General features: G+C 60.8%; 3 protein-coding genes across 3 annotated transcripts; 1 reads left to right on the top strand and 2 right to left on the bottom strand.

Moving 5' to 3' along the window:
- Positions 1-23,200: 23,200 nt before the first annotated feature.
- On the bottom strand, positions 23,201-28,887 carry PPIL1 (peptidylprolyl isomerase like 1). Its single transcript, XM_073320471.1, has 4 exons — positions 28,805-28,887; positions 28,296-28,450; positions 25,468-25,536; positions 23,201-24,525 (listed from the first exon to the last, which is right to left on the bottom strand). Exons 1-4 carry the CDS (start codon positions 28,858-28,860, stop codon positions 24,305-24,307), a joined length of 501 nt encoding a protein of 166 aa, XP_073176572.1. The 5' UTR covers positions 28,861-28,887; the 3' UTR covers positions 23,201-24,304.
- A 229-nt stretch (positions 28,888-29,116) lies between these two features.
- Positions 29,117-50,417, top strand: PSRC1 (proline and serine rich coiled-coil 1). The gene is made up of 7 exons (XM_073320472.1): positions 29,117-29,171; positions 39,795-39,851; positions 41,861-41,918; positions 42,633-43,173; positions 44,561-44,714; positions 46,119-46,388; positions 47,097-50,417. Exons 2-7 carry the CDS (start codon positions 39,830-39,832, stop codon positions 47,177-47,179), a joined length of 1,128 nt encoding a protein of 375 aa, XP_073176573.1. The 5' UTR covers positions 29,117-29,171; positions 39,795-39,829; the 3' UTR covers positions 47,180-50,417.
- CELSR2 (cadherin EGF LAG seven-pass G-type receptor 2) lies at positions 48,845-129,042 on the bottom strand. The gene is made up of 35 exons (XM_073320470.1): positions 125,521-129,042; positions 106,405-107,049; positions 99,051-99,273; positions 90,843-90,958; positions 90,343-90,431; positions 88,588-88,745; positions 87,711-87,874; positions 86,848-86,973; positions 86,369-86,535; positions 84,833-85,018; positions 83,026-83,139; positions 82,182-82,356; positions 81,692-81,833; positions 70,859-70,979; positions 70,010-70,193; positions 69,183-69,284; positions 68,895-68,989; positions 66,977-67,186; positions 66,089-66,272; positions 64,794-64,937; positions 63,807-63,993; positions 63,210-63,377; positions 62,956-63,082; positions 62,399-62,599; positions 61,926-62,100; positions 60,370-60,482; positions 59,239-59,318; positions 58,471-58,597; positions 57,923-58,045; positions 57,335-57,465; positions 56,933-57,021; positions 56,486-56,659; positions 55,762-55,983; positions 54,920-55,166; positions 48,845-54,287 (listed from the first exon to the last, which is right to left on the bottom strand). Exons 1-35 carry the CDS (start codon positions 128,969-128,971, stop codon positions 54,260-54,262), a joined length of 8,988 nt encoding a protein of 2,995 aa, XP_073176571.1. The 5' UTR covers positions 128,972-129,042; the 3' UTR covers positions 48,845-54,259.
- Positions 129,043-139,751: the final 10,709 nt, after the last annotated feature.

Here is a 139,751-nt window from a genome sequence, read left to right as displayed (position 1 = left end):
CAATGGGAGCGCGTTCTCTGGGGCAGTTTGTCTAGCGGTCGGAGCAGGGAATAGGGGAGCCAGGACTCCTGGGTTCTGTTCCTGACATAGGAAAGAGCGTGGCCTGGTGTTCTGAGCAGGGGACTGGCGGCCTGGCATCCTCACCCGAGCTCTGCCTCTGACCTGGGAGAACATCCCAGTTATGGAAGCCCCAGTGACCCACATCTAGGGCAACCCCGTGAGGAGGTGACCTGCCTGTTTGAGGCCTCCCAGCCTCTGAGCCTGCGTCCCTGCTGACGGCACTCAGCCAGGCTCCCAGGGAGTTGCAGGCCCCAACTGCTTCTGTAGTCCTAGGTCCAAAACGGACGCGCCAGTGACCCAGCTTGGCTGCCCCCAAAGCCCCCAGGGGCCGAGCCCCCACCAGGCAGCGCTCACAGAGCTGACCCAATGCTAACACTGCCCCCAGCGAAGGAGCTGCTCCGAGCCCTCGCTCAAGCTGGCCCCCCAGGGGGATGCTCAGGCTAGGTGGGGGGATGTGCAGCTCACCTATGGGGCGCAGTCCTGCTTAGTGCCCACCTACACCTTTCAGCCTCACAGCAGACAGACTGGAGGCAGGCCACTGAAGGGAGTGGGGGGCACACAGCCCCTCACCCCCCGAATATAGCCGGGGCCACGCAGGCTGGGAAGCTGGGCAGGGGGAGCTCACTCACCTGGATCTAGGAGACCTGGTTCGACTCCCCGGGGCTTTTGGACCTAGGACTACCTGTGCCAGAGCAGCAGCCTGGCCCCTGGTGGTCTGGGGGCTCTCGCCAGTGCTTGTCGCGAGAAGGGCTGCCGGTCGGCTTGAGGAGAGGGGTCAGGGCAGAGACTCCCAGTGCCAGAGAGGCAGCTGGCTCTGGTCAATCAGACACCTGAGGCCCAGATCAATGGGAGTTCAGTGCCCACATATCTGTGAGGATCCGGCCCAAGCCCCACATCTCTCTGCGGCATCTCCTAGTAGCTGGTGTAGGCAGCTCGCTGCCCGCTCAGCCACTGGTGTCTGAGATTCCCTGGGGTGGTGCCCGGGGCTGAGACGTGCCCTGCGTGCCAGAGGGTGGGCATTGCAATTGGCCTTGTGAAGCTGGACCGGTCCCCAGCAGGAAGCAGTCAGCACAGTGCAGCACCAGCCTTCAGGGAGCAGAGTCCGTCCAGATAAGAGGATTAACCCAGAGCCTGCTTCCCTCCTGCCCAGCAATTGCAGGCTGCATTCTCCTCCGCACAGAGCCCTTTGCACCCCCAGCTTCCAGGGCAGATCCTCAGCTGGCGCACACTGGGGTTGATTTGCACCCGCGTTGATTTGCACCCGCGGTGGGGCCGGCGCCCATCAACCACTGACCCTGTGAGGAAGAAGCTCCCCGGCTCCCAGGCGGAGGAAGCAGAGCTGCAATGGTGGGCATTATTCTTTACCCTGCCATCGTCCTGTGCTACTTCTACCAGGTGTCCCGGGGGACCCAGCATGACCGGCTGGTCTTGGACTCCAGGGCTTCCTTCAATGTCTTCTGCCTCTTTGCCATTGTCCAGCCCGTCTGCCTGGCCGTGGGCGGCTACACCAGCATGCTGGCGTATTGCATCGCTGCGCTGCTCTCCTACGCCCTTCTGCCCCAGCCAGAGCACGGCAGAGACGCGGGACGGGCAAGGCGCCAGGATGGGAAGGCAAAGAGAGCCTGAAGGAGACCTGCAAGCCACGCCATGGCCAGGACACTCGGGGTGGCACCATCTCTTCCCCCCGCTGCTGCTTGTGTGCAGCTGCTCTGCACAAGTGGGTCCTTCCCTCCCCTGCTAGGCCCAGGGCACCGGCCCGTGCCCAGGAAGAGGAGCAGGAGATGCCCTTGCCCGGGGATCGTGTGCCCAGCCAGGTGTGTTACGGGAGAGGGTAGGGGCTCGCTAGCTATGCCATCCTCTGATGCATTTGACATTGGCCGTCATTGGACACAGGCCACTGGACTCTGGACTCTGCCCACGGCCTCCTGAGGTGCCTACGTCCAACCTGTGGCACCGTGGACACCCTCACACCCCCGCCAGCTGCTGCCTGACCCATGGGTGCCCAGTGTCCACCGGCAGCCAGGCAGAGCTGCCTAAGTCCTGACACTGCCCCCCAGCAGTGAGCTCCTTGGCAGCCTGGCTCGTGCCTAGGCCCAGCCTGCAGGATTCTCATGCCGGGCATCGCCCGTCTGTCTCGCCGGGGGGATGGGGTCCAGCTAGGAGCAGGCCCAGGCCCTGCGGCCGGTTTGAAGCCAGACAGCCCCGATTTCCTATGGTTTGTCCTTGTCCGGTACTGATCTAAAACTCAACATGGCTTTGACCAGTACCATAGGGGACACACTGAGGGCCCCATTGTGCAGTGTCCATGTCTCTGTGTGTCCCTGCTCCCCGTATGTGTGAGACCAGTCTGCCGGGGGTGGGGTCATGCTGCTGGGGGCGGAGTCATACTGCCAGGGGCGGGGTCACGCTGCTCCAGAAGTCCTGTATTGTAGGGATCCATCAGTGGCCCCCTATCCAGCAGGTGCGCTCAGAGCTTGGCCAAGTGTAACCCACACACCTCCTGGGGGTGGGATTCTGTCCCATCTAGTGGCACCAAGACCACTTAGAGAGAGAAAGAGATTAATGAGTCTACTGGACAGCCTCAGCTTACAGAACAGCCAGGTGGCTTTTAGCTCATGCGGTAGAGGCTTATGTGTTGGATCATATTAAAGAAGTTCTGTATTAAAATCACAATTGAATTTGATTCCCCATAGTTTAAATTCCAGGGTATTACTAATTAAGAGGTCTCTTGGTTTTTGGTACTCTTTCTCTCCCTCTATGTGTGAAACTTGCAAGCTGCTAATTGCGTTACTACATTCTAAGACAGAGTCTGTTCTCAAAGCAATTTGCACAGAGAGAGACTCAAAGCAATACTCTGTAACAACAGAAACAGCACCCAGAGACTCCCCGCCCTTTTGTTGTATTAACAATTGTGATTAAAATAGAGATAGAGGATGTATGCGGATGGATGCTTGGTGTGGATAATAACTGAATGATCAGGGAGGTGCCAGCCTAAGAATCCAGTGTCCATCCGCTGAAGAAGGCGTCAAGTGGAAATAACCAGAGGACCCCCAGAGGGCAGACTGGAATCCACCCAACAGCCTCAAGGATGGGAGAACCAAAGAACAAGATAACATCTGGCAGCAGGGAGCCGTCAGGAATGTGCCATCTGCTGATTGATTCAGCAACAGCATGATGAAGCAATTCCCATAGACTGGCCTAGGAAGAAATTCCTATAAAAATGGACTCTAGAAAGCGAGAACTTTGGGCTCAGATTCTGCAAACCAACTTCCAGGAGCATCAGATGAGCATCTGACAAGGCCCTGCTCCCTCCTCATGTCCAGACCACCTGACCAGTGGCTTGGCGTGAGCAACTCTACGGCTGGTAACTATGATAACAACCTTGCAGAACCTGTGTGTGTGTGAACGAATGTGTGAATAAATATGACATTGAATGGAATGTTATAGCTATAACTAACTGCTTACTACGATTCGTTCTGTATTCACAATAAATGTGGTATTTTGCCTTTTCCCCTTTAATAAGATCCTGCTGGTTTTTATTTTATTGGTATAACACATGCGCTAAGCTCCAGAGATCCCAGGTTTGATCCCACCGACGACCAGGGTCTGTCGGTGTTACACAAGGACAGATCAGGGGTGCAGCGTTGGGGCACTCCCCCACATTATGTGGGAGACCCAGGCTTAGATCTCTGCTCTGCCTGCCTTGGCCAGGGGCACCCTACCTTCAGGAACTTGAACCTGACTCGCCCCCGATGCCCGGGGGTGCCTGCGTCACCCAGCTGCAGAGCCGCTGGCCCAATGAGCGTGTCATTCGTTATACAAACAGATCAGCTTCAGCAGGAGCGCTGGAGAGATGCCCCCCGCCCAGCAGGCAGGGCCCTCTCCTGGGAGGTGGGAGACTGAAGTCCCTGCTCCGGATCAGGCAGAGCAGGGCTTTGATCCCAGCTGGACGCCTGCTGGCTGGGCACTGGGCCCTGGCTGCTCACAGAAAGGGCTGGCCTGGGGGAGGTAGCTGACTCCAGGACGGTTCGCAGCTGAGAAGGCCGAGCAGAGACTGGCGCCTCCTTCCTGCCTGTCTGCGTCTCTGTAGATTTGGGCCCTGAGCCCCATCCCCTCCCTCTGCCTGTCACCCCTGGCCGGCTCCCTGCCCAGCACCCTGGCATTATGGAACCTGTTCTGGTGCCTGGCTGGCTCTCCCCATGCATTGCACACGGCGCCTCCGTGCCTGACGGGGGCTGTGAATCCGACGGGGCAGCCGAGCCCCTAGGAGTTGGGCAAAGCCAAGGCCCCTTGGTGACTCTAGCACTCAGGAGCATGCGTTCGGTCCTGGAGATCCCGGTTCCAGTCTCACTCTGGGCCCAAACAGGGGGGTTGTGCCAGGACTGGCAGTAGGGGCAGCCTGGGGGCTGGGCTGGGTGAGGCCCCTTCTCTAACCCAGCTATGTGCAGGGCAAGGCAAACCTGGCCATGGCTGCTCTCGAGGGCTGCTGCACCCCTCAAAGTGGGTTCGTGCTCTGGCTGTTCCCACCCTCTCCAGGGGCCCCACTCCTGGTCTCTAGAGCTGAGGATAACAGAAGTGCCACAAAGCACTAAGAAGTGTGAGAGGGCCAGAAAGACCCCCCAGTTCCCCAGTGGGGCGGGAAGGGGAAGGTTTCTCCTCTGAGTATAACAGATCTTTCTCACTAATGTGCCGCCCTGCGGCTCGGCGTAGCCCTGGCTTTGTGGTCACTCTATAGGTCCTGGCCAGGTGTGGGCAGCGGCAAATGACTGTTGTGTCACTGGATTCACTGGGCTGGGACAATCTGGGCCCTTCCTCGGAGCAGTCCAGTGGGGCCGGCAAGCAGAACCGGGCCCTTCTCCTGCCCTGTCTGTGACCAACCTTATTTCTACCGAGCCTGTGAGCTCTCCAGGACAGGCAGCCTCTGCCCAGTACATCTGTGTACACAGCCAGGGCTGGCTCCCTGGGGCCCGATCCTTGAGTTGGACCCCTGGCCGTGGCTGTAATACGAATAATAAATACTAGCCCCTAATTCTGTGGGCATTGTGGCCTTCCACTATGAAATATAGAATGTGGGTTTGTGGCCATGCATGGATCCCTCCCCTGTGAAATGCAGTCTCTGGTTTTGGGGCCATGTGCTTATCCGTCTGATGTGGGTATGTGTGTATCCTTCCTCTATGAAAAATGGTCCCTAGGTATGAATTATTTTTGATCTGCAATTACACGAGCCCTCCCTAGTCAGAAGCCAGCTGGCGGGGATTGAAGGTCGGCTGGATGCGCCAGTAGGGTGAATGCCAGCTCCAGGGATGCCCAGGGACAGTCTCATACATGTTGCAGCTACCATTATTGTGATGTTCTGCATATGCAGATCGGACGGTGGAGCTGGCTCTGCTGTGTAAGGAGAAGCAATGTGGTGTCGGCCGTCCCATGCATTATTCATTGGATAAAATGAAAACACTCAGTCTCTGGGACTGGCTGGTCTCCAGGCTCCAAGAGGCTCTGGCATGCATATATGTGGATTACAAACTAGAGCCCTCCAGACCTTACCGTTGTGGGAAGAAGGGCCAGCTCCTCAGCGGGTGTAAATCTGCTGAGCTCTGGGGAAGCCAGAGGGGTCGACCTGTGCGGGTTTGTATCCGCTGAGGAGCTGGTCCGTAACTTGAGGTAAAATGTCTGCGGAGAGCAGTACTTCCATCCACAGCACGGCTGTGCATCAGCACTCAGAGAAACCAGCTCGACTGCAATGAGTTGGATGGAGGAATCGATGTGCTGGAGCGACCCCAACCCTCAGAGCTCCAGGGAAGACAATGGAGCTGCACCTATTTACACCTGCTGAGGATCTGGCCCAGTGAACCTTGCCCTGACCTACTGCTGAGGGGGGATGACAACGATTAGTGGCAGAATGGAGTTTGCATTGTAATAATGGTGAAAGAGACTTGCATCCACTGACTGCCAGCATCTGCTCTCCTCGGCTTGGGCAGCAGCTCCCCACCGGGCAGGAAACAGGCCAGCGTTCAGGGCAGGAGCCTGGGGAGAGAGGGAAACCCGCCCAGTTGGCTCTGCGCTGGGGAGAGGCTGACACGGGCAGGATTCACAGCAGGCCCTCGGAACTGCCCACAGACGGTCCAACCCTGGGACACAGGGTGGACTGTGGGGGGGCCCTTGGCCAGCAGCTGAGTGCGGCCAGGTCAGGTAGGCTGGGGTCGGGGTGGGTTTTGCCGTCAGTGAGTCCTCCCCAAACGCACCCTGATCTTTCTGCTGGACACCCTGTGGAAGAGCCCAGGCCTCCTGACAACTAGCCTGAAGTGTGCCCTGGTGACCTGCCCCATGGTGCCCCACTTTGGACATGCCCCACCCATCCCTGCCACATCACCAGGTGATCCCGACACACCCGGCCTGTGTTCCTGTCAACTCAGCTTTACAGCAATGTAACTCCACTGACTTTAGGGGAATCACTCCTGATTTACACCAGGGTCAGTGAGAGGGGAATCGGGCCCAGTGGTGTTACTCCAAATTTACACCAGGGTCAGGGAGATGGGCATCGGGCCCAGAGCCCTTTTCCAGACCATACCTTGAATTAGCACTAAGTCACCCGTAACTGTGACCCAGCTTGGCAGCAGCAGAGTGAACAAGCAGGCTGGCGACCTTGCTGTGACCAACTGGCGGCCTGGTGCCCTGGCTGAGCAGCTCCCCTGGCACTTTGCAGCACTCCGCCAGGCACGGCTGTCATGCACACAGGGGTAAGCCTGGCCCATCACCACCTCCCAATCCTTCCAAATCCCCCAAGTGAGGAATCAGTTACATTCAGACTCCAGTGCCCAGCCATATGTGGCATTTGAAGTCCTTTGCTTGTGTTTTCCCTATTATTTAATTGAACCAATGCCTAAAATAACTCCAACAATTACTCCAGCTAATGGCTGTTCTGTTTACCAAAAGCCTTTATTCTCCCCAGGCTTTGTCTCTAGGATGATTAACTTGCTGCAGGTCTCTGCTGGAGAGGGGAGGGGAACTGTTTAGGGTGGCACAAGGGGCTGGAACTAACTGGGAGCAGTGGGGTGAATAGAGAACAAGAACATTTGGACTGAATATCACATCCAATAGCAAGAGCTGACATTCAGCTTAAGAGAAGGGGGAAATCGGCCACCCTCTCGAAGGTGGAATGGAGAATACACTATCAGGAATGATCCTGTGCCGATCGCTCAACAGATGACATGACATCCAGGTATGGGATGGGACATGGCCCTACCTACTTCAGCTCTCCAGTGTAGAAGCGAGACTGTCAACCTTTTATACTCATAAATTGGAGCTCATGAGAGCCATCTGATCTGGTTGCCAGGGTGAGTCAGCAGAGCAGCTCTGCACCTCTACACAGGGGGTTGGTCACTTACAAGTATGAAAGTGGAGCCAACAGTAAGATTTTGAACCTAAGCTACTTTTGAATCTCGTGAGGCTGGGGAGGTTTGGGTCACATTCTGCTCCCCCTGGGATTAGATTCAACACCAGAAGAAACCAGTTTTCAAGCTCTGTTTTGGCTATTGCCAAAATGCCATGAGACCAGCCATCCTCCGCCCAAGATGGTGGCAATCTGGCTGGGACAGCCTGGGAGATATCAGTGCTTGACCCTTCCAGACACAAACCCTCAGCCTCAAGCCTTGGCCTCACCCAAATTTGGATTGGATCCCCACTCCCATGGCCCAGCTGGTGTTTACCTGGGCAAATCCCCTGTAAAGATGCATGTTAAAACGGCAGTTCAACCTGCCAACCCATGAGAGTGCTGAGATCAGGCTGAAATCTGTGGTGATGCTTTGCTCCGAATTCACATTGTGCATCTGGGTTTACACTGTGGCCTGGGTCTAAAGCAGGGAGTTTGGATCTGACTCTTAAATTCCCCCTGCCAGCCTCCGCCAGCCTTGCATCACTGTGCAGAGTGTCTGTGTGCCATCAAAACAACTGCTGTGTTCCCCCAGAGGAAGCTGCATTTCAGTGATGGGTGAAGTGATTTCTATATTTAGTCTATAAAGTAGGAGAGCGTTTTCAGAGCCTTCTGGATGAATATAAAAGTACGTCATTGTCACGATCCTTATTATCCCCAGCTCAGAGTTTCCTCCCTTTGGGAGAGGAGAACAGAGCCAGGTGCTTCATTTTTCTTCTGCACTGTTGAATCTGGCACCTTTTTTTTTATTTTAAGCTGGTATTTAAAGATGCCCTGTCATGAGGCGAAGGTCTCCAGGCAGGGATGTAATAAATGATATTTCTATTGAACCTCTCAAGGAATCTCAAAGCCCTTTGTAAGTGAATTCAGGTTCACTAATACCCAAGGAGAGAGCTTGGTCTTATTAACCCCATATTACAGATGGGGAAACTGAGGCACAGAGCAGGGCGGTGACTTGAGCAAAGTTCCCTACTGAGTCAGTGATAGAGCAGGGAAGAAAACGCTGGTTCCCACCACTAAGTGCTCCATCCCACTCCCCTCTCCGGCCTGGATACAGAACCCCAAAGGAGAGCTCGATGGAAAAGTTCAACCAAAACATTTTTTTATTGGAATGTGCTGATTTGTTGAACTTGTAGAAACAGTTTGGGATCGATGAAGGTCTAAGGCTGGGCTCAGAGCCTCTCGTCAACTGACGCAAGATGGAAAAATGTCCAAAAACTCCAAAGTGTTTGTGGAACTGAAATTCAGCTTCCCAGCCAGATCTCCCCACCCTAAACACTACCTCTGTCTTCCAAATACTAGACAGCACTCCCCTGCCAGAAACAGGAAGAGAATCCAGGAACCCTGCGTCCCGATGCCCTGGCTTGGTGCTAGGGGGCGCTGTGCTGCTGCTTTATGGAGCTATAGAACAGATCCTGACCTGTAGCAGCGCTGGACTCGACCTGCAAAGGGGGAAAAGAGTTTCCTCTTTGACCTCTCTAAGGGTGGCCTGGAAGGTTTTACTGTTTACATAGAATGGGTGCCAGGCAAGGGGAATTCTGCTTCCATTCACATTAGAAATCAGGTGTGTTAACCCTGTTTTTCTATGGGTGCCTGGAGACCTAATAGGATTGTATCACTGGAACTGGGATTATCTGTCTGTTGTGCAGCGCCCAGCAAAGCGGGGCCCCAATGCAGACTGAGAGCTCCAGGTGCTAGCACAATAATTATTGATAATAATCAGTCAAAGTTCATAGGGACCAAGAGACACTTCCCTAAATCAAGAGAGTCAGTTTATGCCCGATCCTCAGCTGCGTAAATCACCATTGCTCGGTTGAACTCAAGACCATTTACACAAGCAGAGGAGCCATCACTTTAACTCAAAGGCCTGGGAACCAATTGGGAGGAATGAACTCTTTGTTAAAGTGTGATGAAGCTGCCGCTTCACCTCTCTGTGTTCTTCCCTCCAGCAAAAGGGAGAAGAGAGCCCTGATAGCTCCCTGATGGCAAATGAACCATTTATAAAAATGCAAAGACCTTTCAGCTCTGCTTTGTAAATTATAAAGAGAAACGGCAGGGACCAAATGCGAATTACCAGTTACACAGCCCCTTAGCCCGAGCCTCATGAGCCTGAGTCAGCTGCCACAGACCAGCTGTGGGTGTTTAATTACAGGGTAGACACACCCAGAGTGACAGAAAGGAGGCGCTATTATCCCCAGGTGGGGAACTGAGTCACAGGGAGCCTGAAGGTCAGAACTTTCAAAAGAGCACAGATCCCCTGGAATCACTAACGTAAACAGCTAGGTTTTCAAAGGAACCCAGCACGGGGGGAGGAGAAACAAAGTCACAGAATCACCCAAGGTCATTAGCTGTGCTGGGAGTAGAACCCCCAAGTCTCCTAGTCTAGTCCCTGACCCACTAGACCACGCAGGCGCCCCTCAAGCAGCAAGGGGTAGAACCCAGGAGCCCTGACTCCCAGGCCTCTGCTCTAACTGCTACGCCCTACTTCTGGAGCATCCGCTTAGCCCTCGCGCACAGCTCTGCCCGCAGCAGCCCTGCGCTTCTCGGTGCGGTTCCTTTTCTGGGCAGAACCCTTCACCAACTGACTCATTCAGGGGCTTGGGGGGAGGGCAGGTTTATGAAAGGAAATGCCACCCTGTGGCACAAATCGGACCTGCCCCACACCGACCGGCACGAGCCACGTGACCCAAACACCTGGGAAGGGGAAACTGTAGCGTAAGAGCAGTGGAAATGTTGCTGTTGTTACCGTTAGTGACAGGAACGCAGAAGAGAGAAAAAACAAAACGTGTGAAAACAGCCGGTTCCCGCCGTTGTGCCTGGCGTGCAGCTCGCGAGAGAGACCCCCCTGGAGAGGCGGGAGCCGTGGCACAGCTAGGAGTGGACATGTCACGGAGCCCTGACTCCCGGTGGATGGGCAATGGCCAGTGGAGAGGGGCGACTCCCACAGCCATATGGACAGGGCTGAGCTTGGGCAGGGCCCGGGCAGTACCTGGCTGGGGGTGAAGCTGTCAGGGCTGGGAGAAGTTTGTGACACTGGGCATTCACACAAGCTCAGCGCTGGGCAGGCCTGGGGGTGCCCCTGGATGGGAGACCCCTGTTTGAACCCCTCCTCATCAGGCAGCAAGGGCAGTTGGACTGGGGTCTCCCATCCCTTGGGGAGTTCCCTCAGCTCTGATATGGGAGTCACCACCCCCCTGGTGCGGCTTTGGGTGTGCGCTGTGAATCCAACCCAGTGGCGCCCAGCGGCAAGCAAGGCAGGAGAGCATCTGGCCTCGCCTGGGGTGAGGCTTGAGCTAGGGCGTAGGTGTAAATAGGTGTTTGGGCACCTGCCGGAGGCAGAAATGCAGCTACCTAGGGGACTTTTATAGCTAACATGGAGGCAGCTGCAGAGCCAGGCAGCAGCTGAGCGGGGGGGTTGAGAATCTCGGCACCTGAAGTGGGAGTTGGTGCCCAAAGTCCTTTTGTGGTTCTGGGCCTTGGGCTTTTTCTAGGGCCTTCAGGGGCCAGATTTTCCGAAAGTGAGGAGCCCCACCCTCTGAAAAACCAGGCCCCTTCCAGGCAGGGTGTCCTAATGGATAGAGCACTGGACTGGGACTCAGAACATATGGACTCTGTTACTGACTCTGCTGCTGGGTAAGTCCTGTTACTGTTCCATGCCTCAGTTTCCCCATCTGTAAAACAATACTGACCTCCTTTGTAAAGCACCATGAGGTGACAGATGACAAGCACTAGCTACCAGCAGGGGATTAGTACTGTCTGCAGCTGAACACCCACAGCCACTAGCCACTGCTGAAAGCATAGGCCCCGCTGTGTGAACGGGAAGGGGGCAGGCGTTTGATTTGTCATTCCCTCTCCTCCCTCGGGCCATGACACAGATGCTTAGGTGATGTCACTGGGTTTCACCACTTCACATCTTAGACCCGAGAGGAACACGTGGCTTCCCATGAAAGGGTTAATCTGTAAACACCAGCTCTCAGCTACTGCTAGTCTAGCACCCGGCTCTCTGGATCAGCCTCAGCCAGGGACAGCACATGCTGCTGAGCTAGTGAGTTCCCACCCACTACCCCTGCGGTGGGAGGAGATTTACTGAGAACTGGTCCCTCCTACTTATGGACCCTTGCAGCCCGGACACATCCCAGCTGCTGGAGACGCGCTCGGGTCCCACCTTTGCCAAACCGGCCCTGTGATCAGCCAGCTGGTGTCACGTTGCCTCGTGCAATGGGCGTTTGCACAGCCCAGGGCTGGGGAGCTGTAAGGCAACAAGTAGCAGCGTCCTCTGCTGTCTGGGCCGATGGTCTCCTGGGTGCCAGGCTCCGTGTTGGATTGGGTTCTTTGAAGGTCCCAGAAGAAGGGACGCAGGAGAATAGTGTCATGAGCTGGCTGGTGTCTTTGTCAACACTGTCCTCTGGTGGTCACAGTCTGAATGGCCCAACTGTGTGTCATAGGCACGCTGGACTAGATCCACAAAGGGGACTTGGGCTCCAAGGTGCAATGCCTGGGCTGTCCGGCCGCCCAGGGGAATCACAGCCCCAAGCTCGGCATCTAGTCACAGGGAGAGTCGGGCACCCAAGAACGGGAGCCACAGACACCAGCCCACTGAGCTGCATGAGCAAGGCAATCGGAGACACCAAGGTGAAGGGTGCGGCCTAAGCCCGACCCTCAGGATCCTCAGCCCATAACCCTCCCCTGAGCCAGGTCAACCCCTTCCAGGTCAGCTGGGCTGGGAGAGACCTAGCTTCACACCCTGCTCCAAATCCAGCTGAGAGGGCTTGGACCAGGATCACCCCGTTCCAGGCGAAGGCTCCCACCAGTAGGCTGTGGGGCAGAGGGGCGGGGGCTCCTGCCGGCTGTGTTTTGGGTGGGGCCTGATCCAGTAGGCAAGCCCCTGCTCGCTCCTTCACCCAGCTGTAGCACTCAGCACTGTACGTATATGCGCACACAGGTAATCCAGTGCAGGGACAGTGACCTGAAGTTGCTCCACGGGATTCTCCAGTGCAGCCAGGCAGAGGGGGCTGTCCCAGACTTTCCAGGTCCCAGAAAGAACTACTCCATCTGGACAGAGGGGAAGCATTGCGTGCTGGGCCCCAGAGACTTATGCAGCTCCGTCTGCATGTGAAAGATGAAGATAGGCTGCAGCCTGCCCTGTGTGATGTGCTCAGGCCACAAGGAGGTTTGGGCCATCAGCTCTCCAAGTCGTGGTGACATTTGGCTCTCTGCTGTGCGGGTCACAGCTGAATGTGCACCATAGGAACACCTGTCCAAGAAGGCTGGGAGTTAGCCTCGCTGGTGTCAGCCAGGGGCTTGGATTGCAGGTTTAGCTGGTCGAAGCCCGATGATCAGAGGTGCTGAGCGCCTGTGACTCGCCCTGATTTCTGCAAGGGGAGCTCTAGTGCATCTGGAAACCACACTGCAAATAGCCTGGGCTGAGCCAGCCCCAGCCCCTGTGTCACTGCTTGGAGACTGACAGGTGCTTCCCTGCTGAGAGAAGCATCTCCACAAAGCATGGCAGGCGCCCATGGGACCTGGAGCATGAGAGCTCGGTGTGAGACAGCCGTGTACTGTGTGTTTCTCCTGGTCCTATGCTACAGCACAGTGACTGAGCTCTGCTCGGCATGCCGCAAATTCACAAACAGGAGATTTATTGCCTCTGTCCCCACCTAGAGCTACAAATTACATCTATTCCTCGCTTGGTGTCCCTGATTTCCTCTGTGCGTCAGCTACGGAAAGCAATGGGAGGTGGAGAACTGTTCACAGGACTTCCTTCCCGAGCTGTAGCTCACGAAAGCTTATGCTCAAATAAATTTGTTAGTCTCTAAGGTGCCACAAGTCCTCCTGTTCTTTCTGTGGATACAGACTAACACAGCTGCTACTCTGAAACCTGTCATTCCTGTGGGGAGCATCCAAACTTTGCTCAACCAAGGGCCATGATGGCCATTTGCTGGGAGTTGCACTGAATAGAGATGCAAATTGGAGCCAGCCTTGTGTATTAATAGGGGCAGATGGCTCGCGGAGACTGGAGCGCCCCCATGCAGTGCTGGATCCGGATCCAAATGGAGCAGTCGATGCTGCATCGCCCCCCGGCTGGATGGGCAGCCCACACAGTCCCACCTTGCAGTGACTGTGCACAGCCTCTGCAGGGTGTCACAGCATATGGGAGGAGCACCACTGCGGGTTGTTACTGGGCAGCTGAACGTGGGACCCCAGCACTCAGAACATGAGCCGCTGCCGTTTGTGCTGCAGGAGCAGAGTGGCATCGGATTCACGTCCTCTGTAGACCAGCCACGAGGGGCAGCATCGCTGCTGTGGTGTATTGAGGACTGTGCTGGAGTTGCAAGCGAATCACTTTCAGAGCGGGGGAGGGTTCCTGGTCCTGTTTGCAGGCTTGCGGGCTCTGTAGGGCAGTGTGCAATCCAGGCCTAGCAGCTAGCGGTCAGTCTGCAGCCAGCCAGCCTAGAAGAAGGTGGGCTGAGTAGGGCCTTGTGCCTTAGGGAGCAGCCTGCTTTGTCTCTCTCTGTGTTTGGGTTCTGTGAGCTATCGTTTGCAATTCCAGGGCACCAGCTCTTGTTACGTTGTAACCTTCCAGTCACAGCATTTATGTTTTTACCTAACTTCTGCATGTGTGAATGTAACACTCCTCTCCTTGCAAAGCTCCAGCCCTGGGGGAAAACTCCTTCTGATTGGCTGCAACCCCCAATGTCCCGTCTCCATGGAAAGAGCAGCCAATCAGGGCGGCTGCAGGAAGCAGGCAGCGCTCTAACCCCATCCCAGGAGCTGACATCATTTTCATGGGAGGTGAAAGAGCGAGCTCAGCCACTCAGCGCAGCCCTGCTCCCCCTCCCCTCCTCTGAGCAATGGGTCAGTCTGCTCCCTGCTCCCCTTCCACAAGCAATGGGACAGTCTGTGCCCCCTCCCTGCAACACTTGGCAGGGGAAGAAGCGGGGAGGGGAGCCTGCTGCAGGAGGAGCGGGTGGGGGAGGGGGACACAGAATGAATGAGTTGGGGGCAGGGAGGAGCTGGCGGCTCTGCCCCATCAGGCAGCAGTGAGAGCTGGGGTGGGGGACACATCCCCTTACGCTGTGCAAGAGGGAGCTGGTGACGCTTGTTGCCCCAACACCCAGCGGGCAGGGGGCAGTTCATTAATCCAAACACAGTGTTGTCTTTTTTAAAAAAATGCAAGATTCTGGGGCCAAGCTCATGATCGTTGGGGGGGGTCACATGGGGGCTGCCTGATCCTGTGTGCAGTGCCCCAGCGAGGCCCCTATGGCGTCTACATGCCCCAGCGAGGCCTGCTCCAGCGAGGCCCCTATGGCGTCTACATGCCCCTATGGCGTCTACATGCCCCAGCGAGGCCTGCTCCAGCGAGGCCCCTATGGCGTCTACACGCCCCAGCACGGCCTGCTCCAGCGAGGTCCCTATGGCGTCTACACGCCCCAGCACGGCATGCTCCAGCGAGGTCCCTATGGCGTCTACACGCCCCAGCACGGCATGCTCCAGCGAGGTCCCTATGGCGTCTACACGCCCCAGCACGGCCTGCTCCAGCACGGCCTGCTCCAGCACGGTCCCTATGGCGTCTACACGCCCCAGCACGGCCTGCTCCAGCACAGTCCCTATGGCGTCTACACGTCCCAGCATGGCCTGCTCCAGCGAGGTCCCTATGGAGGCTACATGTCCCAGCACACTCTGCTCCATCTTCCTTAAGTAGCCTGGCCGCAGTTCAAGCTTGCTCCTCCTCACAGCCAGGCCGGGGCTTGTCCCCATGGCAGAGAAAGCACTGCTGCCCTGTTAGCCCCTGGGCCGTGCTTGGGCTGGTCCAGCTAGGAGGGCTCAGGAATTAGTCCCTGGGCAAGTTTGCCAGACACCCAGCCTGGGCCCTTTGCCCCACTCTCCTCTCTGCAGCGCTGTCCCCTGGGCCCCTGCAGTCCTCATCCCCAGCACAGCGGCTGTGGAGTGACACTGGCCCCTCGAGGGCACATTTGAGACTGACTGTATGCCCAGGTGTTTCAGCTATTTGTGAGCCATGCCGCGGCTCTGCCTGTGCCGGGCTCCATAGACAAAGCTGCTCCGATCTCGAGCTGTGGGCTCCTTCCCCTGCTCCTCCCTACCGTCTGCTACATTTTAGTGAATGGGGTGCCCGGAAAGGAGCCAGCTCAACAGCCCTGGAGACCAAAGGCCTCTGACTACTCACCCCTAGGGCAGCCTTCGCAGCCCTGCCCAGCAGGGACCCCCTTGCCACAGCCCCCGGGGCCACTTGGCTGAGACTGCCAAGAGAAGGGCTGCTTGGTGTCGCTGCCGCTGGCTCTGTGATGTGTCCGGGGAAGAAAAGCAGGGATTCACATGCTGGGTCATTAGAGGAAGCGGTCTGGGAAGCCTGTACCTGTACCTCTGGGGCCAGAAGAAACCTGTGCAACATGGACACAGGGCAACAAAGAGATGCAGAATAAAACCACCAGCTGAGAAATGCTGTGCAGCAGGCAGTGACTCTGGAGCTGATGATGTAGATGCCCAAACCATCTGGATCGGGGTTGGCAAACTGACTTTGCACCATTCTGATGGGAAGCCTGGCACGTCTCCCTAGGCCAGTGACTTGGATTATGGCTGTGCAGGGGTGGCTGAAGTGGATGTCTTCAAAATATGATGGGGTGTTAGTTTGCTGTGGGACTGTTTATCAATGACACTTTTACTGTTACTGCTAGACTTCTGAAATGATTTTTTATTCTACAATATAATCAGCCTAGGTGAAGGTTTCCTATTGAACGTTTTATTAGGCATTTATGAATTTTATCATTTAAATTTCCCTTTCAAGCTGTTTGGGATGTTGCTAGCTAGAGATAAGAGTTTAAATAGATTTAGATAATCCTCATTAATTATTTTCTCTCTAAAACTGGGGTTAGAATAAATTAAACCATTTAAGCAGTGGTACAAACAGCTGCAGGAGGAGGAATCTTTCGTTTACAATGTCATGTTTTTCAAGCAATGCACTGAGTACTACTCACTGAGCGTGACTTGCATTACTCTTTTGTTTCAGGGTCCAGGTTAGACAGAAAGGGGTTATGCAATGTCTACAACTTCAGATTTCAGAGTAACAGCCGTGTTAGTCTGTATTCGCAAAAAGAAAAGGAGGACTTGTGGCACCTTAGAGACTAACCAATTTATTAGAGCATGAGCTTTCGTGAGCTCATCATCCATCATCCGTAGTTTTACGGGATGAGTTCATAATCAGGACCAGCAAATTCCAATAAGATTCCAGCTGAAAGATTGCTTGGTTCATTTATAAACAAATTCTCCCTTTCAATTTGTTCAGAACAAACTTTTCCATGACATAGTTCAATCATTAGAACCAGGCTGTGCTCCACCTGGCAGAACAGACACTGCTGGAGAGGTGCAGGATACAGCGCATGAGAAGGAAATTGCATCAGTGCAAAAACCTTTTACAGGAAACTGGTTACGCTGAGTGTTGATGGGTGGCACCACCTCACAGTGATCCAGTAATATCTGCTTGTGCGACAACAGAAGGTGCGGCTGTCTGTATTACAGAAAAAATGGATGCATCATGAACTGCCCATACAGCAGAATACTGAGACCAGTGGTTCTCAACCCATTTACCATTGTGTGCAGCCTATGCCGCTCTCTAAGCATTACATGGGCCACATCAGCACAATATATACACTACCTTTATGACCCGGAAGATGTCACATGGGCTGCAGCTGTGTGCTGATTGGGCCACAAGTGGCCCACGGGCTGAGAACCACAGACTTAGAAGAAGTAGCAGTAAAAGCTATAACAAACTATGAACACTCAAGTGTCAAGTGCCTAGCTTTGTCAAAGACAATGTTGCAAACGTAGCAAAGATAAGAAACGTAGAAGATAAATGGAACTTGCAGTGCTCATTAGATGCCTCTTTTAGCCAAAGACTAAATACAAGTCCAGGAACAAAGGAAAATGTTGAAATTGCCAAATACTTCCATAACAAGCGCCTTGCTTTTGCGTCACTGAAAGGAGCAGGCAAATCCAAACTCATTCTCCTGAGAGCTGGACAACGGAATTCAGGGGGTGACTGTTTTGAGTTAGTTTGTAAGAACTGGCCTATTTTGATGATAATTTGTGAAGAAAATTATGACCAAATGAATGAAACTATCACAGACAAAGTAGCCACCATCAGACTAAAGAGAAATGTAGGTGTTGGGCCCAATATAATGAAACCTATTTCCACAGCCTTAGACAAACTGCCGAAAGATTGCTGCTATAGGGTGGATGCTGCCGAAATTTGGAAAAAACTTCAAGGGACATTGAAGAAATACCCACCAACACAGGTAAATTGCAGGCAGATGGATCACGCACTTACTCCACCTCATTTCCTTGCCAATATTCTCAACCCAAAGCACCAGAGTAGATGCTGCTGCTATGACATGGGCATATAATCAGCCATCAATCGTAGCAACCACAATAAATCTCAGGCTGGAGGTGAACCGTTCAAGCAGTATATGTTTGCTCATGTTTTAAAGAAAATCACACCACTGAACAGGTGGAAGTCACTAGCTCAGCACCTGAAACTGGAGTTTGTTGATGTGCTAAACCAGCTTTTCACAACAGTAGCTCTTGTGCAGGCACAGAAAGAATATTTTCTTCATTTGGACTAATTGACTCCAAGTTGAGAAATCAATTGAGACTTGAAAAGGCAGGAAAACTTGTCCCTCTTCCAGTCTATGAATAAAAATTAGGAGGGACAGCATGAGATCTACTTGATTTAAAAGTTTGAAGGCCAGCCTAAGTTACTTAGGAGACTTGTCTCATTTTCGGGAAATGAAGGTGAGTAGGAATGTAAGCTCCAGTCACTTTCATTTGGGCATATTTAAAAATTTTCCCAGGTTGACCTGAAATAATCAGTTTAATTCACTGATTACAGTTAATCCCTCTGTTCCTTTAATAAATCATTTAGTTGGAAATGTGAAACATGTTTGGATAAGAGAAATGTATGTAGGTTGATTTGTTTAATAAAAATAAATATCATTCTCTTTTGAGTGTTTAAATCCTAATTACCATCCTAATGCAGCTTGACAAATTGTAAGCAAAAGGTTAATTAGTAAATAAGCAATACCTCATTCACCACTTTCTAACATACTAAAAATGTACAATTAATAAGAATCTGAAAATATTAAGTTATGTAATTGCTTAACTAAATGTATATCGTTATAGTATACCCTCCTAGTTAGCAAAAAGATGTGCTAAGTCTAGTGTCAAGGCTCTATGTAGTTGTAAATCAACATGGTTTAATGGTTACATCAACCAATGAGAATACCCCTTTCTTCAGAAAATAACTGAAGGACAAATGCAAAAGACGATTAAAATCAATTATTTAAATTGAGACTTTCCACTTGGTGATTTAAATCAAGCCAGCCTTCTGCATAGCGATGGCTAGAACAACCCCTGAAATTCTGCAGTGGCTCGGAGGCTGCGTTACAGACAGAGGAATCATAGAATATCAGGGTTGGAAGAGACCTCAGGAGGTCATCTAGTCCAACCCCCTGCTCAAAGCAGGACCAATCCCCAACTAAATCATCCCAGCCAGGGCTTTCTCAAGCCTGACCTTAAAAAACCTCTAAGGAAGGAGATTCCACCACCTCCCTAGGTAACGCATTCCAGTGTTTCACCACCCTCCTAGTGAAAAAGTTTTTCCTAATATCCAACCTAAATCTCCCCTACTGCAACTTGAGACCATTACTCCTTGTTCTGTCATCTGCTACCACTGAGAACAGTCTAGAGCCATCCTCTTCGGAACCCCCTTTCAGGTAGTTGAAAGCAGCTATCAAATCCCCCCTCATTCTTCTCTTCCATAGACTAAACATCCCCAGTTCCTTCAGCCTCTCCTCATAACTCATGTGTTCCAGTCCCCTAATCATTTTTGTTGCCCTCCGCTGGATTCTCTCCAATTTTTCCACATCCTTCTTGTAGTGTGGGGCCCAAAACTGGACACAGTACTCCAGATGAGGCCTCACCAGTGTCGAATAAAGGGGAATGATTACGTCCCTCGATCTGCTGGCAATGCCCCTACTTATACATCCCAAAATGCCATTGGCCTTCTTGGCAACAAGGGCACACTGTTGACTCATATCCAGCTTCTCGTCCACTGTCACCCCAGGTCCTTTTCCGCAGAACTGCTGCCGAGCCATTTGGTCCCTAGACTGTAGCGGTGCATGGGATTCTTCTGTCCCAAGTGCAGGACTCTGCACTTGTCCTTGTTGAACCTCATCAGATTTCTTTTGGCCCAAACCTCCAATTTGTCTAGGGCCCTCTGTATCTGATCCCTACCCTACAGCGTATCTACCTCTCCTCCCAGTTTAGTGTCATCTGCAAACTTGCTGAGGGTGCAATCCACACCATCCTCCAGATCATTTATGAAGACATTGAACAAAACCGGCCCCAGGATCGACCCTTGGGGCACTTCACTTGATACCGGCTGCCAACTAGACATGGAGCCATTGATCACTACCCGTTGAGCCCCACAATCTAGCCAACTTTCTATCCACCTTATACTCCATTCATCCAGCCCATACTTCTTTAACTTGCTGGCAAGAATACTCTGGGAGACGGTGTCAAAAGCTTTGCTAAAGTCAAGGAACAATACGTCCACTGCTTTCCCTTCATCCACAGAACCAGTTACCTCGTCATAGAAGGCAATTAGATTAGTCAGGCATGACTTGCCCTTGGTGAATCCATGCTGACTGTTCCTGATCACTTTCCTCTTCTCTAAGTGCTTCAGAATTGATTCCTTGACGACCTGCTCCATGATTTTTCCAGGGACTGAGGTGAGGCTGACTGGCCTGTAGTTCCCAGGATCCTCCTCCTTCCCTTTTTTAAAGATGGGCACTACATTAGCCTTTTTCCAGTTGTCCGGGACTTCCCCAGATCGCCATGAGTTTTCAAAGATAATGGCCAATGGCTCTGCAATCACATCCGCCAACTCCTTTAGCACTCTTGGATGCAATGCATCCGGCCCCATAGACTTGTGCTCGTCCAGCTTTTCTAAATAGTCCCGAACCACTTTTCCTCACAGAGGGCTGGGCACCTCCTCCCCATGCTGTGCTGCCCAGTGCAGTAGTCTGGGAGCTGACTGGGAACTTGAGACCATTGCTCCTTGTTCTGTCATCTGCCACCACTGAGAACAGCCGAGCTCCTTCCTCTTTGGAACCCCCCTTCAGGTAGTTGAAGGCTGCTATCAAATCCCCCCTCACTCTTCTCTTCTGCAGACTAAATAAGCCAAGTTTCCTCAGACTCTCCTCATAAGTCATGTGCCCCAGCCCCCTGATCATTTTCGTTGCCCTCCGCTGGACTCTCTCCAATTTGTCCACACCCTTTCTATAGTAGGGGGCCCGAAACTGGAAGCAATAGAATCATAGAACTGGAAGAGGCCTCGAGATGTCATCTAGTCCAGTCCCCTGCACTCAAGGCAGGACTAAGTATTATCTAGACCATCCTGCTCTTAAAAATCCCCGATGTCTAACCTGCTCTTAAAAATCGCCAATGATGGAGATTCCACAACCTCCCTGGGCAATTTATTCCAGTACTTAACCACCCTGACAGTTAGGAAGTTTTTCCTGATGTCCAACCTAAACCGCCCTTGCTGCAATTTAAGCCCATTGCTTCTTGTCCTATCCTTAGAGGTTAAGAAGAACAATTTGTCTCCCTCCTCCTTGTAACAACCTTTTATGTACTTGAAAACTGTTATGTCCCCCCTCAGTCTTCTCTTCTCCAGACTAAACAAACCCAATGTTTTCAATCTTCCCTTATAGGTCATGTTTTCTAGACCTTTAATCTTTTTTGTTGCTCTTCTCTGGACTTTCTCCAAACCTTTCCTGAAATGTGGTGCCGAGAACTGGATACTCCAGTTGAGGCCTTATCAGCACGGAGTAGAGTAGAATAATTACTTCTCGTGTCTTGCTTACAATACTCCTGCTAATACCTCCCAGAATGAGATTTGCTTTTTTTGCAACAGTGTTACACTGTTGACTCATATTTAGCTTGTGGTCCACTATGATCCCCAGATCCCTTTCTGCAGTACTCCTTCCTAGGCAGTCATTTCTCATTTTGTATGTGTGTTACTGATTGTTCCTTCCTAAGTGGAGTACTTTGCATTTGTCCTTATTGAATTTCATCCTATTTACTTCAGTTCGTCCAGATCATTTTGAATTTTAATCCTATCCTCCAAAGCACTTGCAACCTCCCAGCTTGGAATCATCGACATCCAAGTGTACTCTCTATGCCATTATCTAAATCACTGATGAAGATATTAAACAGAACCACACCCAGAACCGATCCCTGAGGGACCCCACTCATTAGGCCCTTCCAGCATGACTGCAAACCACTGATAACTACTCTCTGGGAATGATTTTCCAACCAGTTATGCAAGCACCGCATAGTAGCTCCATTTAGGTTGTATTTCCCTAGTTTGTTTATGAGAAGGTCATGTGAGATAGTATCAAAAGCCTTACTAAAGTCAAGGTATACCACATCTACCGCTCCCGCCATCGACAAGGCTTGTTACCCTGTCAAAGAAAGCTATCACATTGGTTTGACATGATTTGTTCTTGACAAATCCATGCTGACTGTTACTTATCACCTCATTCTCCTCAAAGTGTTTGCAAATTGATTTCTTAATTATTTGCTCCATTATCTTTCCGGATACAGAAGTTAAACTGACTGGTCTGTAATTCCCAGGGTTGTCCTTATTTCCCTTTTTATAGCTGGGCACTGTATTCCCCCTTTTCTAGTCTTCTGGAATGTCTCCAGATGTCTCCAATACTCCAGATGTGGCCTCACCAGTGCTGAATAGCTTCCTGGCAACAAGGGCACACTGTTGACTCATATCCAGCTTCTTGTCCACTGTAATCCTCAGGTCCTTTTCTACAGAACTGCTGCTTAGCGGTCCCTGATCTGTAGCAGTGCATGGGATTCTTCCTTCCCAAGTGCAGGACTCTGCACTTGTCTTTGTTGAACCTCATTAGATTTCTTTTGTCCCAATCCTCCAATTTGTCTAAGTCACTCTGGACCCTATCCCTACCCTCCAACATATCTACCTCTCCCCCAGTTTAGTGTCATCTGTGACCTTGCTGAAGGTGCAATCCATCCCATCACCCAGATCATTAATGAAGATGTTGAACAAAAACCGATCCCAGAACCAACCCTTGAGGCACTCCGCTTGATACCAGCTGCCAACGAGACATCGGGTCGTTCAAGGAGTCACATACATTTGCAGGGTACCACAGGTGAGTGGAGAAATTTCTTCTGAGCAACCAGTTCCCTACAGGAGTCACCTTTGCACACCCAGTGAAACCAGACACCCCTCTACCTAGTTAGCATTTCCAGGGCCAGAGATCATAGCAGCAGTGAACTTGCCTCAGCCTACTCCAGCTAGTGTAAGAGCAGTCCCCTTGAAACAAACCAGTCATTGTTTGCTTACCTGCCTCTCTTCAGGAGACTGCTGTCCCCCCAGCAGAGAAGCTCTTCAATCAGAGGCCCTGGAAGCTATTAAGTTTTGCCAGCAGATAAGCACACAGCAGGAGATGCTTTCAGTGACATTTGAGGCAGATCCTGAAAGCCTTATTTCAGCGGGAATGTTCTTCCACTTTAAAAGAAGTTGTATTAAAGCAATGGAGTTGCAGGTCCATTGACGCTGTTGACTCCTGCTTCACATCAGCAACCATGTTCTCTACAGAATGCATTTCAGACCTTTATTTTAAGAAAATCCATGTATTACAAAGAGTATACAAGAGCACACTGGTCTCACAAGCATGCACACACCTGTCTTCCTGCAACAAGGAGCTGTAAGGGGGGACTGAATTAGATTTCACAGAAACTCAATTCTCTGAGAGAGGGGGATTCAGTATCCCCATCCTAGAGGCCATGGAAGAGTCTGCACTTCTCCAGGAACCTGTAGATTCTCCTTACAAGTTAATTCTAAAAGTGAATGACATTTAAGGTAGCCCCACCTGCTGTAGTAGACTCTTGGGAGCTGGGGAAAAAGTTCCCACTGCCTGTTCTCCTAGTCCAGTTTGGCACATTAATCATGTTCCACTGTACTCTTGATTCAAATGATCCTATAGATTAACATGGCCTTTTGGTTGCCTTGTGGAAAAATAAGAAAGTCACTGATTGCCCAGCTCACAGAGCACGTTAAAGGGGATGCCATCAAGCTGGCTAGGCCCAACGTTTACCAATAAATGTCAGACTCTCCTGATTAGAATCTTCCTTAACTCGACATGCCAACTTCCTCACCCTCAAAGGAGAGGGTGCTGCAACCCTGTTATTGCTCCTTTGCAAGAGCCATCCTGCACACTGGATTGCCGTGCAGTTGTGAGCATGCATGGCGTGCCAGCCATGTGCTCTGTGGGGCCTTTGCATGAGACAGTTCCCAGAACAGACAGCAGAGGGGTGGCATGGTGGTTACTTGCACCCTGGGCATACCAACCGAAACAGGGCTCAGCAGGGGTGATTTCAGGCCACGAGGTTTTGACAAGAGACCCTTTCCCCAGCATGGCAGGAGGCAGCTAAGGGAAACAGCACTGCTAGCACTCTCGAAAAGAATCCGGTTCACTTTAGTTCCTGGGCAAACTAATTGTAGATATTTTTAAATCCACTTTACTTAAAAAAAAAAAAAAAAAAAAAAAGAACAAAAGCTCTGCCTCAAATAGATTGTAAAGTAGGTAAACGTTGGGCCTAAGCCACTGGCTTGCATTCCCTGGAATGACAGGACAATCCCATGGGGGATAAAGGATTTAACACATGGGAGTGGCCAACACATTAACTGCAGAGAACTCTGGTCTAACCCGATGGGTAAGCCTTCAGAATCTTCACATCATCGACTGGGCGATCTTGGGCATTTGTCTCCACCATGCCCACTCTGTTCACCATCCCGATCCCCTGGCAAACACGGCCAAAGATAGTGTGCTTCCCATCGAGCCACTGGGTTGGTGCCAAGGTTATAAAGAACTGACTGCCATTTGTGTCTGGGCCGGCGTTAGCCATGGCAAGGATTCCTGCACCTTTGAAAGAAAGGGTACGAGTTAGTAACCTGCCCTTAGACTGATGATCTGAAGCCAGTTTCAGTTAAAAACCAAACCAAACCCAAAAAACAGATCAGTCTCTTCCTAAGCCAATTACTTCTGGTAGCAACTAAGGATCCAGTCATATGGCTTAATTACCAGAATCAAACATGAATTTAAATACAGCAAAAAGCTTCTTACAGTTACTCTCTACTCCTGTTAAACATCCTTTGTGTGCTCAGCTAGGGTAATTTTGATTAAGTGAGACTCCCATACTGTGATTTGTTTCCATACGGACTCCAGTGCATTGTAACTCCTGTATAAACAACAGAAGGGGGCCCAAGAGCCCTCGCATTTGAGGTCTTTAAGAGCTGAATTATAATATAAGAACAGTTTAGCTGTGCTACACAGGAAGCCTATCGCCACACTGCACTCCCAGCCGAATTCGGAACATTGTGTTTGTAACAACCCAGCCAACCTTTACCTTAATTCACAGAAATAATTTTAAGGAGGCAAACATATCATTCAGCCCTCGGGATCTGTGATTTAGCACAAGGAGCTCTGCTGATGTTAGACCACTGATTAACTATTCTTGGGAAGAGACTACTTAGCTGAAAACAGGACAGCTGCAGCATTAACTCTGCAGGCTTAGGGGTCATAGCTCCTTGATTCCATTCGTTTAAAGAGGAGAGGCTACCATGTTACTGTTTATTTGTCCACATGGCGACCCTAGTTAGTTGTTACTTTTTCATTTCCTGCCAACAGTCTCTTTAATGCTTCATTTGTCATTAAGAGCTACCAACCCTGCAGCCCTCACTCTACCCAGACTCCCAATGACTTCTGCATAAGGACAGTGGGACTGAGCCCTAAATTGGTGCTATGCCCAACCTGCAAGGTTAACAAAACAAAAACACCCACACAAGTCCATCAAATGGCACTTACCTGTAAATTTTAGTTCTGGATGAAGTTCATCTTCAAACTGCTTCCCATAGATGGATGCACCCCCTCTGCCTGCCCAGCAGAGAAAAGCAGATATGTCAGTTCGGAAAGCCATGGTACCCATTCAGGACTACTCTCACCGTCATACAAGTGCCAGCCAACAGTCTAAGAAATGGGCTTTGATCAATTCTATTGCCGACGTGTGATGCTCAGCAATAAAGACTAGGGAGACAGACATGCATAAATTATCAGCCAGCACAGGAACAGTGGGGTGGCCAATGACTAAGAACATACGAACAGCCAGACTGGATGAGACCAATGGGCCATCTAGCCCAGTATCCTGTCTTCCAACAGTGGCTGGTGCCAGATGCTTCAGAGGGAATGAACAGAACAGGGCAATTATCAAGTGATCCATCCCATCATCCAGTCCCCGTGTCTCGCAGTCAGAGGTTTAGAGATAACAAGAGCCCATCTTGGCTAATAGCCATTGAAGAACCTGTTCTCCATGAACTGATCTAATTCTTTTTTGAATCCTGTTATACTTTTGGCCTTCACAACATCCCCTGGCAACAAGTTCCACAGGCTGACTGTGCGTTGTGTGAAGGACTACTTCCTTTTGTTTGTGTTGAAATTAACAGGCAGCAGGTTTATCAGGTGACCCCTGGTTCTTATGTCATGTGAAGGGGTAAACAACACGCCCCGGTCACTCTCTCCACCCCCGTCGTGATGGTGCAGACCTTGATCACAGGCCCCGCGTCATCTCTTCTCCACGCTGAACAGTCCCAGTCTTTTTAATCTCTCCTCACACAGAAGCTGTTCCGTGCCCCTCATCGTTTCTGTTGCCTTTCTAATGTATCTTTTTTAAGATGGGGCGACCAGAGCTGCATTGCACTGTTCAAGGACTGGGTGTACCATGGATTTATATTGTGGCATTCTGATATTTACTGTCTCAATAAGAACAGAGTAGTACTCATGTTGTAGGAACCTGCAAGTCTAGAAACTGGGACCACTGTGGTTAGGGGCCGCTGCCGCTTTCACATTGCCACTGGGCACTTACGCTGCTTCCAGGTAACGTATCGAATAAGGCTCCGATGGCCATAGAATCGAAGCATCTCACAATCTGTAATATATTTAACCTCACACCCTCCGGGAGGTAGGGCTGTACTATTAGTTAAATTTTACAGATGGGGAACTGAGACCCAGAACAACTAAGGCTATATCTACGCTGATGGTAGCATGTGGAGCAGGGGTAGGCAACCTATGGCACACGTGCCAAAGAGAGCACGCAAGCTGATTTTCAGTGGCACTCACACTCCCTGGGTCCTGACCACCAGTCCCAGGGGCTCCACTGTTGGCCTGAGGTACCAGCTGCCGGCCCTCTGCCAGCCAGAGTTCCGTCCACCAGCCCCGCTCAGCCTGCTGCCAGCCGGGGTTGGGTCTGCCGGCCCCCTCAGCCCACAGCTGGGCCCAGGTCCAGGGGCTCTGCTGCTGGCCTGGAGTACCGGCCGCCAGCCCCCTGCCAGCTGGGGTTCCGGCCACCGGCCCCACTCAGCCCACCGCCAGCCCCGGGTCCCGGCCACCGGCCCCACTCAGCCCACCGCCAGCCCCGGGTCCCGGCCACCGGCCCCACTCAGCCCACCGCCAGCCCCGGGTCCCGGCCACCGGCCCCACTCAGCCCACCGCCAGCCCCGGGTCCCGGCCACCGGCCCCACTCAGCCCACCGCCAGCCCCGGGTCCCGGCCACCGGCCCCACTCAGCCCACCGCCAGCCCCGGGTCCCGGCCACCGGTCTGGGGGGCTCTGCTGCTGGCCTGGGGTCCCAGCCACCGGCCCTGCTCAGCCTGTTGACGACGCCGGGTCCCGGCCGCCAGCCCAGGGCTCTGCTTCCGGCCCCCGGTGTGGCCCTCTGGCCCCAGCCTGGGGCAGTGAAGGGTGCAGACAGGGCCAAGAGTGGGAGCAGCTCAGCATGGATTGCATGGATTCTTATTACTGGCACGCAAAACCTTAAATTAGAGTGAATAAATGAAGACTTGGCACACCACTTCTGAAAGGTTGCAGACCCCTGGTGTAGAGTATAGGCATGACACATCGAGTTGCACACTACACTGAAAGGCTCTGGCAGCAGGGAAAGGCTCCAGCAGCTCCCCCCTGCCAGAGCCTTTTCCCCACTGCCTCCCCCCAACAAACCCTTTTCTCCGCTGCTGGAATCTTTCACTGCAATGGGGAAAGACTCTGGCAGTGGGAGGCAGCAGCAGGACACGACAGGGCTGAAAATACCAGTGTCGAGGTGGGAGGCCCTGCTTGGGGGTTTAGACAGCATGTAGGGTTTATGCCCTGGGGCTTCAGGCACGTCAGACACTCTACTCTACTTGCCTAAGCTGTGCCTCACCATCTACGCTACTGTTTATACCCAGGCTAGCTGGACGTACTGTATCTGTACTCTACATGTAGCCTTAAGTGTAGGCTGACAACCTAAGTGACTTGGTTGGGGTCATACAAGAAATCTTTCTGGGCGCAGGGAATTGAACCTGGGTTTCCCCAAGTCTCATATTAGTGTCCTGAACACTGGGCCATCCTTCCTCTTTGCTTTCCACCTCGTTCAGCCCTCTGGCCTCCCCGGGATGGACAGCCCTGGGGGCCACAGGCGAGGGCACAGGCGGGAGCGGGAAGTGTCACCACCCGCGAGGATTACACCCAGGCTTCCTTGAGGTCTGCTCGCGCCCCCTCACAAGGAGGTTTCGCTCCCCCAGACACGCGCGCGCCCTGCGCCCGTGAAGCGCCGACGGGGCTCCCAGTGGGTACCCAGCCCAGCCGTTTCCCTGGGGGCCTTACCTGTCCCGGTGGGATCGCCCCCTTGGATCATGAAGTCTTTAATGATCCTGTGGAACTTTGTGCCGTTGTAATAACCGCGCCTGGCTAATTCCGCGAAGTTCTTACAGGTCCTGGGCGCGTGTTTCCAGTAGAGCTCCAGCGCCAGGGTGCCCATGCTGCGGGAGGGAGGGAGGGAGGGAGACCGACAGGGCTCAGGGGCTGCCCAGCGCCGGGAGCTGCGGAGCGGCGACCCGACCCACCGGCCGCCCTCAGAGCCCGGGGACTCGCCCCGGCCCCGGCCCCGCCGCCGGGCTCCGGGGGGGCTCCCCACGCGGGACACCCCGCAGCTGCCCCCGCCAGAGGCCGGCGGGGACGGGCACGGGCCCTGCTCTGACCCCGGACGCGGCCCCCTCCGGCGGCCAGCCTGCGAGGCGCCGCGCGGGGCCCGGGACCCGCCCGCTGGGCCGAGCGGAGAGACCCGGGCGCCCCGCGCCGCGCCGGGAGAACGGGGGCTCCCATCGGCCTCTTACGTGGTCTCCATGGAGACGGCGGGCGGCTGCCAGGAGTCGGGGGGCACCGCGGCCATGCTGCTCCCACGCCGGAAACACTCCGCCTGGGGGAACAGCAGCGTGTTACGCACTTCCTGTGTCACAGCCAAACCGCTCCCTCCTCTCTTAGGGCGGGGGCGCCGGGTTCCTGACCCGCTTGGGGCCGAGGGGCCAATGAACGCTCGGGTCTGAAACAGGCTGGGGCGGGGCCACCAATCAGCGGGCTGGGCGGTAACGTTGTTATTGTGACGTCCAGGAGGGAGAATTCGAATTTAGCCACGCCCCTTCCATGCCGCGACTCGGCTCGGCTGCGGACGGTGCGAAGGGGGGAAGCGGCGCCGGGGAGCGGGTGAGCCGCGGGCGGGGGCAGCGCCGCCTCCTGCGGAGCCGTAGGGATGCAGGGTGGGGCGCTGGGCTGGGGGGGCTCGGGGGTAGGGGACTGGGCTGGGGGGGCGGGGCTTGGAGGGCTGGGGCGGTGCTGGGCTGGGGGGGCTCGGGGGTAGGGGACTGGGCTGGGGGGGCGGGGCTTGGAGGGCTGGGGCGGTGCTGGGCTGGGGGGGCTCGGGGGTAGGGGACTGGGCTGGGGGGGCGGGGCTTGGAGGGCTGGGGCGGTGCTGGGCTGGGGGGGCTCGGGGGTAGGGGCCTGGGGCTGGGGGGCTGAGCTGGTGGGGCTCTGGTAGGGGACTGGGCTTGGGGGGCTGGGCGGTGCGGGGGGGCGGGGCTTGGAGGGCTGGGGGGGCGGGGCTGGTCTGGGGGGGCTGGGTGGTGCGGGGGGTGGGGCTTGGAGGGCTGGGGGGGCGGGGCTGGTCTGGGGGGGCTGGGTGGTGCGGCTCGGGGGTAGGGCACTGGGCTTGGGGGGCTGGGCGGTGTGGGGGGGGCGCGGGTTGGGGGGTTGGGGGGCTGGGCTGGGTGGTGCTGGGGGGCTGGGATTGAGGGTGGGGATTGGGGCAGGGACTAGAGTCACTCTCATCATCCACCAGTGGTGGGCGAGACCCCCCAGGAGGGTTGCGATGACCCACCAGGGGTCCTGGTTAAAACCCAGCCAAGGGACTTGGCCTCCCTGTCGGCCCTTTAGCTTTGCAGGGCGTTGCCCGCAGAGGAGCGGAGCCGGCCCTGGCGAGAGGGGCTGTTGTTACTCAGTTAATTTGTGTTTCGGTTATTCTGTTACGGGGGGGCCATGTTGTATCAGTAGGAGGTCAGGCCCTTAGGCTCAGCAGTAGCTCGCTCCTAGCTTTGGATGCTGGAACTTGTTGGAGATGGGCAGAGTTGGCCTCTGTTCTTCCAAATGTGCGGGGAGATGTTTGACTTGCCCCTGGGTTTCAATGTCCGTGTACCCAAGCCTGGCACCTCTTGGGCATTTGATGCATACCAGGCCCATGCTGTCCAATGTCTTCTATTTCTGGCTCTGTTTGGGTGGAGAGATCACAGTCTTGGTCATGGCTGAGCTTATACAGCTCTGGGCGGGGCGTTGGGATCCCCAGGGTGCAACCTGGAACTGGGGTCGTGCTGTGCCCCCTTAACTCTCCAGCCACAACTGTCTTTCACATTGCTTTGCTAGTGGCAAGCAGCAAACCCCTCCAGGCGCTGTGATCACTCAGCACAGCCGCATGTTGAGCCCCCACCCAGCTAGATTGCATGAATGCTCCCAGAGCGACTCGCAAATCACACAAAGAAAGGCACCAGCCAGTTCCCCTCAGCTCCTGAGCCTTACACCCCAGAGCTGTACCCTCTTGCCCTGGTCATAAGCCTGGCCAGTGTAAGTTTGTTACCCAGTCTGCCCCTCCCTCAATGTGGAGAGGTCTTGCACTAGTCTTTGTAACCTGAGCTGAGATTTCCCAAGCACTTCAACCAAAACACCCTGTTTTTGGTAAAATATAAAACAGATTTATTAACTACAGAAAGATGGATTGTAAGTGATTATAAGTGGGAGGCATAAAAGGTCAGAGATAGTTACCTTAAGAAAATAAAAGATAAGTGCACAATCTAAATCTTAAACCTTATTACACTAGGCAGCATTTAGATCAAGCAGTTTTCTTACCCACTGGATGTTACAGTTCTTAATACATGGGCCTCTCCCTTAAGCCTGGAGCAGTCTCGTCAGATGAAGTGTTTGTCTTCTCAGTGTTCTTGTTGCTTCCAGCGTAGGTGGGGGAGGAGAAAGGCCAAGGCACGATGTCTCTGTCCCTTATTTTATACCCTCAGTCCATGTGCCTGGAAAATACTAGCCCAGACATGTCCTGGTGGGCTTTGTTGAGTCACAGGGTTGAGCAGTCCACTTGCTGTGGTCTTGTGCAACTGTTGTTGAATTATAAATCCCTTATTTACAATTCCCCTGCTGATTAATGGTTGTTGAACACCCTCCTCTGGGCGGGGATCACCTCCTTCGTATACCTCTAGCAAACTTGCAGCATATTTCAGTATCAACCGTACAGCAAAATCTCAGAACTTGATGCACCCAACGATATATGAACTTGATACATACTAACAATATATGTATTTTGACAGAACAATGGGTTTTAGCAGATCATGACCTTTCATACGATATCCTGCTTGATGTGCTTTGTATGAAATATATTAAAGTTATATGATAGGGGAATATGGGGGTTCCAGGGTGCTGCTTTGAGGTACAGAGTGCCATAGTTGGACCCTACTCCTTCTTTTCAGTCATCCTGTTACCAGTTGCCCTCTGTGCAGATGCTTTGGAAGTAGTGGGGCATGACTGAGAGTATTAGCAGACAATGGGGCTGCACAGTTGCTCCTGTGAGCGCACGTCATCCCTTTGCAGACAGCAGCAGCCCCTAGGCCCAGCGTAGCTGTGTCCTAGACCTGGCTTATGGTAAACACTTAGGTTGACGTAGCTACAGTGCTCAAGGGTGTGGAAAATCCATCCCCCTGAGCATTGTAGTTACAGTGACCTAACCCCCTGGTGTAGATACAGCTAGGTCGATGGAGGAATGCTTGTCAGAGGCAAGAAGTTTTGTGAGATCCTTTTGTTTCCTACTCTTTGTTTCCTATCTTTTAACCAGTTACTGATCCATGGGAGAACCTTCCCTCTTATCCCATGACTGTTCACTTTGCTTAAGAGCCTGTGGTGAGGGACCGTGTCAAAGGCTTTCTGAAAGTCCAAGTATACTATAGTCTCTGGATGTCCATGTGCTTGTTGACACCCCAAAAGTATCGTAATAGATTGGTGAGGCAGGATTTTCTTTTACAAAAGCCATGTTTATTCTTCCCCAACAAATGGTGTTCATCTATGTGTCTGTCAGTTCTGGTCTTTACTATGGTTTCAACCAATTTTCCTGGTACTGAAGTTAGGCTTATTGGCCTGTAATTGCCAGGATCACCTTAGCTGTCTTCCAGTCATCTGATACAGAGGCAAATGTAAGCGATCAGTAGTGTACTACGGTTAATAGTTCTGTAGCTGTAATAATCAAGAAGCCCTATTTTTTTCCCTTATTTGAAGAATTGTGTTTGCAGATGCTAAATGGGGTGACTTCCCAACTATCCACTCCAGCCATAAATCCAGGCTTTTTATTCTGACTCTCACAAATCAGGTGCATCTTATGCTGCCTGTCCAGAGGGCATCTGCTCCTCCTGCCCATTAGCAGCCAGCCAGGAGCTGCTTGGGAGGCTGTTGGAAATGGGCTAACCCAGAGGAGCACTGGAAATCCAATGTAGTAAGATGCAGCAAATGATGGAGAAAAAATTCTTGTGTGAGTGAAGCTGGCGTGTCTTGCCCGAGGGAGGAATAAATGTTTTATCCCTTTTTAGGAAGGGAATCTCTCACTTGTCAAAGACTTAAGCTGACTTGTAAAGAGAGAGATTTGTATCAAGAAGGAGAAGGGGCATGAAAGAACAGAAAGCCAGCTAAGGGAGTAACTGCTTTTCATGGTTCCTTAAGTGGAAATATTGAGCTTTGAAATGATGGGGGATACCTGAGCTCAAACGCACGGACCGGAATGATTGTGTGGAGAGAGGCTGTTCCCACAGCACACGAGCTTTTGAGAGGTAGATACACTAGTGCTGGCAGCCGGAAGGGCAATAAGTGTCCGTAAATTATAATTGCCTCAGATTTGTGTCCAAAAGCGTATTGTGCAAACGCTGCACCACGTCAGGGTAGGCTAAGCCATGATTTACCCCACCTCCTTCAAACTGCAGCTCTAACACAGTTCTGCTTTGAGATCAGAGCTTGCTAGTGGTTAGAAATCAATGGGAGATAGGTGCCTAAATACCTTGATACATTTGTGGAGCTGGGCCTAAGCCCACAAGGCAGGATCTTTATTGATTGTGGTGAATGAGACCAAGCGGATAGACTGATTGTCAGAGCCGCGGTGACAGTTGCACCGCTGGTCATTATCTGAGGCCATCAACACCATGTGACGTCAGTGGTGGGAGATTTTCAAGGCCTGATCCTAGGCAGTGCTCAGCACCATCCCTCAGCTCCCTTGGACGCTGATGGGAGTCGCTGGTGCTCTGAAGCTCTCGGCATCATGCTCTACCCGCAAAAGCCATTCAATTAACAGAGCTGGTATTCAAGAGTGTGACTGCACTTCAGACCGCTGTGCCTGGTCTAGAGGAGTGAGCTCAGGTAGGGCTTGCAAAATCCACTGTGTGGTGGTGACTAGACATCTGGCCTTGGTAAGCTGAGGGTAGAGGGGTCATTGATTTGTATGGGATTTAATTTTTTTTTTTTTTTTTTTTAAAGAAACCCCTAAGCTTCTATCCCCTCTGCTGGCAGAGAACCTTGTGACCAGGCCCCAGGGCAGCGCTGTCTGCCTGAGGCCTGATCTGCCCTGCTACATTAGGTTGATGCAAGGCGATGTACATCTGTGCACGTGTCTCCTCTCAAATTTGTCTCCGGCCAACATAAGCAACGCAGTAACACCACCTCCTGGAATGGCTTTGAGCCAGGGTCGCCCTTCTGAGCCGTAGGGCAAGTGTAGATGCTGTGCGACCTGTCGGCCTGAACAGTCCTCCAGCAGCTGTCCCACAATGCCCCATTCCCTGATCACAATTATGAGCTGCACCTCGCTGAGACCAGAAGGCCCCCGCCCCTCTTAGAACAACCTGCCTATTTTTGAAAGGCCTTTTCCTGGTTGCCTGGCTTGGTGAGTAACCCAGCAGCTTCTCCTGGCCCTGTGCGGTGCTCAGGCTCTGCAGTGACAGCTGTGGACCAGCCGGAGACGCAGCCGGAGACCTCTCTGAGCAGATTGCACGGGTACAACTGGAACCCACAGCAGTGCTGTGTGAAAGTCAAGGAACCACCCAGCTGTACTACAAGGCCAGGCAGCACGTGCTCATTCTGGTGCTGAGCCACACACCTGCTGCTTTTACAACCAGCCACCTGCTTGGCAGAGACCCCACCAGCATCCTGCTCACCAGTATGGATACCTCAGAGGAGCCGGAGACACAGATCCCTGCCATGAACAGCGTGGTGGAGGAGGAGAGGGCAGATGTGGCCAGGGGCTCCAGCCATGCTGCGAGTCAGGATCTGTTTGAGGTTCCTCCACAGTCTAGCCAGTCTCGCAGGCTGAGCGCGGATGAGCCTCATGAAGGGGAAGGGACTTTGCATGTCTGTGTGCATGGATTTTCCCTAACAATCTTTAAATGTAAAGAGGGGGCCTAGCCCATCCCCGAATGAACAAGACAAAGCTATCTACTTTCGTTGGTTTGCTCGTAGGAGAAATACAGAAGTAGAGGTAGCACTCCCCTGTTGTTTGGGGGGAGGGGGCGGGGGGGTAGGCAGAGCACTTGATGCGCATAGGGGTGTCCCTATATCCTCCAGAGAGACCTTAATGAAACTTGCATGGAGAGACTTTGTAATCCTCTCCCAAAGATTTCTAGGGCTGGCGGCCTCCCCTCTGCATTAGGACACTTTCCCATGCCAATCTGGGATGAGATCAGCTGGCACCGTGCAGTAAACAGGCTAGTGGCATGCAGGCCTGGGCAGCTTTGGGACTCCAGGAGCAGCTGTGTCACCCTTTTAGGCCTTGCTGGAGCCCTAAGCATAATTAACAGCGTGAACCAGAATAGGCCTGGCATTGTCAGAATAGTAACCCACTGGATGTCAGCTCACCACGTAAGCACCTTCCTGTCTGGAGAGTAGCTATGTAAACACATCCCCCCCCCCCCCCCCAGGAGAATGGATAAGGATGTTTTGTTCAAACTAGCAGGTACGAGGGTTAGGGGGGTCGCTAACTACATCTTGAGTGTAATAGGTAACTTGTTTGGATCAGTGGCTAAAAGAAGCAGTCACAGGAGGGGTATCTTTGTGCTGGTCTAGGGGACAGAATCCTGGGGTGCTGTTTGAACCACTACCATTGCCGTGGGCCGACATGCGTTGGTGTACCCGGAGCACCTGTGGCGAACTAGAACTGTGCTTCGTTGGCTGTAAACCTGCCCTAGCGTTTTTGCTGCTGACCCGAGTCTGGGCCTTTCTTTATGAGTGACTTGGAGGTCTGCCGAGTCAGTGAGCTGCGTCCTCTGTGTGTGCAGCTCACACCGGAGCGCCAAGGGCCGCAGCCTCAACCCTCAGCAGTGAGTTATCAGGCAAAATCCACCCGCACTTGTGGAAACCAGCACCAGCATGCAACGCCATTGCCTGAAACTCACGCCCGTGGAATCAGAGCTACAATTCCTTCCCCTCACCCTGCTGGGCAACACTCACCATGACTGGGGCTGGAGAGCAGGGCTGTGCCGAGGCTCTCCAAGTGTTTATAAGAATAAGAGATGAGAGTTACAAAACTTGTTTTTCCCTTTCCGGTGTCACTGTAAATCCAGTGTCATCCCCCGTCCCCCCTATCAGCACCTGCTGCTATTGCAGCCTTGAAGGGTGCCCCATCCACTCCCACAGATCCCCTGACCCTGTCGAGCAGAAAGAGGACTGGGGGGGGGGACACGTTGTGCAAATCCTGCATGCCGGTGCTGCATTGTCCTGTGACTAAAGGGCCTGGAGAAGGAAAGAGGAGACAGGAGAGAGGCTCAGGACAAGGAGAGGGAGGTGCACTGGGACGTAATGGGTCTTCACAGGCAGCAAACCCAAATGTAGCTGACCCGTGTTGACCTTCAGGTCCAAAAATCCGCCTCACCACCCTTTGCAGTCCTTGGAGCGCTCCACAGTAGCAGTTCCCTACATCCCCTAACGCACCCCATGGCATCCCAGGCTGCAGTCCTGCCTCTGTCATTCCATGCCATGGGACAGCAAGGAAAACCACAGCTCCACGTGCACTGACCTGTGAGAACCACCGCTGGTGTACACGTAGCCACAACAGACTACGCCTGAGCACTGAAGCGGACAGAAATGTTTGCCGTCTTTCCAGTTGCAGAGTCCCCTCTTGTTACTTTGTTTAAAGTTTGTCTTGCTTTCCTGCTGGTTTTTGATGCACACTGTTTGTTGCCACTCAAATTGCTATTTTTAGAGAATAAAATTCTTTTCGTTCACAGCGGACTGCCTGGTGGTACTCCAAGCGCGCGGTACTTGTAAATGTACTTCAAGCACTACACTCTTCCGACAGCACCCCAACCTCCAGGCCCTGAGAACGATCGAGCACAGAACACTTCTGTGACTGGCCCTCCTTCAACGGTACAGCTCCACACTGAGCGCTTGCAATGGTCCTTATGTCTGACTGTTCAGAGTCAGCAGACAGACTCCCAGATCGCATGCAGCCCCAGCAGGCCTGTCACTGAGATCTCCTGCAGTGAGTCAACAGCACCAGCAGCCCTTCTGCTGACCCAAAGCCCTGTCGACAGTCCTCCTGCACCAGCTGAGCTGGTAGCTGAATCTTTCCCTGGTGCTGCTGAGGTGGCTAGTGTGCAGCTTCCTCTAAGCAGGGGGGTAGGCTGGGTTCCCCAGAGTTGCTATTGGCATTTCAATACCACCACTGGTAATCTGTTGGTCCGGAAAGGAAGTCCATACATTCAGCTTTCTGAACAGTCCTGTGTTCTTAAAGATGCAAGCGTCATGCATGGTCCCTGACCAGCCCACAGAGCTGTCAGAAGTGTCCATGGTGATCCACCCCAGCTCGCGTGACCATAGAAAAGTAGCCCTTTCTGTTGACATACTGTTGGCCACCTATTGCCCCATCCCCTATGTCCTGAACATTGCCAAAAGTTCCTGTCCTGCATAGCAGGAGACCATTAATGGCCCTGCACAGTTGCAGGACAACAGCCCTTACTGTGTATTTTCCACATCCCAAATGATTTCTCAGTGACTCGTAGCAGTCTGGCATTGCCTGCTTCCAGATCGCCACTCGCTTTGCAGCTGTCAGTGCAGCCTTCGTTCTGGTGCCCTTGCGCTGGAGGGCTGGGCAGAGTGCCCCACAGATCCAGGAGTGCGGGGGCCCGGGGCCTCTGAAAGTCCTGCAGCCACTGCTCATTGTCCCAAGCGTGCATTACGATGAATGCCGTCCGTTAGTGCCTGCTTCTCGGGCCCAGAAGCAGTACTCCCCTGTCTGCAGCTGCTCCGTGAATGTCCCCAACAGCCTTGATCTGATTTGCATTATAGCCCTTAGCAAAGTGCCCTCAGAGAAGCCCTTGTGTTGCCTGTTAATCGCAGGAATGTCGTGCGCCCTGTGTGTGCAGCGTCCGTGAGAACGGGGCAGAGCTGGGTGGGCTCCGTGCTTCTGGCAGAGGCTGCAGGCGCCAACAAGTGCTGCGTGGGGTTTTTACAAAGTGCCAACCTGTGCGGGGCTACGGATGGCGTATGGGGCTAGAGAATGTTGCCTGCTGGGAACCTGACCCTGGGCTCCCGCTGATCCCGGGGCTAGTCATCTCTGTCCCGCAGCGCCTGGTGCATGGTGTCGCGACGCGAGCGCTCCTGGCGAGTATACAGCACCAACGCAAGCGGCCAAGTGTGTGCACAGGCTTCGGCAGCTGTATGCTGAGACGTGCTTCACTCAGTTTGTAGCGCGGCCGTGTGGGCACCGGGAACCGTGACAAGGATCAAGTCACTTTCACTTCTTCCACCCGTCAGCCGCAGGGCGCCAGGGAGGCTGAGATGTACCAGAGTCCTACTCAGAGGCTGGTAGAGGAGATGCAGTGTTCAGCACCCTGGAGGGAACTGGGGTGAGCTGTACCCACCCCTCGTTAGGGGACCTCCCACCATGTTTCTTAATGCCTCTGGTTTTCAGGGTTACTCCTGTGACGATAGGTGTCTGAGCTCAGGGTCGGGGGTTCTGGAGTCGGTGCCCTGCTCTGCCACTGACTCACTGTTTAGCCTTGGGAAAATTGCTCCCCCCAAGCCGACCTGATAGGCTGAAAGGGTTAGTCAGTTTTTGTCCAGGGCTGTGAATCTGTGCAGTGAGAGGCAGGATTGCCCAGTGGTTAGGACGCTCCCCTGGGACTTGGGGCATCTGCATCCAATTCCCTGCCCTGCAACAGACTGCCTATGGGACCTGGGGCAAGTCCTTTAGCCTCCGTGGGCCTCTGTGCAATGGTGCTACCAGCCCTGCCCTGCCTCCTGGGAGCGTTGGAAGGGGCAATATGCTGTGACTGTGAACTACTCAGCGGCTGGGGGCTGGTGGATATCGGCGAGGTAAAAGGAAGGGTTGTGGAGGCGCTAAGTGTCAGCAGAGAGAAAACATCCCAGTTTGCTCAGCTTGTGTCTGTTTGCCAAGGCCAGGAGCATTGTGGATATTTCAAATCAATGCTGCGATGCTCTGCCCGATTTACTTACGGGAAATCGGTGCTGCCAGCCTGACCTGAGTGAGCAGGAACAACGAGCAGCATGGGGGTGGCCTGCGGATGAACGAGCACCTAAAGAGCTCCGCTTCCAGTTTCGGGAGGCTTGTCGGCAGACGTGGGACTCAAACGCTTCTGGGAGGGGGAGTTGCCCCTGCTTATTTTTGTGCTTTTTCAAGTGATTTTCTCTCCTCTGTTGCTGTTTGAGGGCTCCCACAACTGCAGGGGAAACTGATTTACGCAGGGTAGCAACTCCATGCCCGTGAGAACTGTCCGATTGTTCGTGTCTGTAAACGTCTGCAGGGCCTGCCCAGAGGAACGATGATGCACGCGCAGGGCTGGCAAATGCCCAAGCTGGAAAAAACAGAGACAAATGGTTATGTTTAAGCTCCCTAGTAAGGGGTCCTCTTGCCACAGTGGCAGGTGAGGAATGTTCCTGATTGAAGTGATGGCTCATTTGAGAGTGTTCTTTTGACCACAGCATCTCCCAGGATCTTGCTGTATCTCTGTCCACTGGCTGTGAGTTTTCAGGTGGATATGTGTAACGGCTTGGAAGCTGTTACTGCTGATCCAAAATGACCAGCCTGTGGTTGCAATACAGATGCCCCTGTGGCCAGTTAAACCCCCCTTATGGGATGTCTTCTGATATACTGGGATTTCACTGAGCCCACCTGCTCCACTAGCCTGGGCTCTATCTCCCTGTTTTGCTGAATCAGGCTCTCTGGCCGCACACACACACAGGTAGGGAGCACTAGCTGTAGAATCACACAGAAGCTGCAAACAGCTCTCTGTGAGATAAGTGCTGGGCAATTTCCCAGCTGAACCAAGTGCAGCTTCCCTCTGGAAAGTACACCCAAGATGATAATGTCTTGCGCTGTATAGAAAGATCTGCACAGCGCAAGCTCATAAAAATTCACCGTTTCCCTCAATGTGAAGAGAGATACGCACAGCTTCTTGCCCCCCCAGTTATAAATTGCACAAACTTTTGTCTTTTGGGGGGGGAGGATTTAGCATCTCTGAATGACAAAAGTTTTGTCACTCAATTGCCAGTGTACACACCCATTGTAATTGTTACATAGTCAATATTCCTAACTTCAGATACAGAAATGATCCGGGCACACAAATTGGATAATTGCATTCAGGAAATCATAACCTTTCCAATGAGACTTTACAAGACCCATCTTGCATATTCACATCATAACCATATTTCTATGAAGAATATGGGGTGTAAGACCTTGCTGTTTGCATAGGGTGGGGTAGATCTAATGCACCCTTTCGCGTGTTTCTCTTTCAGATAGTCCCTGGTCCAGCTCAGTGCTCCCTAGAAAGATGGAGATGGCAGAAGAAGAAGGTAGGGGCTGGAACGTGACTGACAGAGTGGGTTTGGCCTGGTTTTAGGTTCGTTGCTGTGCAGAGAAACTCCGGTAACTTATTCCTGCTGCGGTTCGCCAGGCGACTGCTCCATTGGAGGGAGCTTTTAGCATGTTGGTAAATCTGGAGGTGACTCGTTTGCTTCATTTGGTTTTGATCCCCCCGCTAGCCCCCTAACACGACTCTCTCCAGCTGCAAGCGTGTCTGCAATCTCATCATGGCTGTCCTTGTACCCAGAAAGGGGCAGGCCCGGCCCGGTAACCTGACTGAGGGGCAGTTTGGGGCTGCCTGAGAGACTCAGGACAAACATGAGTGGCACCAAACTGAGAGAACAGGCTACTGGGAAATCAGATTGATGGGCAGCTTTGATTTAAAACCTCAAGGTATGTGAGGGTCCCCTGACAGCGACCAACTCTGGGATCACTGTGCAGCACTACTGCACACTACCAGCCAAGGTGTCATGATTCTGGGCTTGATCCTGGTCTCTCCTCAGTGGAATGCTATTGCCTTTGATACCATCGCTCCTGGTTTACACTGGTGCAAGTGGGAGCAGAATCAGGGTCCTGCGGAAAGCGGGGTTCAGTTCCCAGCTCTGCACAGACAAGTCACCGAGGGCTGGTGGTGTAATTGTAGGGGGTCCTGACCCAAAAAGGAGTTGTGTGGGGGAGAGGGCGGGGGAGTCACAAGGTTATTGTAGGGTGGGTTGCAGTTCTGCTACCCTCGCTTCTGCAGCGTCTTCAGAGCTGGACAGCCAGAGGGCGGCAGCTGCCCCCTCCCTGTCCTCTACCTTGACTCCAAGATCTTTCTTGAGCGCTGACATCATTTTGAACGTAGACCTGGGATTCTGGTTTCCGATCTGCATTGCTCTGTATTTAACAACACTGGATTTCATTGGCCATTTTGTTTTCCAGCCATCCAGTTTAGTGAGAGCCTAAGTTCCCCCTAAGCCGTGCGGCCATGCAGCAGCCTATGAAGCGTTGCTCAGGCTGCGGCAGGGAGAGGTGCCCCTCCCCTGACGCCAACCCAGCTCTGGGCCTGCTGCAGCTGGGGCAGAGGCACCCAAACCCAGCCAGGTGTCCCAACCCCGGCCTGGATCTGTGCGGCTGGGTGAGAGGCGCCTATCCCGCGGCCCCAGCCCAGGTGCAGCTGCTGGGAGAGAGAGCGGGGAGGGCCTCTCTTCCTGCCGTAGCCCCGGGTCAGCCTGCACCCCAAACCCCTCATCCCCAGCCCCACCCTGGAGCCCACACCCCCGCCGCAGCCCTCACCCCCCTGCATCCCAACCCTCTGCCTGAGCCCCTCATCCCCAGCCCTGAGCCCCCTCCCACACTTCGAACCCCTTGGCCCCACCCCCGCCACATGGATTTGGTTATGCGCACCAATATGGAGGTGATGTGTCCCATGTCACCGCCATAGTGGTGCACATAACAAAATTCATTCCACACACGGACATAAATTAGAGGGAACACTGGTGAGAGCCCTTTGTAACTCTTCGCTGTCAGCTTTAAACTAGCAATTTTGTATCATCTGCAAATTTTGCCACCTCATTGTTTATGCCTTTTTCCAGATCATTTATGAATATGTTGAATAGGACTGGTCCCAGAGCAGACCCCTGGGGGACACCACTATTCACCTCTCTCCATTCTGAAAACTGACCATGTATTCCTACCCTTTGTTTCCTATCTTTTAACCAGTTACCCATCCATGAGAGGACCTTCCCTCTTATCCCATGACAGCTGACTTTGCTTAAGAGCCTTTGGTGAGGGACCTTGTCAAAGGCTTTCTGAAAATACAAGTACCCCGGAACCCCTTGTCCATGTTTGTTGACCTCCTCAAAGAATTCTAGTAGATTGGTGAGACATGATTTCCCTTTACTGAAACCACGTTGACTCTTCCCCCAACATATTGTGTTCATCTTGTGTCTGATAATTCAGCTCTTTACTATAGTTTCAACCAATTACCAATGAATAATGGATCAATATTTCTTTCCAGATATAAAATTTATCACCGATGAGAAGTTTGACTTTGGTCTGTCTTCTCCTTCAGACAGGTAAGATTGAAGGGCCAGAACCTCAGCTGGTGTCGGGCAACCTGGCAGTGAAGCCAACAGCTGAATTACACCAGCTGAGGGTCTGGCCCAATATCCATTTCCCTTAAAGGTTTCTGTCGTTGTGTGCACTGAAGGGCCCTCCCAGGTTTCTGATCACGCCGATGGTGTGGCGTGAAAGCCTTCTGGGAGGGCAGAGCTCTGTGACGCATTAGTCCATGTCCCTCCCGCCTCACTCCGCGCTGGCAGGTGTTGGGCCTTGTGGCTCTGGGAACCTGCGACGGGAGGAGCGAGAAAACCAGGCTTGTGGTGCTTCAGCCTTAACTTGCCAAAAAAGCTAGGTCCAGCCCCGCGGATCATTCAGCCACAAGCATCCCTCTGGGCCGGCTGCTCCCGGGCGCGGAGCCTGTTAACGCAGAAGCAGGCCTCCTGTCTTCGGGGGGCCAGTCGTGGCCAACAGTTGCTGGATGAGGCCCTTGAGTGGTAGATCTGGTTGGCCTCTGCAGAGCCATAAACGTGCCAGGTCAGATACATACGAAGGGCAGGGCAAATCCCTCCCCAAGGCGGGTCAGCCAGGTTCTGACTGACTCAGTTAGTAACCAAGGTGCAGCTGGAAAGACAAAATACTTCCCTGCCTCTGGCTGTAGCATGAGCCATGTGGAGCTGGGCACTCTCTGCTCCATCCAGGCTCTGGTAACCGTGGCTTTGCCCCCACAGCCGGGAGGAGGAGGTCCAGCATGTCGAGAGGGGCGTGGCACAGGGGCTCGACCTGAACATGCAGGAGAGGGAGGACACGGGCCGGAGCAGAGAGTGCCTGGCCCGCTGGAGCCCACTGAGTGCTGAGAAGCTGGAGGAGATCGTGAAGGAGGCCAACTGGCTGGCCGTGCAGCTGGAGAGGTGCAGCCTGCGGGAGAAGGAGAATGCCAGGGCCGGGCTGCTGGGAGACACAGCGCTGGGCCCAGCGGGGGAGCCCCTTGTGTCCATGCGGCTCCCGCACAAGGAGCGGGCGAGCCCCCGGAGCCCCCGGCGCGAGACCTTTGTGGTGAAGAACAGCCCCGTCAGGGCGCTGCTGCCCACCGTGGAGCCAGGGACGCTCCTCCCCCCGGGGAAAAGCCCCTCGCCATGTGCCAGAGCAGCACCGACTCCCCCCCGCCTCCGACACAAGCTGGGCAGCTGCTCCGCTGGCAGCGAACGGCTCCGTAAGAAATCCACCCCCAGCAAGGGCCCCGCTCTGTCTCCCACAAAGAGAACTGAGAAGGTAGATGGGCCCCTGAGAGGGGGAGGTGCTGGGGGGCCTGCGCGGGGCTCTATCTTCCATGGCCAGCTCTGGCGGGGGTTAGTCTGGAATCCAGCCTCCTGCCCACCCTCCCTCTTTCCTGCCAGAAGGGGGAAGGAGCATTCTCCCCTATCCACCACGAACCACCTGATCTGCTGCTCCGTGTCTGGGTCTGGTGCTGCCCAGCGCTCCTGCCAGGACCCAATGCTTGTAAATTTCTCTGCTGCCCAGGTTCCCAGTAGCAGCCATGAAACTGACCAGAGGGGTCTACTTTCAGAGGGCAGGTGCCTGCAAAGAGCTTTGAGCAGCAGCGCCGGCCCGTCTGTCTGCAGACTCAGGCAGGCAGCGCTGCACCCAGGTCATGTGAGGGAGGTTTGGCCTTCCAAGCATAAGATCAAGAAACTCTGGTTCAACAAACGAAAATTTGAATTCTGCCTAAACAATTGGCTTTGGCCCAGCCCTTCCCGGAGGGAGAGCTCCCGTTTGCCCGTGGCAAGTCACAACTTTCCCGCTGTGCAAACTGCTGTCAGCTTTCCCTCCTGTAAAGTGGAACCAGCCCCCCAGCATGAAACGTTCACTTCTCGGTGTCCTCAGGTTGGGGTGCCCCCTGCTGGCCCTGGGGCTGAACTGGGGCATCCCATGCAGGAGCTGGGCTCGTGGCAGAGCCTCTGGGGGACCTGTTTGAATGGTGCAGGCAGCAGGTGCTAACGCGCAGGGACCCGTGTGGGGCATCAGGTGTGGGCTCTCCTGAGGCCCTGGGCTCACATCGCTGCTGGGCTGTCGGGATTCCCAAGCTGAGTGGGGCTGGGCCAGGTCAGCACAGGGGTGCGGGACCTCTCAGGAGCACCGAGGGGCTGCAGGAAGGTGGATTCTGGCGTCTGAGTCAGTGTGAGGCTAGAGGGCGCTGTGCTGCGGGGGGGGCTCAGTAGGGGGCGCTCTCTCCTATGCCCCTAAGGGACGCAGCTCAGTGGGAGGCTATCTCCCCTTGCAGTCAGCGCTGACCCAATGCCCCAGCCTGGTGCCAGGGGCCCTGTGCTGCTACACGGGGCTGTCGTTCAGATGGGATCTAACCTGCAGCCTGGCGCCAGGAGCGGGACCTCCAGCACCCCGCACAGATGGCAGCAGGGGACGCTTGTCGTTGTGTGCTGCCTCCTGACCTCCCACAGAGCTACAGCTGGAGACCGTACTCTCCCTCCCCCGTCTGCTGCGGAGCCTTGTCCTGCACCCCCCCCGGGGGCCGCCCGACCCCCAGGTTATTGCTCTGTCAGTGTGAAGACTCAGGCTCCGGTCAGGGAGAGGCAGGTGTGCTGATCTCCGCTGTACAGTGCGGCCCAGGCTTCACCTCCCTTTATCCCTCTTGCCGCACTAGCTGAGCCTCCAGGACCGGCCGCCCAGCTGTGCATCACCTGCCCGGGGAAGGAGAGAACCAATGGGCCCCAGGCCATCTCCCTCCCAGCCCCGCCCTGCCCAAGAGCCCTCGACACCCCGCAGGAGAGCGGAGCCCCTCCAGGAAGCAAGTGCAGGTAACCGGGCTTGCGAGCAGACTGCTGAGCATGGGGGTCGGGGGCTGATCCTGCTCGCTTCACCTCATCTGTGGGGGGGATCCAGGGGTCTGCATCCCCTGTGTGCCACCAAGCCCTGCACCGTACAGCCCGTAGTGGGCACTGGGGGCAGCGTGGCCCCACGCAGAGGAGCAGGGGCTGCTCCTCCCAGGTTCAGCTGTAGCCCATCGGCTGTGCTGCCCGTCTCCTTGTGGGGGAGGATTCGGGATCCCAGTGTGTAGACGTCCCAGGCAGCATGTGTCCCCGAATGGCCCCCATGCTGGATCTGTGCCGTGTGTTTGCAGGTCCCTGTTGCTGCCCCTGCCAGAGCCGGCCTTAGGGTGTCTCGGCCCTTCCTGCACGCAGGGTCCCCGGGAATCCACTCCCACCCTTGGGCGGCCCTTCTCCTCCAGCAGGGAGGCAGCGCCCCCTAGTGCCCTGCTCTGGGAGGGGCCTCCCTCCAGTGCGGAGAAGAAAACGAAATGGGTTTTTATGCCTGGAAAATAATTGTCATGCCAAGCGGGGTGGGCTGGCTGGCACCGGGCTGCCCTCCACCATGGGCCAGCTCCAGAGGAGCGCTGCTGAGCCATCAGAGCCAGGAACAAGCCTGCACTTCCCAGGAACCAGCCATCAAATCAAGTCCCTCCAGCAGCCCAAAGAGTCAGCCCCAGATGTCGCCCCGGTCTCGAGTCAGCCACAGCACTTTGTGCTGGCAGTTGTTGGCAACCACATTTCGTGGCTCGGAGACAGCCAGGGCCAGATGTGAGGATCCGTCGGGTGCTGGGCCTTGAAGTGCTGTGGCTCGTGGCTGCAGAGGTGGGAAGGGGGTGCAGAATCGGACCCCAATCACTGTCACCTGCAGCCGCTGGCGAGATTGGCTGCTGTCTGGAGTGGGAGCTGAGGGAGGGCAAGGGAAGATGGGGATTGCAGCAGTGGAATCAGTACAAACATGTTCAGACCCGTAAAGTCCCCCTGGCTCCTCCGGCAGCGATCTGCACGCAGCGATGTCTGGCCCAGGAGCGGGATCGGAGGGTGTGGGGGGAGTCCAGGGCCAGGCTCGGGCTTTAAAAGCCAGTCAGCATCCACGACTGCAAGCAGGGGCAGTAACAGTGGGGCCCCAGGTGATGGGGGCTATTGACAGAGCCCTGAGGGACGGCGAGCAGGGTGGGGAGGGGTAATCTCCCTGAGCGAGATTGAGCAGGGGGGAGGGGTAGCAGCAGGGCCCTCCAGTGACTGGGGGTTGAGGGGGTGGCAGAGCCCCTGAGGGACTGCGAGTGGAGGTGGGAGTAAGAGCCCCCCCACCCAAGGAAAGGGGAGCGGGGGGCTCTCTTGGGACCTGCCTGAATACAGCCCCATCAGCTCCTGCTTTCCTTTCTGACCCGTCAGGTCAGGCTAAGGCCTTCAGGGGCGATGCTCCCCAGCTCCCAGCCAGCGCCAGGCCTGCCCCCGGTGCACCTGCCCACCAGACCCAGGCCAGGAGTATGGCTGCCCCTGTGCCCACGAGTCGCCGCCTGGTGCCCAGCAGCATCCCCAAGCTGGCCAGCCGCGTCATCGTCCTGAGCAGGGCTGCCGTGCCCGGGAGGCCCAGCCAGCCGCAGCCCGCAGGCCGTGGCTCAGCTGGCAGGAGAGTGCTGCCGAGCGCAGCCGGACGGAGAGGTGAGAGCTCCGGCGGGTGCAAGAATAGCACGTTGCTCGCCCCGGGGTGGGGGCTGGGACAGACCCACGGGGAGCTCCCATGTCCTGCTTGCACTGGGCCTGAGCGGGGCAAGACTCTGCATTAGCAGGGGGCAAGGCAGCCCTTCCCTGGGCAATTAGTACCTCCCCCATAGACACCACCGAGCAGTGCCTGCCGCCGAGCCAGCCCGGCTATGCCCGGCCTAGCCCAACGCCGCGCCCCCCCGCTCGAGCAGGGCCGTATCCCCTAGTCCTGCTTTGACTGTTGGGAGCTGGAGCCGCTTGCAGAGTATGAACGGGGGGGGGGGGGGTGGCCTGCCCTGACCCCTGGGGTCCTGCCCCAGGCTGGAGCTTTCTGGGTGCACACAGCTCTAGCTGGGCTGCCCCTCCCCCCAGGACAATGGAAGCGTCTGTGTCTCTGCATTGTTACAATGGTCTAAGCGGGCGGCTCGTGCCCTGATGCCCATAGGATGCTGTTCGGTGGCACCTGGAGCTGGATCTCCATCTCCAAGCAGTGACGCTGCCTGCCTGTTACTGCCAGGTTTGCCAGAACCTATTCTCTCACCTAGCCCAGGCCATCTGGTGCTGGATGAGAGATCTCGGCAGCCTCCTGTATCCTTGTGCCCTTGAGGCTCAGATGCTCCAGCTGGGCTGGGCTGCGCTTCCTGCTGACTTTCCCTTTGCCCGCAGGCCCCGGCCCTCAGCGGACGGCCCCTCCAGGAAGCAGGCTGCAGCCACCCCGGGAGGTGACCTTGCCCAGGTCTCCGAGGTAAAGCTCTCCCACTGTGTGGTGTGTGAGCCGTATGGGAGCAGAGCTGCAGATCAGAGCAACCCCTGCAAGCTGTTTGCCCCAGGGCTGGCGCCGTCTGCAGGTTTCCTACGTAACTGCACGGACGCTTCAGGAGCAAGGCTGCCCCTGTCGGTGAGAGCAGCATCCTTGGTTACCAGCCACCTCCTGTGGCAGGAGCTGTCCGTCTTGCCCTGTGTGCTCTGCAGCCCATCAGTGGCCGTCTTGTACATTAACCCCACAGCCACTTGTCCTCCCCGCAGGCCTGGGGCTGTTCCCTGCACTAAGGGCCCAGCACCCCAGTTGGGCCAGGTTTGCAGCAGGGCTCCGCATGGTGGGTGCTGAGCTCTCTAGAAAACCTGGATCCATATCGTTCCAGCACATGGGCTTTGGTCTTTAATCCTTCTCCACCCGGCCATCTGCACCCATTGATGGATGTCTGACACCCGCAAGCCCACGCGGCCTGCCTCACGCGGCTTCCTGCCGTGACGCTGGGCTGTGATAAAACGGTTTGAGACCAGACTCAGCCAAGACCCCGATCCTCCTCATGCTGGCAGAACTGGACTGACCCTTCACCTGCCCGCAGGGCATCTGTTAGCAGCACATGTCAGCTTGGAGGACACGGGAAAACTCATGGCCGCCACCTGCTAGGCGGGCAGCCTGAACTCCCCGGTTTTGAGCCTCTGCTCGGGGCGGGGGGTGGTCATGGTTAGTTTTACTTTGTTTTTTAGTTCGAGGAGGGGGAAATGCTGAGCTTGCGTGGTGCATGTGGACTGAGCAGGTTGCTGGACCGTACCGGCTGCGCCTGATCTCACGTGGCAGCTGCATCCCTACGTATTCAGGGGTTGTAGACAGTGGGCCAGGAAACGGGGCTTCCCTGGAAAATCAAACTCCAAAATAGTTTGATTCTGAAATGCTGCCACGGTGCCTTGTGGGAGTTTTAGTTTGGGTGCCTTGTGTCCCCATTGTCCTCTAAAGGTTGGGCTCTCTGGTCAGACTACATTTCCCATGGTGCACCATGGAAAGGGGAGGCAGTGCCTTATGGGAATTGTAGTTTGGGTGCCTCACACTCCTAATCTCTGTGTGCCAGGCTCCCTGATTGGATTCTGTCCAGGGGCAGCGAGTTGTATGGGCCTGTGGTGCCCAGGCTCGAGCAATATTCAGGGCCTGGGGGCCAGGTTCCACCAACGTTTGGGGCCGGGTCTCACCCCTCCCATCTCCAAACTCCCTCCCAGAGGCTGCACCCCTCACCCCCTCCTACACCCCCAGCCCAGAGCCTGCACCCAGCACCCAAACTCCCTCCCAGAGCCTTAGGCAGGTGGGGGGTGGAGTTGGGGGGGGTTCTGGGTACCACAACCATTTCTACAAACCTGCTACCCCTGATTACGTCTCCATTACATGCTCTGGCCCTTCATTTGCCATCATGTATGGCCTCCTCTCACCAAGAGGGGAGACCATGGTGGGAAATGTCTCAAAAAGCTAGATTACAATTGGAAAAGGTTCAGAAAAGGGCAACTAAAATGATTAGGGGCATGGAACAGCTGTGTGAGGAGAGATGAATAAGACTGGGACTGTACAGCTTGGAACAGAGACGGCTAAGGGGGGATACAGTAGAGGGCTATAAAATCATGACTGGGGTGGAGAAAGTGACTAGGGAAGTGTTATTTACTCCTTGTCATAACACAAGAACCAGGGGTTACCCAGTGAAATGAATAGGCAGCAGGTTTAAAACAAACACAAGGAAGTATTTCTTCACACAATGCACAGTCAACCTGTGGAACTCTTTGCCAGACGATGTTGTGAAGGCCAAGACTATAAGGGGGTTTGAAAATAAGTTCCTGGAGGATCGGTCCATCAATGGCTATTAGCCAGGCTGGGCAGGGATGGTGTCCCTAGCCTCTGTTTGCCAGAAGCTGGGAATGGGCGACAGGATGGATCACGTGATGGTTCCCTGTTCTGTTCATTCCCTCCGGGGTGCCTGGCGCTGGCCACTGTGGGCAGACGGGACAGGGGCCTGGATGGACCCTTGGTCTGACCCCGTCTGGCCGCTCTCATGGTCTTAGCCCTGCCAGGGAGCCCAGGCAATAGAGGAGACCAGGTGCATGAGGCCCTGCGACTGCATTTCAGAATCAGAATATTTAGTTTTGGGGTGAGTTTTTCAACAAAAACTGGAAAATTTATTTGGAAATTAGACACTTCACCCCAAATTCCTGTAGCTGAAAACTCGAGTGTCTGACAACATTGTTTTTGGCGGACAGAGGAGCGGGCTCTGGGCAGCTGGCCCTGGCGGGCAGCTTAGGCCCACAAATGAGCTGGGTTTCCAGGGCTGCCTTTGCTCCCGCTGTGGGCTCCTTCCTCTGAGCACGTCTCCACGATTGCAGTGGGGCTGGATCATCCTTCCCGCCCCAAGGGCCTTGTTCCCTTTACGTTACATTGCACGGGCATAAAGGTCCCAGCGTGGGGATGAAAATCCAGCGGGCGGCAGAATCTGGCCCCAGGTCATTGTTATTTTTACCAACCCAGCAAAACATCCGTGTGTGTGTGTGTGTGAAACAAATCTGTGAAAGCTGGGCCAGATCCTCAGCTGGTGTAAACTGGTGTCTCTCCATCAGCTGCAGTAGCTACCTCCATTCCCTCTATTGTAACGTTAACCCTTCCCCCTCCAGCACTCCCAGCACGTGCCATGAAGCTGACCCGCAACCCGTCAGCCTACCTTCAGCCTGAGCAAAGAACCCCACTGGGGTCACGTGCTTTGGGCTCCTTCCCCCGTCCCCAGATGGCAGCACAGCTGGGAATGTCCCTTTGCTCTGCTCTGGATTCTTGGGGGGGGACTAGGATCTTGTGTTAGACAAGACCCTCTTGGGCGGCGCAGCAGCACCCCCCAGGCTCTGTAAGTGGGGCCTGAGCCTCGGAGAGGCCCCAGAAGGTAGTATCTGAGCCGAAAGCAGCTGTTCTTGGGAGCCAGCTGGAGCCACCTGGGGCCCGATCTTCAGAGGGGCTGCAGGTTCCCAGCGGTTCAGATAATCTCCCCTTTCCCCTCCCCCATGCTTCAGGTGGGTCTGCAAAAGGTGGCCTTGGTGTGGCACTGAAATGCTGTGAACTGAGCCCCGTGGGGCAGCTGGACCCAGCTCCCTGGCATTAGTGTTGTTAAGAGGAGCTGTTTTTGTACTCTGTTTGTGGGCATTGAAACACGAACCCTTGCCGGAGGGGTCGGCTCTGTACCCGACTCTCTCTCATACACTATTTTTAAACAAACCGGGCGGCTGCTGGTCTCTTTCCTACAAGGCAGCGGCAGGGCTGGGGCGAGAACACACAAGCTGAGCAGGGCCCTGGCAAGCAGAGTCCAGCCCCATGGAGAGGCCCTTCCCGGCCAGCCAGGTGTGGGAGCTGGGCTCTGGCTCCCTTTCCTTGCAGCGTAACCGCCCTCTGCAGGCCTGGGAGAGTCGGGCCCAGGACATTACTGCAGGAAGGGAGCTGCTGGGGCTGCGCTGAACCCTGGGGCCTGGTCACCTGGCACACGTGCTCCTGTGAGCAGAGCAGCTCCTGTGTGACCGTCGCCTGCCAGCGAAGCAAGTTCAAGCCCGATGAGCTTAGGCCCCCAGCAGGTTCTAGGAACCCTCCTGAGCCTTGGGGGCGCTGCTGCTCCAGCTCCCTGCCCACCCCCTGACGTGATCTCTTCTGGCAGCCCGGGGCCTCCAGGTGCTCTGCACACAGCCCCATGGGGAGCCAGGCAGCGGGGCCCTGAGCAGGGCCAGTGGGGTCTTTCCGTGGGAGTCAGTGATCTGTATCAGACCTAGTGTGACACTCCCAAGGTCACCCAGCAAGCCAGTAGCAGAGGGGGGAACAGAACCCAGGAGTCCTGGCTCCTAAGACCCTGCCCCAAACTCAACCCTCTGGACCCCACTTCCCTGCAGAGCTGGGAACAGAACCCAAGGACCCTGCCTTTGCTCTGGCCCTTCCAGGGGCTGCTGGGCTGCGCCCTCCCCGGGCAGGGGAGAAGCTTCAGCATTGGCCAAAGTGGCCTCTCCGCCAGGCCAGCTCTTGGGTTTGAACTGACACAAAGGCTGAGTCCTGCGGTAAAACAACCCACCTGGGCTGCACCCTCGGCGGAACGGGATCGCCCTTGTGGGCCCCACGCCTCGCAGGGGGCTCTGGCAGCCAGGTGCCTGGCCAGGCCTGCGCCCACTCAGCGAGAGCCTGGGTCCAGCTGATGCAGGGCTTTGGTGACACAGAGGTGGGGGTGGGGTAACTAGATGGGCCTGGCCTTGCTCACAGGTAACCCCAGGGCAGTGTACCAGGGGGCTGGGAGCAGAGCCGGGGGCTACCACATACACTACAGACCCCCCCCAGCACTGGGCTCAACGAGGGCTGGCGTGTGAGCCCAGCGCTAGAGCGGCGTCTGGGCCTGAGCCCCCCCGGCTGCGCTCATTTACACCGGCTGAGGCTGCGTCTGTGTGTCCCAGATCCTCAGCTACCCGCCTGCCCCCCGCAGTGGGCGTCCAGGAGCCGAGGGCAGCGAGCAGCCAGCCCAGTGCATGCGTCTGCCCAGAGCTCGTGGGGTTAGTGCCAGAGCCCGGCGGTCGCTCCTGCCACGGCTTTGCCCAGCTGGCCCCGGAGCACATGGATTCACGCAGGAGGCCACAAGTCGGGGCTCAGCTGCTCTTCACAAACAAAACTCAGACCCGGCAAGGGACAGCTGCAGCCTGCTCCAGCCCAGGGGCCCACAAAACCAGCATGGAGCCAGCCATGGGCTGGGCCTGTCCCTGCCCCCCTGCACAGCATGTTCTTGGTGGGAGGCAGGGCTGAGCAAATGTGGGGTCCAAGTGAGGGGGTCTGTGGGGCAGTGCACAAGGATAACACCCCCAGCCCGGGGTGGGGCCTGGCTGGTCTCATGGCACAGGACAGCTCCCCCTTACGCCCGGTGATTGGGCCCTGCCCAACTACACCCAGACCAGCTCCTGCCCAGCCCAGCCATGGGGCTGGTAAGCCCCATGAGGTGTGATGGTGGGATTCTCACCTCTCCCCCATCAATATATGATTCTCCAGCCCCCATTGGTGGTACCGTGCCCCTCCTGAGACCCCCAACAGCTCTGCCCTTCAGCACCTGCTGGGGGACCCGGGACCTGGCTCGGTGAGTATGGGGGGCCTAGATGGGGCATGGGGGATTTTACCAGCAGCAGGACCCAGTTGCAGCTTTACAAAGAAAACCCCAGGAAGGGTTCAAACCCACAGACCCCTGCTGTCCTGGGCACCGTGGCGAGCGCCCGGCAGGTTGGGGGTCCTTTGTGCAGCTCGGGAGGGGCTGAGTGCCTGTCCTCAGAGAGCAGTGTCCTACACTGGATGCCCCCAGATTCCCGCCACCCCCACCCTGCTGCACCGGCTCAAACCCCGCTGCGGAATGAGGCTGCAGCACGCGGCCGGGGTCAGGCTGGTTTTTTAAATAAAAAAGCGTCCAGCAAGCGCCATCAAATTGACAATTACACCAGAGTCCCCAGCGGTGTCCCGTCCCCCTGCGCAACACCTCCCCATCTGCAGCAGGCACAGGCCGGCCATGGCCCAGGGGCTGGGGACGCACATCAAAACGCACTTTCCAAAAGCCCTGGTGGGTGCCACCTGGGCCAGCACTGGCCGGGGGGGGCCTAGAAAACAAAGGCTTTGAGGCAGAAAGGCAGGTGTGGCAGGGCCCTCGCCCAGTGGCACAGGAGCCCCTCATTCACTCAGCATCGGGGGGGTTAGCCCTCCCCCTTTGTGGTGTGTGTGTGCGGGGTGGGGGGGATTGTACAGAATAATCACAGCCTGGCCCACACAGCTGCAGGGGTCTCTCCCCCCGCCCCCCCATCAGCCTTGGCTAAGGGCCTGGCGCTGCCAGTGGGGGCTTGGCAACCCTGCCAGTGTAGCTGGCTTTAAGGGCTTGAGCCCATAGCAGTCCAGGAGCATCTTTCCTGGGATGCCCACCCCCACCCCCACGGGCACCTGGCCCATCCTCCCCCCCCAGCTGTCGCTTGCCATGGGTGCAGAACGGGGCCCTCACCCGGCTGCCCCAGGGGCCCTGCCCCGAGCCCCGGGGCGTCGTGCGGCACAGCAGAGGCAGAGCGTGCTGGGGACACAGCTCTGGAGACAAGGGCACGTTTCAGGCCCAGCACCACCATGGCAGCGTGTTCAGGCATGGGGCTGGTTCACTGTGGGGCCAGCCCAGCCCCCCACCTCATGGGGGCCCATGGTGAGATCCTTGGGGTCTGGGCCAGAGGCTCTGGGGGCACTTGGCCCTCTGCCAGGCAGCCCCACATGGCAATGGCCAACCCAGGGCTGTTTTAGGGGCTGTGGGGGACTACCCCTCAGCAGGGCAGTGGTGGCCGTGGGGAATAGGGGCAACTAGCCCAGGGGCCCAGTGGCAATCGAGACCGTGCCTGCAGGGCCGAGGGGCCACGCTAGCGGCTCTGCACAGTGACTGTCCGGCTAGCCGCCTGCCTGCAGCTGGGGCAGGGCCAGCGTGGGCCCAGCGCATTTGCCAGGAGCCGAAGTGCAGCTGTTAAGTACGTCCATGGTCCAGGCCCCCACCCTACTCAGCACTGGCCAGCAGGGGACTGCACTGGGCACAAAAACCCGGCGGGTCAAGGCGGCGCCCTGGGTCCTTTCGCTCCTCGTTGAAGGGTCAGTGGGGCACCTGGCAAGAGCGTGGGGCGATGCAGCTTGTGCTCCAGGCGGGAGCCCCGGCAGCTGGTCCCCAGGATGGAGGGTCCCCATTGGCTGGCGGCTGGTCCCGAGGATGGAGGGTCCGGATGAGCTGGTTCCCGGGGCAGAGGGGCCCTGTCGGTTGGCAGCTGGCCCCAACGCAGAGGGACCCTGGCAGCTGGTCCCCATTGGCTGGTGGCTGGCCCCCGGGGCAGAGGGGCCGCGTCGGCTGGGCCCCGGGGGCCTGCTCAGATGGAGGTCTCGTCGCTCCTGCTCAGTGACCAGACACACACCGAGAGGGGGGGAACAAACACACAGACGTATGGTCATGAGCAGCTGGGCCGGGCCCCCGGCAGGCTGGCCAGGCGGGCGGCAGAGCCACGTGGCGCACATGTTAATGGAGGAAATTAAAGAACAGAAATCTGGGCGGTTGGGGGCAGGAGACAGAGAGGGGAGGGGGGGGTTAGTGCGAGAGTGGAGAAAGCAGTGGAAGAGTTAGAGACGGCGAGCGCCAGGCAGGGTCTTGCCCCCACCCCGAATCAGCCCTGCCTAATTGGGGCCCCAGACTCCCAGCTCAGAGCCCTGGGCTCAGCCCCAGGCCGGCTGCTCGGGGCGGGGCAGGCTCCCAGTGGCTGGGGGCAGCTCAGCCCGTCCTGTGACTCGCAGGGGGCGGCCGAACCCCGCATGGAATTGGGGGTGGGGGGAACTGAGGCTCCGGCCACACAGCCCAGTCCAGCTCTCGGGACTCGCCCCGGCCGGGGGGCAGGATCCGGGCCCAGAGCATGGGCAGAGCCATGGGGACGCTAGGCCAGGGGAGGAGACGCCGGGGGGTGGAGCCTGGCTGGTTTGAATGGGCACAGCCCCAGCCACCTTCCAGGGTGATGGAGGCTGAGGCCGGCGCCGTGGGCAGGGTGGGAGGTTGGGGTGACGCGGGAGCAGCTCCGGAGCCTCCCCCCACAGCCAGACCCAGGGCAGGTCTGTGGCACTGGCTGCCCTGCAGGTGGGCACCAGGAGGGGTCAGTGGCAGTGGCCTTAGCCCCGGGCACCTACTCACTCGGAGCCGGAGGAGTCCTCGTCCACCGTGCCGGCCTTGATGCTCATGGTGATGGGTGTCACCCCGTTGAGCTGCTCCTGCAGCGTCTGGCGGGGCCGTGGCAGCACCCTGCCCCCCCGGCTGCCCTCGCTGCCCGTCGAGGAGTCGTGTGATGCCACCGTGCCCGGCGGGCGGGCTGAGAGCTCGCTGGGCACATGGCGGAGGCTGTTCTCGCTGATGGTAGGGAGGCACTTCTTCTTCAGGATCCCTGCAGGGGGAGATGGGGGGGTGAGGCCAGGGCAGAAGGGGGAGGGGGCCCAGGCAGCTGGGGTGGGGACAGATGGGAGGGGTCGTGAGGCCGGGACGAAGGTGTGGGGGACCCTCCCGGTTCCTGGCCCAGGCAGGCGCCCTGTGCCGAGCTACAGAGAGAGGAATCGCCCCATGGGAGCAGAGCCGCCCCATCCAGCCTGGGCTCCCAGATCCTGCAGCCAGCAGGGCCAGAGCAGGTCCTGGGGCTTTGCCAGGCTCGCCTCACCCACAGCACCTGCCTCTCTGCAGCATTGATCAGGCCCGGCCTGGCAGGAGCCTGCGACCACCAGCTGCCACACGGGTCCAATGCCACCCAGCTAAGGGCTGGAGAAGCCGTGCCAGGCTCTGCCATGTCTGTAGGGGAACCCCATCCCTTATCGAGCCCCCGTCTCTGCTGTGTCTATAGGGGAAGCTCTGAAGCCCCTCTAGCCCCTGGAGCGCCCCACCCCCACTCAGCGATATCTGTGGAGGACCCCCTGCCCCGCACAACACCCTCCCCCTTGCAATGCTGGGCCCCCACCCTGGGTGCAGGGGGTGCTGGGTTCCCTGCTTACCTCTCTGGGGCTGGGCAGCAGGGTTGGGCAGCGGAACCGGCACGTTCTTGTCCAGGGCCTCCCCGTTCTCCCTGGGTGCCTCCTCTGGGGGTCCCAGCCGCACCTGTCCCGCGGCTGGCTCCACCCGCAGCATCTCGGGGCCGGTGTGCCCGTCACTCTCGCTGGCCGTGGTCACAAACTCCCCCGGCCAGTAGGGCTTGCCGTGGGCCGGCACGTTATCCGCTGGGGGAGAGCACAGTGAGCTGAGCCGGGGACCCTCCGGAGCCAACTCCCCACCACCCCAGGGCTGCTCCTGTGCACACCGAGCAGGCAAGGGGATGGCAGAGGCCCGGTGTGGGGCAGGCGTCCATCCTGGGGCAGGCGAAAGGGGAGCAGGCACCTGGCGTGGGGCAAGCGAGGAGAGGGCAGGTGCCCGGCGTGGGGCAGGTGAGGGGACGGCAGGCACCCGGCATGGGGCAGGCGCCCGGTGTGGGGCAGACGAGGGGACGGCAGGCGCCCGGCATGGGGCAGGCCCCCCTCATAGCTGTAGTGGCCCCTGCCCCGGGGTTACAGGGCAGCCAGGGGAGGGGTGGAAAGGAGCCAGCCAGGAGAGCAGCGCACTGCCCAGCCCCACGGCTTAGCCACCCCCCGTCCCGCCGGCCATGGGCCCAGAATGGGGCTCTCAGGTGCTGACCCACTGTGGGGGCTGCTCCCTCCCCTGCCAGCCCCCTGGTCCCGGCGTTACCTTTGGGGGCGCTGTGTGGCGGCAGCTTCTCGCTGGGGGGGCCCAGCAGGTTCTCCCAGCAGGGCTCCCCCGGGAACGCCTCGTCCTCCTCGCTGTCCGAGGAGTGGGTGGAGGCATAGGAGCCGCTCTGGTCGTCCTCCAGGGACAGGTCGCTGTCCGAGTCCGTGTCGTGCTCTGGGGCAGGGACACACGGAGAGCTCAGCACCAGCGCCCCCATGGGCCAGCCGGACTCACTCGGCAGGGCCAGCTCCCCCCACCGGCCTGCAGGGCCCCTCCCAGCCTAGGGCACAGCCGGGAGACAGAGCCTGGTGCCGGGCTCCAGACAGCCCAGTTCTGCCCCCCCGAGCCAATGGGACCCCCCCGGTGTGGCAACCACCAGAGGACGCTGTCGCTGGCCGCCCGCCCCGCTCACCCAGCAGAGGGCAGCACGGCTCCTCCCTTGCTCACCGTTCGGCTGGTCCTTGGCCGCCAGGAAGAGGGCGCCGGGGTCCGTCTGCCCGCTGGGCGCCTGGCAGCTCTTCAGCCCAGACTCCTCCCTGCAAAACACGGGCGGGAGACTAGAGCCACCGCAGGGCCTGGCCAGGCCGGGCTCCGGAGCCGCGGGGCCCAGCGCTGCCGGGGGGGCTGGCTGCCGTGGCAGGGGGGGCGGGCTGCCGTGGCAGGGGGGGCTGGCTGCCCTGGCAGGGGGGGCTGGCTGCCCTGGGAGGGGGGGCGGGCTGCCGTGGCAGGGGGGGCGGGCTGCCGTGGCAGGGGGGGCTGGCTGCCCTGGGAGGGGGGGCTGGCTGCCGTGGCAGGGGGGGCTGGCTGCCCTGGCAGGGGGGGCTGGCTGCCGTGGCAGGGGGGCGGTACCTGAGCACGAAGGGGAGGTAGCTGTGCTGGCTCTTGCCTGAGTGCACGGTGCTGTGCAGGGAGCCCGTGGACGCGCCGAAGGGCATATGGTACAGCCGGCCGGCCACATACGTGTTGTTGCAGTTGTAGGCCTGGGGGCGGGGGTCAGAGAACAGGGGCCAGACGGTGAGTCACTGCTTCCTCTGACACTTCCCACTTGGCCTGCTGCCCCTCCCCAGCACCTCAGCCCTGGGGTCCCCCAGCTCTGCCGGTGCCCCTCACTCCCGACCCACAGCCCCCTGCTATCCCAGCCCTGGGCTCCCCCCAGCCCCCCAGCTCTGCCGGTGCCCCTCACTCCCGACCCGCAGCCCCTGCCATCCCAGCCCTGGGCTCCCCCCAGCCCCCCAGCTCTGCCGGTGCCCCTCACTCCCGACCCGCAGCCCCTGCCATCCCAGCCCTGGGCTCCCCCCAGCCCCCCAGCTCTGCCGGTGCCCCTCACTCCCGACCCGCGGCCCCTGCCAGCCCAGCCCTGGTAGAGATGACGCCGCCCAGGGCAGAGAGCCAGGCTGAGACACTAGTCACTCCGGCTGTGTGGGGCTGGGCACTAACCGCTGTCAGGGTGGATTTGGTGGTGAGTGCGGGGTCTGTGCTGTGCTTCTTGCTGCAGCTGAACTTCAGAGCCTTCCTCACGTCCTTGCTGAAGACAATGCAGGCGAGGAAGATGAAGGGACCCTGAGGGAGGGTGCGAGGGGCAGGTCAGAGCCCGCTGGGGCTGAGCTGGGCTGGGGGGCCTGGATGGAGCTGAGGGGGATCCATGAGCCAGGCCCCCTGCCCTGACGTACTGCCACGCTTCCTGCCGGGTGGCGATGGCTCTGGGGGCAGGTGCCCACACAGGGGTCCTCCACTGGGGACCTCTGCGCCAGGCCCGGATCCCCCCCAGCCATCACAGCGCAACCCCCCCACCCCCACCCTGGCACCATGGTGTGAAGCTGGCTCACCACAGGGCCGGGCACAGGCCCTGCCAGCTCGGAGCCAACAGGGCCACGCCGGGCTGCTGGGGCCTCTGTGGCACCTCTACACGGGCTCGGCTCCTGGGCCAAACTGGGGAGACCCCCACCCCTGCTGGGGAAAAGGCCCTGCCCCCTGCCCTGCCGTACCTGGAGGCAGTTGAAGCCGGCGAAGAGGTAGTGGAAGAGGATGGCGTCGCTGTTGACGGAGAGCAGGGCCAGGAGCCACGTGGCGCTAACCAGCAGCAGCACCAGGAACGCCGCCCGCAGCCCCGACCTGTGCCGGGCAGAGGGGTCAGGCCAGGCCAGAGATGCCGACCCCGCCCACACCGACCCCTCCCGCACTGTGGGACGCAGCAGGGAGGGGGAGCGTTGACCTGGGAATGTGGCAGGGGGGTTTCCCTGGGGATGGGAGACCTGAGAGCCTCTAACCTGAGCCAGGAGGGGGATGGGGGAGGTAAAACTGGACAAAGGCTGGGGGGGAGCTGAGGGAAGCTGGGTGAGACGCTGAAGGGGGCAGTTGGCTGGGGAAGAGGGGAGAGCCCCAGAGAAGGGGGTCTAAGCTCCCCACCCCCCAGAAGGTCCTGTTTAGGCCTGCAAGCTCTGGTCTGGACTGCGTTCCTGTCGTCTCTAATAAACCTCCTGTCTTACTGGCTGGCTGAGAGTCACGGTGAATGTGAATCGCAGGAAGTGGGGGTCCAGGGCCCTGACTCCCCCACGCTTCGTAACACACTGACCCCTGCCCATGCCCACAGAAACCCCTCCCCCGCCCACCCCCACACCAACCCTGCCTGCACCGACCCCTCCCCCCAAGAAACACCCCCCCAGTTCCCTCCCCCTGGGAGCAGGCCTCAGTCAGCACCTCCCGTGCTGCCCTGCCAGCCAGCGCTGCCCGGGGGGGGCGGGGGTAAGACTCACACTGGGCCCCTCTTCTCGAAGCCCCGCTCCTGGGCCAGGCAGGCGGCTTTGGTGGCCAGGACATGGAGGAAGACGCTCGTCTGCGCGGGGGAGAGGGTGGGTCAGCAACAGGAGGCAGGGCCCAGGGTCCCCCAGCCCCTCCCCATGGCCCCCTGCCCCTCCCCACAGTCTGCCCAAGCGGCTGAAGTGCGGAGCCCAAGGCCCCCCGGCAGGGCCCCAGCCCAAGGCCCCCACCCAGGCAGAAGGAGGCTGTTTCTTGGCAGGATGCGCTTGTGCAGGCATGAGCCATGGGAAGCAGCCCCTGGGTCAGAGCCCTGGTCCGGCTGAGCTGGGACACTTCCAAGGAATCCATAGTGAGGGGGTTCCCTTCCTGCCCCCACGTGACAGGAGGAGTCTGGAGGCCAGTGGAAGGAAGGGCAGCAGGTCTGCATGGCCCAGGCCCTCCCCTCGCCCCTCATGGCTCTCCCCAGCAGGGGACCTCCGTGGGGAAACTGAGGCACTGAGAGGCAAAGAGGCCTGTCCCAGGTCAAACAGAAAGTCAGTGACTGGCCTGGGAAGAGAACCCAGGAGTCCTGGCTCCCAACCCCCCTGCTCTAACCACTAGACACCCCCCCAAGAGCAGGGATAGGAGCTAGGAGTCCTGACTCCTAGTCCCCCCAACCAGAGTGAGGGGGGGCAGTGCAGCGCACGCGGGCCAGTGCCGGGTGCCCAGCGAGGGCGTGGGGGGGGCAGCCTGTGCACTGGGGGGCAGGTAACGAAGCTGGGGCTGCTGTGCACAGGATCGACCAGCCGTGCCCGCGGGGGTGTGGGGGCACCCCACATGCAGCCCCTGCAACTGTGACGTCAGCAAAGGCTTCGACCCCACTGCCCAGGGGAGACTCACTGCAGGGTGAGTGAGGGAGATACCACTGCAGAGGGACGGCGGGGGGTGTGCCTGGGTCAGCTGGAGGAGATACCACTGCAGAGTGGGTGGCGGGGTGCCCAGGCCAGCTGGGGGGAGATACCACTGCAAGGAGACTGGGGGTACCCGGGCCAGACCATGCTGCTGTTGGTCTTGCTGCCCTTTGATCCTCCCCGTGTCTCCCCAGCCCCATGCACTAGCCTCCGAGCCCCTGCTGCCCCCATACGCACTGAGACGGCGAAGGCGATGGGCCCGGCGAAGCTCCAGACCAGCGTGTCATAGATGGAGAGCCAGCAGAAATCGGGGTTCCCGTAGCCCTCAGGGTCCAGCCCCACGGCCAGTCCTGTGAAGAGAGGAGCCACATGGCTCATCACATCCCATCCTGGCAGAGTACGGAGGAGCCAGCAACCCATGAGCCCTCTGCGCCGCTGGCGGACCAGGTGCCACCCATGCCAAGGGCCCCGTGTCTCCACTGAACACGGACCAATCGGCCCGGTGTTAACCAGAGAGCAGAATGGGAAGGATGCGGTCAGTCTTCCCGGAGTGCTTGGGAGCGTTCTCACCCAGAACGGCTGTATCCCTTTGTGACGAAGAGGGACTGTTCTTAATGTTTCCTCCAAATATTGTGGGGATGCCTCAGTTTCCCCTATGCAGTTCTTAAGTATCTAGGTGGCGGGGTAAGGGTGTATGATCATTGCAGAGCCCTAGAGGGCAGGTGTGTGCAGGGGTCTGGACACAGAGAATGGCCGACACCCTGTTTCCTGGCAACTGATGGCCTGGGCCCTTCCTCCCCTGCAAGGTGAGAGCTGAAGGGTTGGAGAATAAAGGGATCAGGTGACCTCCTGGCCCAGGAAAGGAACAAAGCCCAGAGGAGGAGGGGCTGGAGGGAGTTTCAGTTTGGGGCTGGCTGGGGACATGGAGTGAAGGGCAGATGTGGTTGTCTGGCTCACTGCCCCCCAAAATGGACCCAGCTGAGGGGTCCGGTTCTCTGCACCTACAAGCTCTGTGTTAGACCACGTTCCTGTCATCTAATAAACCTCTGTTTTACTGGCTGGCTGAGAGTCGCGTCTGACTGCGGAGTTGGGGGGCAGGACCCTCTGGCTTCCCCAGGAGCCCTGCCTGAGCGGACTCACTGTGGGAAGCACACGGAGGGGCAGAGGATGCTGAATGCTCCGAGGTCAGACCCAGGAAGGTGGAAGCTGGGTGAGCCGTGTGTCCTGCAGACAGGCTGCTCACAGAAAGGCGACTGCCCCAGAGTCCTGCCTGGCTTCATGGGGAGCAGTTGCAGAGCATCGCCCAGGGACTCCATGACACCCTTATTGGGCGGTGACATCTGAGGGGTCGGATCGTGAGCCAGTGGGACCCAGCAGCCTGGAGAGATGTTAGCTAGTGCAAAGGGCTGGGCGCCAAAGAAGGGGTGACGCCCTGCCCCACGGGAGAGGTCCATGGATACCAGACCTGCCACTGGATCATCCCTACGTACCGTCAGTGAGAGGACAGAAGAGGAGTCAGGGGAGTGGGTTCCCCCCAGCTGCTGAGTTTGCAGTGGTGGGGGGGAATCAAACCCCCAAACGAAAGGGACCTGGGATCTTTGAGCTGCCTGGACGCTGTGGGGGCCAAGTGTTTGTAGGCAAACGCAAGAGATGTCCGGCTGGGGGTGGGGGCGCCCTGCTCCTACCAGTCTGCCGAGAGCACTCCCCTCCCTGCCTTGCCCAGCAGCGGACAGGGGAGTCTGGGGGGAGCAGACGCAGCCCCAGCAGGGAGGCGGGGCAGCGCCGGGGCTCACCTGTGATGAAGGCTGGCACGCCCCAGCCCACCATGTAGTAGAAGCGCATGGGGCTGTGGTTGATGTCCCGCACCTCGGTCAGCATGCGGTAGAGGTGCAGCGCTTCCAGCAGGAGCCAGGCGAAGGTGCACATGTAGAAGAAGTGCAGCAGGATGGCGATCACGGTGCAGGCAAACTGCGGGGAGGGCCGGGCGTTAGGGGGCAGGGGGAGCCGGCACAGCCGGGGAAAGGCCCCAGGACACCCGGGTTACCATGCGCCCCACAGGCTCTGGGGCGCCCTGCTGCCCCCAGCTAGGAGACTGCACCCTGCAGGGCCTCCATGCCTGGGCTCAGCCAGCCCCGCCGGGGCCCCATGCGCAGGGCCCCGGGCCCAGCCCAGCCGCCGCCTGCTCAGCGCCCCACCCCGGCCCAGTCGCGCCGCAGGAGGGTCCCCGGCCAGCCCAGCCCCCCGCAGCGCCCGCCCGCAGGCTCACGGGGACGTCGGCCTGGTTGATGCCCAGCAGGAAGACGAGCTCGGCGAGGAAGAGGGCGCTGGCGGTGTTCTTGCGGATGCTGTGCTGGTTGCCACGCAGGGCCCGCGGGCCGGCCAGCACCAGGAAGGTGAGCAGGAGGCTGCCCAGCGTCACGGCCACGGAGGCATAGGTGATGGTCTGCAGCGGCAGGATCTCCCCGTTCTGGGGGGCAAAGGGGGCTCGTTGGGCAGCAACCAGCACACAGGCCCTGCCCCCCAACCAGCTCAGGGCTCAGAGATCACCATAGCCCCGCCCTCTCTCACACGGGGCTCCACCCATGGCTCCACCTCCTTGGGAATGGGGCTCCTCCCCCTCTCACCCCTCACACTGTGGGCCCACCCATAGCTGCACTCCCTGGGCGATGGGGCCCCACCCCACCCCTCCCCTCCTTTCATACTGTGGCCTTGCCCATGGCTCTGCCCCCTGGCTATCTGGGCTCCTCCCGCTCTCACCTCTAACACTGTGACCCCGCCCACGGCTCCGCCCCTGGGTTGGGGCCCCGCCCACTGCCCGCTCACCTCTCTCCTGGAGATGTCCATCAGCACGGCGAAGCTGGTCATGTGGCTGCACTGGCAGCTGACGTGGCTCTGGTTCCTGAAGACCAGCTCACAGCCCCTGGCCGACCAGCCGCCCGCCCCACCAGGCCTGGGGAGCAGGAGGGCCGGAGTCAGGGGGGGCTCTGGGGGACCCCGCTGGGGTAACAGGGCCTGCGAGCCAGAGCCCCCCGCAGGTGGGCGGGCTGGGGGTGCTGGGCCCAGCCCGGGGTACTCACAGTATGGAGTGGTTCCAGAAGACGCAGATGGGCTTGGAGCGCTCCTCCATCTCCAGCAGCCGGAACTGCACGGTGATGGGCTTCTCCAGTGCCCGCGGCCCCCGCTGCTCCTCGTCGTGCACCATGATGCTCACCACCGGCGTGTTGATGATGGGCCGTTTGGGGACCCTGCGGGAACAGCTGGCACAGTGGGACCCAGCGCCACGTGCCCCACCTCACTCGCCTCGGCCCCAGCGACTGGGACCTGTGTGCTCCGGCCCCCCAGCTATCTGCCCACCCACCTTTCCCCCTGCGCCTCCGCCACCCCCCACAGCTACCTGTCCCCCTGCGCCTCTGCGACGCCCCCCAGCTACCTGCATCCCACCTGCACCTCCCCTCCCCGCCACAGCTATCTGCCAGAGGAGATGGGGGAGGGTCCAAGCCCAGTTCCCAGCAGGGCCGTGGAGACCAAGTTCCCCTGTGGGGGGCAGGGCCATGGCACTGGGGCCCTCACTGCCTCTCCGTGCCCCACCTCGCACCATCTTCTCCCCAGCACCTCCCCGCTCCTCTCCCCAACGCCCCCCCCCCCCGGGAACCTCTCCCCAGCGCCGTGGGTACCGCAGGCTCCGCTTGTCCGTGTCGTACTGCTCTGGCAGCAGCCCCGCCAGGGTGCGGTAGATAATGACGCTGGCCACGGCCTGGCCCTCACTCAGCTCCGGATGCCTCTTGTGCCGAGTCACCAGCGCCGGCTCCTCCTCCTCCTCTGCGGAGCTGGGGGGCAGCTTGGCGCTGACCATGAGCGGGTCTGGAGGGAGAATCATGGTAGGTGAGAGCAGGGCCGGACCTTGCTCCCACGAGGGCAGCACGGACCTAGGCAAGGACCAGTCACGCCGCACTCCCTGCAATACAGGCCGGTGCCCACAGAGAGCGCCAGGTTGTGCCACGTTCCCCCAGGGCTGCAGCGGGTCTAGGATTACAGCCCAGCCCTGGGCTCCCCCACAGCTCTGCCGGTGCCCCTCACTCCCGACCTGCAGCCCCCTCAATCCCAGCCCTGGGCTCCCCGACAGCCCTGCCGGTGCCCCTCACTCCCGACCCGCAGCCCCCTCAATCCCAGCCCTGGGCTCCCCTCAGCCCTGCCGGTGCCCCTCACTCCCGACCCGCAGCCCCCTCAATCCCAGCCCTGGGCTTCCCCCAGGCTCTGCCGGTGCCCCTCACTCCCGACCCGCAGCCCCCTCAATCCCAGCCCTGGGCTCCCCTCAGCCCTGCCGGTGCCCCTCACTCCCGACCCGCAGCCCCCTCAATCCCAGCCCTGGGCTTCCCCCAGGCTCTGCCGGTGCCCCTCACTCCCGACCCGCAGCCCCCTCAATCCCAGCCCTGGGCTCCCCTCAGCCCTGCCGGTGCCCCTCACTCCCGACCCGCAGCCCCCTCAATCCCAGCCCTGGGCTCCCCGACAGCCCTGCCGGTGCCCCTCACTCCCGACCCGCAGCCCCCTCAATCCCAGCCCTGGGCTCCCCCCCAGCCCTGCCGCAATCCTGGGCTCCCCACAGGTGCTGCCCAGCTCCACCCCTGCTGGTGCCCCCCGGTGGGGCACTGTCACTGACTCACCTTTGCCCTCAGGCGCCCGGAAGACGGTTTCGGGGAGGATGACGGTGGTTTCCAGGTCCACGGGCTTCTCGCCCCGCAGCGCCTCGTAGTGGGGCAGCTTGGCGCCAGCGAAGTTCCCCTTGTCCAGCCGCACTACGGAGATGACTGGCGGAGAGACCCCCTCATGAGGGCCTGGGCCTGCCCCCGACGAGCTCACCCCACCCTCCTGCCCGTGCTGGCTCCAGGCCAACGTAGGGCCACGATTCTGGGAGCCCTGGAGACTCCCAGGCCCAGCCATGGGGGCGCCGAGTACCCACCCTCGCTGGCCAGGGACTGCTCAGGAGCGGGCCATGGGGTGGGTAAGGCTGGGCAGCCGAATGTGGCCTGGCGCCAGGCTGGGCTCCCTCACATGCTAGGGCTCCCCTTCCAGCTCCTGGGCACAGCAGCCTGCGCCCCCGTGATGCAACAGCCAAGCCCCCAAGTGACAGTCACGCCCCCCACACGACAGCCACGCCCCTCACACGACAGCCACTCCCCCACGTGACAGCCACTCCCCCACGTGACAGCCACGCCCCCACATGACAGCCATGCCCTCACGCGACAGCCACTCCCCCACGTGACAGCCACGCCCCCACATGACAGCCACGCCCCTCACACGACAGCCACGCCCCCACGCGACAGCCACTCCCCCACGCGACAGCCACGCCCCCACGCGACAGCCACGCCCCCACGTGACTGCCACTCCCCCACGTGACTGCCACTCCCCCACGTGACAGCCATGCCCCCACATGACAGCCACGCCCTCACGCGACAGCCACTCCCCCACGTGACAGCCACGCCCCCCACATGACAGCCATGCCCCCCGCATGACAGCCACGCCCCCACATGACAGCCACTCCCCCACGTGACAGCCACTCCCCCAGGTGACAGCCATGCCCTCACGCGACAGCCATGCCCCCATGACAGCCACGCCCCCACATGACAGCCACGCCCCCCACATGACAGCCACTCCCCCAGGTGACAGCCACGCCCCCACATGACAGCCATGCCCTCACGCGACAGCCACGCCCCCACATGACAGCCACTCCCCCAGGCGACAGCCACGCCCCCACGTAACAGCCACGCCCCCGTACAACAGCCACACTCCCACGCGACAGCCACTCCCCCACGTGACAGCCACTCCCCCAGGCGACAGCCACGCCCCCACGTGACAGCCATGCCCTCACGCGACAACCACTCCCCCATGTGACAGCCATGCCCTCACGTGACAGCCACGCCCCCACACGACAGCCACGCCTCCAGTGCACCGCCCTCACCGATGTTGGGCGTGACGAGGGTGAAGGGGCTCAGGTAGGTCTGGCGCAGGTTCTGGGCCAGGGTGCTGGCGTAATCCTCATAGCACTTCAGCAGCCAGGCCGTGCCGCCCTCCGTCTGCTGGATCAGCTCCCAGTGGCGCTTGTTGCTGGGGCCCAGCAGGGCACTGCCCACCTGCAGCAGGTTCTGCGGGGGGGCACCATGAGCATGGGGCCCTGCTGGGCTGACACACTGGGCACCCCTGGGTGGGGGTCCAGAGCACGGGCCTGCCTCGGCACTGCGGCAGGCTCGTCGCCATGGTGACCGAGCCCCTGGTCCCACCCCTCTGGGGCTGAGCCAAGGTCACGGTTCTGGTCTCAATGGGGCCACCTGAGGATCCAGCCCCATGGAGTCAGGGTGTCTGGGGCCCTGCCTGACCTGTGGGACCCACCTGCCCCTGTGGGACCCTCCCTGGCCCATCTCCCCAGCTGGGTGTTTTGCCTGTGGGTGTGAGGGGGAATCACCTGCCCCGGGCCACAAGAGCCCCTGGAGTCCCCTGGGCAGCCTGCATCAAGCGACAATGGGGCCCCACATCCTTCCCGTCAGCCCCCTGTGCCTGTGCCCAGGGGCAGCCTGGACAAGCATGGCAGTGCCCAGATTCTTTCCCAGGTCCCCATGTCGGCTGCTTTGCATGGGGTCAGTCTCCAGCTCCATGGGGTCAGTTTCCCATGGGGCACATGCGTGGCCCCAGCAGGGGACCGTCCTCTGATCACAACAAGCCCCCCGTGCCCAGGAGCAGGGGCACCAAGGTCCTTCCCTCCCTGGCAAATGCTACCTGAAGCCCCCACCCCTGTGCCCGCCTGGCAAGGCTTCCCCGCGCCACCCCAGCCACTCTCCCGACCCGCTGGCACCTCGGTGAAGTGGACGTCCTGTGTGGCAGCCAGGCCGAAGCCTTGCTGGTGGCTCTCGTGCTGCAGGAGGCGGGCACAGAGCTGGTACGCCACCCGCACGTCGCTGCCGAAGTAGCTGGTTGTGTGCTGGGTGGCATTGTGCAGCTGCAGGGCCATCCGCTGCACCAGCCCCAGGTCCAGGAGCGACTCGTTCCGCAGCAGCCGCTCCACCTGCGCCAGGCAAGGCAGTCGTCAGTGCTGGGCACCGGGGAGGGGCACTGAACGTAGCCTTGGGGCTCAGCACCGGGGGAGCAGGGGGCCTCAGACTGAATACGGCCTGGGGGCTCAGGGCCGGGCGCTGGGGAGGCAGGGGAGTCCCAAGGGAGCCTAGCTGTAGAATCATAGAATATCAGGGTTGGAAGGGACCTCGGGAGGTTCTAGTCCAACCCCCTGCTCAAAGCAGGACCCATCCCCAATTAAATCATCCCAGCCAGGGCTTTGTCAAGCTGGGCCTTAAAAACCTCTAAGGAAGGAGATTCCACCACCTCCCTAGGTAACGCATTCCAGTGTTTCACCACCCTCCTAGTGAAAAAGATTTTCCTAATATCCAATCTAAACCTCCCCCACTGCAACTTGAGACCATTACTCCTCGTTCTGTCATCTGCTACCATTGAGAACAGTCTAGAGCCATCCTCTTTGGAACCCCCTTTCAGGTAGTTGAAAGCAGCTATCAAATCCCCCCTCATTCTTCTCTTCTGCAGGCTAAACAATCCCAGCTCCCTCAGCCTCTCCTCATAACTCATGTGTTCCAGTCCCCTAATCATTTTTGTTGCCCTTCGCTGGACTCTCTCCAATTTATCCACATCCTTCTTGTAGTGTGGGGCCCAAAACTGGACACAGTACTCCAGATGAGGCCTCACCAATGTCGAATAGAGGGGAACGATCACGTCCCTCGATCTGCTCGCTATGCCCCTACTTATACATCCCAAAATGCCATTGGCCTTCTTGGCAACAAGGGCACACTGCTGACTCATATCCAGCTTCTCGTCCACTGTCACCCCTAGGTCCTTTTCCGCAGAACTGCTGCCTAGCCATTCGGCCCCTAGTCTGTAGCTGTGCATTGGGTTCTTCCGTCCTAAGTGCAGGACCCTGCACTTATCCTTATTGAACCTCATCAGATTCCTTTTGGCCCAATCCTCCAATTGGTCTAGGTCCCCCTGTATCCTATCCCTCCCCTCCAGCGTATCTACCACTCCTCCCAGTTTAGCTGTCACGATGTCCTCCTCAAGGATGGGACTGGTCAGCTTGTGGGAAAACCCCCTCTGATTCGCTGCCTTCCCCACTGCCCTGTCTCCTGGGACAGGGCAGCCAATCAGAGCTGCTGCAGGAAGCTGGCAGAGCTCCCCCCCGATACCGTTCCCATGGGGGGGCACTAAACAGCCCAGTGGGTCAGCCCCCTCCACAGTGAGTGACAGGGCAGCTCCTCGGCCCCCCACCCACTTGGCCTGGCCAGAGGCAGAGGGGGGTGAAGACCCCTGAAGATGCCACTGGCCTGGTGGGGGAGAGGAGCCCCCAGCACCCCCATCCTGGGAGAGGAGGTAAAGCCTGAGGGGGGCTGGGGACAGAACTGGGGGGCCAGGATGAAGTGTGGGGCAGGGCAAGGGGAGCCTGGCAGCACCGACGGCCCCTGCACTGGGGCTGGCCGAGAGCACAACACGACCTTGTCCAAAGCGCCTGGCACTGGGGAGCCAAGTCCGGCGGCAATGACACCTGGGGCTGCCCGTACAGGGAGCACCCCAGGTCTCGCCTCGCCAGGTGGAGCAGTGCATACTGGGGCCCCTCGGAGTCACAGCCAGGGTGCTGGGAGCTGCCAGGGGGGCCCTGGCAGGGCTGGGGCTGGGCTCCCCGGCTCTGTGGGCGCTGGGCAGATGCCACTCACCAGGCTCTGGAGCTGGGCGAAGGGCAGCGAGGTGCAGTTGAAGAGGTTGGGAGCCAGCCAGCCCTTGTGCTCATCACAGTGCCGCACCGCAGTGCCTGCGGGAAGAGAGCAGAGGTCACCGTCGGGGGCCCCGGCCCTGCCCACCAGCCCCTGCTGCCAGCACGGGCCAGAGACTCAGCGCCGTCCTGCACCCCTAGCGTTTGGGCAGGCAGGCACAGGGCATCACGCTGCAGCCATGGCATGAGGGCGCATCGAGCACCGTCTCCCGTCGCAGCGGCACATAGTTACCCAAGGATCCTCGGGGGCAGGGTGATGCGGCGGGCAGCCCAAAGCGGGTGCGGGGCCACCAGATGTTGGCTTCGATGGCACGGGGGCAGCTGTCGTAATTCACTGCACGGCAAAGAGGCAAATCAGAGCGAGAGCCCCGGGGCGCCCAGCAGGTGCCCCCAGCTGGGCAGGTCCAGGGGCCCAGTTTACCGCAGTGTGCTCAGGAGAGCCCTGGCTGGGGGGCACAGGGGCCACGGGACAGCCCTGGGTTGGGGGGTTGCTATCACAGACCCCGCCTGGACAAGGGCCTGCCGGGCGGTGGGCAGGCAGCGGGGTCCATGGGGAGTCTGGATAACAATGGATGGGGGGATGGGACATCACCTGGGGCCATGGCCCACATCCTGGCTGGGAGACCTTGGCAGCCAGTGGCCCAGGAACCCCTTCGCCAGCGTGGGGGGGGCAGGGTGCCCACAGCTCAGGGGCTATGGTCCATTCAGCCCCCAGCTGACTCTGGCCCCCCAGAGTCTCCTTTATTTCCCTACTGGGGTGGCTGTTCCCCCCACACTGCCCCCAGTCGAAATCCTGTGTCCTGGGCATGCCCCCCACTGGCATCCCGAGTGGTGCTGGGCCCTGCCGCGCCCTGGGGGGCCACATCCCGCCTCATGCTGGCAGTTGTGTCCTGCCCCTCCCTCATGGCTTGTGCCAGACATGCCATGGGGACTGTGCCCCACCTCGCCCTGGGGACCATGTCCTGCCATGCCCTGGGGGCTGGGCCCCGCCATGCCCTGGGGGCCGCACCCGCTGTGCCCTGAGGACCACGCCCGCTGTGCCACAGGGGCTGGTCTGACCTTCGCAGCCGTTGGCGGTGACCTCGGCAAAGGGGTTGTCACAGCGGTCGCAGCGTCGCCCGATGACGCCTGGCTTGCATTGGCACTGTCCTGTCTCGGGGTCGCAGAGCCGCGCCAGGGAGCCCGTGGGGTAGCAGTCACACAGCAGGCAGGAGTCGCTGGCCAGCGGGCAGTAGTGATTCTCCTGGGGGGCAGAACACAGGACTTTAGCCCCAGCGGGCAGCTGGCAGCCCTGCACAGCCAAGCCCCATCTATTGACCAGGCAGCCCATGGGCCACCACAGGGCCAGATCCACCCATTGCCCCGTGCCCCATGGGGCTCCTCTCGGTGGAGGGGAGAACAGCTCCCACCCATCCAGCTAAGCTGCTGGCAGGGCGCAGTTAGTGCTCTGGAGTGGGTGACACTGACTCGCTGAGACCCGCCAAACTCTGCTCACGCGTGGACCACCATGCAGCCAGTGGGCACTGCCACCAACCATGTCCCACTGCCAGCCCCTCGGCTGCCTGCTGCCCGGGGCCAAGGGCAGAGCCATTCTATGGGGCAGGTACCACCAGAGACCAGCCCCACCTGCCCACCCCCAGGGCTGCAGAGGGCAAAAAGTCTCACATTCCATCTGGGCCCCCAACCTGCCTCATGGGAACCCCTTGCCCCCAGTGCTGCTCAACTCCCGGCCCCTGATGGAGCCCTTCTGGGAGCCCTGGGTCACTGGCACCCCCAAGCAGTGTTATCCCCCGCAGCTGGGCTGAGCACCCCCAATCCTCCTTCAGTGGTATATCCTCCCAGCTGGCCCGTGCCCACTGCTGACCCGGGCACCCCCAGTCCCTCTGCGGCGGGGCCTCTCCCACTCACCCGGCAGCGACACTCCCCACTGGTTTTGTTGCAGTCGGGGTCGAAGCCTTTGCTGACGTCACAGTTGCAGGGGCTGCATGTGGGGTGCCCCCACCACCCCCGCGGGCACGGCTGGTCGATCCTGTGCAGAGCAGCCCCAGCTTCGTTACCTGCCCCCCAGTGCACAGGCTGCCCCCCCCACGCCCTCGCTGGGCACCCGGCACTGGCCCGCGCGCGCTGCACCGTCCCTCCCCCCACACTCGCTCTGGGTACCACTCCCACACGCGCCCGGCCCACTCACTGCATATGCACTGCACACACAATGCCCGCAACATGCTACCAGACACTGGGCACACACTGCGTGCACCCCCAGTGTTCACTCAGCGTACACCTGCATTGCACGCACTGCCAGCATACACCCAGCTTACACCTTCACTGCGTGCACCCCCAGTGTACACTCAGCGTACACCTGCATTGCACGCACACCTCGCATACACCCAGCTTACACCTTCACTGCGTGCACACCCTGCGTACACTCAGCGTACACCTGCATTGCACGCACTGCCAGCGTACACCTGCATTGCACGCACACCTCGCATACACCCAGCTTACACCTTCACTGCGTGCACACCCTGCGTACACTCAGCGTACACCTGCATTGCACGCACTGCCAGCGTACACCTGCATTGCACGCACTGCCAGCGTACACCCAGCTTACACCTTCACTGCGTGCACCCCCAGTGTACACTCAGCGTACACCTGCATTGCACGCACACCTCGCATACACCCAGCTTACACCTTCACTGCGTGCACACCCTGCGTACACTCAGCGTACACCTGCATTGCACGCACTGCCAGCGTACACCCAGCTTACACCTTCACTGCGTGCACCCCCAGTGTTCACTCAGCGTACACCTGCATTGCACGCACTGCCAGCGTACACCTGCATTGCACGCACACCTCGCATACACCCAGCTTACACCTTCACTGCGTGCACACCCTGCGTACACTCAGCGTACACCTGCATTGCACGCACTGCCAGCGTACACCTGCATTGCACGCACACCTCGCATACACCCAGCTTACACCTTCACTGCGTGCACACCCTGCGTACACTCAGCGTACACCTGCATTGCACGCACTGCCAGCGTACACCTGCATTGCACGCACACCTCGCATACACCCAGCTTACACCTTCACTGCGTGCACCCCCAGTGTTCACTCAGCGTACACCTGCATTGCACGCACTGCCAGCGTACACCTGCATTGCACGCACTGCCAGCGTACACCCAGCTTACACCTTCACTGCGTGCACCCCCAGTGTACACTCAGCGTACACCTGCATTGCACGCACACCTCGCATACACCCAGCATACACCTTCACTGCGTGCACACCCTGCGTACACTCAGCGTACACCTGCATTGCACGCACTGCCAGCGTACACCCAGCTTACACCTTCACTGCGTGCACCCCCAGTGTTCACTCAGCGTACACCTGCATTGCACGCACTGCCAGCGTACACCTGCATTGCACGCACACCTCGCATACACCCAGCTTACACCTTCACTGCGTGCACACCCTGCGTACACTCAGCGTACACCTGCATTGCACGCACTGCCAGCGTACACCTGCATTGCACGCACACCTCGCATACACCCAGCTTACACCTTCACTGCGTGCACACCCTGCGTACACTCAGCGTACACCTGCATTGCACGCACTGCCAGCGTACACCTGCATTGCACGCACACCTCGCATACACCCAGCTTACACCTTCACTGCGTGCACCCCCAGTGTTCACTCAGCGTACACCTGCATTGCACGCACTGCCAGCGTACACCTGCATTGCACGCACACCTCGCATACACCCAGCTTACACCTTCACTGCGTGCACACCCAGTGTTCACTCAGCGTACACCTGCATTGCACGCACACCTCGCATACACCCAGCTTACACCTTCACTGCGTGCACCCCCAGCGTACACTCAGCGTACACCTGCATTGCACGCACTGCCAGCGTACACCTGCATTGCACGCACTGCCAGCGTACACCCAGCTTACACCTTCACTGCGTGCACACCCTGCGTACACTCAGTGTACACCTGCATTGCACGCACACCTCGCGTACACCCAGCTTACACCTTCACTGCGTGCACCCCCAGCGTACACTCAGCGTACACCTGCATTGCACGCACACCTCGCGTACACCCAGCTTACACCTTCACTGCGTGCACCCCCAGCGTACACTCAGCGTACACCTGCATTGCACGCACACCTCGCGTACACCCAGCTTACACCTTCACTGCGTGCACCCCCAGCGTACACTCAGCGTACACCTGCATTGCACGCACACCTCGCATACACCCAGCTTACACCTTCACTGCGTGCACCCCCAGTGTTCACTCAGCGTACACCTGCATTGCACGCACACCTCGCGTACACCCAGCTTACACCTTCACTGCGTGCACCCCCAGCGTACACTCAGCGTACACCTGCATTGCACGCACACCTCGCATACACCCAGCTTACACCTTCACTGCGTGCACCCCCAGTGTTCACTCAGCGTACACCTGCATTGCACGCACTGCCAGCGTACACCTGCATTGCACGCACTGCCAGCGTACACCCAGCTTACACCTTCACTGCGTGCACCCCCAGTGTACACTCAGCGTACACCTGCATTGCACGCACACCTCGCATACACCCAGCTTACACCTTCACTGCGTGCACACCCTGCGTACACTCAGCGTACACCTGCATTGCACGCACTGCCAGCGTACACCCAGCTTACACCTTCACTGCGTGCACCCCCAGTGTTCACTCAGCGTACACCTGCATTGCACGCACACCTCGCATACACCCAGCTTACACCTTCACTGCGTGCACACCCTGCGTACACTCAGCATACACCTGCATTGCACGCACTGCCAGCGTACACCTGCATTGCACGCACACCTCGCATACACCCAGCTTACACCTTCACTGCGTGCACCCCCAGTGTTCACTCAGCGTACACCTGCATTGCACGCACTGCCAGCGTACACCTGCATTGCACGCACACCTCGCATACACCCAGCTTACACCTTCACTGCGTGCACCCCCAGTGTACACTCAGCGTACACCTGCATTGCACGCACTGCCAGCGTACACCTGCATTGCACGCACTGCCAGCGTACACCCAGCTTACACCTTCACTGCGTGCACCCCCAGTGTTCACTCAGCGTACACCTGCATTGCACGCACTGCCAGCATACACCCAGCTTACACCTTCACTGCGTGCACACCCTGCGTACACTCAGCGTACACCTGCATTGCACGCACTGCCAGCGTACACCTGCATTGCACGCACACCTCGCATACACCCAGCTTACACCTTCACTGCGTGCACCCCCAGTGTTCACTCAGTGTACACCTGCATTGCACGCACACCTCGCGTACACCCAGCTTACATCTTCACTGCGTGCACCCCCAGCGTACACTCAGCGTACACCTGCATTGCACGCACACCTCGCATACACCCAGCTTACACCTTCACTGCGTGCACCCCCAGTGTTCACTCAGCGTACACCTGCATTGCACGCACTGCCAGCGTACACCTGCATTGCACGCACTGCCAGCGTACACCCAGCTTACACCTTCACTGCGTGCACCCCCAGTGTACACTCAGCGTACACCTGCATTGCACGCACACCTCGCATACACCCAGCTTACACCTTCACTGCGTGCACACCCTGCGTACACTCAGCGTACACCTGCATTGCACGCACTGCCAGCGTACACCTGCATTGCACGCACACCTCGCATACACCCAGCTTACACCTTCACTGCGTGCACCCCCAGTGTTCACTCAGCGTACACCTGCATTGCACGCACACCTCGCGTACACCCAGCTTACATCTTCACTGCGTGCACCCCCAGCGTACACTCAGCGTACACCTGCATTGCACGCACTGCCAGCGTACACCTGCATTGCACGCACACCTCGCATACACCCAGCTTACACCTTCACTGTGTGCACACCCTGCGTACACTCAGCGTACACCTGCATTGCACGCACTGCCAGCGTACACCTGCATTGCACGCACACCTCGCATACACCCAGCTTACACCTTCACTGCGTGCACCCCCAGTGTTCACTCAGCGTACACCTGCATTGCACGCACTGCCAGCGTACACCTGCATTGCACGCACACCTCGCATACACCCAGCTTACACCTTCACTGCGTGCACACCCAGTGTTCACTCAGCGTACACCTGCATTGCACGCACACCTCGCATACACCCAGCTTACACCTTCACTGCGTGCACCCCCAGCGTACACTCAGCGTACACCTGCATTGCACGCACTGCCAGCGTACACCTGCATTGCACGCACTGCCAGCGTACACCCAGCTTACACCTTCACTGCGTGCACACCCTGCGTACACTCAGTGTACACCTGCATTGCACGCACACCTCGCGTACACCCAGCTTACACCTTCACTGCGTGCACCCCCAGCGTACACTCAGCGTACACCTGCATTGCACGCACACCTCGCGTACACCCAGCTTACACCTTCACTGCGTGCACCCCCAGCGTACACTCAGCGTACACCTGCATTGCACGCACACCTCGCGTACACCCAGCTTACACCTTCACTGCGTGCACCCCCAGCGTACACTCAGCGTACACCTGCATTGCACGCACACCTCGCATACACCCAGCTTACACCTTCACTGCGTGCACCCCCAGTGTTCACTCAGCGTACACCTGCATTGCACGCACACCTCGCGTACACCCAGCTTACACCTTCACTGCGTGCACCCCCAGCGTACACTCAGCGTACACCTGCATTGCACGCACACCTCGCATACACCCAGCTTACACCTTCACTGCGTGCACCCCCAGTGTTCACTCAGCGTACACCTGCATTGCACGCACTGCCAGCGTACACCTGCATTGCACGCACTGCCAGCGTACACCCAGCTTACACCTTCACTGCGTGCACCCCCAGTGTTCACTCAGCGTACACCTGCATTGCACGCACTGCCAGCGTACACCTGCATTGCACGCACACCTCGCATACACCCAGCTTACACCTTCACTGCGTGCACACCCTGCGTACACTCAGCGTACACCTGCATTGCACGCACTGCCAGCGTACACCTGCATTGCACGCACACCTCGCATACACCCAGCTTACACCTTCACTGCGTGCACACCCTGCGTACACTCAGCGTACACCTGCATTGCACGCACTGCCAGCGTACACCTGCATTGCACGCACACCTCGCATACACCCAGCTTACACCTTCACTGCGTGCACCCCCAGTGTTCACTCAGCGTACACCTGCATTGCACGCACTGCCAGCGTACACCTGCATTGCACGCACACCTCGCATACACCCAGCTTACACCTTCACTGCGTGCACACCCAGTGTTCACTCAGCGTACACCTGCATTGCACGCACACCTCGCATACACCCAGCTTACACCTTCACTGCGTGCACCCCCAGCGTACACTCAGCGTACACCTGCATTGCACGCACTGCCAGCGTACACCTGCATTGCACGCACTGCCAGCGTACACCCAGCTTACACCTTCACTGCGTGCACACCCTGCGTACACTCAGTGTACACCTGCATTGCACGCACACCTCGCGTACACCCAGCTTACACCTTCACTGCGTGCACCCCCAGCGTACACTCAGCGTACACCTGCATTGCACGCACACCTCGCGTACACCCAGCTTACACCTTCACTGCGTGCACCCCCAGCGTACACTCAGCGTACACCTGCATTGCACGCACACCTCGCGTACACCCAGCTTACACCTTCACTGCGTGCACCCCCAGCGTACACTCAGCGTACACCTGCATTGCACGCACACCTCGCATACACCCAGCTTACACCTTCACTGCGTGCACCCCCAGTGTTCACTCAGCGTACACCTGCATTGCACGCACACCTCGCGTACACCCAGCTTACACCTTCACTGCGTGCACCCCCAGCGTACACTCAGCGTACACCTGCATTGCACGCACACCTCGCATACACCCAGCTTACACCTTCACTGCGTGCACCCCCAGTGTTCACTCAGCGTACACCTGCATTGCACGCACTGCCAGCGTACACCTGCATTGCACGCACTGCCAGCGTACACCCAGCTTACACCTTCACTGCGTGCACCCCCAGTGTACACTCAGCGTACACCTGCATTGCACGCACACCTCGCATACACCCAGCTTACACCTTCACTGCGTGCACACCCTGCGTACACTCAGCGTACACCTGCATTGCACGCACTGCCAGCGTACACCCAGCTTACACCTTCACTGCGTGCACCCCCAGTGTTCACTCAGCGTACACCTGCATTGCACGCACACCTCGCATACACCCAGCTTACACCTTCACTGCGTGCACACCCTGCGTACACTCAGCGTACACCTGCATTGCACGCACTGCCAGCGTACACCTGCATTGCACGCACACCTCGCATACACCCAGCTTACACCTTCACTGCGTGCACACCCTGCGTACACTCAGCATACACCTGCATTGCACGCACTGCCAGCGTACACCTGCATTGCACGCACACCTCGCATACACCCAGCTTACACCTTCACTGCGTGCACCCCCAGTGTTCACTCAGCGTACACCTGCATTGCACGCACACCTCGCATACACCCAGCTTACACCTTCACTGCGTGCACCCCCAGTGTACACTCAGCGTACACCTGCATTGCACGCACTGCCAGCGTACACCCAGCTTACACCTTCACTGCGTGCACCCCCAGTGTTCACTCAGCGTACACCTGCATTGCACGCACTGCCAGCATACACCCAGCTTACACCTTCACTGCGTGCACACCCTGCGTACACTCAGCGTACACCTGCATTGCACGCACTGCCAGCGTACACCTGCATTGCACGCACACCTCGCATACACCCAGCTTACACCTTCACTGCGTGCACCCCCAGTGTTCACTCAGTGTACACCTGCATTGCACGCACACCTCGCGTACACCCAGCTTACATCTTCACTGCGTGCACCCCCAGCGTACACTCAGCGTACACCTGCATTGCACGCACACCTCGCATACACCCAGCTTACACCTTCACTGCGTGCACCCCCAGTGTTCACTCAGCGTACACCTGCATTGCACGCACTGCCAGCGTACACCTGCATTGCACGCACTGCCAGCGTACACCCAGCTTACACCTTCACTGCGTGCACCCCCAGTGTACACTCAGCGTACACCTGCATTGCACGCACACCTCGCATACACCCAGCTTACACCTTCACTGCGTGCACACCCTGCGTACACTCAGCGTACACCTGCATTGCACGCACTGCCAGCGTACACCTGCATTGCACGCACACCTCGCATACACCCAGCTTACACCTTCACTGCGTGCACCCCCAGTGTTCACTCAGCGTACACCTGCATTGCACGCACACCTCGCGTACACCCAGCTTACATCTTCACTGCGTGCACCCCCAGCGTACACTCAGCGTACACCTGCATTGCACGCACACCTCGCATACACCCAGCTTACACCTTCACTGCGTGCACACCCTGCGTACACTCAGCATACACCTGCATTGCACGCACTGCCAGCGTACACCTGCATTGCACGCACACCTCGCATACACCCAGCTTACACCTTCACTGCGTGCACCCCCAGTGTTCACTCAGCGTACACCTGCATTGCACGCACACCTCGCATACACCCAGCTTACACCTTCACTGCGTGCACCCCCAGTGTTCACTCAGCGTACACCTGCATTGCACGCACTGCCAGCGTACACCTGCATTGCACGCACACCTCGCATACACCCAGCTTACACCTTCACTGCGTGCACCCCCAGTGTACACTCAGCGTACACCTGCATTGCACGCACTGCCAGCGTACACCTGCATTGCACGCACTGCCAGCGTACACCCAGCTTACACCTTCACTGCGTGCACCCCCAGTGTTCACTCAGCGTACACCTGCATTGCACGCACTGCCAGCATACACCCAGCTTACACCTTCACTGCGTGCACACCCTGCGTACACTCAGCGTACACCTGCATTGCACGCACTGCCAGCGTACACCTGCATTGCACGCACACCTCGCATACACCCAGCTTACACCTTCACTGCGTGCACCCCCAGTGTTCACTCAGTGTACACCTGCATTGCACGCACACCTCGCGTACACCCAGCTTACATCTTCACTGCGTGCACCCCCAGCGTACACTCAGCGTACACCTGCATTGCACGCACACCTCGCATACACCCAGCTTACACCTTCACTGCGTGCACCCCCAGTGTTCACTCAGCGTACACCTGCATTGCACGCACTGCCAGCGTACACCTGCATTGCACGCACTGCCAGCGTACACCCAGCTTACACCTTCACTGCGTGCACCCCCAGTGTACACTCAGCGTACACCTGCATTGCACGCACACCTCGCATACACCCAGCTTACACCTTCACTGCGTGCACACCCTGCGTACACTCAGCGTACACCTGCATTGCACGCACTGCCAGCGTACACCCAGCTTACACCTTCACTGCGTGCACCCCCAGTGTTCACTCAGCGTACACCTGCATTGCACGCACACCTCGCATACACCCAGCTTACACCTTCACTGCGTGCACACCCTGCGTACACTCAGCGTACACCTGCATTGCACGCACTGCCAGCGTACACCTGCATTGCACGCACACCTCGCATACACCCAGCTTACACCTTCACTGCGTGCACCCCCAGTGTTCACTCAGCGTACACCTGCATTGCACGCACACCTCGCGTACACCCAGCTTACATCTTCACTGCGTGCACCCCCAGCGTACACTCAGCGTACACCTGCATTGCACGCACACCTCGCATACACCCAGCTTACACCTTCACTGCGTGCACCCCCAGTGTTCACTCAGCGTACACCTGCATTGCACGCACTGCCAGCGTACACCTGCATTGCACGCACTGCCAGCGTACACCCAGCTTACACCTTCACTGCGTGCACCCCCAGTGTTCACTCAGCGTACACCTGCATTGCACGCACACCTCGCATACACCCAGCTTACACCTTCACTGCGTGCACACCCTGCGTACACCTGCATTGCACGCACACCTCGCATACACCCAGCTTACACCTTCACTGCGTGCACACCCTGCGTACACTCAGCGTACACCTGCATTGCACGCACTGCCAGCGTACACCTGCATTGCACGCACACCTCGCATACACCCAGCTTACACCTTCACTGCGTGCACCCCCAGTGTACACTCAGCGTACACCTGCATTGCACGCACTGCCAGCGTACACCTGCATTGCACGCACTGCCAGCGTACACCCAGCTTACACCTTCACTGCGTGCACCCCCAGTGTTCACTCAGCGTACACCTGCATTGCACGCACTGCCAGCATACACCCAGCTTACACCTTCACTGCGTGCACACCCTGCGTACACTCAGCGTACACCTGCATTGCACGCACTGCCAGCGTACACCTGCATTGCACGCACACCTCGCATACACCCAGCTTACACCTTCACTGCGTGCACCCCCAGTGTTCACTCAGCGTACACCTGCATTGCACGCACGGCCAGCGTACACCTGCATTGCACGCACACCTCGCATACACCCAGCTTACACCTTCACTGCGTGCACCCCCAGTGTACACCTGCATTGCACGCACACCTCGCATACACCCAGCTTACACCTTCACTGCGTGCACACCCTGCGTACACCCAGGGTAGGCTTGCACTGCACACACCCCCAACGGACACCAGCGTACACCTGCATTGCACACCCCCAACGGACACCAGCGCACACCTTGTGATGCAGCAGGGAGGGGGGAGTGTTCACCTGGGAACGTGGCAGGGGAGTTTCAATGGGAGACCTGAGAGCCGGTAACCTGAGCCGGGAGGGAGGGGGAGGTGACACCTCTGCCCAGGAATGTGAACGGAGGCTGCAGGAGGGGGCCTGCTGGGGGGGTTAGTTTCAGTTTGGGGCTGGGTGGTGGAACGCAGGGAACCCCAGGGCTGGGGTCTAAGCTCCCTGCTCCCCCAGAAGGACTTGACTTGTACCCACAACCTCTGTTTTGGACTGTGTTCCTATTGTCCAATAAACCTTCTGTTTGACTGGCTGGCTGAGAGTCTCAGTGGATCCCAGGAAGAGGGGTGCAGGGCCTGGGCTCCCCCACACTCCGTGACACACCTACACTGCATGCACACCCAGCGTACACCTGCACTCTAAGCACCCCCAATGTACACCCAGCACACACCTGCACTGCACGTACACACTCACTGCCTACATCTGCACTGCACGCACACCCAGCACACACCTGCAGTGCACACACACACTCACTGTGCACATGCACACACAAACACTGTACATCTAAACTGCACACACACAATGGACACACACTGACTGTGAACACCTGCACGGCACACACACACAATCACTGAGTATACCCACATGCCATGCACACACACGTGCTACATACATTTCTACCAGGTGCACACACAGCATGTGCGTGCAGTGCGTATGCCTGCACACACCCACCCTGAGTGTACACGAACACTGCACGCAGCCACACCCACATATTTACTGAACATACCTGCATAGGGCATGTGCCCACTCACTGCATAGCTCTGCATTGCGTACACCTGCATGGTGCTCGCTCTCACGCACATGCACTCGGTGTGCAGCTGTACAGCACAGAGAGTACACACCTCCACTGTGCACCCTCCCCTTCCCCCTCCCTGCATACACCTGCACTGCACCCCCCGCACACACACACTGTGTGCGCACACCAGCCCTATGCCCACACAGTGCGTCTACACGCACGCCCCGCGTCCCGGCATCTCACTTGTTTTCGCAGTAGGGGCCGAAGTAGCCGGGGGGACACTCGCAGATGTAGCCGTGCGGGGCGCTGGGCGTGCGAGTGCACGTGGCCTGGTGCTCACAGGGGTTGAGGGCACACACGTGGGCACAGCTGTCTCCATAATAACCTGGGGCAGGAAGGAGGAGATGCCTGGAGGTTCAGTGTCCCGCTGCCCCAGCCCAGGGCTCCCACGGCCGCCCGCCCCTGCTGGCTGAGAAGGAGTGATGCTCTGCCTTGGCCGGAGCTGTCCTCCAGGGGGCTGGCCAGCCTTGGGGTGCCCCTTGCATGTGATCAGCCCCAGAGCCGCTGGCCTGAGCGCCCCACGGCTCCCCAGCCTGGCTGAGATGTGCCCCGCTGATCCCAAGGGGCTCCTGGGGCGGGGCAAATACCCTGAAGATGCACAGGGATCACCAGGCAGCATGTGACCCCCCTGATGCGGGCACTGCAGGGCAGGGAACACTGCCCCCCGCCTCACCTGGGTCACAGCTGCAGGAGAAGCTGTCCCAGTCGTCATTGCAGTAGCTGTTGGCCGGGCAGGGGCTGGAGTCGCAGGGGTCAGGGACGCTGCAGCCGTGCTCCACGCTCACCCGCTCAGCCTGGTTCACGTTCAGGGCCACGGCACTGGCCAACGTCTCGCCGATCCGCACCCCCTGCCAGGGCACAAGGGGCTCCGGTGAGCCTGGCATTGGCCCCGCCCCCCTCTGCCCCCCTCAGAGTGGGCCTGGAGCCCCCCTGAGAATGGGCCGAGAGCCCCCCGCCCCAGAACGGGCCCAGAGCCCCGGAGAATCAGCCCAGAGCCCCCGCGAGAACAGACCTGGAGCACCACTGAGAACGGGCACAGACCCCCTCCCCCAGAACGAGCCCACAGCCCACCAAGAATCAGCCCAGAGCCCCCCCAAGAATGGGCCCACAGCCCCCCTGAGAACAGGCCCAGAGGCCCCCCCCCAAGAATGGGCCTGGAGCCTCCCTGGCAGCCCCCCAGCAGGGGGCTGGGTTCCACCATCACCCCCTTGTTTGCGTGTTTCACGCTGTACCCCAGACCCAGCAGCAGAGGATGGAAACCAGCCCCCAAGGGCCCAACTGTGGGGCAGGCTGTAGCTGCCAGGACTGGCCACTAGAGGACGCCACAGTCTGACCCTGGGACTTGGGGCTGGCGGGTGCCCGCGGACAGTGGTGGGGCTGCCCGAGAGCCAGGGACTGTAGGTCTGGCCGTGATGCTGCCATTACCTGCCCGCCCAGGTGCCAGGTCCCAGCCCGATGGGCCCATCCCCCGGCTGGCACCCAGAGGAAGGTACGAACCCCCCGGCGCCCCCCGGTACCTGCATGCAGCCGCGGAATCCCTGCTGCACCCGGCCCCCCGCGCCCGCCACGCCGCCCACGCTCAGGTTCCCCAGCTTCAGCCCCTGCAGCTCGCTGCCGACGACCTCCAGCACCTGCCAGAGAGACCGGTGAGCGCTGGGCCCTGCAGAGCTCAGGGAGCCCAGGACTGGGAGAGCAGGGCGGGGGCTGTCGGGCAGGAGTGAGGGGCACCGGCAGAGCTGGGGGGTGGGGGGAACCCAGGGATGGGACTGAGTGGGCTGCGGGTCGGGAGTGAGGGGCACCGGCAGAGCTGCGGCGGAGCCCAGGGGTGGGATTGAGGGGGCTGCGGGTCGGGGCTGAGGGGCGCCGGTGGATCGGGGAGCCCGGGGGCGGGATTGAGGGGGCTGCGGGTCGGGGCTGAGGGGCGCCAGTGGAGCGGGGAGCCCGGGGGTGGGATTGAGGGGGCTGCGGGTCGGGGCTGAGGGGCGCCGGTGGAGTGGGGAGCCCGGGGGCGGGACTGAGGGGGCTGCGGGTCGGGGCTGAGGGGCGCCGGTGGAGTGGGGAGCCCGGGGGTGGGATTGAGGGGGTTGCGGGGTCGGGGCTGAGGGGCGCCGGTGGATCGGGGAGTCCAGGGGTGGGATTGAGGGGGCTGCGGGTCGGGGCTGAGGGGCGCCGGTGGATCGGGGAGTCCAGGGGCGGGATTGAGGGGGCTGCGGGTCGGGGCTGAGGGGCGCCGGTGGAGCGGGGAGCCCGGGGGTGGGATTGAGGGGGTTGCGGGGTCGGGGCTGAGGGGCGCCGGTGGATCGGGGAGTCCAGGGGTGGGATTGAGGGGGCTGCGGGTCGGGGCTGAGGGGCGCCGGTGGAGCGGGGAGCCCGGGGGTGGGATTGAGGGGGTTGCGGGGTCGGGGCTGAGGGGCGCCGGTGGATCGGGGAGTCCAGGGGTGGGATTGAGGGGGCTGCGGGTCGGGGCTGAGGGGCGCCGGTGGAGCGGGGAGCCCGGGGGCGGGACTGAGGGGGCTGCGGGTCGGGGCTGAGGGGCGCTGGTGGAGTGGAGAGCCCGGGGGTGGGATTGAGGGGGCTGCGGGTCGGGGCTGAGGGGCGCCGGTGGAGTGGGGAGTCCGGGGGTGGGATTGAGGGGGCTGCGGGTCGGGGCTGAGGGGCGCCGGTGGAGTGGGGAGCCCGGGGGCGGGACTGAGGGGGCTGCGGGTCGGGGCTGAGGGGCGCCGGTGGAGCGGGGAGCCCGGGGGCGGGATTGAGGGGGCTGCGGGTCGGGGCTGAGGGGCGCCGGTGGATCGGGGAGTCCAGGGGTGGGATTGAGGGGGCTGCGGGTCGGGGCTGAGGGGCGCCGGTGGAGTGGGGAGTCCGGGGGTGGGATTGAGGGGGCTGTGGGTCGGGACTGAGGGGCGCCGGTGGATCGGGGAGTCCAGGGTGTCTCTGTTGCTCTCACCCCGGCTCTGTTGTTGGCCCCAAAATTCAGTTCAAATGTGAAGAAACAGACACAAGGTTTAAAGGAACGACAGTGACGACGCCCCCTCCCCCACGCCTTGCCCAGCCCCCCATCCTGCCTCCTACACCCTCCCCCAGGGCCCATCACACCCCAAACGCCTTGCCCCCACCCCTCTTCCCCCCTGCACCTGCCCCCCATCCTCCGCCCCCAACACGTCGCCTAGCCCCCCATCCTGGCCCCCACCCTTCACCCAGCCCCCCTTCCGCCCCTCCCCCCCTTATCCTGCCCAGACCCCCTTTGTCCCAGCCCCCGGTTTGTCTCGGCCTCACCCACTGCTCTGCACCCTCCATGCCCAGCTCTGTGCCCGCCAGCCCCCGCACCTGGTGCAGGCCGTAGTCGAGGGACAGGACAGCCAGGCCCTCGGCCTCCGCGCTCTCCCGCCCGGGCCGCAGCTCCAGCTGCAAGTGATGCCAGCCGCCGTCGTTCACCTTCACCTGGCGCAGCTGGAGTGCCCAGCCACGGCCGCCAGGCTGGGCGACGCTCATCAGCACGTGCCCCTCGCTCAGCTGGAAGAAACCAGAGGGGGCGGGGGCAGTGAAGGGAGTAGGGGGCCGGGGGGCAGTGGGGCAGGAACGGGAGGGAGCGGGGGGAAGCAGTGGGCAGTGGGGGGAGCAGGGGGTAGAGAGGTAGTGGGGGAGCGAGGTGGGAGCAGGGGGGCAACGGGTTCCAGGGGGCAGTGAGGGGAGCAGTGGTCTGGGGTCCCGGCTGCTGGGACGTGCCCAGTGGGTGGCTCTCGAGGGCCCATGGGTGGATGCTCAGACTCTGGGCAGGGGCCCCTGGGGACGGGAAGTGTCTCCCAGTGCAAGGGGCCCTGGGATGGGCAGTGTCAGCTGGAGGCCAGTGGGGCGTGTGGGACTGTTCCCAGCCCCTGCCTCTCGCAGCCCATGTGGGGCCGATGCCAGGGGGCCCGAGCGCTCTGGCACCAGCCCAGCAGAGGGGCGTGCATCACTCCCCTGGGCACCGTGCCAGGAATGGGCCCCGCCCTCACCTGGGCAGTAGGGGGGTCAAGGACCTGCATCCCCCAGGCTCTGGCACCCGCAGGGAGTCCCTATGGGCTGACGGCCCCTCCTGCCGTGGCACCCACCAGCCAGGCGATGGCCCCTCCCCCCCGTGGCAGCCGCCTGCCGGGCGACGACCCCTCCCCCCGTGGCACCCACCAGCCAGGCGACGGCCCCTCCCCCGTGGCAGCCGCCTGCCGGGCGATGACCCCTCCCCCCGTGGCACCCGCCTGCCGGGCGACGACCCCTCCCCCCGTGGCACCCACCAGCCAGGCGACGGCCCCTCCCCCGTGGCAGCCGCCTGCCGGGCGATGACCCCTCCCCCCGTGGCACCCGCCTGCCGGGTGACGGCCCCTCCCCACTTGGCACCCGCCTGCCGGGCGACGGCCCCTCCCCCCGTGGCACCCGCCTGCTGGGCGACGACCCCTCCCCCCGTGGCACCCGCCTGCCGGGCGACGGCCCCTCCCCCCGTGGCACCCGCCTGCCGGGCGACGGCCCCTCCCCCCGTGGCACCCGCCTGCCGGGTGATGGCCCCTCCCCCCCGTGGCACCCGCCTGCCGGGCGACGACCCCTCTCCCCGTGGCACCCGCCTGCCGGGCGACAGCCCCTCCCCCCATGGCACCCACCTGCCGGGCGACGGCCCCTCCCCCCCGTGGCAGCCGCCTGCCGGGTGACGGCCCCTCCCCACGTGGCACCCGCCTGCCGGGCGACGGCCCCTCCCCCCCGTGGCAGCCGCCTGCCGGGCGACGACCCCTCCCCCCGTGGCACCCGCCTGCCGGGAGACGGCCCCTCCCCCCGTGGCACCCGCCTGCCGGGCGACAGCCCCTCCCCTGTGGCAGCCGCCTGCCAGCACCCTACCTGCAGGGTGATGGTGGAGAGCTGCCCAGCCAGGGCCCGCAGGAGGACGCCGTGGGCCTGGCGGGTGCGGAACATGAGCCCCATGTGCCAGGGCAGCGAGATGCTCAGGGACGGGTCACTCCAGGCCACCAGGCTGCTGCCCAGGAATCGCTGGGGATTCGCCATCTCTGCAGGAGACACCAGCTCAGCCCATGGGGCCTGCTGCCTCTACAACAGGGGCCCGCAGCCCCGCCCCCCAAAGAGCCATGCAGGGGCCTGGAGCGGGTCTGGAGGGGCCTTGCATCCCGGGGACCAGCACTCGGGCAGTGGTTTGTGGCTCCAGCTTTGTCCTGGAGCCCCCCGCCTGCCCCCCCAAACCTCCTGCCTGTCCCCCCCGGACCCCCCGCCTGTCCCCTCCCCTGCGAGCCCTCCGCCTGCCCCTGCCCTGAACCCCCAGCCTGTCCCCGCTGGAGCCTCCCGCCTGGCCCCGAGCCCCCTACCTTGCCTGCAGTTCTTGCCCCCAAAGCCCAGGGGGCACTCGCAGCTGAACGTGTCCCACTGGTTGACGCAGGTGCCCCCATTGTGGCAGGTGTTGCTGTCACAGACGTTCTTCTTGGCAGAGCAGCCTGTGGGGGTGAGATCCAGGCTGAGCTCCGGCTGATGGGAAGCGCTCCCCAGAGACGAGGGGGCAGGTGACGCTTTGGGGCTCAGGGAGGGGCACAGACCCAATGGCAGCCCCTTCCCAGGGTCTGAACCCCATGACTGAGGGCAGAGGTACGCCCAGAACCCATGCCGCTTGGCTTGGCACACACACCTCTGTTGCACCCCCATCCTGCGGTACAGGACACTTTGCCCCCCAGCTCCTATCCCAGAGACCCCCCTAACTTAGGGACCACCCAGAACCCACGAGGCACGGTGCCCCCCGGCTCCTATCCCAGAGCCCCCCCTAAATCAGGGACTACCCAGCACCCACGAGGCACGGTGCCCCCTGGCTCCTATCCCAGAGACCCCCCTAACTCAGGGACCACCCAGCACCCACCCAGCATGGTGCCCCTCAGCTCCTATCCTAGAGACCCCCCTAATTCAGGGACCACCCAGCACCCACCCGGCAAGGTGCCCCCCGGCTCCTATCCCAGAGCCCCCCCAACTCAGGGACCACCCAGCACCCATGCGGCACAGTGCCCCCCAGCTCCTATCCCAGAGACCCCCCTAAGCCAGGGACTACCCAGCACCCATGAGGCACGGTGCCCGCCGGCTCCTATCCCAGAGCCCCCCCTAACTCAGGGACCACCCAGCACCAACGCAGCATGGTGCCCCCTGGCTCCTATCCCAGAGGCCGCCCCCGGAGCTGCCCAGCACCCACCCGGCACGGTGCCATTGTTGGCGATGAAGTCAGCCATGTCCAGCTGGCGATTATCGATCAGCAGGTTCCGGATGCAGCCCACAAACTGCCGGTTGCGCACCGGGAAGCTCTCTGGCAGGTCGGGGACCCCCCCCAGGAGCAGGGGGCCCGTCAGATCCAGGGACCTGGGCAATGGAAGCAGAGTCATACGGGGACATGACCATGCGGTGGGGGATTCCTCCCCATTCACTATCCTGAGCCAGGCACCGGAAAACCCTCCCCTGCCTGGTGCTGGGCTGGCAGGGGCTGCGGGTCGGGAGTGAGGGGCACCGACTGAGCCGGGGGGGGGCAGGGCTAGCAGGGGCTGCGGGTCGGGAGTGAGGGGCACTGACGGAGCGGGGGGGGGCAGGGCTAGCAGGGGCTGCGGGTCGGGAGTGAGGGGCACTGACGGAGTGGGGGGGCAGGGCTAGCAGGGGCTGCGGGTCGGGAGTGAGGGGCACCGACGGAGTCGGGGGGGCAGGGCTAGCAGGGGCTGCGGGTCGGGAGTGAGGGGCACCGACGGAGTCGGGGGGGCAGGGCTAGCAGGGGCTGCGGGTCGGGAGTGAGGGGCACCGACGGAGTCGCGGGGGCAGGGCTAGCAGGGGCTGCGGGTCGGGAGTGAGGGGCACCGACGGAGTCGGGGGGGCAGGGCTAGCAGGGGCTGCGGGTCGGGAGTGAGGGGCACCGACGGAGCCGGGGGGGGCAGGGCTAGCAGGGGCTGCGGGTCGGGAGTGAGGGGCACTGACGGAGTCGGGGGGGCAGGGCTAGCAGGGGCTGCGGGTCGGGAGTGAGGGGCAGCAGCAGATCTGTGCAGAAGCCGCTTGGCTTTCGCTCCTCGGGGCCCCAGCGAGTCTCTTACTTCTTGGTGCCCGACTGCGTCCCCTGCGCGGAGCAGGAATAGTTCCCCAGCACCTGGCCAAACTTCAGGGCCACAGCCGCGTCGCAGTCGTCCACCGTCACCACGGCCACCTTCTGCTCCGAGGGGCCCTGGGGCACCCCCGACTTCCCAATGACGGGCTGCGAAGAGAGCAAAACCCCAGGGTGCAGCAGGTGGCTGGGGCAGGGCGTGCGGCACAATCCGCACCTCCCTGGCCCAAGGGATTCGGGCACCAGTCAGACCTTCGCTGCCATCCCATCGTGAGAGCAGCCCAGCAGCCTCCTCCCCGAATGGGGCCGCACCCCAGAGCAGAGGAGTCCCCAGCACTCCTGGCACCCATATCTCGGCCTGCCCCTGCCCGCGGGAAGCGGCTGGAGAGTGACAAGATGGGAACCAGCTGGCAGCCTGCGAGCGTGTGGGGTCGGGGAGAGTAGCAGCCCCAGGAGCTGCCAGCAGAGCCGCTTTGCCATCACCCACCCGGCCAGCTCATGGCCCGACCTTCTCCTGGCCGCTCCCTGCCCAGCCAGGCCCATGGGAAGCTGGCCCTGCCATGGCCCTGTGGGAGTCAGGCTCCAGGACTCCCATCCCTCAGGCAGTGCAGTGAGCGCCTGTGACCAAGTGGGAATTTTGATGCCTATGTGTGCCTCAGTTTCCCCAGTATTCTGCATGGTACTGGGGGCGTGTCTGCTCTCAGGACAGGCTAAGAGACACAGGTGAATGGTGCCCAGCTATCTGCACTGGGTGAGCTGTGGCGACCCCATCTCAGCCAGCCCCCAGGCCAGCGACACCTGGCGCCCAGTGCCCCAAAGGGGATGGATTCCCCGCCCCTCCACAGGGCAAATGGGCTACCCCCCCCCCCCGAGGCAGGAGGGAGTGGGAGAGGAGGGGGAGCAGAGCTGGCTGCGGGTCCCTTGGAACAGGGTGAGGACAGATGGACGGACAGAGCCTGACCAAGGGGAGGTTGGCTGGGCTCTGGGCTCACAGCAGCCGGCACTTGACCCCTTGCTCTGCTGTGCCCAGTGGGTGGGTAAACCCACATGGTGCCGGCAAATGGCACTAATCCCAGCTGAGCCGCCACGTCTCCGCCAGGAGGCTGCCTCGGGCCCTGGCCACGCGGGACACGCTGGAGAGCCAGTGTAGACACCAGCTGTGCCCACGGGAGGGGCTCTCCCGTTGCTGCCGATCATCTGCCTCCCGCCCCCAGCGACCTGGTGCCATCTGCATCCATCCCATTTCACGCTGCCCCATGGATGGCTCGGGGCAGCCCTCAGCCAGACTTGTGGGGCAGAACTCCTGGCGTGAGACCTTGGGGCCCGCCCTGGGCAGGAGACTGGGAGCCCTGGGATTGGGGCCTCCACCCCTCCCCCAAGAACCCCTCCCCCTGGACCAAGAGCCTCAGATGCTTCCCGCGGGTCCCACCCCACAATTGCCTCCTCCAGCTCTCTGGGGCCCCAGGACAGGAGCCTGCCCCCCGCCCCTGCCCCCAGCCAGCTGAGAATTGAGGGGGTTGGGGGGGGGATGCAGCGAGCTCAGCACCAGGGTCAGCCCGTAGCGAGGGAGGGGCTGGGCTGGGCCAGGGGCCCAGCGCTGCCTCCTGGGGGGCTCTGCTGGGACCTCTGACTGCCTTGGTGATCGCCTCAGCTCCCCTGCCCGTGGCGTGGCTGGCAGGCACGGCACTGACTGGCAGCTGCCCGGATGCCCTGCCCTCCGGGTGCCCGCCGGCCCCGCCCCACTCACCTTGTTGTAGTACCGCAGCCGGACCGTGTGCCACTGGCCATCGCTCACGCCGCCCGGCACGGACGGGGACACCGTGGTGGTCGACTCGCCTGGGGGGAGCAGGGGACGCTGGTTACTGCGGGGCCCTGGCGAGAGGGGCACCCCAGGGGATGGGGGGAGCCACGGCCTGAGGTGGGCCAGGGAACCCAGAGCTCCCCCCCCGGCAGCAGGGAGCTGGGCCCTGAGAGGGGAGCAGGGCCTGGGGGCAGAGGGCTCTGCGGGGGGCTGCACGCCCAGGATCCAGAGGGAGCCAGGGGGTGAGGGGAGGCAGGAGCAGGGGAACTGAGAGCCAGGGCAGCTGGGGTGAGGGGTGGGGAGGGCTGGTGGGCCAAGGGGAGCCAGGCCGGGGCCGAGGGGAGCCAGGGCCCGGGCCGAGGGGAGCCGGGTCATGGGGAGCCGGGCCGAGAGGAGCCAGGCCCGGGGCCCGGGGCCGAGGGGAGCGGGGCCTGGCCAGGCCCTACCTGCCGAGAAGGTGAACTGGATCTGCTCGTGGATGATCTCCAGGGCCACGAAGTCATGCTTCTCGTTGAAGCGCCCGTTATACAGGAGCAGCCCGTTCCGCTCCTTCGTGGCGAACCTGCCCGCGGGGGAGAGGATGAGAACAGCGTCCCCCACAACACACCCCCTGGATCCCCTGCCCTCACGCCTGACAGGCTGAGAGAGCCCAACCCCCCCGGGACCCTCCGAGATGGGCAGGAGCCGGTGTAGTCAATTAGTTTGTGTCAAGGTCCAGACTCCAGAGAAAAAAATAACAATAATGATAATAAGTAAAGGAAAAGATTTCGGGGTCTGTTCAAAAGCATCTGACTGTCCAGATTTGGCCTACTGTCCCCTGCTGACGAACCCTGGGCATGAGCATGGCCAGAGGACTGGTGCATGGAGGCACCTTGGCCTGGGTGGGGAATGGATGGCATCAGGGCACAGAATTAAGGTGGGTGTCGGGCATAGTTAAGGGGGTGTTGAGGCAGAGTTAAGGGGGGCACTGAGACAGAGTTAACGGGGGGGCATCCAGGCAGAGTTAAGATGGGTGCTGGACCAGAGTTAAAGGGGTCATCGGGTCAGCATTTAGGGGGGCATTGGGACAGAGAGAAGGGGTGCATCTGGTCAGAATTAAGGGGGCATCAGAGCAGAGATAAGGGGGGAGAATTAAGGTGATGGGCCCCCATGGAGTGTGCTCCCTGTGCAGTGAGGCATGAGTTCAAGGCTGGGTAGTGGCGATCCCATCTTTGGTCGCCCCACAGCAATCGGAGTATAAAGGTGGCCATGGGCCTGGCTCCCCCGTGCTCCCCGATTCCCCCTCCCCATCAGAGATCAGAGGAGTGGCGAGGAGCCTGCAGAGCCTGCAGCAGCCCTGCGTGCGTGGGGAGAAGCTGGGCAAGGTCCAGGGCCTGCGCCATGGCAGCCTCACCTCCCTGAGGGCCAGAGACTTTGGGGCTGCTGGGCTGGTTCTGGGGCTCCCTCAGCCCCACGGGGGCCAAGAAGAATGAATATAATGGGGCTGGGACAGCAGGGGCTGTGGGTTGGGACTGAGGGGCCGGTGAGCGTGGTACATGGACGTACCAGTGACACAGGGAAAGGCAGGTACGGGGTGGGGTATGGCTGGACGGGAGCACAGGGGGGTATGGCTGGACGGGAGTATGGGGTGGGTATGGCTCAATGGGGATAGAGGGGGTATGGCTGGATGGGGGTAGGGAGGATGGTTTGACTGGATGGGCTACAGAGGGGGGTATGGCTGGACGGGGGTACAGAGGGGTTATGGCTGGATGGGGGCACAGGGGGAGTATGGCTGGATGGGGGTAGGGAGGAGGGTATGGTTGGACAGGGGTATAGAGGGGGTATGGTTGGATGGGGGTATGGAGGGTGGTATGGCTCAATGGGGATACGGGGGGTACAGCTGGATGGGGGTAATGAGGAGGGTATGGCTGGATGGGGGTACAGCGGGGGTATGGCTGGATGGGGTATGGGGGGTGTGACAAAGTGGGACTGTTCTTAATGTTTCCTCTGAATAGTGTGGGGGTGCCTCAGTTTCCCCTATGCAGTTTTTATGTATCTAGATGGTGGGGTAAGGGTGTATGATCCTTGCAGAGCCCTAGAGGGCAGGTATGTGCAGGGGTCTGGACATAGAGAATGGCCGACACCCTGTTTCCTGGCCACTGATGGCCTGGCCCTTCCCCCCTGCAAGGTGAGAGCTAAAGGGTTGGAGAACAAAGGGATCAGGTGCTCTCCTGGCCAGGGAAAGGGACAAAGCCCAGAGGAGGAGGGGCTGGAGGGAGTTTCCATTTGGGGCTGGCTGGGACAAGGAGTGAAGGGCAGACATGGTTGTCTGGCTCACTGCCCCCCAAAATGGACCCAGATGAGGGGTCCTGTTCTCTGCACCTACAAGCTCTGTGTTGGACCATGTTCCTGTCGTCTAATAAACCTTCTGTGTTACTGGCTGGCTGAGAGTCACGTCTGACTGTGGAGTTGGGGGGCAGGACCCCCTGGCTTCCCCGGGATCCCGCCTGAGCGGACTCGCTGTGGGAAGTGCACGGAGGGGAAGAGGATGCTGAAGGCTCCGAGGTCAGACCCAGGAAGGTGGAAGCTGTGTGAGCTGTGTGTCCTGCAGACAGGCTGCTCACAGAAAGGCGACTACCCCAGAGTCCTGACTGGCTTCATGGGGAGCAGTTCCAGAGCATCGCCCAGGGACTCCATGACAGGGGGGTATGGCTGTATGGGGGTACAAGGAGGGGTATGGTTGGATGGGGATATGGAGGACGGCATGGCTGGACGGGCGTACAGAGGGAGGGGTATGGATGGATGGAGGTACGGGGGGTATGGCTGGATGGGGGTACAAGAGGGGTAAGGCTGGATGGGGGTACAGAGGGGTTATGGCTGGATGGAGATATGGGGGGTATGGCTGGACTGGGGTACAGGGGGGTATGGCTGGATGGGGGTACAAGGGGGGTATGGCTGGATGGAGGTACAGAGGGGTTATGGCTGGATGGGGGTATGGAGGGGTATGGCTGGAGGGGGGCACAAGGGGGGATATGGCTGGACAGGGGTATGGAGGGGGGTGTAGCTGGAGACCAAAGTTAGGCTGCTAGTGAAGAGGTTAAAGTCCAGGACTCCCTGGGAGCAGTCTCTGAGATGCCAGGGAGACGGGCAGAGCTGCAGGGTCTCAATGCGGGGATGAACAGACGGTGTAGTGGGGGGGGGTATAACTGGGGCAGGAGGGGCCAATACAGGAAGGATGGGCTCTGCCTAAACCACAATGGACCCAGGCTGCTGGCATGTCAAATTCAAAGGTCATAGAGGAGTTTTTAAACTAGGGGCTGGGGGAAGCTGACAGGTGTGGAGGAGCTCGTGGTTCAGACAGAGACGTCCCTTAGGGGAGGATCTGTTAGTGGGGATTCTCTGTGTCCTACTAAGGAGGAGAGGACAGAAGTTGATACCTAGTGAGGTGGTGGAATCTCCTTCCTTAGAGGTTTTTAAGGTCAGGCTTGACAAAGCCCTGGCTGGGATGATTTAGTTGGGGATTGGCCCTGCTTTGAGCAGGGGGTTGGACTCGATACCTCCTGAGGTCCCTTCCAACCCTGATATTCTACGATTCTGTGAACGTACAGTTAGGAGCTGAAGAGAAACAGATGAAAAGAGCCCCAGACAACTAAACAGGGACACATTTTATAAGTGCTTGTGTACAAATGCCCAAAGTCTGAATACTAAGATGGGTGAACTGGAGAGCCTGGTATTAAATGAGGAGGCTGATAAAACAGGCATCCCAGAAACTTGGTGGACCGATGATAATCAATGGCACACGGTAATACCAGGGTACAAAATATCCAGGACTGACCGAGCGGGTCGTGCTGGTGGGGGACTGGCACCGTATGGGAAAGCAAGCAGAGTCCAATAGAGTAAAAACCTGGAACGAATCAATCTGTGCCGCAGGATCTCCAGTAGGTAGAAAGGTCAATGCTTGGCCAATAAAAGTAGGGGAACTTGCTCCTGACGCCCTGAGCAGGATGGTGACGGTGACTGTGATATGCTCTAGGAGCTCAGAGAGGTTATACAATAGGAAACTCAACAATAATGGAGGATTTCCCTATCAATGGAAGAGGAAACTGAGGCACAGGAAGTGACTTGGGCAAGAGCACAAAGGGAGTCAGCAACAGAACCCAAGAGTCCCGTCTGCCCCCCTCATGCCTACTTTTAACTATGACACCCCACTCCTCACCTCACCCAGAGCCAGGAGTAGAACCCAGGAGCCCCAGTCACCCATATCCTGCTCTAACCATTAGATCAGACATCTGCACAAGGCACCGCTGACCTCCAGCCCCAAGGAGCTGTTCCAGCTTCCACAGGGTGTGCTGGAAATTCAGGGGTTGGTTGGGGGGCGGGGCAGGTCTTGCCTTCTATGACGAGATAACTGGCTCTGTGGATAAGGGGAAAGCAGTGGACGTGTTGTTCCTGGACTTTGGCAAAGCTTTTGACACGGTCTCCCACAGTATTCTTGTCAGCAAGTTAAAGAAGTACGGGCTGGATGAATGCACTATAAGGCGGATAGAAAGCTGGCTAGATTGTTGGGCTCAACGGGTAGTGATCAATGGCTCCATGTCTAGTTGGCAGCCGGGATCAAGTGGAGTGCCCTGAGGGTCGGTCCTGGATCCGGTTTTGTTCAATATCTTCATAAATTATCTGGAGGATGGCATGGATTGCACCCTCAGCAAGTTTGCAGATGACACTAAACTGGGAAGAGAGGTAGATACGCTGGAGGGTAGGGATAAGATACAGAGGGCCCTAGACAAATTAGAGGATTGGGCCAAAAGAAATCTGATGAGGTTCAACAAGGACAAGTGCAGAGTCCTGCACTTAGGATGGAAGAATCCCATGCACCGCTACAGACTAGGGACCGAATGGCTCGGGAGCAGTTCTGCAGAAAAGGACCTAGGGGTGACAATGGACGAGAAGCTGGATTTGAGTCAACAGTGTGCCCTTGTGGCCAAGAAGGCTAACAGCATTTTGGGCTGGGGGCGCTGAGGGGTGGGGGCACTGGGGGCTGTCAGGTGCTGGGGACTGGGGGCACTGAGGGGTGCTGAGGGCTGGGGTGCTGAGGGATGGGATGCTGGGGGTACTGGGGGCACTGAGGAGGTCTGGGGACTGGGGGCTGAGAAGTGCTGAAAGCTGGAGGGTACTGGGGGGCGCTGGGCACGCTGAAGACTGGGGGGCACTGGGGCTGAGGGGCACTGAGGACTGTTGAGGGCTGGGGGTATTGAAGGGGGCTGGGGCTGGGGGGCACTAGGAGGTGCTGGGGGCACTGAGGCTTACTTGGGGATACTGGGAGGTGCTCCCTGACCACTCTGGAAGAGAATGTCACTCTGCAAATGGGGCTCTCCCCCCGGCAGGCAGTGCTGCCCCGGTGCAGCACTAGGGGGTGCTGTTATACAGGGCGCAGGCAGGGGCTCAGCAGGGAGCTCGTAGCCAAATTCCAGACCAAGTCCATCAGCGTCAGCCAAAGCTCCTGCCCGCTCCAGATGTGCCTGTGGGTGCCTGTTCACAACGGCTGCTCGGTTCCACCCCAGAGGTGGCTGCATTTAGACCCTGGCGGCTGAGATGGGAGAAGGGTCTGACACGGGTGCTGTGGGGCCCAGCTACAAATGTTATTACAGGTGCTGGGGCAACACCTCGCAGCCAAGCTCAGGGCCCTGCACTGCACAGAGCGTGAACCAGACCATGCCCTGAACATCTTACACCCTGACTAGATGCAGACTAGCAGGGGAAACTGAGGCATGGCGAGGGGAAGTGACTGGCCAAGGTCACTCAGCAGGGCAGTGGGGTGTCCTGAGTCCCAGGGCTCTGCCATTGCCCCCGCCTCCCCGTGCATCCAGCACCACATGCCCATTGGCCCAGCCCCTCACCCGCCTCCTGGCGCGCCTCTGCTCTGTAGGGCCTGACCCCATGTCCAGCAATGGGCAGGTACCTGCCGGCCCCTCCTAGCAGGGATTTTCTGTCCCTTGGCCACCCTAATGCTGACTGTAGCACCCCCAGCCAGGACAGCAGTGCATAGGGTGCCCCCCATATGCACAGCCCAGCAATTTGCCAGGCTGTGGGGTTGCTGGAGGGGGCCATCCCCTCGGCACTCCTGAACAACAGGCCTAGCCCCAGCCCCCCATGCCAGCTGCGATTCATTACCCGCTGTCAGCGCGTAGCAGCCCCCCATGGGGTGATGGCCCAGCCCCGGCAACGGCTCCACCACGGGACAAAGGGCCCTGGCTGCCCTGCCTGTGGCTGTGGCTGGCTAGGCCTTTGTTCTGGGCTGACAATGGCTAGCACTGGCAGGATTATGGGGAGGGGAGCCAGGCCCATTGATGAGGGTTGTGATCTCATCGCTCCTTGGGATAATCCCTCCCATCCCCAAACCCTGCCCGTCCTGCTCTGCCTTAGCTGGGGGGAGAGTGGGGCAGGGCAGGGCCAGGCGGTGAGGCCAGAGGCAGAGGGAAGCAGCTGTTCCAGCCCCATCCCCAGCCATGGGGGATCCTCTGGGGGCCCAGGCCTGGGTGAGGGCTGCTGGCGAGCTCGCAGAAAGGCACCTGGGGGCAGACACCCCACCCCACTGGCAGCCAGCCCCCCACCACATCCAGCCAGACAGGCCCTGGAGTGAGTGGAGGGGGCTCCGGGGTCGGGGAGGGCCAATGGAGGAAGACCCCCGGGTGTCCTGCTGGAAAACAATGGGCCCTTCTGGAGCAGCGGAGGGGAGGGGAGAGCCCTGGGCTTTGGAACAAAGATGCCATTTTGTGTCCACCTGCCAGACCCCGATCCCCAGGGGATCTGCTGTGGCAGGGGCTGGGGCAAGGCTGGCACCCCCCAAATAAGAGCTGCCATCGCGGGTCAGCCCAATGGTCCATCATGCCCAGTAGCCTGGAGCAGAGGCAAATGATCCCAAGTTGGGACTCTCCTTCCAGAGTAAGTGGCAGTACCAAGGACAGCCCTCCGGGGAGGGGCCCCCATTATGGAGGAGCCAGGGAACAGCAGCGGGGGTTCGAGGATGAGAGGTACGGAGAGCGGGGCTGTGATGAGCGGGAGACCTGCAGGTGAATTGCTGCCTGGCATGAAAGTAGTGGGACTCGTGCGACACCTAGACAGCCCGGCAGGCCGTGCTGGGGAGGAGCCGGTGGTCGTGGTACCTGTAGGTGCCAGTGACAAAGGGAAAGGCAGGAGAGATGTCCTGGAGGCTGCTAGGGAAGAGGTTACAGTCCAGGACTCCCTGGGAGCAGTCTCTGAAATGCTTCAGTTCCACGCGCAGGGCCAGGGAAACGGGCAGAGCTGCGGGGTCTCGATGCAGGGGTGAGCCGACGGTGGAGACCAGGGGCTCTCAACCTTCCCAGGCTCAGGAGTCTGATCTGTCTTATGGACCCCACGTTACACCTCACTTCACAATGACCGGCTTACAAACCCAGACATGACAATACAAAAGTGTCACGGCCACTGGGACTGGAACAGGGATGACGTTCTCCTTTTTACCACGTCATTATAGAATAAATGGGCTGGACTCTAAATCTTGTCGTCCAGGCAGCGTGTAGGGCCCAGCGCAGGACCAGCGCCGTCTGGATGACGTTTCAGTCTGTGCTGACTTCCCCAGTGCTTTCCATGGAGCCTGCTGTCAAACGAGGCAAGTCTCCAGAGGAGTTGTTGTACCCCCAGAAGACCTTGCATACCCCGGGGGTACCCATCCCCATGGCGGGGAACCACGGGTGTAGGGTTGGGGGGTTCGGTTTATGACTGGGAAAGGAGGGACCTATACCACAAGGATGGGCTCTGCCTAAACCCCATGGACCCAGGCTGCTTTCTCTCAAGTGGAGCAGTTTTTAAAGTAAGGGCCGGGGAAGGGGCAGAGACGTCCCTTAGGGGAGGATCTGTTCTGGGGCTTCGCTCTGTCCTCCCCAGGCAGGGAGGGGAGGAGCTGGGACGGCCAGGCCTGTGGGCAGGGAGGTGCTGAGTGGGTGGCGGGGGGGTGAGTGGACTGTCCGATTCACTGACAACAAGGAGGACGAGCTGGGGACCCACCTCAGCCCCAGCTCCGCAGAACCCCTGGGCCCAGAGTCCTATTGATACGTGGGCAACGGCTTCCCACCCCGGGGCCAGCACTCAAATGAGGGCGATGTCCCCCCGGAGGAGGTGTCAGTCGCCCAGCCCCCCCAGCACTGACATGAGGGTGATGCCCCCCCAGAGGAGGTGCCAGTCATCCAGCCCCACGGCCGGTGCCCCCCCAGCACTGACATGAGGGTGATGCCCCCCCCAGAGGAGGAGCCAGTCATCCCCCCCTGGCACTCACGGGAGGGTGATGCCCCCCCCAGAGGAGGTGCCCCCCCAGCACTGACATGAGGGTGATGCCCCCCCCGGAGGAGGAGCCAGTCATCCCCCCCTGGCACTCACGGGAGGGTGATGCCCCCCCAGAGGAGGTGCCCCCCAGCACTGACATGAGGGTGATGCCCCCCCAGAGGAGATGCCAGTCATCCAGCCCCCCGGCCGGTGCCCCCCCAGCACTGACATGAGGGTGATGCCCTCCCCGGAGGAGGTGCCCCCCAGCACTGACATGAGGGTGATGCCCCCCCAGAGGAGGTGCCCCCCAGCACTGACATGAGGGTGATGCCCCCCCGGAGGAGGTGCCAGTCATCCAGCCCCCCCCTGGCACTCACGTGAGGGTGGCGGTGAAGTGGAAGCGTTGACGCAGGCCCGGGAAGGTGACGAAGGAGTGGGCGGGGAAGCTGCGGCTGCTCATCTCGCAGTAGGGCTTCTCGTAGTCCCCCGAGGGGCAGTCACACTTGAAGCCCCCGACCAGCAGGTTGGTGCAGGTGCCCCCGTTCTTGCAGACGCCCGGCATGCAGCGGCCCAGGTGGGCATTCACCTCACAGTGCTCTCCTGCAGGCAAGGGCAGCTGTCAGGGGCAGTGCCAGGGACCCCCCACCCCAGGGCACGTGCTGCTGGTCCCCGGCTGGTACTGGGAGCCACGGGCACAGCACCCTGCTGCACCCAGCCCCCAGGAGCTAATCGCCCTGCACCAGACAGCACCCCTGGCTCAAGCCCTCCCAATTCCCCAGTGCCCCAAACAGCTCCCCACTGCCACACATCTGGCACATGCCGTCACGCCCGTGCACCGCCAGCCCGGCGCACTGGGGTACCTGCCTGAGCAGGGCATGTGCTCCAGGCCCCACTCACAGCCAGGGGCTTGTCCTCGCCCAGTCTGACATGGCTCCCTGGGCTGGCAGCACTGGTATGTGGGGGTGGGGGTGTCTGCAGAAAGCCAGGGGCTCCGCTGGCCGCCTGGCAAAGGCCCTGGGGCACGAGGCCGGCCGGAGCCTGAAGGTGCAGGAGCAGGGACGTGGGTCCTGCTGACAGATCCCCAGCTGGGGTGATGCCAGGGAGCAGGCACTCACCCCAAGGCTGCGGGCACGGGGCAGGCGCTGCGAGGCTCACGGGAGCGAGGGCACGGCGAGTTACAAGCGGGGTGGGGAACGTGCACTTCCTGCGACGGGCAGGACACCGGGGACAGCACTTCACAGTGCAGGGGGCCCGGAAAGCTGGGCCTGGGGCAGGCCAGAGAGAACAGACTCTTGGGTGAGAGGGGAGTAAGCAGGCTGTGATGTTATTGACTTGAACTGGGACCGTATAGAACATTGTTGCAACCAAGGTCCTGTAGTGGCACCAAAGCTTGTATAAGGGGGTCAAATGAGGTGTCTCAGACAAGGTCATGGTTTGCTGCTGCTGCTGCTGCTGTCTGTATGTGGGTATCATTTTTGTAGTTGAAGTTATGAATATTGGCTCTGTACTGTCTGTATTTCAAACTTGTGCTCTGCTTCTGGGTGACACCCCAGAGAAGTTGGTGTCAGCTCTGCCTAGCCTGCTGGGTGGCCCATGAAGGACCATCAGCTATACAATGACCCATTGAGAGAAGGCAGACACACCTTGGGACTCAGCCAGGCATGCAGGGACCTGCCTATGGACAGAACTCTGAGGTGTTTCCAGGCCATGTGCTGGGCAGCTTGTCTTTGGGACACAGAAAGCAGAGACCACATGGCAAGAGACTATACAAAGCTGCTGCAGATCCTCCATCTGGTCTTCAATCCTGTGTCTGGCCTCTGGAGGGACTTTGCTACAAACTGAAGCTCTGAATAAAGGACCAAAAGACCCCCCCCCAGCTGGGGACGTTCTGCAGAGACTTGATTTGAACCTGCAGCTTATTCTGTCACTGCTGCAAGCCTAAACCAAGAACTTTGCCATCACTGTATGTCATTGATTCCATTTAACCAATTCTCGCTCTCATCTCTATCTTTTTCCTGTTATGAATAACCCTTTAGATTTTAGATTCTAAAGGATTGGCAACAGCGTGTTTTGGGGTAAGATCTGATTTGTATATTGACCTGGGTCTGGGGCGTGGTCCTTTGGGATCGAGAGAACCTTTGTTCTTTTACTGGGGTATTGGTTTTCATAACCATTTGTCCCCATAACGAGGGGCACTGGTGGTGATACTGGGAAACTGGGGTGTCTGAGGGAATTGCTTGCGTGACTTGTGGTTAACCAGTGGGGTAAAACCGAAGTCTTCTCTGTTTGGCTGGTTTGGTTTGCCTTGGTGTGCACAGAAACCCCAGCCTTGGGCTGTAACTGCCCTCCTTTTAAGCAATTTGTCCTGAATTGGCACTCTCCGTTGGGTCCCGCCAGAAGGAGCATCGTTACCCAAGCAGTGTGGCCTGGAGCACTGGCCTGCACTCAGAGGAGCTGGGTTCTGTTCTTGCCTTTGCTAGGAGACCTTAGGTGAGTCCCCCAGCTCTGTACCTCAGTTTCCCCCAAACAGGGATAAGGACCCTGACCGCCTTGTGACACATTCAGAGCTCTACAGATAGGGAAACTGAGGCCCAGAGGAGCACAGAGAGCTGGCCTGAATTTCGATTCCGGGGTCCTGTGCCAGGCCCCTCAGCCGTATGCATGGCTCTGGTTGGCAGCTCTCTTGCTGTCAAGCAGCCCCTCAGCGCACAGCAGATAAAAGAACCCGGGGAACAGAGATCTGGGAACACACAGAGATGGAAGCTCTGCCTCAGTGCCCCAAACCCGCCGCTCAGCTCCCCGCCCTGCTCCCCCTCAGTAGGAGTGGGACACTCAGCCGACCAACCACACGCTGCACGCAGCCCAGCACCCTCCCAGCCCCTTGAAAGGCAGGTGCTTTTAACCCCCTCTATCCCGCTGCCTCCTGCCGCTCAGACAGTGACCAGGCGGGTCGGTTTCTCTGCCCTGCTGTTGGGCTGCACCCCCGTAAGGGGCTGGGTACCAGCACCAGCTTCCACGGAGACTAGCAGCATCCTGGGCCCTGCTCGCCTGGCTTGGCTGTACATCTAAGGGCCCGATTCTCAGCTGGTGCAAATCGACGCAATGGGGCTGCACCAGCTTACGCCATCTTATGCCAGCAGAGAACTGGGCCCACCCTTGACGGGCCAGCAGCCTGGAACCCCGCAGAATCTGGGATGAATCACAGAAGCAACTCTGCCCATCTGCGCCTCCTACTCTGAGCAGCCAGCGTATTCCCAGCCCAGAGACCCTGCCCACGCCAGCCCTGTGCTAAGTGTGTGTCCTGCAGTCCCATGTGACGAAGCGGGACTGTTCTTAATGTTTTTTCTGAATACTGTGTGGGTGCCTCAGTTTCCCTTAGGCAGTTCTTAAGTATCCAGGGGGTGGGATAAGGGGGTGTGACTGTGGCAGAGCCCTAGAGGGCCAGTGTGATGGTGTCTGCACAGAGAATGGCCGACACCCTGTTTCCTGGCAACTGATGGCCTGGGCCCTTCCTCCTGCAAGGTGAGAGCTAAAGGTTTGAAGAACAAAGGAATCAGGTGACCTCCTGGCCCAGGGAAAGGGACAAAGCCCAGAGGAGGAGGGGCTGGAGGGAGTTTCAGTTTGGGGCTGGCTGGGGATGAGGAGTGAAGTGCAGACGGGGTTGTTCGGCTCACTGCCCCCCAAAATGGACCCAGCTGAGGGGTCCTGTTCTCTGCACCTGCAAGCTCTGTTTTAGACCATGTTCCTGTCATCTAATAAACTTCTGTTTTACTGGCTGGCTGAGAGTCCCGTCTGACTGCGGAGTTGGGGGGCAGGACCCTCTGGCTTCCCCAGGACCTCGCCTGGGCGGACTCGCTGTGGGAAGCGCACGGAGGGGCAGAGGATGCTGAATGCTCCGAGGTCAGACCCAGGAAGGTGGAAGCCGGGTGAGCTGTGTGTCCTGCAGACAGGCTGCTCCCAGAGAGGAGACTCCCCCAGAGTCCTGCCTGGCTTCCTGGGGAGCAGTCCCAGAGCATCGCCCGGGGACTCCGGGACACCCTGCCCACGCCAGCCCTGCGCTAAGTGTGTGTCCTGCAGTCCCGCAGCCAAGAGACCCGCAACAACCCCGCGTGCTCACAGGCCGGCTCCCACAACACACCCCGCAACAACAAGCCCGCGTGTACACAGTCCAGATCACACAACAAGCCCATGCACGTGCCCGAAGGAGGAATAACCGCTGTGGTGACCCTTTTATCGCCAGAGCAAGGGGACGAAGCACTGAAGGGGCCCGGGTGAAATCTGCCGAGAGCTGGGGGATCAGGGCACTCCTGTGATCACAGGCCAGCGGGTGCTGCCCTTGTTTGCTGGCTCAGGGCCTTAGCCTGGGAACTGCGTGGGGCAGGGGCTGTCATGCCGTCTGTGCTGCGCCCACCCGATGGGGCCCCAACGTGCTGCTCGACACCCAGGATCAATAGCACGAATGGCCAGGGACCCGGGAGCCGGTGCCTTGGGAAGTTCTAGATTTATGGCTGTTTCTAGGGGAAGAGGCGCCAGGAATCACCAAGAAACAGATTCAACCTTTCAGCTGCCGCTAATACAAACTAACGTGCAAGGCGACGGCTTCGGCACGGCACCAGTGCCTGGGTGGCGATGCGCAGGACAGGCAGGCCGCACGCCGGGTCGAGCCGGGGCCGGGGCCGGGGCCGGGGCCGGGCCGGGGCCGGGGGGTGGGATTGGTTTCTTTGCTATGACTCTGGCTGTCGAAGACAGAGATTTTGAACAAGCAATTGCGAGACGCGCCCCAGGGCAGACTCCCCGCACAGAGCCAGGGCTGCAGCTGGGGCCACGGCCAGGCCTGTGCCACACAGAGACCGTCCCTGTGTCCGGGGCGGGCAAGGAACTGGCACGCTGGGAAGTGACCCCTGGCTTTTTATCACCGCCACTGAGAGGCACTTCGCCCTGCTGCATTCTTCCAACACGCACCCCCCCACCACCACCACCCCAGCTCCTGCCTTCTAACTTCCTGCACAGGCCGGCACCTCCCAGAGGGCCCCTCGGCTTGGCCAGGGTCCCCCCCCGGCTTGCTGTCTTCGGGGTTTCCCAGCCGGGCAGCGGGAGGGGGAACCTGCCGTGTGGCTCTGAGGTTTCTTCCCCACTGACAGTAAAAGGTTTCACAGCAGGGCCCCCTGCGTGCGGCGCGCCAGGAACACTGGCCGTCGCAGGGGGCACAGGGAGCCCTTCAGAATGAGCCCCCCCAGCCTGCGCCCAGGTCTCCGCAAACACTGAGGCAGGCGTTCTGAAGTGCTCAGCACCTAGCAGCTCCCATTGGGATCCTTCTCACTGGGGGCCCAGTGGGGATTCTTCATTGCCCCAGTGTGGGAGGGGAATTCTCCATTGCCAGGGAGCTCACAGCTTTCTACAGTCCCGGGTCACACTCCCTTCAGCGCCATCACCCCGGCTACACTTGGGGAAACTGAGGCACAGAGCGGGGCTAAGAGTTAAAAAGAGAATTTGTGACACAGCCAGGGAGAGAGCTCAGGAATCCCAATCCGACACCACTCCCCTCCCACAGCTGGGAATAGAACCCAGGAGTCCTAGCTCCCAGCCCGCACTGCTGAAACCCCGAACCCCCATGTCTCTCCCAGAACTTGGGCCAGAACCCAGGAGTCCTGCCTGCAGTCATGTGTTCTAACCACTAGTCCCCGCATCCCCGTGTCCATCCCAGGTGATGTGGGGGAGCATTTACTGACACCCGACCTGCGGTGCTGGCAGCCTCCTGGGGCAGGGCTTGGGGGCAGGCAGTGCAGGGACACTGGGGGGCACCAGGCCTGGTTTACCGGGGTCCTGGGTCTGCAGTGGGTATCACAGGGGCATGCCAAGCTGTTATGCCACTGCTGGGTTTGGAGGTCACTAGCTGCCAGCGTGAACAGGGATGGGGGGCTGGCAGCTGTGCAGCACGTCTGAGGGGAGGGAGGGTCTCTGGGAGGACACAGGGTGGGCGGTGTCCCTGTGTGGGAGCAGGCCAGACACTGGGGCCAGGCTCTTCGCAGGCGCTAAGAGGGGGCAGGCCGGGGGCTCGGGCTCAGAACAAGCGGCTGCTGCGTCCTCAGGCTAGGGCTGGACAATCCCACAGGTGGGGGCAGCCTGGCCAGTGCAGGAGGCTGCCCCACTCCATGGCCTGCCCCACGGCTCACGGCACAGCCTCCAGCAGGCCTGTGCTCTGGCCCTGGCTCCAGCCCCTTGCGGTGGGGACGCTCCACTCCAGGGCTGGGGCTGGGGCAGAGACCCCACCCGGGCTATGGGCCTCAGGGACACCCCCCCGCCCCACAGAGACATGCCCAACAGACATGAGACATGGCCACTGCCCTGGGCTGGACTTGAATTAGTGCCTTGGGTGTGTGAAAGGGGCTGGGTGGAAGGCCCCCACTATGCCCCAGCCCTCCAAGCCAGCCAGCCCAGGCCCCGGGAGGTGGAGAGGGATGGCTGGAGAGGGGTGCGGAGTGGGGTACAGATGTGGCTGGCCGGATGGGGGTACGGATGGGACGGCTGGAGAGGGGGGTATGGAGGGGGGTACGGATGGGATGGCCGGACGGGGGTACGGATGGGATGGCCGGACGGGAGTATGGAGGGGGGTACGGATGCGGCTGACCGGAAGGGGTTACAGAGGGGGGTACAGATGCGGCTGGCCGGACGGGGGTATGGATGGGCTGGCCGGACGGGGGTACGGAGGGGGGTACAGATGCGGCTGGCCGGACGGGGGTGCGGATGGGCTGGCCGGACGGGGGTACGGAGGGGGGTACAGATGCAGCTGGCCGGACGGGGGTGCGGATGGGCTGGCCAGACAGGGGTACAGATGCGGCTGGCCGGACAGGGGTACGGATGGGCTGGCCGGACAGGGGTACAGAGGGGGGTATGGATGCGGCTGGCCGGATGTGGGTACGGAGGGGAGTATGGATGCGGCTGGCCGGCCGGGGGTACGGATGGGCTGCCCGAAGGGGGGTACAGATGCAGCTGGCTGGCCGGGGGTACGGAGGGGGGTACGGATGCAGCTGGCTGGCCGGGGGTACAGAGGGGGGTACGGATGCAGCTGGCTGGCCGGGGGTACAGAGGGGGGTACGGATGCGGCTGGCCGGCCGGGGGTACGGAGGGGGGTACGGATGCAGCTGGCCGGCCGGGGGTACGGATGTGGCTGGCCAGCCGGGGGTACGGAGGGGGGTACGGATGCGGCTGGCCAGCCGGGGGTACAGAGGCGGGTACGGATGCAGCTGGCTGGCCGGGGGTACAGAGGGGGGTACAGATGCGGCTGGCCGGCCGGGGGTACGGAGGGGGGTACGGATGGGCTGGCCGGACAGGGGTACAGAGGGGGGTACGGATGCGGCTGGCCAGCCGGGGGTACGGAGGGGGGTACGGATGCGGCTGGCCAGCCGGGGGTACGGAGGGGGGTACGGATGCGGCTGGCCAGCCGGGGGTACAGAGGCGGGTACGGATGCAGCTGGCTGGCCGGGGGTACAGAGGGGGGTACAGATGCGGCTGGCCGGCCGGGGGTACGGAGGGGGGTACGGATGGGCTGGCCGGACAGGGGTACAGAGGGGGGTATGGATGCGGCTGGCCGGCCGGGGGTACGGAGGGGGATACAGATGCGGCTGGCCGGCCGGGGGTACGGATGCGGCTGGCCGGCCGGGGCACGGCCGGGGCCGGAGAGACGGACAGAGGCGCGTGTGGGGACAGACAGAGGAGCCCCCCCCCGCTCACCGGTGAAGCCGGCGTGGCAGCGGCAGGTGTAGCCGCCCTCCCGGCTGTGGCAGCGGCCGTTGCGGCCGCAGGGGCCGGAGGGGCACAGGTCGATCTCGCTCTCGCAGTAGTGGCCGGTGAAGCCGGCGGGGCAGCGGCACCGCAGGCCGCCGACGGGGCGGATGGGCCGGAAGAGGACGGTGGCGGAGGCCAGGAAGGGCGCGGAGCTGTCGAAGCGCAGGACGGAGACGCAGCGCATGTAGTTCTCGCAGGGCTCCCGCAGGCAGACGTTGTCGTCGAAGGGCAGCACCCGCTGCTCGGAGACGGCGGCCAGCAGCGTGCGGTTGAGGTAGAGCCGCTCCTGCAGGTCCTGGGAGGGGACGTAGCGGCCCCCGCGGGCCCCGCCCGGCAGCAGCACCGACAGGCTGACGTTGAGGATGCGGGCGGCCGGCACGTCCGTGTCGTTCTGGATGTTGAAGAGCACCACGCGGTGACGGGGGGCCGCGAGCACGGCCGCCACCCCCTGCAGGAAGAGCGCCAGCAGCGGGGAGAGGAACCGCTCCTGGGACATGTTCTCCAGGCGCAGCGTGATGCTGTTGGTCAGCGTCTCGTCCGTGATGACGGTCACCCGCAGGGTGCAGTGGGCCGCCACGCTGTGCAGGCCGTCTGCGAGAGAGGAGGGCACGGCGTGAACGGCGCCCGCGGGGCTGGGGCTCCCCCTGCCTCGGGGACAGGCTTCCACAGCTCCTGAGTCTCCCAGAAAGGCCCCAGGGCCGGGCTGCGGGGCGGGAGTGAGGGGCACCGGCAGAGCTGGGGAGGGAGCCCAAAGCCTCGTTCTTCTGGGAGCTGCTCCTGACACCCCCGCATGAGCCCCTCTCCCCCGCATGTCCCGGAGCCCCCGGCTGTCGCCTGCCACTGGCTTCCCTGGTGGCTCAGCACCACGCTGGAGATTAACTTGTCACAGCCCCTCCCTGGAGGGTCCCAGTGGGGGGGGGCGGCTGTGCAGTGTTACGGGGGGCTGTGCAGTGTGATGGGGAGGGGCTGTGCAGTGTCACATGGAGGGGAAGGGAGGGGTTGTGCAGTGTGATGGGGAGGGGCTGTGCAGTGTCACAGGGAGGGGAGGGGCAGTGCAGTGTGACAGGGAGCTGTGCAGTGTGATGGGGAGGGGAGGGGGCTGTGCAGTGTGATGGGGAGGGGCTGTGCAGTGTCACAGGGAGGGGTTGTGCAGTGTGACGGGGGGCTGTGCAGTGTGATGGGGAGGGGAGGGGGCTGTGCAGTGTGATGGGGAGGGGCTGTGCAGTGTCACAGGGAGGGGAGGGGAGGGGTTGTGCAGTGTGACGGAGGGCTGTGCAGTGTGATGGGGAGGGGCTGTGCAGTGTCACAGGGAGGGGAGGGGAGGGGAGGGGCTGTGCAGTGTGACGGAGGGCTGTGCAGTGTGATGGGGAGGGGAGGGGGCTGTGCAGTGTGATGGGGAGGGGCTGTGCAGTGTCACAGGGAGGGGAGGGGAGGGGTTGTGCAGTGTGACGGGAGAGGGAGGGGGTTGTGCGGCCTGCCCTCGGCCCTATCACTCCCCTGACTTGTTCCCCGTGCCGGGCTTGTTGGGGTCCCTGTGTGACACGAGGTTGCTGGCTCTCAGCTCAGGTCCCCACAGCACTGGAGCTGCTGGCCCCCGGACCCGTCTCTCTGGAGCTTCACCCCAGACCCCGCTGGGGCCCTGAGGTTCAGCAGCGGGGGAAGGGGGGGTTGCTGCCCCACTGCTGTTTGTGTGGCCCCTGCTCCGAGGGGCAAGCAGAGGGACCCTGCTAAGTGTCATGTCCCCCCCAACCCCGTCTGCCCTGGGCCATGGGGCGCCGTCCCTTTGACCAGCTCCTCCCTGGTGCCTTCTACCCTGGGAATTGACCCTTGAACTCTGAGGATATGGAGAGCGGGTCCTGTTGCCGGGCCCCCGTGGCCAGCCTGACAGGGTTCACGCCCCCCGCCAGTGGGACCAGCTCTGCGGGTACCGCAGGGGGCAGGAGCAGCTCCCAGGAGCTCTCAAGAGAATCAAGCTGCTGCTGCCCCTGCCCAATCCCAGGCTGCACCCCAGAGAAAGCCAGGCCTGGGCCAGCCTGACACACTGCTCTGAGCAATACCAGAGTGACTCCGGAGTGACCCCAGATCCCTCGGGGCTCGTCTACACTCCGTGGGTGGACACACACTTAGTGCAAACTGAGGGCAGCCCAGACCCGTGGGGCCCCGACTTTGCCGGTCCCCACCCAGACCTGCCCCATGGGGGACCCTAGGAAGTGGGACACAGAACCACCAGTTCAAACCCACCTTGTTCCAAGCTCCCCCCTTCACTTCCTGGCCACGCCCCATTCCAGGCCACCTCCCCTCCCCCGCATTACTATGTCAAGCCTGTCCCCTCATCTGGGTGCCCGCACATGCATGCATAAGCCCCGCCAAGCCCTTGGGGAGAAGAAACGCAGCTCCCCCCACCCCATGGGCACAGATGGGGAAACCGAGGCATGGGGGACAGGGACCAGCCCCAGAGTGGGGACAGACCTGGGGACAGAACCCAGGAGCCCAGCCTGGCAGTGGGGCGAGGGACAGCAGACACTGTGGGTAGATGTCGTCTTGGAGGACAACGGGGAGATCTAGGCACCCCCACTGGCCATGCTGGCACAAGGGCCGGGGCTGGAACCTGGCCGGGAGGAGACGGAAGTGAGGTCACTGAGATGCCTGCCCCAGGGGTGCCCGGGCGGCAGGGCAGGTGGCTACGGAGAAGAACGAGGACGGGTGCTGCCCCCAGCCCGCAGCCTTGGCCCAGGCGGTGGGGAAAGGGAACCTGGCTCATCCCCCCTCAGCAGGCCAAGCCAAGCCCCGCAGCCCCAAGCTGCCAGGCTGCAGGGGTGTCACCTGGCCCTGAGTTACTGAGCGATGTCCAGCCACGCCAGCCACAGGCACCACGGAAACACTCCCAGCATGCCCGGCCTGGTGCCCCTCACTGCCCAGCTGGGTGCCTGGGGCCGGCTGCCAGAGCTGGGGAGCTGCCAGCCAGTTCCCTGCCAGGTGAGCCCCATGGCACAGCCGCCCCTCCCTACGTCCTGCAGCCGGGGTGGCTGTCGGCGTACAGGGCACATGGGTGGTGTCTTCAAACAGGCCCCCCAGGCAGCGGTGCCAGGACACCAGGCTGCCCTCTGCGACCTCCAGCCCGCTGGTCTCTGGCCGTCTCCCCTCACGCCCTGTGCAGCCCCTGCAAGGCCCAGGGCTCAGAAGGGGCATTTCAGCAGGCACCCTCCTGCACATGAGGCCAGCAGCTGTGCGCCAGCAGGTGCCAAAGCAGACAGCTGGCAGCCAACACCCAATAGGAACCCTTTTCCCAGCAGCTGGGGGGCCGTTCTCACACACTGGACCTCACTGGGGGCTCCCCCAACTCCTAGCCCACATCATCCTGTGGCTACCAGGTTATGCCCCCTGGCTAGTCGGTATCTGTCTGGCTCCCAGCCCAGGGGACATGACAGACCATGCTGCCCATCTCAGCCCCAGCCCCAGCCACTCTCTGTGGCAGGTTAGTTCTGGCCACAGGAGCCGCCTGTCTCGTTGACCCCTGGGAGTTAGCCTGCGCGAGTTGCCCCCGAGCCCTGGGGGGGCTGAGGGGAAGGGGCACATGCTGCACCTGGGGCTCATCACGCTTCTCCATGCCATAGCAGTGAGGTCTCTCTCTGTGGAGAACCTCCCTCAAATAGAAGCAGTGTAGGGGCTATGACACACAGCTGAGCTTCCAGCAGAGGGCAGCAGTCTCTGTCTCTCTCTCACACACACAAACATACCAGTTCATCACAACTCTTAGTGCTGTTTCAGCCAGGGATCTCAAAGCACTGTGCAAAGGCGGGTCAGTAGCATCGCCCTCATTAGACAGCTGGGGAAACTGAGGCACAGCATGGAGGAGTGACACCTGAGGTCACCCAGGAACTCAGTGCCAGAGTCCTGATCTAACCACTAGCCCTCACAGCCCCCCCCCGAGCCAGGGACAGAGCACAAGAGTCCTGAAAAGGGATGTGGACAAATTGGAGAGAGTCCAGCGGAGGGCAACGAAAATGATTCGGGGACTGGAACACATGATTTATGAGGGGAGGCTGAAGGAACTGGGGTTATTTAGTCTGCAGAAGAGAAGAGTGAGGGGGGATTTGATAGCAGCCTTCAACTACCTGAAGGGGGGGGTCCAAAGAGGATGGAGCTCAGCTGTTCTCAGTGGTGGCAGATGACAGGACAAGGAGTAATGGTCTCAAGTTGCAGTGTGGGAGGTTTAGGTTGGATATTAGGAAAAACTTTTTCACTAGGAGGGTGGTGAAACACTGGAATGCGTTACCTAGGGAGGTGGTGGAATCTCCTTCCTTTGAGGTTTTTAAGGTCAGGCTTGACAAAGGCCTGGCTGGGAGGATTTAGTTGGGGATTGGTCCTGCTCTGAGCAGGGGGTTGGACTAGATACCCCCTGAGGTCCCTTCCCACCCCCCCACCCACCCCCGATCGTCTATGGTTCTCTGACTCCCAGCCCTGTACTCAGCCCAGACCGCAAAACTCTGAAGGCACCTGCCTTAGGCATGGGGACTTCGCCCTGGTGCCAGCATCCACCCGCCCCCCACGTGCACTCCCCCCCCCCCACCCCAGGTGGCTGCAGCCCAGCAGCACCACGGTCACCTGTGCAAGGAGCCACTGCTGAGAACCGTGACATCTCACTGTGGGGCCACAAGGGGAGGCTCCAGCACCATGAACTGAGCTGCGGGGGGGAGGGCTGAGCCAGGGGGGCTGAGTGGGGGGCTGAGCCGGGAGGGGCTAAGCCAGGGGAGGCTGAGCTGGGGGTGGGGGCTGAGTGAGGAGCTGAGCCGGGGGGATGAGCTAGCAGGGGGCTGAGGCGGGGGGGCTGAGCCTGGGGGCTGAGTGGGGGGCTGAGCCAGGGGGATGAGCTGGCGGGGGGATGAGCATGGGGCTGAGCCGGGGGCTGAACCAGGGGGACTGAGTGGGGAGCTGAGCCGGGGGCTGAGAGGGGAGCTGAGCCGGGGGGGTCCGAGCCAGGGGGCTAACAGAAGCCGCAGGGCAGGGCGAGGAGCCGAGGAGGCGTGCACACAGCTGCAGACTGCTCGGAGCCTGGAGAGCAGCGTTACACGTCTGTGTGGTGCTGCCTGACTGAGGCTGCAGAGAGCTGCCCCCAAACACCCGTCTCAGGGTGATGTGAACGGCTCTCATTCACCACTGCCGTGTGTTCACTCTGAAGCCTAATGGTGACATGTTCAGTCCGGGCTTGGCTGTTTCACTGCCGGTCAGTTCTGCAGAATCTTTCTGCCTGTCTGGGGTGGAGCCTGGACGTATGTGAGAGAGGCCCTGCGGCTGTCAGGAAGGAGCTTAAGGGGGAGGGTTTGAGGCCCTGGCACACTCCACGGGTCCTGTTTCCAAAGCTGCAAGGAACCAAACACAACATGAGGGGGCCCCAGGGTCGTGATCTCACCAAGGAGGTCAAAGATCATCGCCCCCCACCAGGCTGCCGCAAAGAATGAGGAGGGGCCGGTTGGCCCCACAATGGCCCCGCCTGACCAGTGGGGAGGCCACGCGCAGGGATCCCGTGCCCTCGCTCCCCCCCCCGCGACCTATAGAGCATGGGGGGCAGTGCGGCCATGTCACAGCTCCCCTGCAGGAGACATTTACTGAGTGCCCAGCCGCCAGCCCATGTCTGTCTCAGCTATGTCTATCCTGGAATTCGCTCCCCCAGCCTCAGGGTCCCCCATCCAGGCCCCCAATTCTCCTGCCCCAGAAAGCTGATCCCCTCCCACCAGCCCCTTCCCACCTGCCTCCCTCTCCTCCCAGACGGGACATTCCTGGGCCGAGCCACCCACACACACCCCACGCCCCGGAGCAGGCAGCTGTTAGCTCAGCAAACACTGGGCCCTGGGTGCCCGGCGCTGAAGGGCTCTTGGGCTGGAGTGCGGATGCCTCGGATACCTGGGGTGGGGGCTGACAAACCCTCCTAGCACAGGGGCCTTTTCACACTCCGCACCAAGTGGCCTCCTGGGCCTGGGATAGCAGGAGTGAGGGGCACCAGCAGAGCTGCGGGGGGGCAGGGGGCTGGGGGTCGGGAGTGAGGGGCACCGGCAGAGCTGGGGGGGCAGGGCCGGGCTGGCAGGGGCTGTGGGTTGGGAGTGAGGGGCACCAGCAGGGCTGGGGGGTGGGGGGAGCCCAGAGCTGGGCTGGCAGGGGCTGTGGGTCGGGAGTGAGGGGCACCGGCAGGGCTGGGGGGTGGGGGGAGCCCAGAGCTGGGCTGGCAGGGGCTGTGGGTCGGGAGTGAGGGGCACCGGCAGAGCTGGGGGGGCAGGGCCGGGCTGGCAGGGGCTGTGGGTTGGGAGAGAGGGGCACCGGCAGGGCTGGGGGGTGGGGGGAGCCCAGAGCTGGGCTGGCAGGGGCTGTGGGTCAGGAGTGAGGGGCACCGGCAGGGCTGGGGGGTGGGGGGGCGCTGGCTCTCGCAGACCCTCCTGGGATATGCACACTGTTTCCCAGCTCCATTCATTGTCTGACAAAGGACAACGGCTGCCATGGCAACTGCCAGCGCATCTCCCCTGCGCCCACAGGCAGGGCCCCGGGCTCGGCAGGGCCCAGGCTGGGGACTCCTCCTCCCTCCGCTGCTGGGGCTGAGGGCAGGGTTGGCACCAGGCAGTGCCCCATCTCCCCCTGCTCCATGGGGACGCCATGCTAGGGTCCTTCCCCCCCATCAGGCAGGGGAGCAGGGCCTGGCGAGGACAGCCCTGGCTGAGGGGCTCTCGGAGCCGTGGGGGCATAGCCCAGCCTCCCCTTCCTAGTCCCAACCCCAGGGCAGAGCTAGCTGGCTCAGGGCCCAGGCCCGGGACTCAGCCCGTAACCCGGCTCCTCCCTGGGCAGCCCCCACTCAGTGGCCCAGGCAGAGGCCCCCACTGTGGTCACTGGTTTCTGTGCAGACACTGGCCTGCGCTGAGTACCAGCGAGCTCGTTACACCAGGGCCCAGCGAACAGAGCACAGACGGTACCAGCCTGCCCTGGAGCAGGACCAGCAGCCCAGAGACAGAAGGTTCTGCTGGGCCAAGGCTGGGCCTGGCTGGACAGTGGGGTGATGCCACACCCCTGCGCCCTTCATCTTCTCCCGCTGGGTCTGACGCCAGGGCCGTGTCCCGGAGCACAGGCCCCTGCCCAGTGACCCAGCCCTGCGCTGGCTTCCTGGGAATCCCCCAGCGCAGTCCCCAGCAGCCCAGCCTGGGCGGCTCCAGTGCCGGGCAGGGCCCAGCCACTCGCTGGGTCTGCGCAGCCCCACAGAGCTTCCCCCTCGGCCACAGTGACACCAGGCGTCCGCTCGGCTGCCCAGCACACATGGGTTCAGTGGACAGCTGGGCTGAGTCCGCAGGGGTTTGGAACAGCCCGATCCCAGCGAGAGTCAAGGGCCGGACGCACACAAGGGTCCCCCTAACTCCCTGCCCCCCCAGCCCTGCCGGTGCCCCTCTCTCCTGACCCGCAGCCCCTGCTAGCCCAGCCCTGCCCCGCCAGCTCTGCCGGTGCCCCCTCACTCCCGACCCGCAGCCCCTGCTAGCCCAGCCCTGCCCCCCCCCCAGCTCTGCCGGTGCCCCTCTCTCCCGACCCGCAGCCCCTGCTAGCCCAGCCCTGGGCCCCCCCAGCTCTGCCGGTGCCCCTCACTCCCGACCCGCAGCCCCTGCTAACGCAGCCCTGCCCCCCACCCAGCTCTGCCGGTGCCCCTCTCTCCCGACCCGCAGCCCCTGCTAGCCCAGGGCTGCCCCCCCCAGCTCTGCCGGTGCCCCTCACTCCCGACCTGCAGCCCCTGCTAGCCCAGCCCTGGCCCCCCCAGCTCTGCTGCTACGCTGTCTCCCTCACTGCTGGGGCCAGGACAAGAAGCATGGGTGTAAATTGCAGCGAGGCCGGTTTAGGACTCTGAGATAGCGCGTCCTGCCAGGGCAGTCACCCCCAGGGAGGCTGTGGGATCCCCGTCATGGGGGGCTGAGCCCAGGCTGGACAAAGGCTGCCAGGGTGGGGGAGGTTTCTTTGGCCCTGCCTCAGCGCAGGCTGCTGGGCTCGGTAACCCCCACGGCCCCTCCAGTCCCAGCTCTGATCCGACGGCTGTTTGGGGAAAACGCACAAACCCAACGTCACTCCACACGCCAGCCCAGCGGGATTCGAACCCAAGTGTCCAGGGACAGTGCTCAAGCTCCCTAACCTCCCAGCTCAGCCATCTAACCTGCCCCATGGGGGCCCTGCCAGCCCCCTATGGCCCAGCAACTGGTGCTGCCAGCCCACACCTCCAAGCAGCTGCCGGCCCCAGCCCCTCTGAGACACGGCGGGCAGACGAGGCAAGGGAGTGGGAGCGCGCCCCACTGCCCTCGGCCCCCCACATGCCCAGCCCCTGTCCAGCGGCCCGTGGCTCTGGCTGGCCACGCTGGGTTGCCATGGAGGCAGCAGGAAAGGGCCAGCTATGCAGGGGAGGCTTTTGTTCCTCGCACTCGGTTCTCTTCTCTCTGACTCACGAGACAAACACCCCCTTCCCTGGGGGGAGGCAGCTGGGGGAGGGGGAGGCTGAAGGGGTGGCAAGGGACTGGGGGGCCCACAGGGAGCTGGGAAAGGGGCTCTGGGGTGAGCGGGTGAAGGTGACAGATGGGGAGCTGAAGGGGGGGCAGGGGCTGAGGGTGGGGAGCTGGGGGAGGTGCTGTGGGGCTGGCAGGGCAGGAAGGCTGGAGGGGGAGGGGAGGGGGAGCTGTCCCATTCTCTAGTCCCCGGCTCATTCTTCCGCTTTCCGACCCAGTGCCCCAAGCCCCTTTGTGCCTGGCTGGCCCCGCCCCGCCCTCGCCCGCCCCACCTTTGTGCCTCTGTGCTGGAGAAAAAGGGCCCCCCAGTGCCCTCCCCCATCTCTGGAGGGGTCACAGGGACGTGGCTGCAGCCAGATCCTCTGGCACCAGACTGGGGGGGGGGCTGAGTGATGGGGGTTCCCATGTGGATCACCATGGAGACAATGGCCCATGGTGATGCCCCCGGCAGGCACCCACCGGGCGGGGGCCACCTGGGTCATCAGTCCCCTCCACGTCTGTCCTTCCCATGCGGCCTCAGGCCCTGCCAGCCCCACACTAGCCCCAGACACATGGGGGGGGGCAGATTCACTGACTCCAGCTCTGGCTGGTTACACCCCAAGGACATCCCCCACAGACTCTCCTGCCAGCCCCCCACTCCGTGACCCTCCCCTCAGACATGCTGGGTCCCATCCTGGCCTACCCCACGGGGTACCATGAGAGTCTCTGAGGGGCTGGGGCCCCCCGGCAGAAGGGGGGTACCTTGCTGGACTCAGACCGGGCCATTGCCGGGCACAGCGCCGGGCTGGGCAGGCCCAGCTCAGGACTTGGCTGCACCAGTGCTGGAGGGGTTAAAGAAGAGAGCCCCCGTAGCCCAGGCCCTGAACCCTCCCACTCCAGACCCCAGGGGTGTAACCCCCCTCCCAGCCCCAGGTGCCCTCTGCGAGCAGGGGGGCAGCAGAGCCCCGGGATGGCATCAAGGGCAGCCCCGGCCCATACAGCTGACAACTAACGCACGGTCGCAGGCCTGGCCAGGCTGGGGGGAGATTAACAGCACGGTTGAGTTACGGGGGGGAGGGTGTCTCAGATCCCCCACCCACCCCCTGCTCTGCCCCACACAGCCCACTGGCGAGACCGGCTCCGCCAGCGCCGCCCCTGCCCCCCAGAGCCAGAGGGGCAGGAACCATTAACGAGCCAGGAGGAACCCTGCCTGCGCCCCGCACAGCACAGACCCCCCCACAGTGCAACCCCCCCCTCAGTGCCCCCACAGCACAGACCCCCTCACAGTGCAAACCCCCCTCAGTGCCCCCACAGCACAGACCCCCCACAGCATCCTGCCTGTGCCCCCCACAGCACAGCCCCCCACAACGCAACCCCCCTCAGTGCCCCCACAGCACAGGACTCCCCCACAGCATCCTGCCTGTGCCCCCCACAGCACAGCCCCCCCACAGCGCAAACCCCCCTCAGTGCCCCACACAACACAGACCCCCCCACAGCACAAACCCCCCACAGTGCCCCCCACAGCACAGACCCCCCCACAGCGCCCTGCCTGTGCCCCACACAGCACAGCCCCCCACAGCGCAAACCCCCTCAGTGCCCCCCACAGCACAGGACCCCCCCACAGCATCCTGCCTGTGCCCCCCACAGCACAGCCCCCCCACAGCGCAAACCCCCCTCAGTGCCCCACACAGCACAGACCCCCCCACAGCGTCCTGCCTGTGCCCCCCACAGCGCAGCGCCCCCTGCAGCCCAGTCCAGCACTGTGCAGTGCAGCTGACTGCTTCCTTCAGGACACCAGGGATCAGCCGCTGGCTGGCGCACAGCCCTGACTCTGGGGTGGGGTGGAGGTGTAAATACCTGCGCCTAGGCCAGGCCCTGCGGGCAGGATCTGGGCTGGGATGCGGAGGGTTATTTTGGCTTCCAGGTGTCAGCAAGACACTGGGATGGGCAAGAGCTAGGTGAACGGGGCCAAGCTCAGAGACCAGGATACTGGCCCAATATCCCCCTTCCAGCTCCAAAACTCGGCCAAACCCCAAAACTCCACAGCTAACTCCCCCAGAGCTGGTTCCCAACCAGCTCCCTCCGCCAACCCTCACCCCCATGGCCATGCTCCCCATGAACAAAGGGGGCCCCCTCATTCCAGGGGTGCAAGGCAGAGGTAGTTGGGGGCACAGTGAGGGGGACCCCCAGCACCACCCAGGAACGACTTCATGCCCCCCGATCCCACCCTGTACATGGCACCTGCGACCCCCTCCCTTCGGTTCAGTAGGGTCCATGTTCCCCTGGTGCCCTGCGCTGCTCCCAGCCCAGAGTCTAACCCTCTCTCTCCCCGTCATGCTGCAGGGAGATGGGGTCTGGATCCTGGGACAAGCTGTCACAGCCAGGACACTCCACGGGACCCAGACCCAGCAGCCAGGGGTGGAAGGTCCGGTCCATTTCCCACCCAGTGCCTGGCTGGCCGGTGCCAGGCAGGGGCGTGGACCTGGGGCTGACGAGGGATACAGCACCAGTGGACCTTATGTTATGAAGGAGCCTGTGATTTCCAGGAGCCGTGGAGAACCTGCAGGGAAATCAAGGCGGTCCATCTGTTCCACATCCTACGGGAGGGCGATGAGCGGCCAGGCCACGCCGGGGGAAGGGGACGCGGACAGGGGAGCCAGGCTGCGGCTTTGTGACAGCGAAGGCTGGGGGGGGCGGAGGCGGCTGGAGGGAGGCAGCAGGAAAGGGTACAATTGTCCCAAATCCCTGGCTCCGGGCCCCTCAGAGCAGCAGCACAAGCCCCTGCCCTAGCCTTTCCTTTGATTGGGAGCATGGTGGCCGGGAGCCAGGGATCAGAGCTGACCCACGCACCCAGGTCCCCACAAGGAAGGCCCAGGACCCACTCCCTCTGGGAGAGCTGGCTCCCATCGCTCTTAGTGCCTAGCGCTGAGCCAGCAGCTGAGCATCGCTTCATGGGGGGCTTGTAGCAGCATCCTCAGGCCACTGGTTGGGAAACTGAGGCACAGAGAAGGGCCAGAACCTGCATGAGTCTTACGCTGGTGACTGTTACATTAGTGGTGGGGCACTGCATCGCTCCTTCAATGCCAGCCCCCTGCCAGCAGGCTGGCACAGGGCACCCAGACCGGGATCGGGCCCCGACTGCAGAGCCTGTACCCTTGAGGCACCGGTTCAAAGCCAGCTGGGGTCAGCAGTGGCTGAATGTTATCGCACCCGTGAGCTGCTTAACCCCCCTTCCCAGGGCGCAGCCCCCGCTGCCAGCGCCCCACCCAGCGCCAGCTGCTAGGGTGGTACAGACACAACCCCGGGCCTGAGAACGGCAGCAGAGGAGCAGAGTTCTCCTGCCAGTGCTATGGGCACAGCAGAGAGAATGGGGGACTGGACACAGGGGGGCCAACAGGCCTCGGTAACCAATTGCCCCCGGGGCAGCCTGGGCCACAGGGGCAGCTGGGCCTGCCCGGGTCCCAGCGGAGCCAGGGGATGGAGGTTAGGGGGAGCATGGGGAGGGGGGAGCCCCTTCCATGGGGAGGGGCTGCTCAGTAAGGGGCAGGGGGTGCTGCAGGGGGGCCAGCACTCAGCCAATGGCAAAGGCCAGTCAGGGTGGTGCTGCCCTGGGGCGGGGTGGGAAGGGAAGACATGGAGGCTGTGTGGCTGCCAGGAGGCGCCTGCCAGGCGTGGACCAGCCTGGCTCTGTCGGGCACCAGCCAAGCTGGAGGGTCAGGGACGGGCTGGCATGCCGGCCGGCCCCCGACGTACACACACAAGGGTGGTGAGCGCTGCCCAGCGCCGCATCCCAGGGCACAGTGGGATTCCCCAGCGTCTGCTCTCCCCAGACACCAGCGAGGCCCTGGGGAAGGTGAAAGCCTGGCCAGCCGAGGGGTCCAGCCAAAATCGGGGGCGTTTCAGTGACAGAGAAGCAGCAGCCCAACCATCTCTCCCTTTCCCCAGCTGGAGCATTGTCTGACAAGTCCACTTCCCCGGCCAGCCAGCTCCAGCCAGCGCTCACAAGGGCCCGGCAGCGTCTGATCAAAGAGACCAAGCTAAACCGGCCAGAGGCCGGCACACAGCCATTGCCGCACTGCTCAATGCTGCAGCCTGGCCGTGCCAGGCCCTCGAGAGTCGCCCCCGCTGCCAGGAGCCGGCTCAGTCTCACCCCAGCCAAGGGCTCCGTGACTCCAGCACTGCCGGCCTCAGGGGCTCAGGGAAGGGTGGAGGTCAGTGGAGACATGCAGGCGGGAAAGGCCTGGCCCCCATTTGCCCACTGACGGGCACAGGATGAGCAGGACCCAGACAGTGGCAAGACTCGGGTGCCCCCAGCACAGTGCACAGCATGATCCAAGCAGTACCTGATTGGCAGGTGGCCCAGAGATCCCAGTGCTGCCACCTGGGACCGGGCTCCAGCCCTTCCTTTCCTAGGGGGCAGCCCCCCCACCCTGCCACGCCCTCCGTGGGCTTAGAGACTGGGCCGAGATCAGTGGGTATCACATCCGTCCTGGGCCTCCCCCTTTGGGTCTGCCCAGCCGCTGCCCCACGGTGGAAATTGTTCACTCTGAGGAGTTGTGGGGAGTTTCCAGGGAAGGACAAGCATGCCAATCCCCCCGCCAAGACCCATAACAGGGAGTGGGGGCCCCACCCACAATTGCCTCCCCAGCCCCCAGCGCTGGCCAGCCCCACACAGACAGCTCCCACGACCCTGTCCAGACCAGGTATCACGGCATGTGCCAGGCACCCAACAAAGCAGGCACCCAACAAAGCCAGAGCCCTGGGGTCTCTGTCACTCATTGCCCAGCTGCCCATGGCACAAGGACCTGACCAACTGTGCGGGTGCCCACATGGCTGCAAGCCTCCTCCCACCCCAGGCCTGGACCCTGGGAGCTCTCAGCCCCTCCCCCTCGGCCCACCCTTCGTGGGCCCAGGCCACAGTCCCTGCCCTGCCCCTTGGCTGGAACGGAAATACTGCCTTTGCACAGGGGCCAGGCCTCCTTACCCCATATGCAGTGCCCTGGGGTCCCCCAAACCACTGCCCCCCAGAGACAGGCACATTGCTCCAGGCAGCAGCGGGAACACGACCGCCGAAGCTCTGCTCTTTGCCAAATGCTTGATAAACAGCCAGTAACAGCCTCCACCCTGACAGGTGGCTTCACCCTTACATCAGCAGTAGGGAAACTGAGACACAGAGCATCAATGGCTGTCAGAAACAGAACCCAGGAGTCCTGACTCCCAGCTCCCCTGCTCTAGCCACCAGAACCCATTCCCATCCCCAAACTGGGAACAGAACCCAGGAGTCCAGACTCCCTGCTCTCCCCTCCCCCGATCCAACCCACTGAACCCCAGGGCCCCAGACCTCGGTGAGCCACATGTCACACCCTGCCCCTCACCTCCCGCCGTGCCTGCCCGTCCGGCTGGACCCACGCGCCCGTTTCCCACTGGAACGTGGGGAGAAAAGATCTTGTCTTCGCAGCCATTTGGTAGGAAGGGACCTCTCTGGGGCTCTGCCTGGGGAGGAGACCTCCCAGGGCATCACAACTCGGGATGATGCTTCTCTCCCCTTCATCCCTCCCCCCTCAGCTCCCCTGATCTCCCTGCGAACGGGGCTGGGCTCTGGGGTCCCCTCCAGCCTGACACCCCAGCATGTCCATTGCCCTCCTCCCAGCTCCTGCAGGCTGCTCCCTGGTGTGGCTGCCCTGGGCACCTGGGGGGCTGGTCCCCTCCCTGCAGGGGAATGGGGTGCCCCTCTGCTCAACCCTGGGTCATACAAGCCTTCACTTCGCCTGGCTCAGGAGAGCTCTTCCCAGCCCCACAGGCTGTGCCCAGGCCACCTTCCCCTGACAGCCCCACAGTGCAGCCTCATGAAGTGGCTGATGGGGTGGGTTCGGGGGCAGCGCCAGATGCCGGGGGGATGGGCCTCACCGGGGTGCCGGATGCCCCTGACCTACTTCAGGTCTCTCCAGCGGCTTATGGCAGCAATCCGCTCCTTCCCAGTCAAGGCTCCTGGGCCCCTCCGGGCCCCACCCCCTCCTAAACCATATAGGTCGAGCTGGGCTAATCTCTTGGCTTCTCGACCCACCAATCCCTCGGGCCGCCCCCCAGTGCCCCTCTTCCCTCAGCGGCAGCCCTTGCCCAGAGCAGGGCCAGGCAGAGGCGCTCCGTGAGCAGCCCATGGGCAGCCAGGCCTCTGCCTGCAGCCCCACTGGTGAGCAGATGGTTCGAGTGTATTAGCTGCCACCAAGCCCCCGCCACCCCTCAGCCCCCACCCTCTCCGTCATGCCCTGGGCTTTGTGCTGGTGTGGGCACAGCCGGGCCCCTGGCTTAGGGGGCAGCAGCAGGACAAGTCTGACAGGCGGAGGTGTATCCCCGGGAACACAGGGACACAGCTGAAAACTGGTGGGCTATTCCCTGCAGCTTGGAGCTGGCCCAATGTGGGGAGCTGCGGGTCGGGCTGGCGGGGGGCAGCAGTAGCAAGTCCTTCCTCAGCACGCCAGCCACTGGCCCTGCAGCCCTGGCTCTCTCCCCCAGCCCCATGCACCAGGCAGCAGGGTTTGGCGGCTGCTGTCCACCCCACTCCTCCAGGCTGGCCCCAGTGGGCTTCTCCCATGTCCTGCTGGTGGAGATGGGCCCTTTGCAGGGACCCCAAGGGGGCCGTGGAATCGTAGCTCAATGGGCCAAGGTGTTTTCAGGATCATCTCCTGCGGAGAAGCTCGGGCCCAGACCCCCAAAGGCAGGTAGGCACCTGACTCCCAGTGGGCTCTAGCCCCGGCTCTCCCCCCAGTCCCAATCAACCCCACACCTAATGCACAAACAGGCCCCCAGCCCCTTCCTCAGGCTCGTCCCCAGGTGGGCACCACGACCCGAGCCAGGCTGGTGGTAGGGCTGGGGGGCGGCTCCCTCGCTGTGTCTGCCAGGAGAGAAGCCAGCCCCTGCCACGGCATCTGCCCCTTGGCGGCAGGGCTCGGTGCGTCTCCCGGGGCCAGGAGGTTAAAGCTGCCACGTGTCTGAGTTATTGACACCGCGCAGCATGGCCCCAGCTGGGACCGCCCTGGCAGGGGGCCCAGCTGCGACTGCTCTAATCACCAGCCCCCCCAGCGAGAGCGGCCCGGCCCAGCGCCTACCTGCTCCGATCCCTCCCCCGGCCCAGCAGGTGCACGGCACGGCCCCCCCATGGAGAGGCTAATGGCAGGGCTCAGGCACAGCTGCTCCCCAGCCGCCCCCAGCCTGCAGCTGCCAGCTGGTCCCAGACCTACCCCTTCGGCTGCATTAAGCAGGGGCCCCTCGGTTGCGGGGCTCCAGCAGGGCCCGGCGGCAGGCAGGTCGGGTGGGTGAACACCCCCTGCTGCAGTGAGCAGCTACCCCTCCCCACCCCACGCCAGCTCAGCCGGGCCAGCCAGGCCCTGGGACGCCGAGAGCAGCCCAGGCAGCAGGCAGCACCAGTCCAATGCAGCTTTGGGCTCTGGCTAGCGCCCGTCCTCACCGCTGGCCCCGCTGGGCTGGGGAGAGGGATCCAGGCTGATCACATGGCACAGATCATCAGAAATGCAGCTTCAGCAGCTTCCCCCACCCCTGCGGCACGTTTCGTCCCCCGGTGCCGTGTCCTGCCCCGGCTCGTCCCAGCCTGGCACACCCTCCCCTCCGCCCAGCACAGCCCCAGCAACACCCTTGGCCGGCCGCGCCCGGCACCTCGCTGCTGCAGCTGCAGGCTCCCCAGCACGGCACCGCGGGGGGCCACGTGTGCCCTGCCCCCATGCAGACGCAGCTCCGTGGCCCCCAGCAGCAGGCTGGCAGAACAGGGGCCCAAGCGAGACGCCAACAAGCGCCAACTCGTGCAGGGGAAATCCCGAGCCGGGAGCAGGAGATCGTGGGCAGGCCCTGCCTCCAAGCCTGTGCAGGGAAGGCCTGGCGAGGTACACACCCCGCCCTGCTTCTCAGGCCCCGTGCCAGCCACTCGCATGCTGGGGAAAGGTCCCAGACTGGAGGCCTCAGATTCAGCCCTAGCCCATGGGCACGGCCAGCCCCTCCCCCCGACACTTGTCCCCAGGCCCACTCCGATCTTCTCTTCTCCTCTGAGACTCCCACACCAGGGGGGCTGGGGGCAGGTGGGGCAGGGTGGCTGAGGCTAGCTGGCAGGGTGGCCCAGTGGCCAGGGGCTAGCTGGCAGGGTGGCCCAGTGGCCAGGGGCTAGCTGGCAGTGTGGCCCAGTGGCCAGGGGCTAGCTGGCAGGGGAGACACCGGGGTTAGCTCTGGCTGTCATAGGCCAAGCATGTTCCACACACCCGGCCTCTCTGGCCCAGCCCCCCAACCCGCAATTCCAAGGCAGTCGGGCACAGAAAGCCCGGGGGGGGTGGGGGCCCACAGGAAGAGGAGCCGTGCCCAGAGGGTCAGGCCGGTCGCCCTGCGAGGGGCCGGCAGCGCTGCAGACAGACAGCAGGGACGGGCTGAACGGCTGTGGTGGGTCTGAGCAGCCCCTCCCGGGCAGCGACTCCTGGCCCTGACAGGGCCAAGGCAAAGCCCTGGGGCTCTGTGCTCCCCTGGCAGGCTGTGAGCCAGCCCCCTCTGCCCCACCAGCCAAATCCTGTCCCCAGCCAGCTGTGGGTCATGACCCCGGAGAGCCCCCACACGGAAGCACCCAGCACCAGGGACCGCCGGAGGGGCCACCAAGGAGACACTCAGCCGCTGCCTGATCCTAGCTCTGGCTAGGGTGGAAAGAGCCCGCGTGACAGTCACAGCCCTCGGCCCCGATCACCGGCCTGGCGCCCCGGGCAGGTCCCGCACTGCTGTGAGATCGCGCCCCTCCCCCGGCACCTGCTGCACCACACCCCCCCGGCACCCACCGCGCCCCTCCCCCGGCGCCCGCTGCCCCTCCCCCGGCACCTGCTGCACCACACCCCCCCGGCACCCACCGCGCCCCTCCCCCGGCGCCCGCTGCCCCTCCCCCGGCACCTGCTGCACCACACCCCCCGGCACCCACCGCGCCCCACCCCCGGCACCCATCACGCCCCTCCCCCGGCACCCGCTGCCCCTCCCCCAACACCTGCTGCATCACGCCCCCCGGCACCCACCGCGCCCCTCCCCCGGTGCCCGCTGCCCCTCCCCCGGCACCTGCTGCACCACACCCCCCCGGCACCCACCGGACCCCTCCCACAGCACCCACCGCGCCCCTCCCCCGGCACCTGCTGCACCACACCCCCCGGCACCCACCGCGCCCCTCCCCCGGCACCCGCTGCCCCTCCCCCGGCACCTGCCGCCCCCCGGCACCTGCTGCACCCCTCCCCCGGCACCCACCGCGCCCCTCCCCCGGCGCCCGCTGCCCCTCCCCCGGCACCTGCTGCACCACGCCCCCCAGCACCCACCGCGCCCCTCCCCCGGCACCCACTGCCCCTCCCTCAGCACCTGCTGCACCACACCCCCCAGCACCCACCGCACCCCTCCCCCAGCACCTGCTGCACCACGCCCCCCAGCACCCACCGCGCCCCTCCCCCGGCACCCGCTGCCCCTCCCCCAGCACCCGCTGCCCCTCCCCCAACACCTGCTGCACCACGGCCCCCGGCACCCACCGCGCCCCTCCCCCGGCACCCGCTGCCCCTCCCCCAACACCTGCTGCACCACGGCCCCCGGCACCCACCGCGCCCCTCCCCCGGCACCCGCTGCCCCTCCCCCAACACCTGCTGCACCACGGCCCCCGGCACCCACCGCGCTCCTCCCCCGGCACCCACCGCACCCCTACAGCTACGTTTAGGGGAGCAGGTCGGGGCAAGCTGTCTGGCTAGCTCTAGGGATCGCCCCTTCCATGGGCACCACCCCCCTGCTTGGTCCCCACCCCCATACCACAGCCACACACAACCCCTGTGATTACCCTGAGGGGGCCCAGCCACGTCTGTAGCAGAGCCCTGAGCGACGCAGCCCCACGGCCCCAGCGATGGCCCCACGCCTGCCTCCTGCACCAGAACCCAGAGCCTTGCTCTCTGCGGGGCTCCCAGGGGCCCCTCCAGGGGAGGTGGGGCAGCCTCCACCCGCCCCGGCTCTGCTGGCCCCTGGGCTGAGGGCGGCTCGGCCGTGGAAAGGCCATAGCCTCCTGCGCTAGCCCCGTGTGGTTGGTTTTGAGCGTGCAGAGGGGGGTGTCCCTGGCAGGCTGCCACAGCCTCCCTCATCGCCCAGCCAGGGGATTTGCACTTTGGTCGGGCCTTAGCCAATTGCAGAGACCAATGAGCCGCTCCCGCCCCACCCCCGATCTCAAGGTGGACTGGAGGCCAGAGGGCCTGGCACAAAGTGGCCACCAGCGCGGAATATCCACTAGCCCCGCTACAAGTCTGAGATCAGAGCCACTGGGCAGTTTGCCCCAGACCAGGGCAACTCCACCGTGGCTCGGAGTCTTTGTGGCGAGGCTGGACACCTGCATCCAAGAGACGCTGCTCCGGCCAGGACCCCGGCGTGGGCCCTCTGGCCTGCGCGACACCGAATGGGTCCTTCCCCCCTTCTCTGGCTGACACCCCGGCCCCTTGAACGTCCAGGACAAAACCCCACCGACCTGAATGTGCCCCTGAGTTTGGCCTAGGCCCCCCCAGCCCGGCCGGAGTCTTACCTGAGACAGACACCCGCATGATGGCCTCCAGGGGCCTGTTGTTGTCCAGCGCCCGGCTCAGACGCAGCTCCCCAGAACTGCGGTTCAGCAGCACCAGGTGCAGCTCGTTGCCCTGCTCAAAGCTGTAGGTGAGCGTGTCCGAGATGTCGGGGTCATGGGCTGGGATGCGGCCGATCACCCCGCTGGGGAAGCTGCTGGACTTGTTGGTGATGTAGTTGTTGAAGAGGATCTCAAAGTTTCTCAGCATAGGGGGGTTGTCATTCTGGTCCAACAGGCGGACGTGCACCGTGGCCCGGCTCACCAGCGGGGCTGAGGTGGCCTGGACCACGATGACATACTCTGCCTTGGCCTCGTAATCCAGATCCATCAGCGCCGTCAGCTCCCCGGAGAAGATGTCGAGCTGGAAGACCTCGGGAATGTTGCCCTCCACGATCTGGTACATGACCTGGGCATTGGTGCCCTCGTCCGGGTCGCTGGCCGTGATCTGCGCCACCGCCAGGCCGATGGGGCTGTTCTCTGCCACAAAGACGTCAAACTCGTCCCGCTCAAAGACCGGGGGGTTGTCGTTCACATCCAGGATGGCCACCTGGATGTCGACAGGGGTCCTTGTGGCCGGGATGCCCTTGTCCACAGCGTAGGCTCGTAGCTCGTAGAGAGGGACGTTCTCCCGGTCCAACCGGCGCAACGTCCGCACGATGCCGGAGGTAGATTCAATTATGAAGTCCCCATCCCCATCATCTCCACCTTGGAAGGTGTAGAACACCCTCCCATTGAGCCCCGAGTCCCGGTCAGTGGCGGAGACCTGCAGGACGCTGGTGAAGGCCGGGACATCCTCGTAGACAGAGCCCTGGTAGGCATCCCGCAGAAATCGGGGTGTGTTGTCGTTGACGTCGTTGACCAGGATTTCCAAGTAGGTGGTGTCTGATTTCTGCGGAATGCCATTGTCCCGGGCCGTGATGGCCAGTGTGTAGGACACTTGGTCCTCGTAGTCCAGCTCCATCTGGGTAGTGACCGCGCCTGTGTCCACGTCGATCTGGAACTGGGGGATACTGTCCTCCATAAAGTAGGTGATACGGGCGTTCTCCCCCGTGTCCTCGTCTGTGGCACCGATGAGCACCACCGTGGTGCCAACCGGCCGGTCCTCATTGATGTTGACAGTGTAGTGGGAGCTCTGGAAGACTGGCCGGTGGGTGTTGGCATCAGTCACATTGACGAACACCCGGGCCGTGTCGAGCCGGGTGCCGTCGGAGGCCGTGACAGTCAGCAGGTATTGCCGCTCCAACTTGTAATCCAGCGGCAGCGCCAGGGTGATGAGGCCGCCCCCACTCTGGCTGGTGATGGAGAAGCGGTTGCGGGTGTTGCCGTTGGCTATCTGGTAGGTGATGACGCTGTTGGCGTCCCGGTCAATGGCCGAGACGGTCAGGACACTGGTGCCCATGGCAGCATCCTCGTTCAGCCGCACAGAGTACTCCTTCGGGGTGAACTCGGGGTTGTTGTCATTCACGTCCAGCACAGTGATGCTGACACTGGCCGAGGAAGCCATGGGGGGGCTGCCGTGGTCCCGGGCCTCCACCCCAAAGCTGTAGAAATCCACCGTCTCCCGGTCCAGCTCCGAGGCCACCACGATCCAGCCCGTGCTGTTGCTGATGGTGAAGGGGAACCTGGGGCCAGCCTCCAGCAGGGCATACTGCAGTCGAGCATTATCCCCAGAGTCCGCATCGACGGCCTGGATGTGTAGGACCGAGTAGCCGAGGGGCACGTTCTCCAGCACCGTGGACTGGAAGGGGGTGCTGACGAAGATGGGAGCATTGTCGTTGACGTCCAAGACCTGGATGGTCACCAGCCCGCTGATGTTGGACAGAGGGGGCCGCCCCCCGTCCTGGGCCCGGATGCGGAGCGTGTACTCCTTGCTCAGCTCGTAGTCCAGCTGGCTGACCACGTCAATGCTGCCCGTCTGGGCGTCGAGGTGGAACTGGCCCCGGGTGTTCCCGCTCATGATGCTGTAGTGCACCAGGGCACTGCTGCCTTTGTCCCGATCCGTGGCCGTCACCCGCAGCACATGGGAGTTGGTGGCCACGTCCTCAGGCACCTGGGCCACGTAGCGCTTCTCACTGAACTGCGGCGCATTGTCATTGTCGTCCTCCACGGCAATGTGGACGGTAGCCGTGGAGCTGCGGGGCCCCGGGTCCCTGCCCTGGTCGCTGGCCTCCACCAGGAGCTGGTAGGACTCCACAGACTCCCTGTCCACCAGCCCCTTGGTGCGGATGACCCCGGAGCGGGGGTCGATCTCAAAGGCTGCGTTGGCCCCGTCACCATCGAGGAGTCGGTAGAGGATGTCGGCGTTGGCAGTGGCGTCCCCGTCGGTGGCCCTGACTGTCAGCACCTCGTACCCGACCTCCAGGTTCTCCCGCACGCTCTCCTCGTACTCCTGCTGCTCGAAGGTGGGGCTGTGGTCATTGGTATCGCTCACCAGGATGGTGAGCGTGGCCAGGGCCGTGCGCCGGGGCGTGCCATGGTCCACGGCCGTCACCCGGAAGACGTGGGTGCTCTTGGTCTCACGGTCCAGCTCCTCGGCCGTGCTCACGGCCCCGCTCAGGGGGTCCATGGCGAAGCAGCCGCCGGAGCGGCTGTCGAAGAGAGCCGCCATGGAGTAGTGCAGCCGGCCCGCCTCGCCCGCGTCGGGGTCCGTGGCCTGCAGCGAGATCACCGGGGTGCCGGCTGGCCTGTTCTCTGGCACCGACACCTGGTAGGTGGGCGGCTGGAACTGGGGGCTGGTGTTGACGTTCCGCTTCCTCCGGCTGCTCCCCCGGCCCGGGGCCCCGTCCGCACCCTGGAGCAGCTTCCCCAGCTCCGCCTGCTGCCCAGGGGAGCTCAGACCCAGACTCCAGTTGACCAAGGTCCTAGCGCCCCTCCCCTGCCTGAGCCGCCCCGCCCCGTCCCCCTTCGCGCACCGCTCGCACAGCAGCCCCAAGCGCACCGGGTGCCCCGACCGGAGACACATGGCCCGGACGGGGAGGATCAGCTCCCCCGAGGCCTGGGGGGAGAGGCTCCCCACGGCGCCCCGCACCCTGCACCGCGGCTGGCAGCCTCCCCAAGCGGCCGCGGGCGGCAGGGGGATGCGGGAGCCGGGCTCCAAGCACAGCGCCCAGCTCCACCTCCTGTCCCCAGGAGCCTGGGGCAGCAGCAGCCGGCTCAGCAGCTCCCTCTCCCCGGCAGCCCCGCAGCCCTGCCCGGCCATGTGCGCCCAGAGGCCGGCTGCACCTGCCGGACAGAGCCAGAGGGCGCAGCGCGGCGGCGGCCGGGACCGGTCCAGCAGCATCAGCCGCGTCCCGGCCGCGGGCCCCAGCGCGCACGGCTCGCGGTGCCCGGGCGCTGCGCCCTCCAGCCGCGGCACCCCGAGCGCCAGGAGCAGCAGGAGAGCGCGGCTGGGCTGGCAGCAGCAACCGCCCATCGCCCGCTCGCTGGGGCTCAGCGGCGGCTCCTACGGCGGCGCTGCCCGGCCCCGGGCCTCATGCCCGGCCGGCTCCCTGCGCCCCCCGGCTCCCTGCGCCCCCCGATCCCCGTGCGCCCCCCGGATCTCGCCCCCCGGCTCCCTGCGCCCCCCCGATCCCCGTGCGCCCCCCGGCTCCCCGCCCCCGGCTCCCTGCGCCCCCCCGATCCCCGTGCGCCCCCCGGATCTCGCCCCCCGGCTCCCTGCGCCCCCCGATCCCCGGGCGCCCCCCGGATCTCGCCCCCCGGCTCCCTGCGCCCCGGCTCCCTGCGCCCCCCGATCCCCGTGCGCCCCCCCGATCCCTGCCCCCCCGACCCCCGTGCGCCCCCCGATCCCCGTGCGCCCCCCGGCTCCCCGATCCCCGTGCGCCCCCCGGCTCCCCGCCCCCCGATCCCCGTGCGCCCCCCGGATCCCTGCGCCCCCCGGATCTCGCCCCCCGGCTCCCCGCCCCCCGATCCCCGTGCGCCCCCCGGATCTCGCCCCCCGGATCCCTGCGCCCCCGGCTCTAGGAGACCGAGCCGCCCCCGGCCGAGCGCCCTGGCCCAGCTCCGCTCTCCCCGCCCGGCAGCCCCGGTTCTGCGGCGCGGCGGCAGGGGCTTGCGGGAGGCTCATTACCATAGACCTGCTCGGCGCAGCGGGGCGGCCCTTAAAGGAGCAACGGCAGCCTCGCCACCAGCCGGGGGACCCACCCGGGCCCCTGTGGGCAGCCAGAGACACAGTGCTCTTCCCGGGCGCGGGGCAGGGGCTGGGGCGGCTCCTAGGGCAGCCAGCCTGTCTCCATCAGGCCCATTAGAGTCATCTACCAGGTGAGGGGCAGTGAAGTCTAGTGGTCAGAGAAGGGGCCCAGGGAGCCCCAGGACTCCTGGGTTCCTCTCCTAGCCCCCCCTGCTCAGTCATGTCCCCATTGCAGAAGAGGGATAAGAAAGTGTGGGATCCTGGGCTGAGACGGGCCGCCATCCACAGAGATCAGCTGGGCAGAGCACCCTGGTCCGTACACACCAGCCCTGGTCCATACCAATGTTCCCTCTAATTTTTGACAGGCCGTGTGTGCAAAACATTTCTTTGGTGCAAATTGTTGTGCGCACGGTGTTTCACCGTGTGTGTGAGGTTTAGGATCTGTGTGCACGCACACACGTGCACAGCTGAGAGGGAATGGCGGGCCATACGCACCAGCCCTGGTCTGTACGCACCAGCTCTCTCCGTCTCCTCACACGCTGCATCCACACCAGCCAGGCTCTGTTATGGCCAAGGACTGCTCTGCTCCTACTAGCTTGACTGAGGGAGGGGGGCTCCAGAGAAGTGGGGTTAGTGGGAACAGACATGGAGTTTGGATTCAGGGAATGCTGACATGCCCACACCCTGTGCACACACGTATACACACACATTCACTGTGCACATGCTGTGTGCAAACTTTGCACTCAACATAGACACCCACACATACACGCAGTCACTCCTCTTCCAGAATTAATGCAGCAAAGCAGAAAGGAAATAGTTAATCAATAAAGGCCAAACTAACTCCTAGTCCAGTGGCCCATCCTTGGTGGGCAGGTGAGTGGAGGTCGCAGTGAATCACAGAATGTCAGGGTTGGAAGGGACAGGACCTAAGGAGGTATCTAGTCCAACCCCCTGCTCAAAGTAGGACCAATCCCCAATTTTTGCCCCAGACCCCTAAATGGCCCCCTCAAGGATTGAGCTCACAACCCTGGGTTTAGCAGGCCAATGCTCAAACCACTGAGCTATCCCTCCCCCCATGACACCATGGGAGACTAAATCCATGTATCAGAGTAGCAGCCGTGTTAGTCTGTATTCACAAAAAGAAAAAGAGGACTAGTGGCACCTTAGAGACTAGCCAATTTATTTGAGCATGAGCTTTCCTGAGCTACAGCTCACTTCATCGGATGGATGCATTCAGTGGAAAATACAGTGGGGAGATTTATATACACAGAGAACATGAAACAATGGGTGTTACCATACACACTGTAAGGAGAGTGATCACGTAAGATGAATTAATACCAGCAGGAGAGCGGGGGCGGGCGGGGGGGGAGAAAACCTTTTGTGGTGATAATCAAGGTGGGCCATTGACTTCCTGAGGAAACTTCAATCCATCGGTGATCTTCCTGAAAACACCATCCTGGCCACTATGGATGTAGAAGCCCTCTACACCAACATCCCACACAAAGATGGACTACAAGCCGTCAAGAACACTATCCCCGATAATGTCACGGCTAACCTGGTGGCTGAACTTTGTGACTTTGTCCTTACCCATAACTATTTCACATTTGGGGACAATGTATACCTTCAGATCAGCGGCACTGCTATGGGTACCCGCATGGCCCCACAGTATGCCAACATTTTTATGGCTGATTTAGAACAACGCTTCCTCAGCTCTCGTCCCCTAATGCCCCTACTCTACTTGCACTATATTGATGACATCTTCATCATCTGGACCCATGGAAAAGAAGCCCTTGAGGAATTCCACCATGATTTCAACAATTTCCATCCCACCATCAACCTCAGCCTGGTCCAGTCCACACAAGAGATCCACTTCCTGGACACTACAGTGCTAATAAACAATGGTCACATAAACACCACCCTATACCAGAAACCTACTGACTGCTATTCCTACCTACATGCCTCCAGCTTTCACCCTGACCACACCACACGATCCATCGTCTACAGCCAAGCTCTGCGATACAACCGCATTTGCTCCAACCCCTCAGAGACAAACACCTACAAGATCTCTATCAAGCATTCTTACAACTACAATACCCACCTGCTGAAGTGAAGAAACAGATTGACAGAGCCAGAAGAGTTCCCAGAAGTCACCTACTACAGGACAGGCCCAACAAAGAAAATAACAGAACGCCACTAGCCATCACCTTCAGCCCCCAACTAAAACCTCTCCAACGCATCATCAAGGATCTACAACCTATCCTGAAGGACGACCCATCATTCTCACAGATCCTGGGAGACAGGCCAGTCCTTGCTTACAGACAGCCCCCCAACCTGAAGCAAATACTCACCAGCAACCACACACCACACAACAGAACCACTCACCAAGGAACCTATCCTTGCAACAAAGCCCGTTGCCAACTGTGTCCACATATCTATTCAGGGGACACCATCACAGGGCCTAATAACATCAGCCACACTATCAGAGGCTCGTTCACCTGCACATCTACCAGTGTGATATATGCCATCATGTGCCAGCAATGCCCCTCTGCCATGTACATTGGCCAAACTGGACAGTCTCTTACGTAAAAGAATAAATGGACACAAATCAGACGTCAAGAATTATAACATTCATAAACCAGTTGGAGAACACTTCAATCTCTTTGGTCACTCGATTACAGACCTAAAAGTGGCAATTCTTCAACAAAAAAACTTCACAAACAGACTCCAACGAGAGACTGCTGAATTGGAATTAATTTGCAAACTGGATACAATTAACTGAGTGGATGGGTCACTACACAAAGTAAAACTATTTCCCCACGTTTATTCCCCCCCTTCACCCCTCCACTGTTCCTCAGACGTTCTTGTCAACTGCTGGAAATGGCCCACCTTGATTATCACTACAAACGGTTTTCTTCCCCCACCCCTCCTGCTGGTAATAGTTCACCTTAAGTGATCACTCTCCTTACAGTGTGTATAGTAACACCCATTGTTTCATGTTCTCTGTGTATATAAATCTCCCCCGTGTTTTCCACGGTATGCATCCGATGAAGTGAGCTGTAGCTCATGAAAGCTTATGCTCAGATAAATTGGTTAGTCTCTAAGGTGCCACAAGTCCTCCTTTAAATCCGTGTAGCCAACTGCCCCCATGTGTGTTGGGGGTGTGGGAACCAGGCCTGAGCCCGGGAGCTGCTGACTTCAGTTTCCAGGAGAGGTTTGTTTGTGCAATGGCCTAAGTCAGCCTTTCTTGGCTGCCCCAGGCATCACTCACCAGGGACAAGGAAACTGGCCCAGTCCTGGGGTTCTGTAGCCACCAGATCATCATGTAAACAGGACACTCCAGTGTCCTGCATACCTGCTTCTGCTGTGTCCCAGGCTCCGGGGGCCAGAGCCTCAGCTGGTATAAACCAGTGTAGTAACTTCCCTTTACACCAACTTAGCACTGGGCCCATTCAGTGTAAACGGACCATGGAGGAGTTGATCTTATGAGCTGGGGATTTTCAGAAATATGTTTTCAAAGTTGTTGTGGCATCAAATTAAAAAGGGGCGTTGCCAAGCTGTGGATCTGAGTCATTTCCCAGCCGGGTGGTGTGCTCAGGGTGCAGCCAAACACCTCCAGGAGTAACCAGCGCCTTTCAGGCAAAGGCGGACTGCAGCCGCAAACAAAGCATGCTCAGGGAGCGGGCTCTCCCTTCCTGCGCCAGCTTGCACCGAGTTCCATACAGTGCCTCCTGATTTACACCCCGGTGCGTGAGAGGGGAATTGGGCCAGGTGGGTTATTTAGTCAGGGATCGGTCCTGCTTTGAGCAGGGGGTTGGACTCGATGACCTCCTGAGGTCCCTTCCAACCCTGATAGTCTATGATTCTAAGAGTGAGCCCAGTGGGTTACTCCTGATTTACACCAGGGCGAGTGTGAGGGGAATTGGGCCCAGTGCGTTACTCCCGATTGACACCGGGGTGAATGGGATTAAAGTCGGGTCTACCCATGCCAAGAACTGGCCTGTTGCCCTGCCTGGGAGCTGACTGGGGCTGCACCTGGGGGGGCTGCAGGGGCAGGTCCAGACACCCCCGGGTATTAGCATCTCCTCTGGGGGGGTGACACTGGATCTGGAATCGGAGGATGGGGGCGGGGGTCTGTTTGCGGGGAGAAGAGCGAAATCCTGGCGAGTAGCTTTGGCTGCAGCTGCCACTGACAAGGGCTCTGGGTCCTCCGGCCGCAGGGCAGGAACGAACTGCGGGCTTCCCGGCGCGGGGCCCTGATCCTGGCCCCGCGGGACCGAGCCCGGCGCTGGCCCGGCCCGGCTGTTTCTCCCGCCCTGGGTTTGTTTGTGGTCTTGCTGCGGGCTGCAGGCCGCGGCCCGTGACCGTCCCCTGCCCGGCTCCGGCTCCGGCTCCGGCTGCAGCCCAGGGGCGCCCCGCTCGGGCCGCACGCGGGGCCCCGCAGCCCGCAGCCCGCAGCGCGGGGCAGCCGAACGCAGCTCGCGCCGGTGTCTGTCCTGCGAGGACACGAGCCCGGCCGCACCTGCGCGCGGCTCGGAGCCGGCGGGGCTGCGCCCTCTTAAAAGGGCGATGCCCCGCTCAGCGGCCAGGGCAATTGTCCCCCGCGCCGCGCGGCCCTTCCCGGGGCAGGGGCTGCCGCCTTTGCCGGGCAGGCCCGAGACTGGCGTTGTCAAGAAGCCGCCAAAGAAAGCGGCGGCTGGGGCCAGGGTGTGTTAATTCAGCCGCCTGCCGGGCCGGGGGCTCGAACCGGCAGCGGGGTGAAGCTGCCCCTCTCCTCGCAGCTGCTGAGCAGGGCGGGCTGGTGCCCGGCTGGCCCAGGGCCCGTGGCAGGGGCCTTTCCCGGAGCTCCAGCTCAGCAAGCAGACACAGGCGGAGCCCGAGTGCCCCAAACCAAGAGCCACAGACGCCTCTGAAGTCCGGCTCCCGCCCGCAGGCAGCCAGAGGCCGGCGCGCCCCCATCTCCGCCGGAGCCAGTCCGCCAGCTTGGGCTGAAAGCGGCTGGGGCAGCTGTTGACGAGCTCCTGTGGAGCTGTGGACAACAGCGGCTGGATAGGTGCAGCTTGCCACTAGGGCCGGATCCCGCGGCCGCCGCCGGGGAAAACCCACTGGTTTTGCACAAGTGGGGTCAACCCCTGACTACAGTGTGTTGTGCCAAATCTCCATTAGCAGTTAACAGGACAGGGTCTCTGACACACAGCCACGCTGTTCTGTACCATGCAGTAGGTGGCATGGCAGTGGTGACTCATACACCAGCCAGGCCATTGCATCGGGGTCAACTGGGAAAATATGACACCCCACCCCCACCCCCTTCCTTGCTCATTTTCCAGCAAAGCAGCTGCCTGACCCCAGCTCTGAGTTGTGATGTGACGAAGTGGGACTGTTCTTAATGTGTCCTCTGAATAGTGTGGGGGTGCCTCAGTTTCCCCTAGGCAGTTCTTAAGTCTCTAGGTGGTGGGATAAGGGTGTATGATCGTTGCAGAGCCCTAGAGGGCAGGTGTGTGCAGGGGTCTGGACACAGAGAATGGCCGACACCCTGTTTCCTGGCAACTGATGGCCTGGGCCCTTCCCCCCTGCAAGATGAGAGCTAAAGGGTTGGAGAACAAAGGAATCAGGTGCCCTCCTGGCCCGGGAAAGGGACAAAGCCCAGAGGAGGAGGGGCTGGAGGGAGTTTCGGTTTGGGGCTGGCTGGGACATGAAGTGAAGGGCAGATGTGGTTGTCTGGCTCACTGCCCCCCAAAATGGACCCAGCTGAGGGGTCCTGTTCTCTGTACCTACAAGCTCTGTGTTAGACCATGTTCCTGTCGTCTAATAAACCTTCTGTTTTACTGGCTGGCTGAGAGTCACGTCTGACCCTGCCTGGGTGGACTCACTGTGGGAAGCTCACGGAGGGGCAGAGGATGCTGAATGCTCCGAGGTCAGACCCAGGAAGGTGGAAGCTGTGTGAGCTGTGTGTCCTGAAGACAGGCTGCTCACAGAGAGGAGACTTCCCGAGAGCCCTGACTGGCTTCATGGGGAGCAGTTCCAGAGCATCGCCCAGGGACTCCGTGATAACTGGTGGCAGCGGTGGGATGTATTGCACCCTGTGGATGGCGCTTCCTGCAGTAAGTGACTGGGGAGCAGTAAAATGAAGGGGGATTGACGAGGACCAGGCGTGCTGAAGGCTCAGAGAGGAGTGGTTTTGGGGGGCGGTTAACCCCTGGGAGTGTGTGACCAGCGAGAAGGGCTGTGCAGTAATGGGGTCCCCCTGGGGACTGCTGTGAGCAGTCTCAGGGGCAAAGGAGCCTGCAGCTTGGCTCTGGGAGAGAGAAGGACTTTTGCAGTAACAGTGTCCCCTGGCGATTGCAGCGAGCAGTCCAAGGGGCGGAGGAGTCTGCAGCTTGACCCTGGCAAAGAGGTGGTGACCTCGAGAAGGGCTGGCACACTAGGGGTTCTCCCTGGAAACCGTGGGGAGCTGAGAGCACACAGGCCTGTGAGTCCACAACAACTTGGGAGGAGCGAAGTGATGGCCTGTCACTGTCTCCTGAAGAAGGACATTGTAACCCTGTGCAGAAAGGAAGCGTTGAGCATTGGAAAGTTCACCAAAGCACAATTAACCGTGCAGCTGGAGGAGGATGACCGCTCTAAGGAGCAGATTCCTGACCCCAAATGGGGCTATAGCAGGATCTGGGAGCAGCTGGAGTGGTAGCCAGGCATCCCCAAGACTCCTGTCCCCGACCAGACGAGGGTCTTCACGATCGGGTTCCCCATCGGGGGATCGGAGATGGACGGGATTGGAGCTGAGTCCGGGAGAACAAGAGGACTGTGAGAGACAGCGAGAGCCCGAGAAAGAGCTGCAGAAGCAGCAGCAGCATGAACTGGCGGTGGGGGAGCGGAGAGGCCTAGGGGACCTCCCCGGGGTGAGTGGGGATAGACCCCGGGGGGCCAGTTCCACAGGGAACCTCGAGACTAAATTGCTGCCCCTGGTTAAGGGGGGGAGATGTGGATGCCCACCTCACTGCCTTTGAGCAGGCTGGCGATTTGAACCAGGGGGACCCTGCGGAAAAGCCCCGGTGTCTAGCTCCCTTGCTGGGTCCCGAGGCCATAGACTCTATCAGCCAGATGGGTGGGGAGGTGGACAGGCTCCCACTCCTGACCCCAACCTTTAGTCAGGCCCCAGGTGGTGCAGCCTCAGATGCTGAGGGGCTGTGTGAGCTGAGTGAGGGTCCCAGGGATGAAGCCCCTCGCCCTGCCTATGGCCCAGATATCCCTGTGCAGACTCAGGAGGGGTGGGGCTGGCTGGTCGTTGGGGTTCTCCAGGATATCGGCTGTGAGACCCTGTTGGGGAGTGACTGTGTCTCTTTGGGACAGGATCCAGGCCCTGCTCCTGTAATGGCCAAGGGTTTGAATTTGAATCCAGGGAACCAATCGGCGGAGAGGGAAATGGTCAGTGAAAATGCAGATGACCTGGCTGGCAGCGGGGAGGAGCTGCTAGGCTCAGGATACCTGCCTGCCTGTAACCAGACCCCTGGGGCTGGGTGGGACAGAGAGATGCTCCCCACTCCCTTGCACACCGGAGAGGGGGCTCACGCTGGCTCTGATGCGGTGAGGAAAGCAGCGAGCTTGCTCCCTACCCCCACTGGGACAGCAAGGGCAGCGCTGAGCACAGTGGGAGCTGAGACCCCAGCTGAGTGGGGGGAGACACAGGCAGGGCAGGGGATCTGTTGGGAGTGGCAAGGTGCTTGGTAAGGAAAGTTTGGATGAGCCTAGGCAGCCTTGTGAGCTGATGGTTTTGTCTAGTCAGCAGGGTGGGAAGGCGAGGAGAGTGGAAGATGAGTGTCCCTGGACCTTACCTGTTAGCTGGGTGGAGAATTGGGACAGTGAAGGAAACGTGTCTGTCAGGGGTATTGACTTGCCTATGGAGGGAGCTACCCTGATCTCCAAGCAGCTGTCTGTGACCAGCCTTGTGTGCTGGGACAAGGGGAATGAGATCCCAAGCTGTGTGTCTGGTGAAGGAGAAAGTGTGTCCGGCTCTTCTTTGTCTGTGGAGCAGACAGAAGGGGCCTTTCAGCCTGTGATGGTTGAGGGTCGTGCAGTTGTCTCAGAGTTGGTTCTGGATTCAGCTAAAGCCCAGGAAGTGAATGGTCCTAAGTTTGTGTCTGCTTGGGAGAATGGCCCTGTAACTAGATCGCATCCAGTTAGTGTCTATGTAAAATCCCAGAGACCAGACAATTCTGGTGCTTGTATTTTGCCTGTTGCTAGTGTGTTGTTGGGAAAGGGTGTAGCAACTCTGTCTAATCAGGGTGAGATCCTAGCCAGGGCACAAGGAGAGCATGAAGGTGTGTGATTGTGTTACCTACTGAGGGTGTGGAAACCTGTAGCAAGAAGGAAAAGATTCCTGAACTTGTGTGTGGCAAAGGGAAGGAGAATGCTTCTGACCTTTTATCTAGGAAGTCTGTAAATTTGCCTGAAAGGGGATTGTGTAGGAATCCGCGGAATTGGCCAGAGGTAATTCTGGATGTAAGTGAGACCCAGAAAGAGTCTGTTGTTGCTCAGGAAAGTGTTCCTCTAGAGCAAGCCCTAGGTAAAGAGGGTAAGAGCAGAATTTCTGTGAGGGGTGAATTGTTGCATAGAAAAGCCCTAGGGAAAGGAATCCTCATGGAGTCTTTGCAAGCAGTTTACTGCAACTGAAGGATGTGAAAGTGATTTAATCAAGAAAGTTTCAGTTGCTAACAGCCAGAAATTTTCTGTTGTGAATGGATCCACTGACTTCCCTGTTGAAAGATCCAGTGTGGATAGCTTTGAGAAGGTCTCATATGGAGCGAAACCTGTTAAAAAAGTTAAACAGTCCTATAACCAAGTGGCTGTGTTTGGCCAGCTTGTTGGGGAGACAAGGTTGTTGAGAAAGGGATGTCTCCATGCTAGTTCTGTAAGTGAACAGTATGTGGCCCAGGTCAAGATGGGGGCTCTTAACCAAGAAAGCCCGAATTGCAGCCCTCCAGACTGGAGCGCTGGGAGAAGACCCGATCCCAGTTTGACCCCTGGGGGCTTTGGGATGGCAAAAGGGCACGGGCCACATAAACCTTCCCACATAGAATCATAGAATCATAGAATATCAGGGTTGGAAGGGACCCCAGAAGGTCATCTAGTCCAACCCCCTGCTCAAAGCAGGCATGCAAGTGCTATCGACCACCCCCGACCTAAGGGAGGGTGTGAAACTGGAAGGGCGTAAAACTGGAAGGGCCTGGTGTAACTCCCACCAAGGAATGGGAGAGATGCTGGGGCATACATGGGAACGTTGGTGAGTTCGGACTTCCCCAGGTCACTGGCTAAAGTGACCCCACTAAGTTCGGTCTCGAAGGGGGGAGAGATGTGACAAAGCGGGACTGTTCTTAATGTTTCCTCTGAATATTGTGGGGGTGCCTCAGTTTCCCCATGGCAGTTCTTAAGTGTCTAGGTGGTGGGATAAGGGTGTATCCCATACCCACAGGGGGCCATGCTGCCTGGAAGGAGAGGAGGTAAACCCTGTGGCTGGGAGCATTCAAGGGCCTCTGTGAGCCTGCAGAGTGGGCTAGGCCTGGGGTGGGAGCGGGGGGGTCACCCTCCTCCCTCCCTGGAGGCTGTCAGAGACACTGGCCTTCTGCAGCTTGTTCACTTAATTAGCAGCCTGGCTTTGGCCAGTGTCACTCAGGCTCTCTGCTGCAATGAGACACCCACGGCTGGCCTGTGCCAGCTGCCTGGGGCTTGCAGGGTTCGGGCTAAGGGGCTGAATAACTGTGGGTCGCTGTTATTTGTCTGGAGCACACACGGCTCCACTTCTGTAGGGACGCTGGCAAATGCCGCACTCAGAGCTGAGCCAGGGCTCAGCGTAACTAACGGGTGAACACCCAGAACAGGCATGGGGTGGGCAGCCGGGCTCAGGGCTAATCCAAGGGATGGAAGGGGATCAAGAGCTCCCCTGGTAAGTGCCAGGCGCGGAGGTGGTCAGTGAAAGGACACCGGCTGCACCTGCTCTGTGGCCTGTGCTAACACTTTGCCTCTCTCTGGAGCACGTCCCCTGCGGGATCTCAAAGGCCTGTGGGGACATGGCTGA

Source organism: Lepidochelys kempii, chromosome 21 (assembly GCF_965140265.1).
Source record: "Lepidochelys kempii isolate rLepKem1 chromosome 21, rLepKem1.hap2, whole genome shotgun sequence".
In the NCBI taxonomy this organism is placed as follows: domain Eukaryota; kingdom Metazoa; phylum Chordata; order Testudines; family Cheloniidae; genus Lepidochelys; species Lepidochelys kempii.
This window is presented reverse-complemented; position numbering and strand designations above follow the sequence as displayed.

Bases quoted from the DNA above. Each gene is read 5' to 3' on its own strand.
- CELSR2 (XM_073320470.1), bottom strand. From the start codon at position 128,971: ATGGGCGGTTGCTGCTGCCAGCCCAGCCGCGCTCTCCTGCTGCTCCTG. The intron at 63,083-63,209 runs GTGAGTACCCCG...CCTGCTCCCCAG, and splicing joins TTCTGGAACCACTCCATACT to GCCTGGTGGGGCGGGCGGCT. The intron at 57,022-57,334 runs GTACCGCCCCCC...CGTGTTTTGCAG, and splicing joins TACCTCCCCTTCGTGCTCAG to GGAGGAGTCTGGGCTGAAGA.
- PSRC1 (XM_073320472.1), top strand. From the start codon at position 39,830: ATGGAGATGGCAGAAGAAGAAG. The intron at 43,174-44,560 runs GTAGATGGGCCC...TTGCCGCACTAG, and splicing joins CCACAAAGAGAACTGAGAAG to CTGAGCCTCCAGGACCGGCC. The intron at 46,389-47,096 runs GTGAGAGCTCCG...CTTTGCCCGCAG, and splicing joins GAGCGCAGCCGGACGGAGAG to GCCCCGGCCCTCAGCGGACG.
- PPIL1 (XM_073320471.1), bottom strand. From the start codon at position 28,860: ATGGCCGCGGTGCCCCCCGACTCCTGGCAGCCGCCCGCCGTCTCCATG. The intron at 25,537-28,295 runs GTAAGGCCCCCA...TCTGCTGGGCAG, and splicing joins GGGCGATCCCACCGGGACAG to GCAGAGGGGGTGCATCCATC. The intron at 24,526-25,467 runs GTAAGTGCCATT...TTTCTTTCAAAG, and splicing joins TCCAGAACTAAAATTTACAG to GTGCAGGAATCCTTGCCATG.